This window comes from Esox lucius, chromosome 11, assembly GCF_011004845.1.
Source record: "Esox lucius isolate fEsoLuc1 chromosome 11, fEsoLuc1.pri, whole genome shotgun sequence".
Lineage (NCBI taxonomy): Eukaryota > Metazoa > Chordata > Actinopteri > Esociformes > Esocidae > Esox > Esox lucius.
Window position 1 is genome coordinate 35,132,789 of NC_047579.1, and position 139,943 is coordinate 35,272,731.

General features: G+C 40.5%; 7 protein-coding genes and 4 non-coding genes across 24 annotated transcripts; 10 read left to right on the plus strand and 1 right to left on the minus strand.

Annotated features, from left to right (window-relative positions):
• Positions 1–4,884: 4,884 nt before the first annotated feature.
• rln3a (relaxin 3a) lies at positions 4,885–10,049 on the plus strand. Of its 3 annotated transcripts, XM_020050878.2 has the most exons (3): positions 4,885–4,952; positions 8,682–9,002; positions 9,601–10,049. In XM_020050878.2, exons 2-3 carry the CDS (start codon positions 8,840–8,842, stop codon positions 9,870–9,872), a joined length of 435 nt encoding a protein of 144 aa, XP_019906437.1. In that variant the 5' UTR covers positions 4,885–4,952; positions 8,682–8,839; the 3' UTR covers positions 9,873–10,049. The 3 variants fall into 3 exon arrangements, with proteins under 3 accessions (XP_019906437.1, XP_010872774.2, XP_034151279.1); XM_010874472.3 differs by lacking the exon at positions 4,885–4,952 and having other exon boundaries at positions 8,628–9,002; XM_034295388.1 differs by lacking the exon at positions 4,885–4,952 and having other exon boundaries at positions 8,628–9,002; positions 9,604–10,049.
• A 12,505-nt stretch (positions 10,050–22,554) lies between these two features.
• On the plus strand, positions 22,555–43,026 carry il12rb2l (interleukin 12 receptor, beta 2a, like). Of its 5 annotated transcripts, none has more exons than XM_034295404.1 (18): positions 22,555–22,779; positions 22,929–22,995; positions 23,806–23,898; positions 31,545–31,680; positions 31,903–32,051; positions 34,269–34,411; positions 34,894–35,044; positions 35,153–35,229; positions 35,863–36,106; positions 36,545–36,739; positions 36,852–36,953; positions 37,623–37,754; positions 38,034–38,174; positions 38,794–38,863; positions 40,768–40,782; positions 40,926–40,940; positions 41,044–41,104; positions 41,994–43,026. In XM_034295404.1, the coding sequence occupies exons 3-18, from the start codon at positions 23,835–23,837 to the stop codon at positions 42,363–42,365; spliced, it is 2,067 nt and encodes a 688-aa protein (XP_034151295.1). In that variant the 5' UTR covers positions 22,555–22,779; positions 22,929–22,995; positions 23,806–23,834; the 3' UTR covers positions 42,366–43,026. The 5 variants fall into 5 exon arrangements, with proteins under 5 accessions (XP_034151295.1, XP_034151297.1, XP_034151296.1 ...); XM_034295406.1 differs by having other exon boundaries at positions 22,932–22,995; XM_034295405.1 differs by having other exon boundaries at positions 22,555–22,768.
• A 2,835-nt stretch (positions 43,027–45,861) lies between these two features.
• Positions 45,862–67,925, plus strand: LOC105013145 (transportin-2). 3 transcript variants are annotated; one of them, XM_010874477.5, is made up of 25 exons: positions 45,862–45,964; positions 48,053–48,152; positions 48,701–48,776; positions 49,372–49,521; positions 50,059–50,165; positions 51,270–51,403; positions 51,537–51,618; positions 51,919–52,041; positions 52,360–52,478; positions 53,324–53,384; positions 54,252–54,423; positions 56,651–56,803; positions 57,385–57,610; positions 58,176–58,347; positions 58,711–58,797; positions 59,259–59,366; positions 59,918–60,076; positions 60,231–60,318; positions 60,409–60,507; positions 61,575–61,610; positions 61,955–62,050; positions 63,228–63,403; positions 63,725–63,799; positions 64,065–64,205; positions 64,393–67,925. In XM_010874477.5, the coding sequence occupies exons 2-24, from the start codon at positions 48,054–48,056 to the stop codon at positions 64,170–64,172; spliced, it is 2,706 nt and encodes a 901-aa protein (XP_010872779.2). In that variant the 5' UTR covers positions 45,862–45,964; position 48,053; the 3' UTR covers positions 64,173–64,205; positions 64,393–67,925. The 3 variants fall into 3 exon arrangements, with proteins under 3 accessions (XP_010872779.2, XP_010872780.2, XP_010872778.2); XM_010874476.5 differs by having other exon boundaries at positions 45,899–45,980; XM_010874478.5 differs by lacking the exon at positions 61,575–61,610.
• On the plus strand, positions 48,367–48,437 carry LOC114840446. Its single transcript, XR_003782640.1, has one exon. It is a non-coding gene; the product is annotated as a small nucleolar RNA SNORD41 (small nucleolar RNA).
• Positions 49,707–49,778, plus strand: LOC114840444. The gene has a single exon (XR_003782638.2). It is a non-coding gene; the product is annotated as a small nucleolar RNA SNORD41 (small nucleolar RNA).
• Positions 51,122–51,192, plus strand: LOC114840445. Its single transcript, XR_003782639.2, has one exon. It is a non-coding gene; the product is annotated as a small nucleolar RNA SNORD41 (small nucleolar RNA).
• Positions 51,736–51,806, plus strand: LOC114840447. Its single transcript, XR_003782641.2, has one exon. It is a non-coding gene; the product is annotated as a small nucleolar RNA SNORD41 (small nucleolar RNA).
• Positions 67,926–69,807: 1,882 nt separating the features above from the next.
• LOC105013146 lies at positions 69,808–73,375 on the plus strand. Of its 3 annotated transcripts, none has more exons than XM_010874479.2 (4): positions 69,808–69,861; positions 69,978–70,053; positions 72,376–72,690; positions 72,962–73,375. In XM_010874479.2, exons 1-4 carry the CDS (start codon positions 69,859–69,861, stop codon positions 73,285–73,287), a joined length of 720 nt encoding a protein of 239 aa, XP_010872781.1. In that variant the 5' UTR covers positions 69,808–69,858; the 3' UTR covers positions 73,288–73,375. The 3 variants fall into 3 exon arrangements, with proteins under 3 accessions (XP_010872781.1, XP_010872782.1, XP_010872783.1); XM_010874480.2 differs by having other exon boundaries at positions 72,493–72,690; XM_010874481.2 differs by having other exon boundaries at positions 72,553–72,690.
• Positions 73,376–85,206: 11,831 nt separating this feature from the next.
• LOC105013148 (GTP-binding protein Rhes-like) lies at positions 85,207–86,639 on the plus strand. The gene has a single exon (XM_034295393.1). It carries the CDS (start codon positions 85,404–85,406, stop codon positions 86,028–86,030), a length of 627 nt encoding a protein of 208 aa, XP_034151284.1. The 5' UTR covers positions 85,207–85,403; the 3' UTR covers positions 86,031–86,639.
• Positions 86,640–93,099: 6,460 nt separating this feature from the next.
• prpsap1 (phosphoribosyl pyrophosphate synthetase-associated protein 1) lies at positions 93,100–104,437 on the minus strand. Of its 2 annotated transcripts, XM_010874482.3 has the most exons (11): positions 104,076–104,437; positions 100,988–101,040; positions 100,638–100,704; positions 99,578–99,750; positions 99,363–99,478; positions 99,184–99,239; positions 98,934–99,079; positions 97,687–97,728; positions 95,844–95,914; positions 95,567–95,713; positions 93,100–95,322 (listed from the first exon to the last, which is right to left on the minus strand). In XM_010874482.3, the coding sequence occupies exons 1-11, from the start codon at positions 104,156–104,158 to the stop codon at positions 95,164–95,166; spliced, it is 1,113 nt and encodes a 370-aa protein (XP_010872784.1). In that variant the 5' UTR covers positions 104,159–104,437; the 3' UTR covers positions 93,100–95,163. The 2 variants fall into 2 exon arrangements, with proteins under 2 accessions (XP_010872784.1, XP_010872785.1); XM_010874483.3 differs by lacking the exon at positions 97,687–97,728 and having other exon boundaries at positions 104,076–104,435.
• Positions 104,438–112,916: 8,479 nt separating this feature from the next.
• On the plus strand, positions 112,917–128,102 carry LOC105013150 (cytoglobin-2-like). 3 transcript variants are annotated; one of them, XM_034295392.1, is made up of 7 exons: positions 112,917–113,312; positions 123,095–123,326; positions 123,422–123,550; positions 123,819–125,481; positions 126,324–126,432; positions 126,993–127,036; positions 127,136–128,102. In XM_034295392.1, the coding sequence occupies exons 1-4, from the start codon at positions 113,170–113,172 to the stop codon at positions 123,825–123,827; spliced, it is 513 nt and encodes a 170-aa protein (XP_034151283.1). In that variant the 5' UTR covers positions 112,917–113,169; the 3' UTR covers positions 123,828–125,481; positions 126,324–126,432; positions 126,993–127,036; positions 127,136–128,102. The 3 variants fall into 3 exon arrangements, with proteins under 3 accessions (XP_034151283.1, XP_019906861.1, XP_010872786.1); XM_020051302.2 differs by having other exon boundaries at positions 112,918–113,312; positions 123,422–123,597; XM_010874484.4 differs by having other exon boundaries at positions 112,920–113,312; positions 123,422–125,481.
• The last annotated feature ends 11,841 nt before the right edge of the window (positions 128,103–139,943 follow it).

Below are 139,943 nucleotides of genomic sequence, written 5' to 3' on the forward strand. Positions count from 1 at the left end.
TGTGGAGGGTGCTTGGGGAATATGGGGTCCTGGGTCCTTTGCTAAGGGCTGTCAGGTCCCTATACAACCGAAGCAGGAGCTTGGTCCGCATTGCCGGCAGTAAGTCAGACTTGTTCCCAGTGCATGTTGGACTCCGGCAGGGCTGCCCTTTGTCACCGGTTCTGTTTGTAATTTTTATGGACAGAATTTCTAGGCGCAGCCAGGGGCCGGAGGGTGTCAGGTTTGGGGACCACACGATTTCGTCTCTGCTCTTTGCAGATGATGTTGTCGTGTTGGCCCCTTCTAACCAGGACCTTCAGCATGCACTGGGACGGTTTGCAGCCGAGTGTGAAGCGGTGGGGATGAAAATCAGTACCTCCAAATCCGAGGCCATGGTCCTCAGTCGGAAAAGGGTGGCTTGCCCACTTCAGGTTGGTGGAGAGTGCCTGCCTCAAGTGGAGGAGTTTAAGTATCTAGGGGTCTTGTTCACGAGTGAGGGAAGGATGGAACGGGAGATTGACAGACGGATCGGTGCAGCTTCTGCAGTAATGCAGTCGATGTATCGGTCTGTCGTGGTGAAGAAAGAGCTGAGCCGCAAGGCGAAGCTCTCGATTTACCAGTCAATCTACGTTCCTACTCTCACCTATGGTCATGAGCTTTGGGTCATGACCGAAAGGACAAGATCCCGGATACAGGCGGCCGAAATGAGTTTTCTCCGCAGGGTGGCTGGGCGATCCCTTAGAGATAGGGTGAGAAGCTCGGTCACCCGGGAGGAGCTCAGAGTAGAGCCGTTGCTCCTCCACATCGAGAGGGGTCAGCTGAGGTGGCTTGGGCATCTTTTTCGGATGCCTCCGGAACGCCTTCCTGGGAAGGTGTTCCGGTCCCATCCCACCGGGAGGAGACCCCGGGGAAGACCTAGGACACGCTGGAGGGACTATGTCTCCCGGCTGGCCTGGGAACGCCTCGGTGTCCCCCCGGAAGAGCTAGAGGAAGTGTCTGGGGAGAGGGAAGTCTGGGCATCCCTGCTTAGACTGCTGCCCCCGCGACCCGGCCCCGGATAAGCGGTAGAAGATGGATGGATGGATGGATGGATGGAAAAGGACAGGTCAGTAATACTTGTGGTTACTCCTCTGATTTCAATAATCCAGGATCAGGTTTGTCTTATGAACTCAAAGCAATTGCAGCCACATACGCAGGTCAAAACAAGACAGAGTTTTAGGAAATCTTTTGGTGGTTGAGACTGCCGCACCACCTCTTTTCTTTTAGTTTAGAATTAGCCTTTTCCCCTCACAAAAGCGCTAATTCTTTCTACCTCATCCACACCTCTTTTTACAGAGCCCTGGAGGTGACATTGAATGATTTATTTTTTATAAAACGTGCTCTCGTTTTTTAAAGTGTGCTCTCATTTTATAAAACGTGCTCTTATTATATCTTCTAATGTGTGTAGTCCGGTCGCAACAATGACGATTTACCTAGGCAAAGGTTATGTTTGTTTCTCAAAGACTGATATGGTTCACCACAAACGTGACATACATCCAGAGATATTGATGGGGATTTATTTAACGATTTTGCTGCTATCTTCACTTAGCTAGCTACTGTTGCGCTGAAAGTATTACAGGTGCTGGTCATAAAATTAGAATATAATCAAAAACTTGATTTGTTTCAGTAATTCCATTCAAAAAGTGAATCTTGTATAATGTATACCTTCAAGCCACACATACTGATACATTTCAACTAATGAAATCCCAAATTCAGTATCTCAGAAAATGTGATTATTGGGAAAAGGTTCAATATTGAAGACACCCGATGCCACATTCTAATCAGCTAATTAACCCAAAACACCTGCAAAGGCCTTTAAATGGTCTCTCAGTCTAGTTGTGTAGGCAACACAATCATGGGGAAGACTGCTGACTTGACAGCTGTCCAGAAGACGACCATTGACACCTTGTACAAGGAGGGCAAGACACAAAATGTCATAGCTAAAGAGCCTGGCTGGTCACAGAGCTCTGTGTCCAAGCACATTAATAGAGAGGCGAAGTGAAGGAAAAGATGTGGTAAAAAAGGGAACAAGCAATAGGGATAACCGTACCCTGGAGAGGATTGTGAAACAAAACCACATTCATAAATGTGGGGGAGATTCACAAAGAGTGGACTGCAGCTGGAGTCAGTGCTTCAAGAACCACCACGCACAGATGTATGCAAGACATGGGTTTCAGCTGTCGAATTCCTTGTGTCAAGCCACTCTTGAACAAGACACAGCGTCAGAAGCGTCTCGCCTGGGCTAAAGACAAAAAGGACTGGACTGCTGCTGAGTTATATTCCCTGATGAAAGTACATTTTGCATTTCCTTTGGAAATCAAGGTCCCAGAGTCTGGAGGAAGAGAGGAGAGGCACATAATCCATGTTGCTTGAAGTCCAGTTTAAAGTTTCCACAGTCAGTGATGGTTTGGGGTGCCATGTCATCTGCTGGTGTTGGTCCACTGTGTTTTCTGAGGTCCAAGCCATCTACCAGGAAGTTTTAGAGCACTTCATGTTTCCTGCTGCTGACCCACTTTATGGAGATGCAGATTTCATTTTCCAACAGGACTTGACACCTGCACACAGTGCCAAAGCTACCAGTACCTGGTTTAAGGACCATGATATCTCTGTTCTTAATTGGCCAGCAAACTCTGACCGTAACCCTATAGACAATTTATGGGGTATTGTGAAGAGGAAGATGCGATATGCCAGACCCAACAATGCAGAAGAGCGGAAGGCCACTATCAGAGCAACCTGGGCTCTCATAACACCTGAGCAGTGCCACAGACTGATCGACTCCATGCCACGCCGCATTGCTGCAGTAATTCAGGCAGAAGGAGCCCCAACTAAGTATTGAGTGCTGTACATGCTCATACTTTTCATGTTCATACTTTTCAGTTGGCCTTTTTTTTGTATTGGTACCATACCGTCTTCTTCCACTTATCCGGGGCCGGGTCGCGGGGGCAGCAGTCTAAGCAGAGATGCCCAGACTTCCCTCTCCCTAGACACTTCCTCCAGCTCTTCCAGGGGGACACAGAGGCATTCCCAGGCCAGCCGGGAGACATAGTCCCTCTAGCGTGTCCTAGGTCTTCCCCGGGGTCTCCTCCTGGTGGGACGGGCCCTGAACACCTTCCCAGGAAGGTGCCCATGCCATCGAAACAGATGCCCATGCCACCTCAGCTGACCCCTCTCGATGTGGAGGAGCAGCGGCTCTACTCTGAGCTCCTCCCGGGTGACCGAGCTTCTCACCCTATCTCTAAGGGATTGACCTGCCACCCTGCAGAGAAAGCTCATTTCGGCCGCCTGTATCCGGGATCTTGTCCTTTCGGTCATGACCCAAAGCTCATGACCAGTTTTTGTATTGGTCTTAAGTAATATTCAAATTTTCTGAGATGCTGAATTTGGGGTTTTCATTAATTGTCAGTTATAATCATCAAAATTAAAAGAAATAAACACTTGAAATATATCAGTCTGTGTGGAATGAATGTATAAATTATACAAGTTTCACTTTTTGAATGGAATTACTGAAATAAATCAAGTTTTTGATGATATTCTAATTTTATGACCAGCACATATACTCTCATGAGCACCTTTATAAGCCCCTCCCAAACAATGCATTTGACTGGTTTAACATGTTTTGAGGCGTTAACCCAAGCAATTAAATTGATTGGGTTAACATGTCATGAAACGTTACTGTCCCAACCATTTCCAACAAAAAACCTTTTGGTATTCCCCAGGCCTTGCAACATTCTAGGCCTGGTTTAAGAGTCTAGTGGTTAGCATACAGAATTTTGACTATTTTACTCCTACTAATTTGTCAATAGCTTTTTAAAAACTAAAAGAGGCAGTGTTTCTCATCTGTGCCACTGTGTAGTGTATCATTAATGTAACAAGGTTACCTTTATGCAGGCCCTTTATCCGCTGGAACTTGCCTGCCAACTGTGCTACTGGCCTTCTACAACTGTGGCTGTTTCTTTGTCAGGTTATCCCAGAGAGTTTGTACACCAAAAAAGCTTGACAGTTAAAAAGACCAGTATCGGTCCCTATTAACCACAATGTGATAGAATGGTAGAACGATTTAATTGGATCTTCATCAATCAGCTGAACAAAAAATTGGGCCAAAACCCTGTTGAGTAGGACTAGTGCCTTAACATTGTTGTACTATCTTACAATACCAGTACTCTTTCTACAATGGTTTCAGTATTTACTTTCTGACAATTAGAGCTTATTTACACAACAAGAGATTAAATAAAAAGCTAGCTAGACTTATCTTAGTTTGCATAATCATTTCCATTGTGTTAGAAATTTACACTGGCATGTTTGAGACGTACCAAGCAGTTTTTGTGGGTGTAAATTGGGCTTTCAAATACCTCTAAATAAATGTAGAGGTCAGCACATTTGTCATTTAATGCAACAGTTCTTTCTCTCTCTCTCTCTCTCTCTCTCTCACACACACACACACACACACACATACACACACACTTACACCCAAACACATATAAATAACATACACATATAAATAACATACACATAAATGTAAACAAACACACACTTCCACAAATATACAAAGTCTTACATACTGCTCACAAAGTATAACAAAAGCAATGTGTCAAGTTGTCATCAATGTCACTCTCTTAACGTCACCAGGTCACGAATAAACAATGTGGAAACGAGTCCCCCTGAAATACCATGTTGTTGGCATTGTTATCAATACATTCATTTCAAATTCATAATTCCATTGTCACTTCTGAAATGGGGGACCTTTGACTATGTGGTGGCACAGATAGGGTGGCAGCCTTTGTTTTGATGATGATGACTTCCGTGTTATCTGCTTTGGAAATGTCAGCCGCTCTGCCTCGTTCTGTCTGGGAACTCCACACTTGTAACCTCAAACCTTTCTTTTTTCAGAGGGGAAAAGAGCGGAGGATCCAATCCAGAAATTATTCAGACTCACTGTAAGTACACAGGGTCAGCACAAAAAACTATCACAAGTTGCACAAGTGAGCAATTGAGTTATACTTGAAAGTTCTGTATGAACTAATAATAAGTTCTGTATGTACTAATAATAAGTTCTATATGCACTAATAATAAGTTCTATATGCACCAATAATAAGTTCTATATGTACTAATAATAAATTCTATATGCACTAATAAAAAGTTCTATATGTACTAATAAGTTCTATATGTACTAATAATAAGTTCTATATGCACTAACAATAAGTTCTATATGCACTAACAATAAGTTCTATATGTACTAATAATAAGTTCTGTATGCACTAATAATAAGTTCTATATGTACTAATAATAAGTTATATATGCACTAATAATAAGTTCTATATGCACTAATAATACGTTCTATATGCACTAATAATAAGTTCTATATGTACAAATACTAAGTTCTATATGCATTAATCTGGCTATTTGTGTTTAAACAAACACAGTGTTGTCCATATGATGCTTGACCTGTAATTATAGCAACATTTCCAACTGCAGGATAGACTGTAATAAGTCATGCCACAGTGACCAAATACAGCACCAATGGAAAATATTAAATCTTCAATTCAATCTTTTTCCCGATTTTGAGGCAGAACAACAAAATGTTGATGATTTAACTGCTTTGTCTTAAGTCAACTCTAACCGAACACTGTCATGTTACTTTAGTTTTTTTCAGTCGCTTTGAAAACTACTATGAATAGTAAGGTGCAATGTTTCAAAACTCTTAGTACAAGACTCCAAATAGATACTCGAAAAAGCTCTGGAGAGAGCCCCTGCAGCCTTGGGAGGAGTAAGGAGAGACTTTTCGGTGTCCCACGCTCCGGGACCGGGTCCCAGCACCGGTTCCCCGCACCAGAACTCGAGTGCCGGTCTCCTGCCCTGAGCCTCCAGTGCCCCCCTTGGACAGGTGGGACAATGAGCCGCCACCTGCTCCCGGTGCCAAGTCCTGCTCCGGGGGGAGGTGCCTCAACCTGTCCTGGTGCCTCGTCCTGCTCCGGGGGCGGAGCCTCCACCTGTCCCGGCGTCTCATCCTGCTCCGGGGGCGGAGCTAAGTGTCTGTGCGACTTCCCCCCCAAGCCCCCCCCCCCCCCCCCTCGGGTGTTCCTGTTTGCACGTTCGGGAGTCCGCACCTTGGAAGGGGATACTCTCAGGTCCTGGCTGGGGGCCTCTATGCATCATTAAATATTGTACTACAAAACGTGATACATGTTTCGTTTTGGTACTACACATAAATACATCAATGTGAAAGAAATAAGAATTGGAAAAAGTGTACGAGTTTTGAACAAGAAACCAGGCAAGCCTAGTTTAGCTGACCCGCAATAAAAAGTGATAATCGTTGATGCCCTCCCTGGATTCAAGTGCGGATCTCCCACATAGGAGTCTTTAACCACCACGCCACAAATCTTCTGAGAGTTGGTATAACATTTCAACATTAGATCATTGACATCATGCCGAGTTTCAATATTTTGCTAGACACCACCTCCATAATGAAAAGGAGATTATGGGGCCAGGTCTAGGGTCAGGAAACGAAGATTGGCCCAAAACCATTCCTGAATCACCTCTGAATGGTAGAACACAACATTATCACACACAATTTCATTGAGGACTTCAATGAGGTACAGCCACTGCATGTCCTACCACCCCATCTTCAGGTATGGCTACACACAGGAATATGTTTCCCTCACGTTGTCCAGACACATGGGCAGTTGCTCATTGGCCAATGATGTTGTGCACACAATGTCGGGTTTTGGCCCGGTAGAAACCTGCTTTATCAACAGAGGTGTACTTGTGATGGTTCACAGCAGTTCAGTTTGTCGTTTTGAGCCTGTCCAGGGGTTTTCTGATTTATTCCTTTGCCTTGTTGTCCATCCTGCTCCATGTTGGAAGACATTGCCAGTGTTCACATGATTTATATGGTTATGTGGTTAACAGTTGTGGTACTACTGTGGATGTCAATCATGTCCTGTTTATAATGGAATTATATTGTACATGGGGCTCACACTACCAACACCAAGGTTGCGGGTTGAATCCCACTGAGGTCACATACAAATCTATGGCCTTAGGGTAATGATTTTTTAATTTTCAATCTGAACATAGTAGGCAAAACAATGTACAATACAAACAGTAGCTTCACACAATGGTTGAGTGATGATCAATTAGGAACAATGAGCATAGTGAAAGTTATTTTTACAACAGAGAAGAAAAATCTTATCAAAAGTTATTCACATACTTTGTATGAACATAATGGATTTAAATGTGAAATGTCTTTCTAGATGTTTTTTGTGACTCAGTCAATGTCAGATGTACTTAGAGTTGCGACATTTTTTATTTTTTGTATGGTATCTGACACAGTATGCTTGAAAATATGAAGAGAATTGATGTGTTGTGGTGAATTTGTACATTTAGAACAAAAAGCTAATTTATTTGCGACATTCTTTGCAGTAGTACATTGTGACAAACATTAAGCGTATTTTGAATATTTTATTTCTGTACAGGCTTCCTTCCATTCCTTGTGTACTTTTGCTTAGTATTATGAAGTAACTACAAAGTTTTATCCAATTTTCTTCCATCACAGCCATTGACTTTGTGCTGATTTAAATGTACTATTGGTCTCATGGGAAAATCCGTGAGTGGTTTCCTTTTTTACACATTGTTCAAGATCTTCAGTTTCTTGGCAATTTCTCTGAACAAGAATAGACTGATGACTTCCTGAAGAATGTTCAGGCCATTTTGAGCCTATAATCAAAACCACAAATGCTGATGCTGAAGATATTGAACTAGTGTAAAGAAGATGAGTTTTAATGTTTATTTAATCAGCACAAAAGTTTTCAGCTGTGCTAACATAATTGGGAAAGGGCTTTCTAATGAACAATTAGCCTTATAAACTTGAATTTGATAATTCTCAGACATTCACAATACCTTGAAATACCATGTTACGTAAATATCTCTGTAAAGTAAAGAATACTATATTTATCTTTATGTAGTGATGTAAAGTAAAGAAAAACATGAAGTGGAACAAAATGGAGCAGCATTAAAGTCACTGACTTGAAGTCGTAGCTCACTGTGTCAAATGAGGGGTAAGGAACTGACCAGGGTTGCATTGCCTGGTCGCATTCAAGATATTTCTGGTGCCAGCTTGGGTGTCTGTGAGCTAAATTGTAGCAGCAGTGTTCTAGCTCCATTTTCAACCTGGTCCTTATAACATCATGTCATCCACAGCTTCCAAACAATGTATTTATTCCCTTTCGTCCCCCGTAACAAAATCATTTACGTCAAACTACAATAGGTACAATTGTGCAATCTTTCATTATGTAGTAGTTTTTAAATGACATTTGCCAAATAATTTTGTCTCTTAATTTACACTAAGATATTTTTGATTTTAGTCCTTTAGCAGGGTAATTGCAATGGGACAAGCAGTCATTTTAATGTGATGTTTTAACACTGCTTTGTGTGAGCAGACTTATCTGGTCTTTAAGTGGATTTGAGGTGAAGGATGACCACAGAAAAGGAAATGGATTCAAAATTAAATATGGTTCTCATCAACCTTTTTTCTAAATCAGATTACAACTAACTCTGACGCCATAGGCTGTTTGGGCAGTATTGGATAATTATACCACCTTTGGTCCATGGTCTGTCTCTGTAAAGGTCTCTGGACCTATCTCTTTCTTCTATCTATGACTCCTATGTAGGAGGGCCCGCGTGTGTGCGCAGGTTCCACACCTTCCTCACATGGCTGTGGACCCCTTTATAAAGCAACCCAGGACACTAGAGAAGTCACACAATAGTCACCACCAAAGACTGAGAAACACCTCCACTTTCGCTCTCTCGTTCTTTTACGTCCTGGAACATGATGTGGAAAGCATTGGCATTAGCTGTATGTCTGCTGGTGGCTGGGATGCAGGCAATGGAGGGCCCCACGTATGGAGTGAAGCTCTGTGGTCGTGAGTTCATCCGGGCAGTCATCTTCACCTGTGGAGGATCTCGCTGGAGACGGTCACTTGGGAATTCAGGTGAGGCATGCTGGGTAGACAAGCTATCTTTCTGCGTTATGTGTATCTTAAGTGTGCACAGTGACCAGCGGTAATGCTCCTGATTTAATTGAGCTGTGATTGATGGTTGAGTAGTAATTTTAAATTACGTTTTAGCTTTAAAAAAGGAAAAGGCCATCAAAAACATGAAAATTGTATAACATTATTGTACACATAAAGACATTGGTGACATTGTTTGATGTATTTGATGCTGTAATATGTGAAATGATAATTTAACTGCTACAGTTTCCATCTTCAAGTGCTTTATGTTGAATTGGACCACTTTTCCTGTGTTGGCCTTTTTTGATATCACCGGCTTCACCTGTTGGGAGCATACGTGTGTCTGGAATATAAATTCCACACATATTAAACGTCCACACAATATAAACATCCACACATATTGCATATTTATATATTTTGAAAATGTATAATTATATGCTGCAATGTGTGGATTCATTTACATGTTATGCAAAGAAACAGTAGGTAGTTTATTTAAAAAATACCAGTCTTTGAGCTTTGAATGTAAAATTTGAACAGCAGTCAATTATGTGAACTTATCCTGTTCTACACTACATTTCAGCAGACGAGGACTCATCTGAAGGTTGGAATGAAGACTCCCATATCCCTGAGAAACCCTTCCAGCAGATCTCCGGCCTTGTGGCCCCTGGCTGGTCCAGAGAGGGAGGAGAGGAGAGGGAGGTGTTCAGCAGACCTGCCCGCTCTCTCATGTCAGAGGAGGTGCTGGAGGCCCTTCGTACATCTGACCGCAAAGGCCGTGATGTGGTGGTGGGCCTTTCCAATGCCTGCTGCAAGTGGGGCTGTAGCAAGGGGGAAATCAGCTCCCTTTGCTGAGAATAAACTACCACTGTTTTCCTACACACAAACACCTTTCCCATTTGTCTGGTTTTTTTCCTATCTTTCTCTCCCAATCTCTCTTCCATTTTGTTAATATTCTTCCCCAGTATTCAGTAGTTCACTCAATGTTATCATTCCTGGGTTTACTTACAGACTATTTAATGACTATTTTTATTTTGGAATCTGAACCTGTTATGAAGGTTCTAATAAATATTTGATTTGCAATACATTCTGACTTTTGCTGTGTTTTCCCAACGAGCCTCTCAGAACATTGCGGGAAAGCATTTCTTATTAACCAAAAGAGAACCTTTAGGGTATGTTGCTATTCTGGTAAGGTAGAATCACATGGTTTTGAGAATGTTCATATAACATAATTACATTATTTTAGCTGAATTTTAAAGCTTTTATGTAACATTTCCCTGTGGTTTCCATTTGGTAAATTTAGAACATTCTAGGAACATCATATCCATTGATAATTCAGTCAGAAAAACTGTTCAAAAAGGAAACAAAAAGATATGTAGAGGTTAATACAATTTACAATACAATTATCTTTTCAAACCTGTTTATACAAGACAGTCATGTGATACCTTGGTCACCATAGCCACAGTTCACAGTAACAGTCTGGGATATTGGTGCCAGGCACTTTACCTTGTGCAAACTTGAGTGTGACACTTGACAAGAGCGCGCCAAGAGTGAGTTTAAAGCAGTGACTCACACATGTAGGTTCATGCTTTACAACATCCACAAAATATAACCCTACTTTACACAGGAAACATTTCAGGTTCACTTATCATCTCCTATCTGGACTAATGCAATGCACTGTTGGCTGAGCCCCCCGGTTGTGCCATCAAGCCCCTGTAACTTATCCAGAACGCTGCTGCCTGTCTTGTGTTCAACCTTCCCAAAGCACCCATGTCACCCCTCTCCTCCACAAGCTCCATTGTCTTCTGGTAGAAGCCTGCATCCACTACAAGACCATGGTGCTAACCACATGAGGGAGTAGAAGGAGTAGATATACTAAGACTAATGAGGGGATGTGTACCAGGTGTGTGAAAACAAGACTAATGGAATGATGAAAAGAGGAACGGTGGGGCCTAGAAGGCCAGTGACGGCCTCTTAATTATTTCCGGAGCTGTATATTTTGCTTAGGAGAGGGTCAACCATTTTCATATTTTCAGGGGGCTTTATCGTCCGGATACCACATGTCATTAAAAACACAATCAGTCCCTAACCCTACGTGCAAACTGTTTACTCGCTCAACTCTCAAATCACTCAATCTATGAGGAGGGCATATTTGCAGAGTGCAAGTTGGTATTTAGTTTTTAGTTACTTAGTTTTTAGTTAAGTATTTAGTTACTTAATATGGGGGTTACTGAACATAAAGTTATGCCCATTGACATTTGACATTGGTGTGATGTTTGTTATGAGTTCATGTGTTAATGAAGAATTACAGGGTCAATGACAAAGATGTCGGTAAGTGCTTCCATATGACATCCTCTAGCTACAGTATCTCACAAAAGTGAGTACACCCCTCACATTTTAGCAAATATTTGATTGTATTATTTCATCTTTTCATTTTACACTTTGCTACAATGTAAAGTAGTGAGTGTACAGCTTGTATAACAGTGTACATTTGCTGTCCCCTCAAAATGACTCAACACACAGCAATTAATGTCTAAAGCGCTGGCAACAAAAGTGAGTACACCCCTAAGTGAAAATTTCCAAATTGGGCCCAATTAGCCATCTGAAAAAAAGAATGAATAGCCTAGGCTATAAGAATTGGTCTTCAATTTGGTCTGCATGGCTGTCGTCCCAGACGGAAGCCTCTTCTAAAGATGATGCACAAGAAAGCCTGCAAACAGTTTGCTGAAGACAAGCAGACTAAAAACATGGATTACTGGAACTTATTTGGTTCAGATGGTGTCAAGCGTGTGTGGCGGCAACCAGGTGAGGAGTACAAAGACAAGTGTGTCTTGCCTACAGTCAAGCACGGTGGTGGGAGGGTCATGGTCTGGGGCTGCATGAGGGCTGCCGGCACTGAGGAACTACAGTTTATTGAGGGAACCATGAATGTCAACATGTACTGTGACATACTGAAGCAGAGCATGATCCCCTCCTTGCAGAGACTGGGCCGCAGGGCAGTGTTCCAACATGATAAAGACCCCAAACACACCTCCAAAGAAGACCACTGCCTTGTTAAAGAAGTTGAGGGTAGAGGTGATGGACTGGCCAAGCATGTCTCCAGACCTAAACCCTATTGAGCATCTGTGGGGCATCCTCAAATGGGAGGTGGAGGAGTGCAAGGTCTCTAACATCCACCAGCTGCGTGATGTCGTCATGGAGGAGTGGAAGTAGACTCCAGTGGCAGCATGTGACGCTCTGGTGAACTCCATGTCCAAGAGGGTTAAGGCAGTCCTAGAAAATAATGGTGGCCACACAAAATATTGATACTTTGTGCCCAATTTGGACATTTTCACTTAGGAGTATACTCACTTTTGTTGCCAGCGGTTTAGACATTAATGGCTGTGTGTTGAGTTATTTTGAGGGGACATCAAATTTACACTGTTATACAAGCTGTACACTCAGTGCTTTTGTGATGGCAATTCCATCGATCAGAACTCTTAAAGGAGGAAGTACAGAGACAAAATTCTCTCGGCACAGTTTAATATTTTATTTGCAAATAGGTAGACCCGTCAAACACTTACAAACATAATCTTCCGAGGAGTCTCTAAATTAATACATGAACAGTTCGTATTTATAGGGGAAAAGGGGGTGTGCTAAGTTGCTGGCCATCTGTCTTGTGTCACATAGGTTTTACCTAAAGGGAGGGCTGTCACCCCACCTTATCCTTCCTGCCATAATGTTTACTGTTGTGTTTACCTAAAGGGGCCAACTGACATTACTTCCCCCCCAAGGACCACATTCCTAAGAAACAAAGGTCTGGCACCCTTCTTGGTCTAGGCAGGAGATCATGGTCAAAGTATCTAATAATCCTCTGATATAATACAGACGTGTGTCACAATCAAAGTAAAGATTTACATACCAGCCAATAGAAAGACAGACATTTCCCAAATGTACCTTAGTACAAAATGTCCATAACAATCCATCCTCTTGATAACAATCCAAACCTTTTTGGTATCAATCCTTAAACAGTTTACTCATTAGGATGTAGACTGCAACAAAACAGTACTCTTTAACAACATGACCCAGTCAATATCATTACACTAATGAGTAGAGAACGGAACAAATCTGAAATGTCTGGATCCTCATTTAAATGCTTCTAGACCATTATCTTCGTATTAACTCCAAGATGACACATTTTCATTATACAGAATTATAACATAGTACAGCAAAACCGTTCATGTTAAAATCATTGGTCAAAGGAAATGAATTCAAGTGACACATATACGGACAGTATGGGGTTTGTAGCATCGACACATGGGTGTGTAAACACCTATCACTGAATACATCCTTCAATTAGTCACTGTTACAAAGTCTTCTGATGCCAATTACTTGATACACTGAGAAGTCCTCCCTATGGTGCCAATTAGATGTACTTCCAAAGTCATCACAAATGTTCTGCTCCACCAAACGTCAGACAGCCAGTTATGAACCATTTCTTGGCAGGCCGGTGTAACAGAACGTAAAAGTCAGATGCATATTCCAAGGTGTTGTCCTTCATAGCTCAAATGCAGGTTATCATTACATAGCTCTAGTTGTCCATTATAGCTGCTTTATCAGCCAGGTCAGGAGAATCTGTGTGTTCTCCTTTGTGAATGCCAGAATGACCAGTTTTATCCAAAGGCTCTACAGCTGCAGGCCGGGTCGGAAGTGATGGTTACTAGTACCAGAAAATTCACTTTTCCCTCGGTGACTTCAATTCACTGTGCCTTATCTTTAAACACCGAAGCCTTCCTGTAGCGTGTGTCGTCGACCCCAGGTTCCTCTCTCAGCTACCTGGACAGCAGATGAGGTGTACCTGGTATGGACCCAACCAACCGTGGCATGATGTCATGCAGTTGGTCTTTCTGCGCCCCAGTAAACGTTGTCCAGAACCGGAGCTTTCCTTAGCCTCCATCATTTCGGTTGGAGGTTGCCTTCTCCATCTCATGGCAGAATCATCAGGACAAGAATTAGTCCAAGCTGTCAGGAACCAGGCATCACTGTAGACATGCGGCACCCCAGGGTAGAGTCTGCTCGTAGCTGTAGGACAGTCTGTGTGTGTGTGAGATCCATCTCATCTCAGCCCACCTCATAGTTGTCCTTTAAGCCAAAATCAGTCTCTCTGGGCTCCAACCAGTCTTATTGCTGAATCGCTTCCAAGTGTCCTGTACCTGTCAGTGAATTCTCCTTGAGAAAATGTGTTGCAAATGCACAGTACACAATCAGAAATATGTCCATTACATTAGCTTGTTGCATCTTGCTGATGCATTAGAACCCAGTCCTACCAAACTCTCAAACCTGTATTTCCAATGTCTTTCTGCTTCCTTTGTCTAAATAGATTAGAACAGTTGTAAACAGTAACAGTATAGTGGTGCTTCTGTTGCTTCTGGTGCTTCTGTTCTGCTAGTTTAGCAAAATAACAATTCCACTCTTTTCTATAGTTGGTTTAACAACCAACAAATAACAAAACAACACAATGAACAGAAGAACACAATTTCCCATTTCCCATTACTGTTCCTATTACTCATCAGTTAAGATAAAAAAAAAACTATTTTAACCCCTCATCATATGTTACCAAATTAGAGAAGCAGCATTGTACAAATTTCCAATATATCCCTCTAATTAAATTTAGGACATTATTCTCGTATACAATCCTAAGTTATCAGGCGAATAAAGAAGGCAAATTTAGCAGATTTGGCACTAAGGCAAAAGCCAAAAGAGTGGGCCTCGCCAAAGAATCACATTAACGACGCAATGAATGCGTTCACCCAAGTGTACACCAAACAAAGCAAAACCTTGCAATTTCAAAACTTTCAAGTTAACAACAACCTCGGTAAACAAGATCAAATATTCCAAGGAATACACAATGCAGCCAATCAGATCCCTCGTGCACAAGGAATACCAAAATGGAAATGCATGTACTAGGTCGACCATAACCAGGTATGGCTGTGTGTTGTGTTATTTTGAGGGGACAGCAAATGTACACTGGTTTACAAGCTGTACACTCACTACTTTACATTGTAGCAAAGTGTCATTTCTTCAGTGTTATCACATGAAAATATATAATCAAATATTTGCAAAAATGTGAGGGGTGTACTCAATTTTGTGAGATACAGTGGATATAAAACGTCTACACACCCCTGTGAAAATGCCAGGTTTTTGTGATGTAAAAGAATGGCCAACATGGGCCTCTTCTGAGACCTCCCCCCTGAATGATGAGGAAATAGAGGGTGCTGTGCAGATACATAGAGAGGCCTCAACTACAGAGGAAGAACAAGAAGCTCCCTCCCTATTCATGTTTTTGTTTAAGGATTTTGAAGACACTGAAACATTCATGGATGAAATGGACAAAGGAGGACTTAGTGTTAATTTTGAGCTTCTCTGTTTCAATTTTTGTTGATGAGGGTACCTATTAGCTGTCTTTGAACCATCAGCTAATCATGGGTTCCACACAACAAAAATGACAAGAGCCAGAAAACTATATAATTTGATGAGACAAAGAGACAAGAAACATCAGTTGTTTAGCAAGAGTAAACCATAAAGTGTTTTGGAAGTGTTCATCTGGCCATGTAACAAAGAATCTGTGCAAAGCTGAATACAAAGTACATAAAGAAACAAGTTAGTTTTGTCAGTGGTGTAATGTAATGTTTTGAATATTTGATGGAGTGGTTTAATTGGGTTGAGTGATCTATTTGATGGAGTGGTCTAACAGGCAAATAAACTGTGTATTTATTTTAGGTTACTCCATTAACTTAAAGCTTTTGGGCTACATTAATTGACTTTGAATAATGTCTGTTGTGCTCTTTTCGACCTAATCTCCCAAGACCCGTAACACTTTTATAATGCTCTCAACAATGTTTTAAGTCCACAACCACGTCATTATTCTAAATCATAAAATTGACTTGTTCCAGGCATCCCCAGATAAATTAATATTTCTGTAAACAGATGTTGACCTGACCTCTACATGGTGCAAAGAGAAATTTGGCACCTTTCTGCAACAGACTATAGCAAATTCAACACATCCTGTTATCACTTTAAACTTTCTAGAACATGCTGCTAAATTGAACAGTGCAAGTCAAAGGAAGAGGGAAAATCTAAATGATTTGCATGAAAACTGGTCAGATCTACACAGCAGAACCCACAGGTCTCGGCAAAGGACCTTCAGAACAGTTCAGCTGACAATGAAGTAGTTTTTCACACTTCCGCCGCACAATGTACCTTACACAGCATGTTCACATTAGTGTGATGTGTTGAATGGAAAATACATTAACGGTAATCCCGTATAAACGTGTGCAAAAGTGTGTCTTGTTTCAGTTGGTACAATGAAAAGCTCAGATCAAATACAGGTGCTGGTCATAAAATTAGATTATCATCCAAAAGGTGAAACAATACAAATTTTTTTTTTTTTTATAAATGTTGGACAACTGAAAAGTATGAACATGAAAAGTATGAGCATGTACAGCACTCAATACTTAGTTGGGGCTCCTTTTGCCTGAATTACTGCAGCAATGCGGCGTGGCATGGAGTCGATCAGTCTGTGGCACTGCTCAGGTGTTATGAGAGCCCAGGTTACTCTGATAGTGGCCTTCAGCTATTCTGCATTGTTGGGTCTGGCGTATCGCATCTTCCTCTTCACAATTCCCCATAGATTTTCTATAGGGTTAAGGTCAGGCGAGTTTGCTGGCCAATTAAGAACAGGGATACCATGATCCTTAAACCAGGTACTGGTAGCTTTATCACTGTGTTCAGGTGCCAAGTCCTGTTGGAAAATGAAATCGGCATCTCCATAAAGTTGGTCAGCAGCAGGAAGCATGAAGTGCTCTAAAACGTCCTGGTAGACGGCTGTGTTGACCTTGGACCTCAGAAAACACAGTGGACCAACACCAGCAGATGACATGGCAACCCAAACCATCACTAACTGTGGAAACTTTACACTGGACTTCAAGCAACATGGATTATGTGCCTCTCCTCTCTTCCTCCTGACTCTGGGACCTTGATTTCCAAAGGAAATGCTAAATTTACTTTCATCAGGGAACATAACTCAGCAGCAGTCCAGTCCTTTTTGTCTTTAGCCCAGACGAGATGCTTCTGACGCTGTGTCTTGTTCAAGAGTGGCTTGACACAAGGAATGCGACAGCTGAAACCCATGTCTTGCATAGGTCTGTGCGTGGTGGTTCTTGAAGCACTGACTCCAGCTGCAGTCCACTCTTTGTGAATCTCCCCTACATTTTTGAATGGGTTTTGTTTCACAATCCTCTCCATGGTGCGGTTTTCCCTATTGCTTGTACACTTTTTTCTACCACATCTTTTCCTTCCCTTCGCCTCTCTATTAATGTGCTTGGACACAGAGCTCTGCGAACAGCCAGGCTCTTTAGCAATGACCTTTTGTGTCTTGCCCTCCTTGTGCAAGGTGTCAATGGTCGTCTTTTGGACAGCTGTCAAGTCAGCAGTCTTCCCCATTATTGTGTTGCCTACAGAATTAGACTGATAGACCATTTAAAGGCCTTTGCAGGTGTTTTGGGTTAATTAGCTTATTAGAGTGTGACACCAGGTGTCTTCAATATTGAACCTTTTCACAATATTCAAATTTTCTGAGATACTGAATTTGGGGTTTTCATTAGTTGTCAGTAAAAATCATCAAAATTAAAAGAAATAAACACTTGAAATATATCAGTCTGTGTGGAATGAATGTATACATTATACAATTTTCACTTTTTGATGATATTCAAATTTTATGACCAGCACCTGTATATTGTAACTGCATTAAACAGAATTCTCAACCATCAACCTCCTAATTATGGCCATCTACCACACATAACTAAGCAATGACTACTCAAACAAAAACTGACCATGGCAAGCACAGTAAGTATGACTGTGCATGTGTACAGGTTGTGGACAGGTGTCATTTATACTGATAACAAGTTCAAACAGGTGCCATTAATACAGGTAACGAGTGGAGGACAGAGGAGACTCTTAAAGAAGTTACAGGTCTGGGAGAGCCAGAACTCTTGTTTGTTTGTAGGTGACCAAATACTTATTTTCCATCATAATTTACCAATAAATTCATAAAAAATCCTACAATGTGATTTTCTGGATTTTTTTTCTCATTTTTTCTCTCATAGTTGAAGTGTACCTCATATTTTTAAGTGGGTGAACTTGCACAATTGTTGGCTGACTAAATACTTTTTTGCCCCACTATATGTATGCGTGTGTCTGTATTCTGCACTCAGCAGCTTTCTGAACCACCAGTCTCTTTCCTGACTGTAACCAAAACATCTCAAACTATTTTTAGAGGCAATTCAGTTTTCAAATTAATGTATTTCAGTTGTTTGTTCTTAAACAATTTTTATCCTGAAACAAAATACAATTAAATTGTATTTCAGTCTCTGCAAATGATACATAATTGGTATAAGCATAATCAGACTAGAGTGCTTTTTCAACATGTAGTCGAAGCAAATACACTTTTGTTTTCTATGCTTGAACCTAGTGTTATACAGTTGTGCTCAAAAGTTTGCATACCCTTGGAGAATATATAATATATTTACCATTTGTAATGAAAACATGAGTGAGCAGGCAAAACATGTCTTTTATTTTTTATGGGATTCATATTCAACGCTAAGTTATAACAGAATGACACAATCATAAAACAAAACATGGCAACTCAGAAAATAATGAACTGACCTCTTTTCAAAAGTCTGCATAATACAGTTTTTAATTCTGTGTACTGTGTATTACCCTTCAGCATCAATGACAGCGTGCAGTCTTTTGTATAAGTTGTCTGAGGCCCCACATTCTTGCAGGTGGTATAGCTGCCCATACGTCTTGGCAAAATTCCTCCAGGTCATGCAAAGTCTTTGATCGTCTTGCATGAACCATACATTTGAGTTATTAAGGTCAGGAGACTGTGATGGCCACTCCAAAACCTTCACCTTTTTTCTGCTGTTACCACTGAAGGGTCACCACTTGTGCTTAGGGTCATTGTCGTGCTATAAATTCCAAGTGTGTCCCAATCGCAGCTTTAGAGCTCACACCCCCCCAAAACATCAGTGAGCCACCACCATGCTTCACAGTGGGGATGGTAGTCTGTTCACTATAGGCCTTGTTGACCCCTCTCCAAACATAGCGCTTATGGCTGTTACCATAAAGCCTTATTTTGGTCTTGTCACTCCAAATTAAATTATGTCAGAAGCTGTGAGGCGTGTCAAGGTGTTGTTGGCTATATTGTAACCAGGCTTTTTTGTGGCATTTGCGCAGTAAAGGCTTCTTTCTGGCAACTCGACCATGCAGCTCATTTTTGTTCAAGTATTATCGTATTGTGCTCCTTGAAACAACCACACCGTCTTTTTCCAGAGCAGCCTGTATTTCTCCTGAGGTTACCTGAGGGTTTTTCTTTGTATCCCGAACAATTCTTCTGGCAGTTTTGGCTGAAATCTTTCTTGGTCTACCTGACCTTTGCATGGTACCAAGAGATCCCCAAATGTTCCACTTCTTAACAAGTGATTAAAAAGTACTGACAGGCATTTGCAAGGCTTTGGATATCTTTATATACTCTTTTCCATTTTTATTAAGTTCCATTGCCTTGTCACTTTTTTGCTCCCCATGGCTCAGTATCGAGCCTGCTCAGTGTATCCACATGAGAGCTAACAAACTCATTGACAATACACAGACACTAATTGCCATTTAAAAAGCCACAGGTGTGGGAAATTCACCTTTAATTGCCATTTTCACCTGTGTGTGACACCTTGTGTGTATGTAACAGGGGTATACAAACTTTTGATCAGGGCCATTTCTGTTATCATTATGATTTAAAATGGAGCCAAACACCTATGTGATAATAAATGGCTTCACATGATCACTATCCTTAAATGAAATTAATACATTTTTGCATGATCAGTCATATTTTCAAAATCAATGCCAAAGTTTCTCAATTTCTGCAAACTTATGAGCACAACTGTATGACAAAAGACATTGAATGAAATCACATAGACTGAGATAAAGTTTGAATGTTACTATACTCTTCCTTCTTGATTAAGTGGGACAGTTGCTGTCCTTTGGGTTCATCATGTTTGCCAAGGTAACGTAATGCTAATGACTATTTGGGTTTGGGTGTTTTAGGTATGTCTGATTTTAGCATAAATAGCCATGTCTCCAAAAGGTTATTGGAGATTATCATCATTAACCAACACGTATTGTAGTTATATTTAGGAGTTGGTCATTGTTAAAGACACCCATGGACCACATGCCACCGTGGGCATCCCTGAGTCCTGGGTCTCTGGGTAGGCCCAGGAACACGTGCCACCGTGGGCATCCATGAGTTCTGGGTCTCTGGGCAGGCTCAGGAACACATGCCACCGTGGGCATCCATGAGTTTTGGGACTCTGGGTAGGCCCAGGAACACATAACACCGTGGGCATCCCTGAGTTCCGGGTCTCTGGGTAGGCCCAGGAACACATGCCACCATGGGCATCCCTGAGTTCTGGGTCTCTGGGTAGGCTCAGGAACACAAGCCACCGTGGGCATCCATGAATTTTGGGACTCCGGGTAGGCCCAGGAACACATAACACCGTGGGCATCCCTGAGTTCTGGGTCTCTGGGTAGGCTCAGGAACACATGCCACCGTGGGCATCCCTGAGTTTTGGGTCTATGCGTAGGCTCAGGAACACATGCCATTGTGAGCATCCCTGAGTACTGGGTTTCTGACCAGTCTGGATGGATCCAAAAACACATGTGATTTTAATCTCAGGCACGTGACGAAAGGAGTAGCAACATTTTACAATGGACTTCTGACATATGGTCATTTATGATAACATTTATTTACAAACAATATGGAGTCAGATTATATATTCATATTTCTTCATCACTAAGGTTACGTTCCCGTGCACTCACTTCCCTAGCTGTCCCCCAGTAACCATCTAAGTTGTAAACTTTTTGAACCACTCTCTCTAACACCCCTCCCTACAGATCTATCACCAAGCAGCTAAAAACATATTTCTAGGCAGAGCATCAAGGCAGCAGCAGGAAAGCTTAAGATGTTGTACAGTTTCTATAAGAGCTCTCATCAATTGCAATTAACTGTGTCATGCTTACCAAATTTATTTTATGTAAATGTAGCTAGCTCCACGGGGCATTTACGAGCAGTGGGTGTTGCATTCCCTCCCCTGGGAAGTGTTTGTAACATGGTGGGGGCTCATCCGAGATTGTAATTCATAGGACCCAGCTGCTCTGAGCTCTCGGTGGGTGGTGTCAAAAGGTGGCAGTAAGTGGTGTGAGTTTGGCTACAAAACGGCTCTCTGCTGTCTCCATGTTAATTGAAGCGCCCTCTGTGGGTTGGTTGGTAGGTTTGCGGAAGGTACACCTTTACGCCACAGCTGACCGTTACCAGCGCTCCGTCCCTAAGCAGGCCTGCATAGCTGAGTTTGTGGTGCTAGTTTGTGTTTTAAAAGCGTGTTCTGTCCTTAAGGGACGAGAGTGAAGCCTCAGGTGAGGAGACAGGTACTCCGTCCGATGTCAAGTCAGAGGACAGCGCGGAGGAAGGGGCTGCTCATACCCCCCCCTTTACGTTGCCCCAATTCGACCCGTTGTCTTTCGCTTCCGGTCATTTGGATGGTAACAACAATATTCTTTAATGTTGTTTTTATTCTTTCAGCAGTGTGCAATGGGTATTCAGTAGTCCCATTATGGCTTTGTGTGGCTTTGTGTGGCTTCTGAAGTAAAAGTTAAAGGGGCAATATGTAAGATTTGACTGTACTTCTAGCAAATATAAGCAAAATTGACTGGTAGATATATGCAGTTGATGTTCTAAGCTAATGTTTCAAATAATATTTTTCTGCAAAATGAATCAAAGTGACTGACATATTCCCCATTTTAACTTCCTTGGCGGTCTGCTGTCTATCAGTTTGTAATGACTTGGAATCTCCTTATGCTCCTTTTAGACACCCAGTACTATCCTAAACCACACTGAAAGAGCTAGTACTATACGGGTCACGTATGGCAAGGGAAGATGAGAGTACAAGCCCTATTTGTTTAGAGGCAGGATTCTACACAGTGCCCCTTTAATATGAAAAATAGTAAGTTTTTTGGTTTTATGTTTTTTTGAGAAAGATGTTTACCGTTATAAGAATATTTAGTATGGCCACATTCAGTAGTAATATAATGTTAAAAAACATAAACATAAAAAAAAAAAATTATAGGGACCCAGATCATGATATAGGTCATGATTATTCGACCACTCCTTGGCTACTATAAATTAATGTTACCTTATTCTTGTGTCATGCACATTTATTAAGACTTCTCATTTATTAAGAAATTCAACACTACTGTTGTTTGCTCCTTGGGGTTTAAGGCCAGGTGTTTTCTAAAAGCACTTTGTGACATTTGCTGATGTAAAAAGGGCTTTATAAATACATTTGATTTATTGCTATTACGAAGCTCAACTACAGTAAAAGGAAGCAGAACATATTCCGGTAAAATAAAAAGGGGCGGGTCACAGACATTTCACAGAACATTTTTGGGCGCATTTCTTCTTAGAAATTCCCCAGTCCCTTTCAGTCCAATTGCACTTATCTTAGAGGCGAGAGCGTGGTTCCTATGAAATATAGTTATACACTTCCAATCAAGTTTTTGACATGCCTTTCCCCTGTCAAGCGCTTGGATCCACTTAAGGAATTTGCGAGGGCGCCGGGAAAGAAACACTTAACAAGGAAGGCAGCCAATGATGTGCGACATTCCCAGTATGTATAGCGTAAGTTCGAACTCCATGTGACCATGTAAAACATAGCAGAAAGTTACATTTGATTATCTTGACGACTTATTTTCCAACACGATCATATCAATACCTACGTAATCAGCACGTAAACACGGCATGTGTAATCTAATTTCTATATTTTATAGCAGAAACACCCGAATTAGCGTTCGTGGGACAAGTTTGGCCCAAGACCACGTTTGCTGCTGCCAAAAGGTTTGACTACAAAAGTAATATCATTGGTCAAATGTACATGTGATGATAAATGGTAATTTACTGTTAGCTAAATATTGTACCCGTGACGTTGTTGACATTTTTTAAGTGCCTTCTCAAATCTGTGGCGCTCGATATAGTAGTTTATTAATATTAAAATTAAAAACCACCAACAAAGAACAAAATAGGCAAGAAACAATAGGACCACATCTTACTTTGAGAGACCGTGCGATAATTTTATTTCAAGCAGGGTACTTCGCACTCCACTAGTCCATAGTGGGGCACTGCCACGTCAATTGACTGTTAAAACATGTTTGTACGTTTATTTCAGACGGGGTACCCACAATTTCAAGACAAAAATATAATTGTGTAATGACAATCGACAATAAGTTGTTAGGAACTACACTTGTAACCTGAATCCAGCATTTATGGCTGGATCCCTCGTCTCATCTCAATTTCAGTTTTCAATAGAAAAGGCCTCCAATTCGGAAATGGAAATGTACAAATTTCTATGAGATCCAATGCTATGAAATGTATACTAGACATACATGATTTTTATAGGAGAATATCCTCCAATACTCCAATGAGAATCTTATAGGCCTACCTTAGTTCCAAATCATTATTTACACATTGGTAGGCTACATACACTGTCTTGCCTACCAAAAAAAACAGATTGGTGAAGAACTTTGAGAAACCCATATTCACCCGATAGTATTCTGGTGACTTTTCACACTTGTATGTGTGTGTTGGTGTATGTGTGTGTCTGTGTTTAAACCTTTTCTACAGCTGCAGCTAATTTGGTGTGTGTGTTAGTGTTTTTCATAGGTTCATGGTTGTGAGTAATGGCATGGACTGGAGTTTCATGCCTCCTGATGCTCCTACTACACACTGGCTTACCTAAACCTGGTGAGTCATTCACACTTAATTATGGGAAACTGTATACACTAATGACTGTGTCTGAAAGTCGGTTTTGAGAAAAATGTGGCTGGATCAGTAGTAATGCATTCATTAGAACAATTAGAACTGTGATAACCATCATTGGTTGTTACCCATACATTGTTAATGGGATGTGGGGTGCATTCTGGGTAATTTGGGGACAAGGAGTGAATGTGCACTAGCCAAAAGATTTAGGAAATAAATGTTTGTATATTTTAGAAGACACATATAACAATTGAAATAGTTAATGAAAACTTTGCAAGGTCATGTTTGCATTGATCTGTTAGCGTAAAGTCCACACATCTTATATATTGTCCTTCTCCTCACAAGGAACAATTATTTTGATTTCTTTTACCCCTTTTTCACCCCTCCAAATTTTATGATGTCCAATTTGGGATTGTGGCAACCCCAGATGAGCTTGCAGGCATTGAACTAATAAAAATTGTCCTGACTCAAGGCACTTTCTCAACAAAATAACTGATTGACAGTTCTTTTGTGTTTCTTCCATTTGCGAATAATCGCACCAATTGTTGTCACCTTCTCACCAAGCTGCTTGGCGATGGTCTTGTAGCCCATTCCAGTCTTGTGTAGGTCTACAATCTTGTCCCTGACATCCTTGGACAGCTCTTTGGTATTGGCCATGGTGGAGAGTTGTGTCTTTTCTATAGGTAACAAGCTGAGATTAGGAGCACTCCCTTTAACCTGTATAAAACACACCTGGGAGCCAGAAATCTTTTATGATTGAGAGGGGATCAAATACTTATTTCACTCATTAAAATGCAAATGAATTTATACAATGTTTGATATGTGTCTTTCTGGGTTTTGTTGTTGTTATTCTGTCTCTCACTGTTCAAATAAATCTACCATTAAAATTATAGAATATTCATTTCTTTGTCAGTGGGCAAACGTACAAAATCAGCAGGGGATCAAATAATGTTTGCCCTAGCTGTACGTAAATTATTATACCTAACCTTTAACCTATCCTGAAATGTAATTCATAACATGTCATATGTTTGTGTAAATTCTTAATATATTATGTTTTAGTAATGTTTTGTAACATATTATACATGCTGGTAACACATGATAATGTAACCTAATGTAGGTTACATATCATATGATATAGTGTGTCACAGATTTACACATACAGTGGGGAGAACATGTACAAACCCAATTCCAAAAAAGTTAGGACACTGTACAATTGTGAATAAAAACAGAATGCAATGATGTGGTAGTTTCAAATTTCAATGTTTTATTCAGAATACAACATAGATGACATATCAAATGTTTAAACTGAGAAAATGTATCACTTTAAGGGAAAAATAAGTTGATTTTAAATTTCATGACATCAACACATCTCAAAAAAGTTGGGACAAGGCCATGTTTACCACTGTGTGGCATCCCCTCTTCTTTTTATAACAGACTGCAAACGTCTGGGGACTGAGGAGACAAGTTGCTCAAGTTTATGAATAGGAATGTTGTCCCATTCTTGTCTAATACAGGCTTCTAGTTGCTCAACTGTCTTAGGTCTTCTTTGTCGCACCTTCCTCTTTATGATGCGCCAAATGTTTTCTATGGGTGAAAGATCTGGACTGCAGTCTGGCCATTTCAGTACCCGGATCCTTCTTCTATGCAGCCATGACATTGTAATTGATGCAGTATGTGGTCTGGCATTGTCATGTTGGAAAATGCAAGGTCTTCCCTGAAAGAGACGACGTCTGGATGGGAGCATATGTTGTTCTAGAACTTGAATATAACTGTCAGCATTGATGGTGCCTTTCCAGATGTGTAGGCTGCCCATGCCACACGCACTCATGCAACACCAAACCATCAAAGGTGCAGGCTTCTGAACTGAGTGCTGATAACAACTTGGGTTGTCCTTGTCCTTGTCCTCTTTAGTACGGATGACATCGATTCCCAGTTTTCCAAAATTAACTTCAAATCTTGATTCGTCTGACCACAGAACACGTTTCCACTTTGCCACAGTCCATTTTAAATGATCCTTGGCCCAGAGAAAACGCCTGTGCTTCTGGATCCTGTTTAGATACGGCTTTTGTTTTGACCTATAGAGTTTTAGCCGGCAACGGCGAATGGCACGGTGGATTGTGTTCACCGACAATGTTTTCTGGAAGTATTCCTGAGCCATGTTGTGATTTCCATTACAGTATCATTCCTGTATATGATGCAGTGCCGTCTGAGGGCCCGAAGATCACAGGCATCCAGTATGGTTTTCCGGCCTTGACCCTTACGCACAGAGATTGTTCCAGATTCTCTGAATCTTTGGATGATATTATGCACTGTAGATGATGATAACTTCAAACTCTTTGCAGTTGTTCTCTGAGAAACTCCTTTCTGATATTGCTCCACTATTTTTCACCGCAGCATTGGGGGAATTGGTGATCCTCTGCCCATCTTGACTTCTGAGAGACACTGCCACTCTGAGAGGCTCTTTTTATACCCAATCATGTTGCCAAGTGACATAATAAGTTGAAAATTGGTCCTCCAGCTGTTCCTTATCCGGCCTCTTATTGCTATCTGTCCCAACTTTTTTGGAATGTGTAGGTCTCATGAAATCCAAAATGAGCCAATATTTGGCTTGACATTACAAAATGTCTCACTTTCAACATTCGTTATGTTATCAATATTCTTTTGTGAATTAAATATACGTTTATGAGATTTGTAAATTATTCCATTCCCTTTTTACTCACAATTTTTACAGTGTCCCAACTTTTTTGGAATCGGGTTTGTATTTGATACACTGATATTTGTGTAGGTTTTTCTACTTCCAAAGCATGTAGAGGTCTGTAATCTTCATCATAGGTACACTTCAACTGTGAGAGACAGAATCTAAAACAAAAATCGAGAAAATCACATTGTATAATTTTTTTATTATTAATTAAAATTGTATTGCATGGCATAAGTATTTGATCACCTACCAACCAGTAAGAACTCCGGCTCTCACAGACCTGTTAGTTATTCTTTAAGTAGCCCTCCTGTTCTCCACTCATTACCTGTATTAACTGCACCTGTTTGAACTCGTTACCTGTATAAAAGACACCTGTCCACACACTCAATCAAACACACTCCAACCTCTCCACAATGGCTAAGACCAAAGAGCTGTGTAAGGACATCAGGGATAAAATTGTAGACTTGCACAAGGCTGGGCTACAGGACAATAGGCAAGCAGCTTGGTGAGAAGGCAACAACTGTTGGCGCAATTATTAGAAAATGGAAGAAGTTTAAGATGACGGTCAATCTCCCTCGGCCTGGGTTCCATGCAAGATCTCACCTCGTGGGGCCCAGAACTACATGGCAGGATCTGGTCAATGACCTGAAGAGAGCTGGGACCACAGTCTCAAAGAAAACCACTATGCCGTCATGGATTAAAATCCTGCAGCGCACGCAAGGTCCCCCTGCTCAAGCCAGCGCATGTCCAGGCCCATCTGAAGTTTGCCAATGACCATCTTGATGATCCAGAGGAGGAATGGAAGAAGGTCATGTGGTCTGATGAGACAAAAATAGAGCTTTTTGGTCTAAACTCCACTTGCCGTGTTTGGAGGAAGAAGAAGGATGAGTACAACCCCAAGAACACCATCCCAACCATGAAGCATGGAGGTGGAAACATCATTCTTTGGGGATGCTTTTCTGCAAAGGGGACAGGACGACTGCACCGTATTGAGGGGAGGATGGATGGGGCCATGTATTGCAAGATCTTGGCCAACAACCTCCTTCCCTCAGTAAGAGAATTGAAGATGGATCGTGGCTGGGTCTTCCAGCATGACAACGACCCGAAACACACAGCCAGGGCAACTAAGGAGTGGCTCCGTAAGAAGCATCTCAAGGTCCTGGAGTGGCCTAGCCAGTCTCCAGACCTTAACCCAATAGAAAATCTTTGGAGGGAGCTGAAAGTCTGTATTGCCCAGCGACAGCCCTGAAACCTGAAGGATCTGGAGAAGGTCTGTATGGAGGAGTGGGCCAAAATCCCTGCTGCAGTGTGTGCAAACCTGGTCAGGAACTACAGGAAACGTATGATCTCTGTAATTGCACTGTAAGGTTTCTTTACCAAATATTAAGTTCTGCTTTTCTGATGTATCAAATACTTATGTCATGCAATAAAATGCAAATGAATTACTTAAATCATACAATGGGATTTTCTGGCTTTTTGTTTTAGATTCCTTCACTCACAGTTGAAGAGTACCTATGATAAAAATTACAGACTCCTACATGCTTTGTAAGTGGAAAAACCTGCAGAATCGGCAGTGTATCAAATACTTGTTCTCCCCACTATAATAGTTCTTATATTTTACGTATTTCCATGAGACCAAGTTTGGTACCCACAAGACAAGCCAAAGCACACAAGTTAACAATGAATTGTTGACTTGAAATAACTATTTGAATTTAAGAACATGTGAAGTGTTGATAGTCTTGATTGTGTTCTCTTCAGATATGATGGCTCATTATTTCTGGTTTAGCTGCACAGCGCTGGGAATTATCGGGGAATCCACACGTGCACATCAGCCGTAGTGGTGACACACGACACATTCATCTGTTTCTCCGGCGTGACTGAATGGGGGTGCAGAAGCACAGTACATTTCTGTACCAAAATTGTACTGAACCGCAATAAGCTGTGTGTTAAACGTAGGCCTAACTTCACACCCCTAGTAGTTTTGGCTGTTTGGTGAATCAGAAAACACTAATGGTTGTAATCTGATTAAATTCATATTGAGTCTAGTGTAGAAGAGGAACTCTGAAAGAAAGGAAATCTTTGCCCAGCCCCTCATTGTTTTCAACATAATTTCCTGTTTGGACGGTTTCATAGCTATGCTGCTTATACTTTCCTGGCTACATACCTCATGTTCCTAGAAACGCTGCCACTGTGCAACTGCTTGTGGTTTCAACGTTGTGTGTGTGAGTGTGTGCATGTGTGTGCTTATATGCACGTGTGGGTGGAGGGTGAAGAAGTTGGTACAGTTAGAACAAGAACATCTACAGTTAGAACAGGTACACCATGAGTGATACCTAAAATTCTAAATGAATGTAAACATCTGGCCTCAGTTAGTTGAGCAGTATAAAGCCTCTGCCTTTGCTCTAAAAACCCCTCTCGCCCCTGTATATATACAGACCTGGTGACAAATTAAAGAATAAAACAACATAAAATGTCTAATTAATTGGCTGGACCACCACAAGCTGCCAGAACAGCTTCAATGTGCATTGGCATGGGTTCTATAGTCTCTGGAACTCTACTGGATGGATGGTTCTTCCAAAAGACTTTCTCTCATTTGTTGTTTTGATAATGGTGGTGGAGAGCTCTGTCCAATGCGTAAATCTTTTCCTCTTGATCCTGCTCAGCATTTTTATACACGCCACAGAGCATGATAGGATGTTCATTGCTCAATTGTATCATGCGGTACACCAGTATGGAATCATATGCATTCATTATGTTACTCCACGCCTTTTTTCTTTAAATTGTCATGTGTACACTACCGTTCAAAAGTTTCGGATCACTTAGAAATGTTCTTGTTTTTGAATGAAAAGCATTTTTGTTGTCTCTTTGTAGTGTAATGAGAAATGTCTGTTGAGGAAGAGTTTAAGTGTATTCGACGAAGAGGCGTGTCTGGCCCAACCAAGTCTCCGGTGACTCTGGAATTCTGTCTTTCTAGGCAGAGCTGCAAAGAAAAAGCCATATCTCAGATATGGCCATTATAAAGAAAAGATGGGCAAAAGAACACACACTGGAAGATTGGAAAAAGGTTTATGGACAGACATCTAAGTTTGATGTGTTTGGATCACAAAGAAGAACATTAGTCAGATGCAGACCTAATGAATAGATGTTGGAGGAGTGCTTGACGCCATCTGTCAAGCATGGTGGTGGCAATGTGATGGTCTGGGGGTGCTTTGGTGGTGGTAAAGTGGGAGATATGTGCAGGGTAAAAGGGATCTTGAAGAAGGAAGGCTATCCCTCCATGGTGCAACGCAATGCAATACCCTGTGGACTGTGCTTGCACAGACCTTCCAAGGGGCATGTGCTCAATCTGGAAAAGTGGGAAAAGTTGTCGGCTCACAAAGATGGACAATGTGTTGGAGTGAGTGATGCATGAAAAAAAACGGATGACACATGCTCATCGGAGTGAGTAACCCGTGTAAAAAAACGAATGACACATGCTTGTCGGTGTGTAGCAAATGGGCATCTGCTCTGCACAGGTTGAGCCTCACCTATGCACATGTCAGCTCCAAACTATGCAATTACTATTTGGGGAAGAAGCAATCAGCTGGTATTCTGTCTATATTGGAGTGGCCAGCACAGTCACCGGATCTCAACACTATTGAGCTGTTATGGGAGCAGCTTGATCGTAAGAAGTGCCCATCAAGCCAATCCAACCTATGGGAGGTGCTTCAAGAAGCATGGAGTGAAATCTCTTCAGATTGCCTCAACAAATTGACAACTACAATGTCAAATGTCTGCAAGGCTGTAATTGCTGCAAATGGAGGTTTCTTTGACAAAAGCAAAGTTTGAAGTACACAATTATTAATAAAAAAAACATTATTTCTAACCTTGTCAGTGACTATATTTGTCATGTTTGTAGAAGGCAGGACACAGGCATCAAACAAATTCACTTTAATTTCCAAACTTAGGAACCTCAAATGTCACGCATAACATGAACAGCAATCAGTGACAGACAAGAAACACTAGGACAGGAGGAACTTAAATAGGGACTAAACAAGGGGTTAACAAGACACTGGTGAAAGCAATACACAAACAAAGCTGAACATAGAAACATGAAAACTAGAACCAGAACACACAGAATATAGAACTGCAATGACCGGCACTGCACAGGCCTTGACCAGGCTTTAAAATATTTCATATTAATTTCGCTGTATTTCCTATTCAAACTCTTTTGATGAAGTGACCCCAAACATATTTCAAGTTTATCATCTTCATTGCATCCAACATTTTTCAAGACGGTTTTGCCCTCTGGTTGCTGTAATAATGTAAACATCTTGGTCTTATTTTATGAGCTGACTGGTAATTTATAAATGACTCTGAATTTATGACAGATTTTTTTATCTACTTCAAAATCATTCTGTAAAATGTAAATAAAGTATTTCATGGTTTGCCACAGCAAATCTAACCTGTGTTCCTTTGCTATTCTGTCATAGCCTCTTTGGCAAAGGTACAAACTTGTTTTCTACGTACAATCCTGCTTTCTGTACCCCTTTACTGTCACTCAGTATATTTTGTCTTCTCACTTCCTTGGCTGCTCTTTATTAAACTTTAAGGGGGTAGTTCATTGGTCTAGCTTACTGACCTGTGTTTTTCCCCTTTAGAGATCAGAGGTTTGCTATCTGTGTGAAAGTAGCCATTTATTGTATCTTATTGGGACACCAACTGTGGCATAAAACAATCAACTTTGATACAATCATGAAATGTATCAATTTGGACGTAACCAGTTTTTCGATATGGTCTTAGATTTTACAGACTCTGTGAAGATTCTTCTTTCTAAATATGTGGTCACATGATTCCTTTTGTATGTCTAACCCTTAGAACTAACTCACCACATTGTCCTCTCATTAATCTTATCTGGATGTCTCACTTACACTCTTTCTGTGTATGTGTACAGGCAATCCGCCTCCTCCCTCAACTCCTCAGTGTTACATCCCCTATGCTACACTGGTGGATATACTATGTTCCTGGGACCCTGGTTCAGACCCACAGATTCCCACCTCCTACACTATGTACTGGCAGTCAGGCGATTGGTAAAGACCTGTCTACTTCTACATGTATACACCCTATCGGCGTAAAGTATATACATACAGTATCGTTTTACAGTACAAAAACAACAAAATATGTTACTGCAAACAGTATTTTGTATGCTTTGACATCATTGCACATACATATTCCTTTTACCATGCAACAGTGCCGTCTTTAATAGTTTTGTCTTTGACTGTGTGTTATTGTGCCTGCTTTCATTTCAACAGGACTGACTCAGTGGAGGGAACCAACGTGAGTGGTGTAATCCCTCGTGACCGGTACTCCAAGTACAGTGACCTGGAGGTGTGGGTTAAAGCTGTCAATAAGCTGGGCAATGTCACGTCTGAAAAGGCTTCCTTTAACACCGGTGACATCAGTGAGTCCGTCGGGGATGACTCTTCTGCACCTTCGCTATTCATTCAGAGGGACAAACAGGACACCTTCCGTCACACTAACTGATTCCCAATCTCCCCCTCACTCCGTTCTGCCCTAAACTCAAAGGGGCTTTACAAAAACATTTATGCAAAGTAAAGCCCCTTTGAGTCAGTGCAAAACATTAATTTACATTATTTACATGGAAAATAATAATCACAATTTAAAGAAAAAGATTAAAATAATAATTATTAGAAGTCAAACTAAGTAAACATTACACACATACAGTGGATATAAAAAGTCTACACACCCCTGTTAAAATGCCAGGTTTTTGTGATGTAAAACCCCAAACTTCCCTTTCCCGAGGCACATTTGCCAGCTCTGACTGGGGGATCCCGAGGCGTTCCCAGGCCAGTGTCGAAATATAATCTCTCCACCTAGTCCTGGGCCTACCCCAAGGTCTCCTCCCAGCTGGATGTGCCTGGAACACCTCCCTAAGGAGACGTCCTGGGGGCATCCTTACCAGATGCCTGAACCACCTCAACCTGCTCCTTTCGATGCAAAAATAATTAGACAAAGATAAATCATGCCAGAACTTTTTCCACTTTTAATGTGACTTATAATGTGAACAATTCAATTGAAAAATAAACTGAAATCTTTAAGGGGGAAAAATGAAAAATCTTACAATAACCTGGTTGCATAAGTGTGCACACCCTCTTATAACTGGGGATGTGGCTGTAGTCAGAATTAACCACACATTCAAACTCATGTTACAAATAAGTCACTACACACCTGCCATCATTTAAAGTGACTGATTAATCACAAATAAAGTTGAGCTGTTGAGGATTTTCCTGACATTTTCTTAGTTGCATCTCAGAGCAAAAGCCAGGGTCCGAAGAGAGCTTCCAAAGAATCAAAGGGATCTCATTGTTGAAAGATATCAGTTAGGAGAAGGGTACAAAATAATTTCCAAAGCATTAGATATTCCATGGAACACAGTGAAGACAGTCATCATCAAGTGGAGAAAATATGCCACAACAGAGACATTACCAAGAACTGGACGTCACAGAAAACTGGTCAGGGAGGCTTCCAAAAGGCCTACAGCAACATTAAAGGAACTGCAGGAATTTCTCGCAAGTACTGGTTGTGTGCTACAAGTGACAACAAGCTCCCGTATTCTTCATATGAATGGGGTAAGGTGGCAAGACGGAAGCTTTTTCTTACAAAGAAAAACATCCAAGCCTGGCTGAAGATTGCAAAAACAAACATCAAGTCCCCCAAAAGCACGTGGGAAAAAGTATTATGGTCTGATGAAACCAAGGTAGAACTTTTTGGCCATAATTCCAAAAAGTATGTTTGGCGCAAAAACAACACTGCACATCACCCAAAGAACACCATACCCACAGTGACACTTGGTGGTGGCAGCATCATGCTTTGGGGCTGTTTTTCTTCAGCTGTATCCGGGGACTTCGTCAGGGTGGAGAGAATTATGAACAGTTCCAAATACCAGACCATTTTGGCACACAACCTTCAGGTGTTTGTTAGAAAGATGAAGAGGAAGTTCACCTTTCAGCACGACAACGATCCAAAGCACACATCCAAATCCACAAAAGCATGACATCACCAGAAGAAGATTAACGTTTTGGAATGGCCCAACCAGAGCCCAGACCTGAAAAAAAAAAAGACAGTGCTGTAATAAAATCAAAAGGTGCTTCAACAAAGTATTCGTTTAAGGGTGTGCCCACTCATGCAACCAGGTTATTGTGAGTTTTTTATTTTTCCCCCTTAAAGATTTCAGTTTTTCAATTGAATTGTTCACGTTATAGGTAATATTAAAGGTAGAAAAAGTTCTAACATGATTTATCTTTGTCTCATTCTTTTACATCACAAGAACCTGGAATTTTAACTGGGGTGTGTAGACTTTTTATATCCACTGTACGTGCATACACACACACACGTTATTATATCAGATATGTATAATGTCATAACAGTGTGAAACATTTTGAGTATGAATGAAAAGGGAAAATAAACAAACACAAATAATTAGTTTCGTAAGCTCTGCTTATGTACCAAGTATGGACATTTTAAAATATTTTGTTTATATCTGCCTTACTCACTTTTTTTTTTCCTCTTCTATTTTCTCTCCCCCTTACTATGTGTTTCTGTCTCATTTTGACTCTCCACCTGTTTCAACTCTCTTCCTTATCCATTCCTCCATCAGTGAAGCCACCCGCCCCTGAAATATTTAAACATTCCCACCAGCCTCTGGAGATCTTCTGGAGAATAGATTGTTTGGAATTAGTAAGCCTCAAAGAATGTGAGGTCCAGTATCGCACTCAAGACCAGCAGGATTGGACTCAGGAGGTTTGAGTAATTTACCTATAAGCAAGATCTGATAATTGTTACTTCCCAAATCTCTCATATTAATTAATTCATTTCTATATATGGATGTAAAGTTAAATGACTGGTAGTCAAAGCTCTCTCTAGCCCAAACCTAGAACAATGCAATGCTACTGTTGATTAGTGTCAGAAGGACAGTTAATTTGGATACAGGGAGTTTCACCTGCAAATACAATCCTACATATCTCAATGTGCTACTGGCAATTATGTATTTCTAGCTCATGGCATGAGCTACCTTTTAAGGGCCAAATCAGAATTGTTGCATTCAATAAATGTCCAAACAATTTTCTTTTATAATTTTGTTTTGGTCAATAATTTTGTGGGCCAGAAAAAGGGCAGCGGTTGTTTTAATCAAAAGGAATAATTATCTTTGAGGCCGCATGTTGCCTGTTCATGTTTCAAGTTTTTCATTTTAGTTCTCTCATTCTCTCATTTCACTTTCTTAGGAAGAAAGCCTTCTAAAAAGCTACTCGCTCCAGACTCCACAGCCCAATACTTTGTATGAGTTCCAGGTGCGCTGTGCCTGTGAATGTAATTGCGCTGAGTCCATGATGAGTGACTGGAGCTCAACCTACACAGCAAGGAGTTATGAGGCAGGTCAGTCAGTGGGTGCTGATGGGTAATGTATTATTCTCCACAGCATGAAAAAATGCGTGAATGTAATTTTCATTTCTCTTTATCTTTGTGTCTCTCTATTTCTCTCAGCACCGGTTAAGGCATTGGATGTATGGAGTGACTGTGGAGTCACCTCAGAGCTTTCTCAGTGTGGCCTTATGTGGAAGGTATATTTAAGCAATAAAACCTGAAGATGTGTGTTATTTAATTAAGGCCTTGGCCCCCTTTGGTGATTACAGACCATGCGACAACATGGCACTCATTTTACCTCTGATGCTAATTGCTCTTGTGTCTGATGGCAAACCAAGCACCTATATCTGCCTGACAATTTAGGGCGGTTCTTACACATAACGCTGACCGTCTGAATACGGGTGTTGATCAGGGTCCACAAACCCACAAGGTGCTTTAATATTATTGTAAACTGGATCTAAACGTTTAGAACGTTAAACAATTCACATTGTGTCTAACCAGTGGTATATTGTCTGGTGTACAGTACTACAGTTTTCAGCCAACCGTGAATATAGCACTTAGCAACGGTATATTGGCATTATACCACAACCCCTGAGATGCTTAATTGCTGTTATAAACCAGTTACAAAAGTAATTCGAACACTCAAAATATATGTGATGTCTTCACTGTGGTATATGGTCTAATGTACCCCAGTTTTCAGCCAATCAAATTTCAGGATTCAAACAATACATTTTACAATAGTGTATACCAAAACTAATATTTCAGAAGACCTTACCGTTTTTATAATATACTTTTTTTTCACTACATAATGCTAGAACTTTTATCCTCAGGAGTTGCCCATCCAGTTTGCACGAGGGGAGGTGCTGGGGTACATGGTGACATTATTGTACAGTAACGGCACAAAGAAGGATGAAAACGTGTTGCTGACAATGAATGGGGACCGGCTTGTCAGTCAAGAGAAGATATGGCGCTTCACTCCCTCTCTGCAGGGTGTATTAGGAGGGGATGTGTCAGCCTACAATTCCCAGGGTGCCAGCGAACATGCTCACCACGCCCTACCCACATCATGCAAGGGTAAGGCTTTGTGTTTGAGGGGGTAGTGCAGAGTTCAATCAAAGCTGCAATGTCTGCAAGATCACATAATGATCACAGTATCCTCCATAGCAGTACGTAATACATTAGTATAGGATAACATTCTCGAATATAAAAATACTACTGCGTTTAATAGTGAGGGATAATTCCGTGCAGCTTCATTGTGCATGTTGATATATTTTTTTAGTTATTTCCATGTTTCAAAGTATTTTGGTTTACAATATGTAGCATAAAGTGAGCACATTTTTTAGCAGATGTTGTTAAACTGGCATCTTTCTGAATCAGACCAACATAGACTAAAGAAACAGAGAAACTTGAAGCAAAATGTTGTTTATTGAAAATGACATAAGTGGACAAAAAGACAGATTCTGCTGCAGTGGTACTGCTGGCCATGTCTTCACAGGTTTATCTTCCCCTCAGGTCTACCTGTGTCAGAACTATCCTTCACCGTAAACATGACTCTATGGAGCCTTAACGTGTCCTGGTTTCTGCCAAACCAGCCCATTGAAAACATACAAGAGTTTGTGGTGCAGTACAATAAGGCAGGGATTTTTCCAACAGCGGGCTTTGAATGGATAAAAGTGGACAGAAATCTAATGTCAGTCATTCTAAGAGGTATGAGGCATGGATTCTATCTATTTTCAGTGTCATGTAAAACAGATCTCTGAACATTTCCAGTTCGTGTCAAGTTCACAGCATCCTTTTTTGTCTCCATCACCACCTACAGGTCACTTTGAGAATTTTACTGCCTACAATGTGTCGTTGTATGCCGTTTTCAATAACAGTAGCTGCTTACTTGCATCAAAAATTGCATATTCCATTAGTGGACGTAAGTATACTACTGGTTTTAAGTGAATGTATTTTATACTGCACTTGCTAGAATGTAATTAGTGCACAAGACCAGTTTTAGTCAAATCTCTGAAATCACGAACCTCCAACTATTACAGTACATTTTTTTTATCCAAATGTTATTGAGTCCAATGTGAACACTAGCTGGTTTTGATTAAAATGTTATTAGTGGGAGATAAAATGCAACCAAAAAGTAAAATTAGGCATACAATACACTGTGACAAAACATTAAATTATAGGAGCACTTCCATTATACGAAAATGGAAGTGAAAAGAGTTGCCTCCTCCAATTCTGTGACTGTAGCCATGCAACAGAGGACGAAGTTACACAAGTTGCATCATAGCACTCTAGCACCTATAACTACCAGGAAAAAGTATGGTATATTAGTATTCTTTTTATACAGTAGATTTGCTGTGATTAACACAGAAAGCCATTATTTGAGTTGTACAGAACAATTGCCAAATGGATGAACGATCAGCTGTGCAGGTGAATTTAGAATGTTCTGATGGTAAATAAGAGGTGTTGGCCACTAATGCTGGCAGTGGGACCATTCTGTCTACTATCAATAGTATAAATCACTGTAAAATGTATTATTCCATTTCTGCGTATCTGTACCATCTTACCATCTCCTCTTTGAAACGCTTCTTAGTCCCACCCAAAGTGCGGGATTTCCAGTCCCAGATCGATGGCAATGTTGTCACTGTGTCCTGGCAACACAACTTGCTGAACGAGAGCAAGGGGCACATTCTGTACTATCAACTGATACTAGACAACTCCACAGGTATACAACAGACAGTGTTATATGTTGTTGCTTAACAATTATTATGTCATGGAAATAAAATATTGTTTGTCTATGCTGCATATTAGAATAGTTTAGACAGGGTTGACTAGCAAATCCTGGTTCTGTGTGTGCTATCTTGCCAACTCCTATGCAAATTCTTAAAAAGGACACCTCACAAACCGATTTGGGTGCAGGATTTCCGCAGGCTACCCTAGTGCGCCATGTAATGCACGCGCAAGTGTCCTGCCCGCAATCATTCAGCCTCTTTTCATTTGACAGTGCACAATGTGAGCGGGAACCAGACAAGCTTTGTTTTTTCTGGTCTTACCTCTGGGCACCACCATGTCTGGATCAGGGCTGCGACAGAAGCTGGACTGGAACCCAGTGGAAGCATCAACTTCTTTTATCTGGAAACCGACGGTATTCCACCACTCATTTCAATGTGGTTCAAATACATTTGTGCTACAGTGTACACCGATGAGCCAATGCATTATGACCACTCACTGGTGATGCGAATAACGTTGATCATCTCCTAACAAGGGTACATGTCAAGGTCTGGGTAGATTAGATGGTAAGCGAACAATCTGTTCTCGTAGTCAACGTGTTGGATGCAGGAGACAAGGACTGGAATTAAGACCTGAGCGACTTTGAAAAAGGCCAAATTGTTATGGCCAGACGACTGGGTCAGAGCATCTCTAAAACGGCAAGGCTTGTCTGGTGCTTCAGGTCAGCAGTGGTGAGTACCTACCGACAGTGGTCCAGGGCTCATCGTGCCTCCACCTCGCAACTTACTGAGCTTGGAGGATCTGCTGCTAAAGTCTTGATGCCAGATACCACAGGACACCTTCAGAGGTCCTGTAGAGTCCATGCCTGAGCGGGTCTGTGCTGTTTTGGGGGCACGCGTAGGACCAACAGCATATTAGACACGTGGTCATAATGTTTCTGCTCATCTGTGTACATGAATGAACATGGATTGCTGGCTTGGTTTGTCATTAAGTTGTTGACTTCACCTTATCGGTTTTTCCTTCTGTTGTCACAGGTATCTTCTACACTCTGTGGTTAATAATACTAGTATTATTAACATTACTATTCCTTTTCCTTTTGATTTGGTAAGACTGCATTCCCATATCTAAAAAGCAGGATAACTAAAATAGGTTTTTGATTATTTAATTGTGGTCTTGAACAATGGCCATTTTCTTTTCATTTTTGGCACACTTTCAAAAAACCTTTTGATATACTTTGCTGTGTTTTGTGCTAACGTAACATGACCAGTGTCAAGCTTTGTCATGTATGCTTCCTTCATCCCTCTGAAAGTTTATCTATGTCAGAATAAGTCTTACAAAGAGACAATACATCAGTAAGTGGAAATGAGAATGTATATTTGAGAATAGATATTTGGCTATATTTGACAATGTACACTGAACAAAATTATAAATGCAACACTTTTGATTTTGCCCCCATTTATCATGAGTTCAAATACTTTTTCTATGTACACAAAAGGCCTATTTCTCTCAAATATTATTCACAAGTCTAAATCTGTATAAGTGAGCACTTCTTTGCCGAGATAATCCATCCACCTCACAGGTGTGGCATATCAAGATGCTGATTAGAAAGCATGATTATTGCACAGGTGTGCCTTAGGCTGGCCTCAATAAAAGGCCACTCTAAAATATGCAGTTTTACTGTATTGGGGGGGTCCAAAAACCAGTCAGTATCTGGTGACCACCATTTGCCTCACGCAGTGCAACACATCTCCTTTGCATAGAGATGATCAGGTTGTTGATTGTGGCCTGTGGAATGTTGGTCCACTCTTCAATGGCTGTGTGAAGTTACTGGATATTGGCAGGACCTGGAACACGCTGTCGTATACGTCGATCCAGAGCATCCCAAACATGCTCAATGGATTACATGACATGTGAGTATGCTGGCCATGCAAGAACATGCATGTTTTCAGCCTGCAGGAATTGAGTACAGATCCTTGCAACATGGGGTCGTGCATTATCATGCTACAACATGAGGTGATGGTCATGAATAAATGGCACAACAATGGACCTCAGGATTTCATCACGGTATCTCTGTATTCAAAATGCCATCAATAAAATACACCTGTGCCCACTCAAGTCGGTTACGACGATTAACCGCAGTCAGGTCGAGACCCCGATGAGGACGACAAGCATGCAGATGAGCATCTCTGGCAGTTTGTGCAGAAATTCTTTGGTTATGCAAACTAATTGTTGCAGCAGCTGTCCGGGTGGTCTCAGACGATCTTGGAGGTGAAGATGCTGGATGTGGAGGTCCTGGGCTGATGTAGTTACACGTGGTCTGTGGTTGTCAGGCTGGTTGGATGTACTGCCAAATTCTCTGAAACGCCTTTGGAGACGGCTTATGGTAGAGAAATTAACATTCAATTCATGGGCAACAGCTCTGGTGGACATTCCTACAGTCAGCATGCCAATTGCACGCTCCTTCAAAACTTGCGACATCTGTGGCATTGTGCTGTGTGATGGAACTGCACATTTTAGAGTGGCATTTTATTGTGGCCAGCCTAATGCACACCTGTCAAATAATCATGCTGTCTAATCAGCATCATTATATGCCACACCTGTGAGGTGGATGGATAATTTCGGCAAAGGAGAAGTGCTCACTAACACGGAATTAGACAGATTTGTGAACAATATTTGAGAGAAATAGGCCTTTTGTGTACAGACCTTTTAGTTCAGCTCATGATAAATGGGGGCAAAAACCAAAGTGTTGCGTTTATAATTTTGTTCAATGTATATTTGGTTATAACTGAGAATAGGTTTTTGGTTATATTTGAGTATGTATATTTAAGAATGCATATTTGTGTGTATTTGAGAATAGAAATGTGGCTGTATTTGAGAATAGATATTTGGGTATAGTGGAGAATATGCTGATCCGGTTGTTACTGTACACACACAAACATAATTTACCATTTTAAATTAAAGCATACTATATATTAAATTAAAGCATACTATATTTCTGCTTCTTTCAGGTACATAAAGGAAAAGTAAGTTAATAAACTTTGTTTACGTTTTTGTGTGCAGCATGTGAGTGATACTTCTTTAACAGGATACTGAAAATACACTGAAGGCATGCTTTCTGGTTCCTAGGTGGTACAATTAAAGCATACTATATTTCTGCTTCTTTCAGGTGCATAAAGGAAAAGTAAGTTAATAAACTTTGTTTACGTTTTTGTGTGCAGCATGTGAGTGATACTTCTTTAACAGGATACTGAAAATACACTGAAGACATGCTTTCTGGTTCCTAGGTTGTGTTTTCAAGTGCCTGACCCAATAAATAGCAAACTCTTTCAGCAAAAGATACCAGAGGTAAGAGATGAGCTGACAAAACTGTGATAGACAAATACCAGCCATTTTGTATTTTTGTTAGTGGTCATGGACAGTGCTGCTTGAAAGTATGTGAATTTTTTGTGTTGATTTTTATTTTGTGTTCACCATGCAATCTTTATCAAAAGAGGGTGTCTTTTACAAGGGATATTTACAAAAGAGTTTCAGGGCTCTGAGAGCGTTTAGCATGACAGAAACTCTATTAATCAGGTAAATGTGAACATCTGGACATTTGCAAACCTCCCTTACTAGATCTCAGGTTACTATTAATGCTTCAACAATAAGATGATCCCTGAATCAGTATGGTATTAATGGGAGAGTGGCTAGGAAGAAGCCGCTACTGTCAAAATGGAACCAAATTTCCCATCTTAACTTTGCCAGATTTTGGGAAGTCTGTTCTCTGGACAGAAGTTTTTGTTAAATAAACAATGAAGATATATCACATGATTTTGTTTTGTGTCTTTCATTGATAATGTATTTATTACAAATTGTGGTTTAGGATTTACGAGTAAGTTTAATGTAGGGTTCACATGTAGGTTCACATACTTTCAAGCAGTAATGTATTATCAGGTCCATCACTGATGTGGTTTTTGATAATTTTTCAGCGATCGGCCTTAAACATGGAAATAAACCTTGACTATACAAATAAGAGGATAATTTGTCCTCATAATAAAATCTTTAAGATTTTCCAATGTGAATGATGATGGACTATGACCCCAGTGGCTAAAGGTTCTGTTATTGATACCACCTTCAGAAATGTACGTGCTCACGGTCAGTGGATATAGACATGATGCGCCCCAGTCAGAGCCATATAACCCTGGGGAACTAAAGGAAGTGTCACTAACTACCTGTCTGTGTGTCGTTGCTCTAGTTCAACAGCTCCTGGACAGGGAACTGCAACTCTGTAGAGTACAACCCAAAGATCTCGGAGCTGGAGGTGGTTGAAAAGCCTCTCTGGGATGCCAAGGCTAGCCCAAAGGAAATGTCCAACTCAGATAGACTGATAGGGGACAGAACCCACACAAGGAGGAATGGAGAGCGGCATGAGGAGGTACATGCTGACCCAGGGGATTACAGAGACAAAGACTTGCAACAGACAGAAGGGAGAAGAGAGAACAGAAGAGAGGGTTACAGAAAAATGATTGACACTTACAAAGATGAGAGGGACTGGGAAGAGTCCTTGTCGGAGGATGACCAGTTTGTTTCAGACTATGAGAAGCATTACATGCCTGGAAATGTATGACCCTACTGCTGGTTGGGTTTGGTATAATATATATATACACACACACACACACAGTGCCTTGCGAAAGTATTCGGCCCCCTTGAACTTTGACCTTTGGCCACATTTCAGGCCTCAAACAGAAAGATATAAAACATATATATATATATAATATCCTGACACCCTCCATTGTTCAGTTTGTCCCCTCTTTAATTGTGAAACCTTTTTTCTTTTTTACTATGATGATAAAGTATTATATAGATTGTCAAATGCAGGTATTTGTATTGCTTTTACCATTTAGAAGTTGCAAAGGTTTTTCTACTCATACAACTCTATTTCAGGGAACCAAATGTGGTGGGGGAGGTATAATGTCCAAATGAAGCTTTTATGTTTAGTATTAAGTCTTGTAATGGACTTAAGAATGTACTGTATTCTCACTTGACAGCAAGCAGGTGAGGTATCTAGTAATGATGAGGTAACTTGTAATTATTTATATATTTGCTACCTAGGAATGATTTGTTTTAACATCTAAACGTATGTATTAGGTATGAGCAATATGCTGTAGATGTGGGGCTTGCTAAATTATAGAGTGCACTTTATGTTGTTATTATTGATAAATACAACTTGTTTGGAAAAAGTTAAATTTCATAGTAAATGTACACCTGTATTAAAAAACAGAAAGTGAGTATTGTTCAGGTTGGAAACCATCTGACAGTAATTCCATTATGGATGGAAGAACAAAAGGGTGTTGTAGAAGAGGTTTAGTCATATCAGTGCCACACCACAGTCAGACACACACCATGAGTAACAGGCAGTGAGGAACACACACCATGAGTAACGGGTAGTGAGGAACACACACCATGAGTAACAGGCAGTGAGGAACACACACCATGAGTAACGGGCAGTGAGGAACACACACCATGAGTAACGGGCAGTGAGGAACACACACCGTGAGTAACGGGCAGTGAGGAACACACACCGTGAGTAACGGGCAGTGAGGAACACACACCGTGAGTAACGGGCAGTGAGGAACACACACCGTGAGTAACGGGCAGTGAGGAACACACACCGTGAGTAACGGGCAGTGAGGAACACACACCGTGAGTAACGGGCAGTGAGGAACACACACCGTGAGTAACGGGCAGTGAGGAACACACACCGTGAGTAACGGGCAGTGAGGAACACACACCGTGAGTAACGGGCAGTGAGGAACACACACCGTGAGTAACGGGCAATCAGGCACACACACTGTGAGTAACGGGCAATCAGGCACACACTGTGGCACCTGTGGAGATAATTCTCTCTGTGTCCCTTATAAAAGCCAGTGCTGATTTTTATCACAGTTTTGTTTTATTAAACTCTGAAAGAATAGTATGACTAAAAGCCTCAGCCAGTAGTCAATGGCTGTTTGTGTTTGTGCATGACTCCATCTTATGTTTGATAGTAGGAGAAAGATAATTCTATAAAATAAATCTGCAGTGAGGGCCAAACGTCAGCCTTGTTACCTGTATAAAAGACCTAGGAGACAAAAATCTTTCTGATTGAGAGGGGATCAAATACTTATTTCATTAAAATGCAAATCAATTTATAAAATGTTTGACATGCATTTTTCTGGATTTTTTTGTTGTTATTCTGTCTCACACTGTTCAAATAAACCTCCCATTAAAATTATAGACTGAATTTCTTTGCCAGTGGGCAAAAAAATATATTTTTCCCTCACTGTAAATGCTTCCTGACTATGGATTTACTCTCCTTCTGTCCTGACAATATCTTTTTTCTGACTTAAATTTTCTTTTGTCTTCAATGTCGGTTGTACCCCCAACCGCTTACATTAGATATTTGACTGAAATTAACATATATATTTTTTAAGTTGTTCTTTGGGACACCACAGATTGCTTGGACACAGCACTCAGCCGATAGATAGAACAACAATAACTAATTAACAAGGGATCCTCATTGTCTGACCTGTCATTTTGGGAAGTGAGGTCAATAATACAGTGCTTAAAACACTCAGGGAACACCTTAAATCACCCCCTTTGGGTCTCAATGAAGGAAATATATTAAAGGTCAAAATATATACTGTACATTGTGTAATTTGTTGAGAAAAAGAATGACGTAACAACGGTCAATGGAACCCAAAATCACAGTGAAAATCAAAGTAGACAATTAAAATCACAGGCTGTTCCAACTTGTGTGAATTTCATCACAGCAACTCATAATGTGACTCAGTAGTGTGTATGACCCCCATGTGCCTGTATTCACACCCGACAACATCTGGGCATGCACCTGATGAGACAGTGGATGGTGTCTTGGGGGATCTCCCAGACCAGGATCAGGGCATCAGTGAGCTCCTGGACAGTTTGTGGCGCTACTTGGTGGTGTCGGATGAACCAATTCATAACGTCCCAGAGGTTCACAATTGGATTCAGGTCTGGAGAACATGAAGGCCAGTCAATGGCATCCATGCCTTTGTCATCCAGGAACTGCCTACACACTTGGGCCACGAAGCCGGGCATTATTCTGCACCAGGAGCAACCCAGGGCCCACTTCGCCTGTGTATGCTCTGACGATGGGTCTGAGGATTTCACGTGGAGGTCTGTGTGACCCTCCAAGGATATGCCTTCCCAGACCTTCACTGACCTTACCGCCGCCATGTTACGGGCAGCATAACGTTCACCACGGCATCTCCAGACTCATTCATGTCTGTCACGTGCTCAGTGAGAACCTGCTCTCATCTGTGAAGAGAACGGGTGCCAGTGGGGGACCTGCCAATTCCGGTGATTTCTGGCGAATGCCAATCGAGCTGCGTGGTGCTGGGCTGATGCCCTTCTACGGCTCAGTCCAGCTCTCTTTGTATAACATCCCGTCTCCTGGTAGCTCCTCCATCCTCTTGAGATTGTACTTGGAGACACAGCAAAACTTCTTGCAACGGCATGTATGGATGTGCCATTCTGGAGGAGCTGGACTACCTGCGCAAACTGAATGGGCTGCAGGTACCACCTCATGCTACCAGTAGTGACAAGGACACTAGCAAAATGCAAAACTAGAGAAGAATCAGTCAGGAAGGATAAGAAAGCAATCTGTGGCCACCACCTGCAAAACCATTCCCTCTGTCCAGTGCACCTGTTGTCACTTTCATTTGCACCAAAACAGGTGACACTGTTTCACAATTGCTTATGCTTCCTAATCTGACAGATTGATATCCCTGAAATGTAACTGACTTGGTGTTATATTGTGATGATTATGTATTCCCTTATGATTCCCTCCCTGATTTCAGTGTGCTCAGTTGTAGAGATGGTTTCAGCATGATCATCAGGCTTAAACCTTAAAAATAAGTTAAGCATACGGCTGGAAGTTTGGATCTCAATAAAGGAGTTGACTTTAATCCCATTTTCTTATGTTTTGAGAATGTATTTGACGTTTTTTTTTTTATCTCGATCAACAATAACGCCAAATATAGGGCATAAAAATACTTTGACAAAATTAAGACTGAAAACTGAACGGAAACCGGAAAGTGTCACTCGGTGTACAGATTCAGCGTGCTCGTTTCAAATCTGTAGTACAGGCAAGGACGAGCACGAGAAGCGGTACCGTCGAGAAACTTCAATCTGCAAATCAATATTGTACGTAGAATATTTGGTAATCTCTTATCCTTCTATATTCCAAAAAAAATACATTAAATGATTGATATTCCAATATTTGTTGACATTACCTAAAAGGAAAGCGCTGTGATTTGAATGTAAATAGTTTAGCTAGCATTAAGTAGCTAGTTTGGAAGCTAACACATTGCCCATTTCAGCTAGCGTGGTAGCAAACTAGCTAATTCGCTATAACGAGAGCACATCGAATCCCCGGGCCACAGTCAGTGTATCTAGCAAATTCAACATCAAACTAATGTAGAGTTATACTGATGGCATTTAGATAATTATTTAAAAAAAAAAGTTAATTATCTAGCTAGCTATCAGCTAACCCGCGACAAGTTTGCCGGCAGCAAGACTGATTCTGAAAGTGTTTAACTAGCTAGTTAACTACAGGCAGCTAATTTGGCTAACATTAGAAGCCATGTTTCTAGCAACTTATACTATTTAGTAAATGTGTTCTGTTATTGAGTTGGTGTTGTTTGCCATGCTCAATCGAAGAATATAACTGAAAAGCATTTGACAGATACTGTACGTATTGACTTCTAAAACTAGCCTAGTCGTTAAACTAGTAGTGGTGTTGAGGCCGCATAGTTGGCCCTGGTATCCTGCGGCTTTTGTGGATGGTCAACCCGAGGACTGCGGTTGTGAGAGAGGCCAGTTTAGTGTCTTTCATCGGACAACACTAGTAAACTAGCTAGTTATTATTAGCCAGGAATTTAGATTTTTTTCGTAACTACAGTAACGTTAGTGTGATCGTAGGAATCAACTGCTTAATCACAGCCAATGCTTCGTTAGATTTTTAGGTAAAAATATAAACTAGCTAGCAAGAAAAATGTCAGTAAAATATTTTTAGTGAAGAAACACACCTGCTAACATGTTTACTATTGTAAGTGTTGGAGTTTCGTAGTTGGCTTGTTAGTAGTGTGTTGTGGACGAAAATGTGTTTCATGTCTCACCCAGTTCGAGGACCACTACTTTAGCTATGTTGCAGCATGGTGTCGAGAGGCAACCGGTAGCGTGGGATGGGTGAGGGGGATTAGGATGGTTAAGCCGGGTCATCAGGAGATGTGCTCGTTTTATGTGCAAAAATCCATTAATCAAATTTTAAGTCGATCACCCAAAACCTGTATTTGTTACTTTGTTTACCCGGCATTATAGACTGGTTTCCGGGTGGAAGCGAGCACAGGTCCTGGCAAGGAGGAGTTTTTTTTTTTTAGTTTTTAAAGGCCTCTTTTTTTTTCTGCCTAGTTCTTATTAAGCGCGTGGCTCCCCTTCCGTCGCAGAATGCAACTGAATTCTACACAATTAGTGAGCATATGGCTTTAGTCTGGCGGACGGTATTTTAATCATAATATCCCTAAATGTTCACTGGGAAACCAGCTAAAAGAGCACGTGTGGCATTTTGTTAGCTTGCGTCTGAAATTGTTTTAGTTTTTGGCCATATTTCATCAATCCCACCAGCTCAAATCACAAGAATAGTCTGTTAATAACTAACCAATTAATTAAATGATGGAAGTCAGTCAGCCTTATCCCCAATATTACACTAACGGCACCCGGTAAACTGGAAGGGAATCACTGGTAATAGGGTGCTATGTTGGACGCAGCCTAGTCATGCAGAGTTCTCATTACAAAACTGTAAATTTTTTAGATAGACTGCCTGAATAGGATGCACACATAACTCCTGATTTAATCATTGTGTTTATTCATAATGTCCTACCCAGTGGTCTCTTATTTTTATACTGTCTGCTCTTGTCGAATGCTGACAGTCCCTCTGCTAAGATAACTGCCTTAAAGGGGTGTCAAACACTATAAAACTTTGGCAGGTAGCATACTTAATATCTTTTAATGTCAAACCGTATTGAAATTCTAATAGATTTACATGTGCAGTTATTTCTTTTGACTGTGTCCAACATTTGTATAATAAAACAAGTGGGTTAGAAGGGCAGCATTTGTTTGATGTCTGTACTCTATTATTCCTATTTTCCTTTTGCATTCATAGACCAGTAATTGAGAACTAGACCAGTCAGCCTTACGGTGGTAACTGATTGTGTTTGTCTTGTGCCTGTGCAGGATGGAGTGGCAGCCGGATGAACAGGGACTCCAGCAAGTCCTTCAGCTCCTCAAGGACTCCCAGTCTCCCAACACAGCCACACAGAGGGCCGTGCAACAAGTATCCTCTTCATGTCCAAACAGGGACTGGTGGCTGGCTGGGGGGTGGGTGGGGTTAGAATCCCCTGGGACCCATATGGAGGGGTTAGCTCTTATGGTCTGTGTGCTACTATGGTTACAGTCTTGTGTAGTTGAGTTTGCAGTGGTTGCATTCTTGTGGCCTTGATGCATACAAATGTTGACACTGATTTAAGTCAGTTTGACTGTTCTGCTCTCTGGGAATGATGCACACTTCATAACTCCTGACTGTTAATGATGGTGTTAGTATTCATACTGTCTGATCCAGAGACCTCTCATACTTCTGTAATTTGCCTGGCCCTGTAAACTGCTTTTGTTAGTGGCTCCTATAGCATAATTTACTTAAAACTGTTCAATATTACAACCTTCACCAAAGGGATAGTAACTGTTTTTGTAGATTTAGAATAATTCGAATTCTGAAATAAGCTCCTTGCTATATAGGACCTTTACACAATGCAGGTTGCAGTGAGTGTACTGTAGTTGTTTGAGTTCTATGTTGTGCTGTCTTATTGTGCTTAACCATGTCCCCAGAAACTTGAACAGCTTAACCAGTTCCCTGACTTCAACAACTATCTCATCTTTGTTCTTACAAGACTGAAAACTGAAGGTAAGAGTCCTCTAGTCCACTGTTATTTCTATGCTTTACGTGAGTCTTCTGTAGTTTGAGTTGTTAAGGGTGTACGAAACATTTAACCGATAATGAACTTGTGTTGGAAGGGTTCAGATACTCCCCCCGCTCTGTCTGTTTTCATGTGCTTGATGTCGAATGAACACTGCCCTGCTGTCTTTGGCTTGATCCTCTAATACCCATTCCAGATTAGTGCTAGGAGATCTGCATTTTGTAGCACTTCTTAAACCATAAAGATAAAAATCTGTCCTGTCTTTGATTGTTTATGCTAATACACGATTCAGAACATATTTGGGGGATTTTGTCATCTCTATGAACTACTTGGTCAATATTCAACCTTTTTCTTCTGGCCTTGTTATTGGAGGGTTTCTAGACTGCTAATTGTGTCATTTGAGAAGCACATTGCTGTGGCTGTTGTGTGTCGCTCTTCTTTACCCCTGTGACCTAATCATTCCTTCCTTTTATGTCTTTGTCACTTCCTATCTTGTCTTTCTTTTCACACAATTTACTCATCTTTTTTTATTTCCCTCCCTCTTGTCTCTCCCTTCCTCATTCCGTCTCCACCTCCCTCCAGATGAGCCAACTCGCTCTCTAAGTGGTTTGATCCTGAAAAACAATGTGAAAGCCCACTACCAGAACTTCCCCGCGGCCGTGGCTGACTTCATCAAGCAGGAATGCCTCAACAATATTGGCGATCCATCGCCCCTCATCCGTGCTACTATTGGTGAGTCAATTGTGGCCTCTCTTTTTGTTATCTTCATTATGGGGTGAGTTTTTTTTTTTGGGTTTGTCTTTGTGTTCATGACCTGACTTCATGGAAATGGTTGTCCGGTTGGGGCCTTAGTATGGCTCATTTTCATGCCATCCTCTATTTAAGTCTTCATGTCGTTCCTCTGACTATCTTGCTGCCTGGATATGATGACATTCTGTAGAACTCCTGACTGTTAATGATGGTGTTAGTATTCATACTGTCTGATCCAGAGGTAACATTCCAGTTCCAGATGAGTAGAAACAATGTTGTTGAAGCCTTCAGGACCTGTCCACAACTTCCGTCTCATTTGGTGCAGTCGTTTGCATTGCCTTCTGTTGTGCAGAGATTTCTTTTCTTTAGGACCAATGGAATGTTTTAAAATGTGCAAACTCAGCCCACCGTTTCACTGGTCCCAGTGAGAACAGCAATGTACCAGAGAGTGGTACATGAGAGTACTGTGTCGAACCACCCTGTAAGAGTCATGCTTCTTATCTATCTTCCTTCTCTCAGGCATCCTGATCACCACAATCAGCTCCAAAGGGGAGCTGCAGACGTGGCCAGAGCTGCTGCCTCAGCTCTGTAACCTGCTCAACTCTGAGGACTATAACACCTGTGAGGTCAGGAGCCACCGATTGCACACTGAAAGCACTTGCACCATTCTTTTTCTCCAGTCTCCTATTCTGTCTTTCTCAAGTACGCGTTATGAATTATTCCGTATAGACGAAAACTTTGCTGGCTAAAACCGTCAGTATCTCCATTATATTAAGCCTGAAATAAAATCGTTTACGGTGGATTTTTGAAGTACTCATCCGTGTGTGCGTTTTGGGTCAGGATAGACAAACACATTTGCTGGCTACAACATACAGAAGTTACGTTATAGTAAGCCTTAACTAAAACTGTGTACAGTTATATTGCGACTGTTTCTGGCATGGAAAAGTTTTTCTTCAGTCTCTCTAGCAATTGCTCAATTCTTATGATTATTCCTAGGAAGTAAGTCAATACTAATAAGCCTATTACTGGCTAATAAGTTGTTATAACGGCCAGTGGCAAAAGCAATACAGTTCATAGACGCTATGGTGGAGGTAAACTTAATAAACGTTAGTCCGTTTAACACAATCCTCAATGGAGTCTAGCGATTGCTGAAATGTGTAATGCTGTGGTGTAGTTGTAAATGACAGTGCTTCTCATGTAGAAGACCTAAGTTCAAATCTATTGAGAGAAACAACATTTATTTATTATTTCTGGTAGATTGCACGATTCCCTCGTCTTTTCACTTGATGAAAAAGTTTATCCTCGTCTTTATTGATGGTTATTGTTTAAATGTAATTCACAAATGAAAGAAAAAAAGTATGTTGTTTTGCCGTGAAAGAAAAAAATTATTATGCCATGAAATGAAATGGCTCTGGCAGACTCTCTAGCAATTGCTCAATTCTTATGACTATTCCAGTAAGTTAGTAGATACCAGTAAAGCTATTTACTGGCTAATAACATACATAGACACTATTTGTGGTGGAGGTAAACTTCGAAAAGAAACGTTAGTCAGTTTAACTGTCTCTTCCCCCATTTCTTCTGTCTGGATATGATGTAGAAAACCTCAACAGTGACTACCAGTGATGTTTGTTGTATTCATACTGTCTGATCCAGACCCTACAGCCTGTTGACCCTTTCATTCATCAATTGTTGCTCCAGGTTTGACTCTGTGCCTTTTCTCTCTCTCTCAGGGCTCGTTTGGTGCCCTACAGAAGATCTGCGAGGACTCGTCTGAGCTGTTGGACAGTGACGCACTCAACCGCCCGCTTAACATCATGATCCCCAAGTTCCTGCAGTTCTTCAAGCACTGCAGCCCCAAGATCAGGTCGGTCAGGACGGTGCTCTTCTGTACCTTTTTGGTTAGCCTGATCCCACGTATGTTGGTATTGTCTTGGCAACAACACAGATTCTGGAGTAGGTTACCTCCAGACTCATGGCGCATTTCTCTCTGCCTCTAGGTCTCATGCCATTGCCTGTGTAAATCAGTTCATCATTGGCAGAGCCCAGGCCCTGATGGATAATATTGACACCTTCATAGAGGTAAGCACTAGGACACTCGTTTTTGCATACGTCCAAATACTCTGATCAGATTATTTCATTTAACCATTCCAGTTACTCTCTTATGGTGTTGACATTAGAGGTGCCTGATCTGTTCCTCTGGATATGATGCATAACAACTCAGCAATGATTGACAGTGATGGTTGTTGTATTCATACTGTCTGATCCAGATCTGCAGCCCCTTAGACTACAAACACGTCCATTATCCAGGCAGTGGCCATCTCTGATGTTGTTCTCTGGTCCCACCATTTCCTTCTCTTGCACTATCCATCTGTCACTCAGAGCCTGTTTGCGCTGGCTGCAGACGAGGATTCCGAGGTGAGGAAGAACGTGTGCCGGGCTCTTGTCATGCTCCTGGAGGTCCGCATTGACCGGCTCATCCCTCACATGCATAGCATCATACAGGTAAAAGCTCCACCACTCTGACTAAACCAGTTGGTGTACACAGAACTAGCATCTCCTCAATCCCTGTCACTGCTTCCACATACACAAGACATTCCGTTGATGAAACCCATTTGTTTTCCTTCCAACCAATTGACGTGCTTGATATTGTAACGGCACATACTTAGCCAGTCTCACCTTTGTTTATTTATGAGTTATTGTGTCTCCGGTGAGACTACTATAGGGACCGCAATTCAACTGTCCAATCAGCCTGCCTGACACTAATGTCAAACCTCCTTAGCCAATTCAAACCCCTTATGCTGCCATGTCTCTTCCCTCTAGTACATGCTGCAGCGCACTCAGGACCCTGATGAGAATGTGTCTCTGGAGGCCTGTGAGTTCTGGCTCACCCTGGCTGAGCAGCCCATCTGCAAGGAGGTGCTCTCTGGACACCTGGTGCAGTGAGTAATCCAAAATTAGATGGTTGAATAGTTCTTGCTCTCTGGACACCTGGTGCAGTGAGTAATCCAAAATTAGATGGTTGAATAGTTCTTGCTCTCTGGACAACTGGTGCAGTGAGTAATCCAAAACTAGATGGTTGAATAGTTCTTTCTCTGTTTATAGAGGGTCCAAACAAGTCAGATCCATCATAGTAATTCTTTTTTAATCCAAAGCCAACTGACTTTTTCTCAGACTTGGCAATTTTGAACCAGTTGGTAATCTCAACTGTCTCAAAGAACGATGGCCCCTAAAACCATGTACTCCTATGAACTCCACTCTGGCCTGCCCATGAGAGGATGTGCCTGGGCCCAGTGTTGCCCTGGGTTTCATCCTAAGTTCTTTCATTTCAAGTCACTGTGCTTAAACAGCTTATTGCTCAATTTGTGTGATTTTTACGGTATCTGTACCAACTCTTAGCAAAAACATTTTGTTTGAAAGGGGCTTTATAAAGTACATTTGGTTTTAGTCCATCCTTCCAACATTAGAACAAATGAAAATAATTTAAATAACTTTTTCCAACAAATTGTGCCCCCAATGGGTCTAGCGGTCTAAGTCACTTCCTCTCCGTGGATTATTGTGGTCAGGTGTTAGAATTATGATAAAATATTAAGTGTACTTTTTTAAAATGGTGGTTGTACTCCCACAATGAGATAAAGATCCCCAATCCCTTTCCCACATATTTGATACTGTGCATATTTAATCAGTTATTAGTATCTGGAATTTAACACTGCAGAGATTGATTTACAATGGGAAGATTTCTTGACCAACAGTGCCTTTTCTTTCTGTTTAATTCATTCTCCTACAGGCTTATTCCCATCCTGGTGAATGGTATGAAGTACTCCGAGATTGACATCATTCTGCTAAAAGTGAGCATCTGGGTGTTAATGGAGATATCCACTTATTTCCCATGAAAACAGATAATTTCGACTGTCTGGCAAAATGGAACATGAGTTTCTTATTGCATAGCAAAAGCTTTAGGTACAAATGTGGCAGTGTAATGCCCACAGCACCCTGGCCAACCCACAGTAGAATTCCCTCTTTTCCAGGCCCGCTTTGCCTCATGTTATAGCCCTCTGTTTGTAGAAGCCAGGCAGTTACTTTTGCTGCATTTCAGTTAATGTGGGTTGGGGGTTCTCATTGTGAAAAGCTGTTTGTAGGAAGTACATTTTGGCAGGAATGGTCTGTATGATGTTGATGTGGCCCTGAACTAATTCAACTGAATCAAGTTGGTAATTAGTTAAGTTGATTCAGGTGTGATAGCTTTGGCATGCATTCAATACAAGGAATGACTGGGGTCCCTAGAAGAAGTTTGAGAACCACTGTTCTACAACATGCTTTTTACAATGAAATCCTTCCTGAACTGAAACTGGCATTAAGAACTACATTTAAAAAAAATTAGGACACAATCTTCGCCAGAGTGGATTACACTAATTACTTTAAAATGGTTTAAGTTGGTCAACTGTGGGAATTCAATCACTTTCCTCTGTGGGACACCTGCAAACCTGAAGCTGTTTTAACTCTTGAAATACCACCATGCATGTGAACAAAACAATATAAATGGCTAAGAAGAATAACAACCTGGGGGGATTTGTTTCCTTTGGGAAGACTTATGTGCAGCACTTTTAAAAATGAATCTTTCATTGCTCCACTTACTGTTAGGCTACAGCAAGGAAGGTCTGTAGCTGCAGTTCCAAGTGCGGTCAGATAGATATGTCATCTTTCTTTGACTCCAGGGCGATGTGGAGGAAGATGAAGCTGTGCCGGACAGTGAACAGGACATCAAGCCTCGCTTCCACAAGTCACGCACAGTCACCCTTCAGCATGAGGGAGGTGAAGGGGAGGAAGGAGAGGACATTGATGAAGACGACGATGATGATGACGATACGTTATCTGACTGGAACCTGCGTAAGTTTCACATGATTTCCAGAGCAACTTAATTCACATTTTACTGTGTTTTCAGTTTTGCTTATTGAGAAATTATTAATTCATAACTGTTTTCAAACAGTTTTGTTTCATGATATAGTTTTATTTTTATTTTTTTATCACGGCAAACAATGGAAGTACTAACAGTGAGAGTCAATTAAGCTGTGTTGAGGACTTCTCCCCTCTGGATTAATGAATGTCTAGTTTAGCCAAGCTGATTAGCATCGTTTGTGGCTGTAGTGGATATCTGGCCAGTTGTAATTATGCCATTAGCTAGCATTAGCTAGTGTCTGGAATTAGTTTTTTGAGACCCTTGGTGTTCTTTAGTCACCTAGGTGAATTTCTTCTGCCAAATGGTTGCAAAATGTTTAGTAAAACAGTTTCAATTAGATACATTTTCTCTTCTGTTTGACACAATGTTATGCAAATACATTTTTGTTTTTAAGGAATGAATACACTCCCACTGAAAAATGCACATTTAAAGGGGACAATTGCAGTGTACCTGATTATTTTATATAGCATCAGCTTTGTGGCAAGGGCACTTCTGGTTTGCTTTGTTGAGCTTACCTTTCTGTTAGCTAGCTCTTAAAGTATTTTCTCTCAACATTATCTTTAAACGGAATGGTTGTTCTTACCTAAGTTGTACTACTGGCCCTTTCTAAAGAAGACCAGTGCACACTCTTGTAAATACAAATACATCCTTAATATTGTTAAGGATTCATATTTTCAAGAATGTGCACTTGTTAAAATGTTATTGAGACCTTTCATTAAAAATATATCATAATTATAAGATGGCTAGCTGATGTTTGCTATGAAGGGATCTAAGGTTACCTGCTCAAGTTGAAAACATTTTTAAAGCAAGCAGATTGACGGCACAACCTGAACCTGGTCAACCTGTACACATCTTCCTCTTACATTGCCTCTGGTGTGCTCGTACAAGCATGGCTTTGAATCTGGCCCATTGGTCTTCCTCTCTTCTATATTTTATAATTGCCCAATTCCATAAAGCATCTTGAACAAATATGATGAATACATCTTAATAGTATGAATCAATTTAAATGAATATAACATCAAAGCATTTTAACTGGGATCTCATAAGTGGCTCCCTCAGAAATATTAGTGACTACCAGGGCTGTAGATTAATAGGAGTGATGGCCATTTCAGGCTTAATAAGCGTTATTTTATTAGCAGGATATAACGCTGGCAGCACTCAGATTTTCTTTATCACAATAAAAGCCATAATTGAAATGTATAAGGCAATATAGTTAACAATCTGTGAAATAAAACAGACAAGAATAACATTGGAACGGACATTAAACATAAAATGTACAGACTAGATTAACTGTATTACCGTATATATTTCAATGATGGCTTTTATTTTGAAAAAAAATCTGATTTAGGACTGCTAGCAAATAACGGTAATGGAGCCTCGAATGGCCATCACTAATTATTAGAGCGGATGGTGTCTGCTTTGTCTTCACATCAATCCATTTTGTATACTCGCTAAAGCAGCATGATGTACATTTGATTGTAATTCCAACTAGGCAATTAGGTTACATGTTGTCACAAACTAAATTTGTATGTGATCTGTACCATTTCTTTTTTAGCCAGGATCAGAGGCTTCTTACCAACCAAACTGTACACTGATCCACTTGACTGTTTTGGCTCTCTAAAGTGAATACTAGCATCAGTGGTGCTCCTGTTGTCACTGGCAGTGGAGATATTCACGTTTACAGATGTGCTAGAAATGGGAAAGACCACATGCCAATATAGTCAAAATTATGCTTGGCTATAAAAAGGACATTGCCTTGGCATTTTCTGTCTTTGGGTGTTGGCTCATTGAGCCCAAACCAAAAAAAATTACTTTTTGCTGGGATCTTGGGTAATTCTTAAACTGTTTATACGAATTGCTGTGTCATTGGTTTCGGAATAGTTCACCCAAATGCTTTAGTATTTTGTGTAAGGAAATGTAGTTTGCAAGCAAAACACTTTCAGTAAAGAGCAAACACTTGATACCTTTTGCATAAAATTTTGGAGTAGCCTCTTGGGTTGTGTTTTAACATGACGGGGCGTATTGGAAAATGTTATATTGCCACAGGGAGCCTTCAAACCACTACAGCTTAATTTTGGAGGTATGGCTACTGGAGACCTGTTCTATGGAATAGAATGGAAAGGATCTTTTTAAAGGTCTGTCCTTCTATAATTCTAGGTAAGTGTTCGGCAGCGGCGCTGGATGTGCTGGCTAATGTCTTTCGGGATGAGCTGCTGCCCCACTTGCTGCCCCTTCTCAAAGGCCTTCTCTTCCATCCTGACTGGGTGATCAAGGAGTCTGGCATCCTGGTGCTGGGGGCCATTGCTGAGGGTAAGGACTATTCCGTCACACACCGTTTATATTTAAGTCAATCCTCCTGCTTATCTCTTGCTCAGTCACATTGTATACTGTACACTATGGGCAAGCCAAATTTGTTATATTGAATATCCTTGAATAATCAATCTATATTTTATTGACTTTGGTTAGAATTCTTGTGAAAACCAGTCAGTAAAAGCGGGAGGTGGATGCCTGCAGCGTGTCAAGAGTATCAGAATGAAGTTATATTTTTGTACCTGGCAATGCAGGTGCTTGCTGATGTGTATGAGCATCAACCAGTCTGGTTTGTTACATTGCTTGACCCTTCTAGGCCTCTTAAAGGGGAATTTCACCCATTTCTGAATTTGACAGTTTACCCCTACAGTTTTTTGGATTGGAGAAAATTATCACGTTGAGTCATTACCAAGCATTGTCCAGAATATCTAAACTCTTTTGGATACTTTAGCAAAATACTGTATACTATGTTTTGCACTGTATTTTAAATTCACGTTTACAAGATTTTTACACCAGAAATATGTAAATATGGATTTATGGGACAGCAGTGTGAGGAGATCATAATACTCCCTTTCTCCTAGGCTGTATGCAGGGCATGGTACCCTACCTCCCGGAGCTCATCCCACACCTCATCCAGTGTCTGTGTGACAAGAAAGCACTGGTGCGCTCTATTGCCTGCTGGACCTTGTCACGCTATGCTCACTGGGTGGTCAGCCAGCCCCCCGATTCCCACCTTAAACCCCTCATGACGGAGCTGCTCAAGCGGATCCTGGATGGCAACAAGAGGGTACAGGAGGCTGCGTGCAGGTGTGTGTGTTGGTGTGTCTTTCACATTTGGATCAGGAATGTGATTCGGTCCGGGGGGGAGATTTTTCACATTTTTAGGGATGTATCCAGAGTGACTCGCATTAGCAGTAACGGGTAAGCATGTTGCACGGCTAAACGTGTCAACTTGTTAAATCAGGAGTTCAAACCAGCAAGCTTTCCATTACTGCCTAGATTAAGCCAGCCTCATGTGATGGAAAACATGGAACCACATATGGGACCCTAGTTCACAGAAACACCCATTTGCAGTGTCAAATGTGGTCCTGTTGTGTATGACCTATAGAGGGCAATGTCTACAAACCACTTTCTTCACACAACTTTATCCATGGCTCTGTAATCTATCATCTAGCCAGGCTAGACTGTTGCTGCAGTTACAATTTTATGAAGGAACCTTATTTTTATACTTATTAAATGATTGCAATTAAGTTGACTACTAAAGTATTGAATAATTTGTTTGTGTTGTATGGATGACTGTGTGCACGGAGGCCATTCTCCAGTCCTCATCCTCTCTAATCCATCCCTGACCCTTTGTCCTTTGGGTCTTCAGTGCATTTGCCACCCTAGAGGAAGAAGCTTGCACTGAGCTGGTGCCCTACCTCAGCTTTATCCTGGACACACTGGTGTTCGCCTTTGGCAAGTACCAGCACAAGAACTTGCTCATTCTCTACGACGCCATTGGAACGCTCGCTGATTCTGTAGGACATCATCTGAACCAGCCGGTGAGTCTGGACATGTTTTTGTCTTCCTGACTCTTTGCTTGAACTTTGTCAGCTTTGTGGCTCAACATTGTCTATTTGCATTTTTAATTGTGTTATCTAGATTGTTGTCGCTACTTCACAACCTTGACATAGTTGCCTCTCCTCTTGTCCATGATGAATTCTAAACAGACATTCGAGATCTGAATCAACCATGTAGATGTATTTTAGAGTCTGAGACTTTTCTAGTGAGAGAAGGCACACTTTTGAGACATGCGATCTGCATTTTGTTAAACCAAATATTATTGTTGAGGTTTGGTATACAACATTGTCACCTTAAGACCCAGCTATTATATGACCTTCCTGTGTGCTGTGACTCCCCTACAGGAGTACATTCAGAAGTTGATGCCTCCCCTTATTGCTAAATGGAATGAGCTAAAGGATGAGGACAAGGACCTCTTCCCACTCCTTGAGGTGAGGGACAAACCGAAGGGGTGAAATTATAAGCAAATGGTTAAGTGGCTGCTTTTCTTGGAGTCTTTTAGTTCATGTGCAGTGATCTGAAATGCTGGAACGCTAGTCCTACTGTTCTGCTGGTGGTGGTTGATTTTTAAATGAAATCCAACCCTGAAATGAAACACTTGCATGATTTTAGGATAACATTTGCATCATCTCATTAGAAAATAGATATTTTTTTCCCCGTCTGGAATCCAAGCTGATACTTTTGGATTTGCCTTTTAAAATGACTTAACATAAATTGTTGTACAACATTATATAGCGGAACTCTGGTTTCAGGTTGAAGAAGTGGATTTGGTCTGGTGTGGGGGCTTATCAGTTCACTTACTAAAGAGTCTCTTTAACATCCATTCAAAGAAGTGAAAGCACACTTGAGAGCCAAGAAGACCACTAAACCCGTGTGTCCCTGTGCTCCTCAGTGTCTGTCGTCGGTGGCCACAGCCCTGCAGAGTGGCTTCCTGCCCTACTGTGAGCCGGTCTACCAGCGCTGTGTCACCCTGGTCCAGAAGACCCTTGCTCAGGCTATGGTACGTTTAGTCTTCAACAAACGTCACTGTCAGGCCACGATACCATACACAATGTAATTAAAAATGTAATGATAGAGTGATTTGATTGGTCTAAAGATGCTAGCAAAGCTTTAAGTGTTCTAGTGCTGTTAAAGTTCATCTTTAGTATAAAGCTGAAAATAAGTTTCATTGGAAAGCAATTCAGCTTGGTGCTTCTGCTTTTCGTGTTCTCTATTTTGCGTACTAATGAACTCCAAGGCTACACGAAAACACCGGCGGGTTTGTTTTGAATGGTCGAGGGGCCCTGTGCTGCTGGATGTTTTACATAAGGAACAGGCATTATTCCAACATACAAATATTAGTGTTTAAGTCATATCGCCCAGCTCTAGCTAGGAAAGTGCGTTACCTCTTAAAGTGGAAAACGTTTTAATATTCTAGAGACCGAAATATCCCTTTAACATTAGTTGGCTTTGGTAGAAGCTCGATGTTGGCACGAGTACAGTAGCCTACATTTGAGAAACGGCACCCTGACATTTGAAGAACGGCGCACCAACCTCTGTTACTCTTTGCAGATGTACAACCAGCACCCAGACCAGTACGAGGCCCCAGACAAGGACTTTATGATCGTGGCCCTTGACCTGCTCAGTGGCCTGGCCGAGGGCCTGGGGGGCAGCGTGGAACAGCTGGTGGCCCGGAGCAACATTATGACCCTGCTATTCCAGTGCATGCAGGTACACTGGGGCATTTTTGTCTACCAGACTGATAAAAAATTGGTGGTTTTTAGTGTTCATTTAAATGTGTTTGATCTCTAAAGCATAGCTGGAAGCATTTGCATTTTGCACATCTGTGTGTTTGTGTATGTTTTTGACTGTGTTGTTCATCCAGGACCCGATGCCAGAAGTGAGGCAGAGCTCCTTTGCTCTGCTGGGAGACTTGACCAAGGCCTGCTTCCCACATGTCAAACCCTGTATCGGTGAGCCATCTGCGGGTGTGTTGTTGTGTGATTGAGACGGTTTGTTTTTGGATACTGTTTATACTACATATCCCTTTGTCTCCCCTCCAGCTGAGTTCATGCCGATCCTGGGCCTGAACCTGAACCCAGAGTTCATCTCTGTGTGTAACAATGCCACCTGGGCCATTGGAGAGATTGCCATGCAAATGGGTGAGTGGCTGTTTGCACTCTGGCCTGACTAAATTCTGGTTCCTCCACAACCACTACAAAGAAGACATTTTACAAGTGTTTAGGTTACTTTCAGAATGAGTAACTATGTCCAAGAGAAATTGTAATCCATTGTTGAGTTTACTGTAAACAGCCACTGTAAACAACTGTGTACTTTAGCCCCACAGCAAAGAATCCATGGATAATTACTGTAGACACCTGAAATCCAGCAAATATTCTTTAGCCAAATTAAGTATAAAAAAAATGTTTCTGAGATCAATTACAAGCACAAAAGAGTGAATAACGTTATGTAAAAATCTGTCAATTCCCCTTTAAATGCAATCCTCTTGCTGTCCTTTCCTGTCTCACTTCCCTTCCCTGTTTCTCATACTTTCACAATAAAACATGAAGCGTACACATTTGCACACGTGAACAATCCTATCAGATCTTTTGATGTTATCTTGTACAGATGTTGGAAATCTGTGATGTTCTATGTAGAATTCAAACGTTGAGTGTGTCTGACTGAGGTTGATCGTTGGCCCTGTTCGTTATGGTGTTCTATTGATTGGAATTTTGACTTTTTTACTCTCGTTGTTCCGATTGTCGGTCTGAGTGTAGTGATGGCCGCTTATGAATCCTGCCCGTGAGCTGGCTTTAGAATGTATTAATGGCAGCAATTTAAATTCAATTATTTGATTGAACCAGTCGCTCAAAAAAAGGAGTCCTGACTCATCAAATGAATTGTTCAAGCTGGAATTGACTGGTGTGTGCTTGATGGTTTGGTACCATATGCATGAAGTGTCTAGTCTGCCTGCTGGAAGACTTAACCACTTACTTACAGTGTGTCGGTGTGTTTTGAAATGATATTTGTAGCTATCTCCGACAGACATGATTTGCTGCTGTTGCTATAACCCTCAAATTCAATGACCCTCTCAGGAGTTGGCAATTCTCCCACAACTACAGTCTAATTCTATTTAACTCTTGCAATGAGGCCTGCAGGTGTGTGCAAGCATGGCAGAGCAACCAGCAGTAGTACAGTGTAGTGACTGTGTGCTATACTATCTCTACAGGCAGAACTGACAAGAAGGAGGAAGGAGATTGCTCAGGTGAGCTAGGGGAACCAAGCCTTAAAACAGTGTCAGTTTTGAGAAATAAGATCGTAAAATCACAAGCCATTTTTTTAAGCAACACTAATAGATTTTCAGTTTCCATGTTGGTGATTTATAGTGGCATTATTTACTCTGAATGACATTAGCACTTGAAGAAATGACATAGGGCTTTCAAATTTCTTGTAATTAGGAGGACATGAATTTCCAACTGGAAATCCTCCAAACAGCTTTTCTGAAAAGGAAAGTTTAGTTTTTTTGGGAGGCAGCTTCTCCTGGGAGCTATTGTTTTTAAAACAATTCCTTAATTCTACATAATTGACTGTTTTCTTTGGTGCCTGTAGGATCTGACATGCAGCCTTATGTAGGACTGGTCCTCAACAACCTGGTGGAGATCATTAACAGACCCAACACACCCAAGACCCTCCTGGAGAACACAGGTATGTAAAAAGCATGCCAGCTCACACATCCACCCATTAGTATACATAAACAGACACTGGAATTAATCTCTTGTATTAGAATGTGTTAAGCTAATCTTTAGTCCACACATATCTTTGAATTGCCAGGAACCTCATGATACAGTATCAGGACACATCCAGTATCAGGTGCTAATATCTGTACTGCGATTTGATATGCCAAACATTGCTATCGATATGTTTGCTGCAGTTGGACAAGAGGATCATGAGAATAGTTTTGATCAGTCATGGAGGCTAGTGCAAAAACATTATAATTTCCCAAATTGTAATAAATGTTAAACAAGTTTTGGGGTAGATACAACAAACTAGTATAAACTATATTGTGGAATTTGCCAAAAAATATTATACATTTCAGGAAAACTATGTTCTAGAGTTCGACCAATTCATCAGGGCTAGACAATTTAATTAAGTCCAAATTCAGGTTTCCAAAATTGTCTTTCATCAACATCCTTGTTCACCTTGTGTTGTACATTGTTAGTGTGTCTTGAAATTATATTTGTAGCCAACTCTGACATGATTTGCTACTGTTGCCATAACCCTCAAATTCAATGACCCCCCTCAGGAGAATCAGTGTATTCGGAAAAGATTCAGGCACCTTAACTTTTTCCACATTTTGTGGATTTTTTGTGTGCTGTGGGTTGTTTGTCCTGTTGGAAAGTTATCTTTTTCCCCTGAGGTCCTGAGTGCCCCGGAGCAGATTTTTATCAAGGATCTGTCTGTACTTTGCTCCATCCATCTTTCCCTTGATACTGACTAGTCTTCCAGTTCCTGCCGCTGAAAAACATCCCCACAGCATTATGCTGCCACCACTGTGGAGCATCACCTTAGGACTGGTATTGACTGTGATGAGCATGGTTTGCTCCAGACATGACGCTTGGCCATCAGACCAGATGGTCAGAGTCCTAAGGGGTCTTGTTCCAATGTTCCCATCTTTTAGTACATTTTTACCTTTTAATTGTTATCAGGTAAATGTTTTTTTTTTCCCCCATTAAATGTAGACCTGTCTGTGTAGGCCAATTCCCACATGTAAACTGTTAGAGTATGTGACTAACAGCTTTAACACTGATGCTTTGTGTTAGAACAACCCTGTTCTTAATGATACACAATTAATCGCTCGCCCCCTTTCTTTCTTTTGGGACAGCCATTACGATCGGCAGGCTTGGGTACGTGTGTCCACAGGAGGTGGCTCCCATGCTGCAGCAGTTTATCAGGCCCTGGTGCACATCGCTGAGAAACATCCGGGACAACGAGGAGAAGGACTCGGCATTCCGTGGAATCTGCATGATGATTGGAGTCAACCCTGGTGGAGTGGTTCAGGTGAGCGCAGTATACTGGCACCTGTCGCTTCCAGACTTTGGATACTGTTCAACCCAAATATTTATCATTACTTTTTATAGTTGCTCTCGGCATGTCTTGCCCCAATGCATTGTTGCCTCTCCAATTGTCTATGATGAATTCTAAATAGACATTCGAAACCTGAATCACCCGTGTGGATGTATTTTAGACTCTGAGACTGCTCTGGTGAGAGAGAGCACACTCCCCAAACTCCCAGTGTATTTGGTGGCATTACATTATTGGATCCAAACAAACAGTAAGGTCTTGCGGATGAATGGCTGTTGAACATTGCTTTCTCTTCAGGACTTCATCTTCTTTTGTGATGCGGTGGCCTCCTGGGTTAGTCCTAAGGATGATCTGAGAGACATGTTCTACAAGGTAATCACCTAGACTTAAACCTGGACCATGTACTCGTTCATGTACTCTGTCTTGATCTTTAAAAACAACAACTAAGTGTATTGGCCACACCCTGTGATGATCTTTATTTACAGACATTTGAAATCTGAATACATTGTGGATATTCTATACTCTGAGACGTGTGGCGCTGCGCATGAGGAAAAGCAAAGATAATGACTTGGCTTCAGGTCAACTGTGTACATCACATTTGAATCTATTGACTGAGATGTCTGATGTTGGTTTGTAGATCCTCCATGGCTTCAAGGACCAGGTGGGTGAGGAAAACTGGCAGCAGTTCTCAGAACAGTTCCCCCCTTTGCTGAAGGAAAGGCTGTCGGCCTGCTATGGCGTGTAGCCCCCCCTCACCGACACAGGACATGCCTGTCAGGTATGAACTTTTGGCAGAACACAACCTGGACCAGCTTACCTTGCTCTAATCAGTGTGTTAGATGCACTCCCATTAATGCGTACCAGAGTAAAATCAAGTCTCACTCCGGTTGTCTTTTCTGTTTTTCCTCTTCTACTCCATCCTGTTCTTCCTGCCCCTCTCTTTCCCACTACGTACCCTACTCCAGGTTTAATCTTCGGGAGGGTTACTGGGAAACTCATCCATCTGTGTTATTGCACTGCCCTTATCGTGGGGGGGAGAGGAGAGCGACTGCGATTGGCCTGGCCGTGGCTCCTGTCCAATCAGACTACAAGCCTCGCAACCCTGTGTGTCTGTGGGTGGGTGGGAGGGTTTCTGGGAGGGAAAACTGGGGAGAAAAACTCTGGATTTCAAATGCCAAACTTCAATCCAACGACACAGTCTCAACCGAAACCACAGGGATCCTGTAGGAGGGGGAGGGGGGGGAGGAAAAGTATAGGCAGTGGCCGGTTACGAACGGCCTCCGATCCGTTCCAATAACTCTTTAAATGGAGAAGACCTGTGTTGGGAGGGGTGGCAGCAGCTGCAGAAAATTGAGTAAAGGAGAAATCTCGAAACTAGCCCAGGAGCCACAGTTTATAAACACATAATAGGTAGACTGGAACACTTAAGACTTAGTTCAGGCAGGGATGGTAGTTCGCCTTGCACAATGTCCAATCAGTGCAGACGCACATTTGCATACATTCTACAATAGGCATTTGATAATCTATACGAAGGCTGTAGACGGGATAGAGATGAAGTGCTAACGTTTTATAATAGCCGCCCCCGGTGCTAGCCTCAGCGGTGAAGGCATTATGCTTTTCATCGTAATAACGGGGGGAGTTCTAGAAGACTAATTGCACCTTTACTACACAAACGTTCATCAACAGTACAGTATCATACTGCTTCATATTTGGTCTTAACTTCATAAAATCTGTATATTCAACCGATCTTCCACTTCCCTTGGTTGCTGATTTATTTTTTTTGTTTCATTTTATTTTCACCCTCTAAAAAAGACTACTTTAAATGTAGTCACTTATTTCCTTTCCCATCCTTACCTCAACAGACAAGATCCTTCCAGGAATTATTTACCTTAGTGCTGAAACGTCATATTTTCCTTTTTACTACTAGTTCAGATAAGGGAATTATTGGTTTGCATGGAAATGAATCACCTCTTGTCATTGGGTGTGTGTGTCATTGGGTGTGAGAAGTTGTTTTTTACATTAAAATACCCTGGTAGTAGGCTTATCGTTCTATGGTAACAAAACATTGTACGTACCTTCTGTTGTTACCAGACTCCCTCGTCACTCAATCTAACAAATAGAGGACAGGTGAATTTTAGTGTCAAAATCCAGTAATGACAACATAATTCAGAGGTGCAAGGTTGAATTGATCTCATAGAAGAATTAGTCACTGCAACCCATTATACTGTAGTAAAGATAATATTCTGTTTTGCTGCTACTGCTTCTTTGGTATTTATAGTATTTACAATAGACTCATTCAAAACAGCCATACGGCGTCCCTAAGAACTTTATGAAAATTGAGTTGTTCGTTCTTATTGATATTATGCACTTTTTTGTAAACATTTAGAATTTCACTTCACTGATACAGTAAATATACCAATCTTATGGTATAGGCTTTGTCAAAGGTTTTTAGGACTTTTATGGGTTGCTAAGGTAAAGTAAAACACGATATACTGACTATTGTATAGCAAAGGTATGCTGTTAAGTGTTTAGGTAAGACAAATGCATCTATTCACGTTAGGTTAATAAAACATCATCCAATCAAATGGATGGAATAGATTTGAAGAACAAGCCCATAGATTTATAGGGGAAGGACTGACAGACATCAAGTACATTAGGCCTACATCCCACCAATATTTCCAGTGAGTCCTGATAGACTCTTCTAGCCCATTCTATGAACTGTCAAAAATAATGCAAGTATGTAGTGGGGTCCTCGTTGATGACTAAAGAAAAACCTAGAGATAATCTGAATTGGTCTCCATGTTTTCTCTCTCCTGGCCTCTTCCTCAAAATCCATTGAAACAAATGATGGGGGTGGGTGTCAAGGAAGTGCAGTTAATTTCAACTGTCCCCTGGTCTTGGCCGTCTATCTATCTTGGTTATGCGTCACGTCCATGGTCCTGAACAAATTTAAGCTGCATGTTTTCTAAATTGTTAGCGTTTTAATAGACCGCTCTCACGACAGAGCGATCCATGTCCTTCTTGGGGGCAGCCGTTAACAGCTACGCCAGTGGCAACGAAACCACGCAAGCTGTGATTAAAATCAGTGGCTGGCAGCTTTAAAGTCAGTCTGGGAGACATTTTGAAAATCAGGCTAAAACTGGCGTTAGTTTAGTTAGTGGTCGTGGACATTTGCTGTTTTCAAAGCCTGTTGAGACCATGTAGGTTTATTATATTATACTGATCTTAATTATCTTAATTTTCCCTGAGTTTAAATATGTACTTTATAATATCGGTGAGGCATTGTCTGGCTCCATCTTTTTTTTTTCTCAGTGTCTGAAGGTCTGCCATGTCAAACTATTTTGTTGAATGTCTGTTGTGTGTGTGCGCCACTTCGACTGAAATGTACACCGGCCCTCCACCAAGGTGATGTTATGGACATGTAGCTAACACCTGAGATATTGTTGAGACCCTGGGTATAATCAACACTTGCTTGTAATATTTTACCATTTCAGTTTCTGATTGCGGTTCAGATCTCTTTCCAAGCTTTGCTGGTTTTATAGCTCGTCAATAATGAAACTATTGAAGTCTTTACCTTAAGCCGCACACTTAATAGATGGTCAGAATGTGAAAACTGCCTTAAGAACTAGGCGCTTCTGTGAAACTATTATTTCAAGTACGGTGTATATATTTATTTTTGTTGATCCATGTAACATGGATTTTAACACAAACCACTGATTAGTGGCAGATTTGACAGTATTTTAAATCTATACAAATTTTTGTAAACTGCTTCCACCCTTAGAGGGTGACACTTTAATCATATGATAAATGGGTAAAATGATAGGCAAGTGTTGATGGATGGGTATCTGGTCCACCATCAAGGTTGCGAGTGGGCTAGGTGTGCACAGAATCTAATGAACCAATGTGAGACTAGTCCTGTCGGGAAGAGGTGAATTAAAAGTAGTTTTCTTTTTTATTTTATTGCGAAGATAAACCACCTTGAATCGTAGTAGCAAAACGGGCGAAAAAAGATTATTCTCAAATTAAACTGTTGGGGTATTTCTTTTACTTTTTGTTAAAAAATTTTTTGGCTTATGAGATGTTTATTTAATTCATTTTTTTTATTTATGTTTATTTTTTTTCAATGAGAATTTTTAAGATTTTGTTTTTGTGCCGAAAACGTGCAAAGTTCTTTTTTAGACTTTAAAAGTTTTTTCCCTGTAATGTTCTTTTTATTTAAAGATTTTTTTTCGTTGTTTTATAGCGGACTATTTGAATTTGTCACATTTAATGTAAAGTGATTGGGCTGAGCTTGGGGCATAACTGGGGGAAGAAGGGAAGAATTGTGAAAGCTCCAGTGTAATTTTGATTCAATCTGAAATCAGTCTTTACGAATGAATTTAATGTAGTACCAGTATTTTTTTTCTCAACTGTGGTGCAGGTGGGATGTTAAGTGATGTATCACTTTATTTTACTTTTTTGAATGGGGAATTAAAAAGTTTTCTATCAAGCTGGAAAATGACTGCTGTTTTCATTTAAATGTGTAAATTTGGTTGACTTTGCAAGGTGAATGTTGGAAAAATTATACCAAATGTTAAATCGAGCATGTTATCGATCAACTCTCGACAACCTGACCATCCTTGATCAAGCAGGAAGTTCAGTCTTATAATTTAGTGATGTGCAAGGTGCAAATCTGAGAAGGTTTAACCGTGTTAAAACCAAGTTATATGAAGTTTAAACCATTGTCAAAATGGATCCTGTGCTGCCTACACACTCTGGCCACATGAGGCCAAGCATTGTCCTGCACCAGGAGGAACCAAGGGCCCACTGCACCAGCGTTAGGTCTGACAATGGGTCTGAGGATTTCATACCGATACCTAACAGCAGTCAGGGCACCGTTGGCTGGCACGTGGAGGTCTGTGTGACCCTCCAAGGATGTGCCTCCCCAGACCATCAATGACCCACCACCAAACCGGTCATGATGGATGATATTGCAGGCAACATAACATTCACCACGGCGTCTCCAGACTCATGTCTGTCATACTCAGTGTGAACCTCCTTTCATCTGTGAAGAGATTGGGGCGCCTATGTCGGATCTGCCAATTCTGGTGTTCTCTGGTGAATGTCAGTGGAACTGCATGGTGCTGGGCCGTGAGCACAGATCCCACTAGAGGACGTCTGGCCCTCATGCCACCCACATCGAGTCTGTTTCTGACTTTGGTCAGAAACATGCACACCAGTAGCTTGCTGGAGGTCTTCTTGTAGGGCTCTGGCAGTGCTCCTCCTGCTCCTCCTTGTACAAAGGAGTAGATACCGGTCCTGCTGCTGGGTTCTACGACCCTGTCCAGCTCCCGTTGTAATGACCTGTCTCCTGGGGCATTTTTTTTGTAAAACCTCATGTTTTGTTGAATTCTACATGGGGATTTCCAACCAGCAGAAGACAATGCCTTGAAGAATGAGAGAATATCCCATTCATCTACATCTCTTGCCAACAAATCCAAACACCCTTTCCAGATTCGGAAGTCAACAGGAATTGGATACAGGTGTCAGTGAGACTTCCTGCTGCAGACTGCATAATTTTTCTCAAGTAGGACTGGTTCAGAAGAATAACATGCTCTGGACTCATGGGTGAACTCAGAAGGAGCTTGCTGAATATTGTCTTGTGATCACTCTGCTGTGATTTCCGCCTCCCGTAAAAGTAGGGCTGACCTGTGAAAACAATGCTCACAGGTGGCAAGGGGGCCAAGAGGCGTCCGATTAAAGTCCCAAAGGTCCTGGATTCTAATCCCAACCGCCAGTTAACCTTAATTGATCCTCTTTTAACCGCCCCCCCCCCCCCCAGTTGTTGCTGTAAAAAAGAAAATTCTGGTTAAATAACATTAAACTAATAGTAATAATAATGAACCAGAACAAAACAACAGGGTTTCACCAGTGCACTGTTGAAACACTGAAAAATGCTCTGCCCTTCCTGCAGTCAGAAGCAGCCATGACAATTCTGTCATTAGTCACTTTGAATGCTTGGTGACATAGTACTTCAGAATCTTGATCTCCTACGCGTTCCCTTTTTTCAAGAGTGTATATAAGGTAATATGACTTTTTGGGTTTTCCAGATGACTACTAAAAGGTAGCTGTCTGAAGTTGGGTAAACAGTGATGTCAGTAAACTTTGTGTTCCTGTTTTCCCAAATACTGATACTGGAGGAGCAAAAACGCCAGTCTACGCATGTTTAAAGGCCAACTTGACACAACATGAAAATGGGTAGTTGAGTGACTGTTATATAACTGACATCTCTCCTCAGGCATAGCTTTTCTATCCAAAGGATATTTTCAAACCTAAACAGAGTTTGAGTTTATTTCAAATGTCTTATGTCTGTATGGGTGAAGTGCTCACCGTAAGAGCAGCAGGAAGGAGGCTATAAACATTGAAGTCTGTGAGTTTGATACTGCAATAAGATGGTGAGTAGCATTGCTATAATTCCAAACTGAAAATAACACTCATATTACATCATCTGTCTCTTTAGAGACACGTTTGTGTAATTTATCTGGGTTAACTCATCATAATTTAAATGCAGATGAAACAGAGAAAAACAGAGGTTCTTTCTGGTTTGGTGTCAGTCATCTGGCTCTCTTCAGTTGTCATCAGTGAAGGTAAGTCAGTGTTAATGTTGAGACTGGCAGGGTTGTCGTGGACCCCAAAAATCTGAGGTGACATTAATGATAATGGTTGGCGCAGGGGTCGATAGTTACACGCTACAGGTAACGCGTTAAATTTACTTACGTGTATTTGGTACTAGTAGTTTTCTAGTTACCTTCAGGCTTGTACTCTTACTGTGCCTAAAGTCTACACAATCTTGAGTGTAGCATGTGATTCAGACTCCAATGTTTTCATCATAAAGGTTTAAGGGACGATCTGGAGAGGGTGTTCATGGGTGCCATGCAACTTCCATGTCTTAATAATCATCTTGACCATGCTCCAAAGGATATTTATATATTTTCTGGGTTCATTAAAATGTGTTTGTTGTGATGAAAAAAACGACCTGGTGATTTTTGAATTACAGTGGGTATAGAAAAAAATCACCCCTCTTTAAAATAATCACATTTTGTTGCTTTGCAGCCTGAAATGAAGACAGTTTTTGTTTCAGCTGTATTTACTCAGTGCAACTTATAACTTCCAAGTGAAAGATATAACACCAACATGTCATACATTTTTTAAAACTATTTAAAAACAATCACTGAGTTGGAAAAAGGATCACCCTCTTGTGTCAGTATTTTGTTGAACCACCTTTTGCTTTAATTACAGCCTTTAGTCTGTTGGGGTATGTCTCTACTGAGAGCACATTTGGACGTTGCAATATTTGACCACTCTTCTTGGCAGAACTGTTTCAGTAAAATTTGATGGTGGCCGTTTGTGGACTGCTGTCTTCAAGTCATTCCACAGATTTTCAATGGGGTTTAAGTCCGGGCTCTGACTAGCCCATGCAAGGACATTCACCTTTTTCTCCTTCAACCACTGTGTGGTCAGTTTTGCTGTGTGCTTTGGGTCATTGTCATGTTGGAAGGTAAATCGTCTTCCCATTGACAACTTTCTGGCAGTGGACAGCAGATTTTCCTCATGAATTTAACAGTATTTTGCCCTATTCATTTTTCCTTCTATCCTGACAAGTGCTCCAGTCCCTGCTGCAGAGAAACAACCCCATAACATGATATTACCACCTCCATGCTTTACTGTAGGAATGGTGTTATTTGGATGGTGAGCTGTATTGGATTTTCGCAAGACATCGTTTGGCGTTGAGGCAAAAAATTCAATTTTAGTCTCATCTGACCATAACACTCTTTTCCACGTGGCATTAGAATCTTCAGTCGTGACTGCATGTGGCCTTTCGTGAGGAGTGGCTTTTTTCTTGCAACCCTTCCATACAAGCCACATTTGTGGAGAATTTGTGATTGTTGTCACATGCACACAATGACCACTCTTTGTCATGAATTCCTGCAACTTGCTGTAGGCCTCTTGGTAGCCTCTCTGACCAGTTTCCTCCTGGCTCTTTCATCCAGTTTGGAGCGACGTCCTGACCCAAGGAGTGTCTGTGTTGTACCAAATACCTTCCACTTATTAATAATAGACTTCCCTGCGCTTCTAGGGACTGATAAAGCCTTTGAATATTTTTTTTTTATCCATCTCCTGACTTGTGCCTGTCCACAACTTTATCCCGGCAATCTTTTGACAATGCCTTGCCACCCATAGTTGATTGTTTTCTTCAGTTGCACTACCAAGGACTGAAATGCTTCAGGAAAAGCTTGTTTCATGCTGAGCTAATCAAAATGACCACAGCTGATCACAGTTGAAAGTCAATTGGCTTTGTGTGTTATTGAGAAGGTGATTAACTACATCTGGTTGGGTTTACAAGTCATTTTTAGGAGGGGGTAATTATTTTTCAAACTCGGTGATTCTGTTTTTTTATTTGTAATTTTTTTACAAATAGTTGGTATTATATCTTTCACTTGGATGTTATAAATTGTAAATGCAGCTTTTTTGTCCGTTTTCATTTCAGGCTGCAAAGCAACCAAATGTGATTATTTTAAAGGGGGGTGATTCTTTTCTATACCCACTGTATGCAACCAGTTGGTGGCACAGATAGAAAGGAAAAATAATATCCTCTTCTGGAGATGTGCTTCAAAAGTAAAGCATATTGGCCCATAATGGCTAGACTACTACGTAATCATTAAATGCATCAGTGGAAGTGATCGTAGCAATTCATGTTGTGACTAGTTAACACCTTGAAAAACAGGAATATGCCCAATGTAGTGTTCCACTTGAGCAATTCTAAGTAGAGATCTATTTTTTGCAGCGGTGCCAATCACAAATCCCTAACCTGGAAGTTGGCTATTGTGTATCGAAGTAATGAGTTTCAAGCCTTTACCCTCCGCTTCATAAATCTATAGAGAGGAGAACAATGTCCTGTCTCTCCGCAGGTACATTGGAACTTAAAACCAGTGCTGAGACAAAGGGTCAGTGCTGTCAGAATGTGACCCTGCAGTGTGACATCATCTCCCTGAGACCACTCAACATCCATTACTTTTCCTGGATAGATAAAATTGAAAGGAGGGAGCTGTGTGTGATCAATGCTACAGATGTCGTGATCTCTCCAGGGGTCCAGTGTGACAAGACGAACAACAGCCTCACAGTAACTCTGACTCAGTTGAGACCACACAGCCCAAGCAAATACATCTGCAAGCTACGCTCCAGCCTAGGGATCAAAGCCACCAACATCACTGTGACACAGCCCGGTATGTAGAATATGCATAATGATCCTCCAGTATTTAGTCACAATAGACAACATCATCACTGTGACACTGCAGGTATGTAGAATATGCATAATGATCCTCCAGTATTTATTCACAATTGCTGCTGTTGGATGATGTTGAAAATGTAGCTAAACATGTTACATCAGCTACCACCTTTTCTGAGGCAGATAGATGAAATAATGTCATTGTTAATAGTACAAGTAGTAAACAGAATTACTCCATACTCATCCAATTCTCCCCCTCCACGTTTCAGAGTGCCTGTTTGATGAGAACAAGCCTCAGGTTCAGTGCCATTTCTTTGGAGTTAACCAAGAAGGTACAATCCACTGGTACCTGGGCACTGAGAATATAACAGAGTCTGCCAAAACAGAGAGCCAGGAGGTTGAAAATGGGCTGTTTAATTTAACAAGTACTCTGCCAATCCAGGCTAAGTCGGGGCCTTACAACTGTTGCCTGTGGATACCTAGTAGTGGAAACTACCAATCTTATAAACTGCTGCCGGACAACAACTCTTCATGGACAGTGACTGGGAGCAGACTGCTGTGGGTCCTCATTTTCGTTGTACTCAAAATAACATAGAACTAATATACTCAACAGAAGGTTTTGAGGGTTTTTTGGCTACTGATAACAGGGATTTCTATATTTTTATTACAAAACATAAATAGAAAATGTCAACAAAAATTACAAATGTATTTATTCTGAACAGAAAACTACTGCAAATTGTCATGTGAGAAAACTGTTACAAGAATGTGTAAAATCTTACTTGCTTTGCATATAGTAGTAGAATGCTGATCCCTAGTGGTAGGTTTTACTGATCGTAAAGGTAAAAGGTGTTCCAAAATAGACTTGTAGAACTGACAGATTTTGAGTATTTGGTCCATCTTTGTAGCATGGTTTACTTCTTAAATCCTTAAAGAGTCTGTAATGTTCTTATGGACAGATATGATGAAGAAGAGCAAGCATCAGTGTGATGGAAAAAAGTGTGGGGGGAAAATAAACTGTCCTTGATCGTGTAATTCTGCTCACTTTCTATGACTTCACCCATGAATGGACTTTATGCACAATACACATCAAATGTATAATTAGAGACAATCAGAGCATGAGTATTTATCATTAGGACTGTTATTTTCATGTAAGATTGATGTACTGTTTTCACAAGAACAGGGCTAGCTTGCCCACATTGCGTTAACGATTGGACCAGGAAATGTGATGACGTGTAGAACGATTAGACACAGTTTATATACTCGTCTGTGACATTTCTTGTTTGTCTTGCTTTACACTTTTGATGACACAGACCTGTCAAATTTCCTAGGAAACTATGTGCTTTGTCTTTTTCACAGTTTTACTTAACTTGATAATGTGCAACTTAACAACCCAATGTATATCAGGTCATCTGTGACACATACATGGTGTTGTGGTTTGGGCATGTATGGCTGCAATTGAAACATTCTTTATTGGTCATGTGACTGCTGATGACAGCAACAGGATTAATCTATTTGAACATGCTTTTCACATGTGGAAGGCAAAAAAAGCTTGTTAAACAAGCTGGGACTGAACATCTGAAGACCAGGGAAGATACCTAGCGTCTGGTGATGTCCATGGGTTGCAGAGCTCAGGCAGTCACTGCACGCAAAAGACATGTGACCAAGTACTAAACAACAGTAGGAAATGTTGATCTAACAGGTCATTTTGCAATGCTACGCTCATTAGTTTATTATTTCTTCTTGTTTGGCAAAGCTACTCTCATCAGTTTATTATTTCTTGTTTGGTGATGCTAAGCTCATCAGTTCATTCTTAATGTACCAGAAAGTTTAACTTTTACAGTCTGCACTAAAACTTTATAGTCATTTGTTTTTTAAAATACAAAGTGTCGGAATACAAAACCAAAAATTAAAAACTAGTAAATTAGTACACATTCAAATGAGTGTGAAGGAAGGTTATCCTAGCTTAGTCAAAGGAATCCATGATTCAGAGCCAGACTCAAGTCAGGTGATTGGGTTTTCATATACAGGTCAATGTATATGATTATAATAGATTATATGGATTTTTCAGACTAAATCATATCAGTTTTTCAGACTAAGTGATATTAATGACATCCAACCTACTTCAAATGTGAATTACATTTAATTGCAGTATTCACTGAATACATCCTTTATGACAAACAGATTTGGGGATGTTAGAATGGGACATTTTGGGATTGTGTGTTCCTCTTAAGATATTCAATCTGTAAGGTCTGGATCACTGATATCAAGACTGGAGTTAAAACCTGGACTGGGGCTATGATTAATACACTTCTGGATACAGACAGCACTACTCTTAGATGGGAAGCCTGTTACCATGGTGAAACTAAGCTGCCGATGCCTCACACTGTACGGAAACAGATTTTTTTTTTTCTGTTTACATCTGATTAGGACAAGTCTCTTTATATGGAAATGCACACTAATAAGTTGCGCTTTGTAAAGCACTATGAAATCAACCCTGTTCTGATGGAGAAAAGGAGGTATATACTTACCAGGATCAATAACGTGTAACCATTATTCAGTCTCCAACCGACCCAGTTAGAAATACTAGAATAACTATGGTTGGTTGCAGCACACAATTACAGTGGAAGTTACCTACGACAGTGTTTGCTATGGATTTTTCCCCTGATAAAATGATCCCTCTTAGGCTATTCATCAAGTCTGTCTTTGTTATATAATGCTCTGTTCAGGCTTAACCAGACGCACACAGATTTTCATCATTATGCCATAATTTAACAGGCACAGGGAAATGTCAACTGCAGCTTACAAAGCCCCCATTACCTTCCTTAATGTGACTGCATTGTGGGCTGGGACAGCCACAATCAGAACCTTGCATTGAAAACTGTGGTTCATGAAAATGTTCATTTCTACAATGTCAAGAAAACTATTGAATATTACTACACTTGTTTACGAAGGTCCACAACAAAAGTCAACATACAGTGTCTTTGTCGATACAAGTTGTGTTTCTGTGAGATTCTGGTTTTGCTATTCAACAATTGACAATTTGATCCACAGAAGGAACAAGAATTGGAACCAGGCAAGCTTATTTCTGCTGGCCCACGATTTGACGGGATGAATGTTGTTGCCCAAGCTGGATTCGATCCGCAGTTTACTATGAGACAGACTGTGTCTTTAACCACTACGCTATTTAAACAGCGGGTGTGGCTGCACGTGATATGTGTGTAGAGATGTATTTACTTCTTGCATTGTCAGACCAATAAGTTGAAACTCCACGGTTCTCGAAATAGTTAACCACCACGCTATGTGAACTACGCTATGTATCGAAAGAGCAATATGTTCGTTGTTGGTGCAGTTCGTCCATCGCAATACAACCATAAATAGTTTTACTTTAGGCTAACTATAATGTAGCTACTGAAGCTTGTAGCCAGCAAAGTTTTAGTCTAGCTATACAGTACCTATAACGAAAACAATTCAATCATCCATGGCTGGTTCCTTTCTTTAGAAAACAATGACAGTTGAATAGAAAGAAATGTTTTATTACTCAAGTTCAAATGGGAGGAGACCCCGGGGAAGACCTAGGACATGCTGGAGGGACTATGTCTCCCGGCTGGCCTGGGAACGCCTCGGTGTCCCCCCGGAAGAGCTGGAGGAAGTGTCTGGGGAGAGGGAAGTCTGGGCATCCCTGCTTAGACTGCTGCCCCCACGACCCGGCCCCGGATAAGCGGAAGATGATGGTATGGTAAGTTCAAATGCTGTATTGAAAACAAACTGAGCATAGTGTTATTGATTATTTTATTTTACTAGCTGAAAAATATCGCATTTTATTTTTACTAACAGGGAAACCAAATCGCGTTGATAGTGTACTCCTCCCACCCATCCTTAAGTCCTTGGTACCAAATGTACAGTCGAAACAGGAAAGTCTAGAGCCAACATTAGCATAAATCACCAGTGTAGCCCTGGTACCGTGGTAAAGCACCATTACTCACTCAGTCAGTAAGAGACATTTGCTCTTCTTAGCCAGCTCTGCTTACGCAGTCTGGCCAAAAGGATAAATACAACTTAAATATTAGGTTTAGTATAAAACATACAACAGGTTTAGGTTATGTTTTGGGTACGGATTAGATTTTGGGGACAAGGCAAATAGTGGGGAAAAACTGTGTTCTAATTCATGAATTAAGACAAAACAAATGTTGCTCCAGGCTCCAGGCTGGGGCAAAAGTAAAGAATGGCTTATATCACACCATGGTCCTTCAGACAACCCCAAGTAAGACGAATTTAAGCCAAACATGATTTTTGGTTGAACTATCCCTTTATGATGAAGGCTGACTACAAAAATGACATATCATTATGTAATGTATAGTAATGTTATAATGTTGACTTTATCTAATGCATATACCCACCAACACCCTACATATCTGTCAAACCCATTAAAAGTGTGTTTGCGATTTCAGCTCTGCTGTCAGGACACACGCCACATCTGCTAGGGAGCTGACAACAGGATAGGAGGTGGGTGCGCCCACGCAGTAGTCTATTCATGCCAGTCAGGTCAGCCATGTTATACTCACATGGGTACCGTCATGAAGACAAAGTGACATGCTGAGACATGCACCATGCACACACAAACACAACAATCACTGGGGCAGCACGCCCTCACGCCCTGGGGGCCCACAGGCTGCAAGCAGATAAAGGAAGCAAACAACCTGTGTGATTCTGTGGTTTTTGGAGCCATCTATTTTATGTTAAACATGGACTTTATCAAGGTCCAGTCTATTTGTAAGTATACTCTAGGACCAAATCAGAGTTAAGTACCTAATAGCCAGTGCATATACCCAGCCACCCATTACCACACACATCAGATTAGGGTAAATTTGCCATATAATACTGATCCCAGAAGTGCCTTATTGCTGTTACAAAATGAATAGATCAGTAATTATGTTTTGTTTTTGTCATGGTATACAGCTATTTTACCACAGCTTGCAGCCAGTCAGCATTCAAGGTTTGAACCACCATGTTTATAATTAGGATTAATAGATGGGTTTCATGCAAAACACCTATGGAAGCTCCAGCCATATACAGTGGGGCAAAAAAGTATTTAATCAGCCACCAATTGTGCAGGTTCTCCCACTTAAAAAGATGAGAGAGGCCTGTAATTTTCATCATAGATATCCTTCAACTATGAGAGACAAAATGAGAAACAAAAATCCAGAAAATTACATTGTAGGATTTTTAATGAATTTATTGGTAAATTAAGGTGGAAAATTAGTATTTGGTCAATAACAAAAGTTAATCTCAATACTTTGTTATATAACCTTTGTTGGCAATGACAGAGGTCAAACGTTTCCTGTAAGTCTTCACAAGGTTTTCACACACTGTTGCTGGTATTTTGGCCCATTCCTCCATGCAGATCTCCTCTAGAGCAGTGATGTTTTGGGGCTGTCGCTGGGTTACCTGGGCGGTGTTTGGGATCATTGTCATGCTGAAAGACCCAGCCACGTTTCATCTTCAATGCCCTTGCTGATGGAAGGAGGTTTTCAAGCCAGAAATCTTGCTTGTTTGTAGGTGACCAAATACTTATTTTACAGAGGAATTTATCAATAAATTCATAAAGAATCCTACAATGTGATTTTCTGGATTTTTTTTCTCATTTTGTCTCTCATAGTTGAAGTGTACCTATGATGAAAATGACAGGCCTCTCTCATCTTTTTAAGTGGGAGAACTTGCACAATTGGTGGCTGTAATAAATAATTATGGTGCATTTTCTTGGAAGCCATTTTCTTTTGGGGGATTGTATATTTAAATGTGTGAAGGCAATTAGGCTTGCTTTGCTCAATTGGTTACATGAGTAGAATTGATTAATTCCCTCTTAGGAATGAGGAATGCAGTGGGAATATAATTCAAGCTCAGCATGGCAAACAACCTGGTAGACCAAGACCACTATCACGGAGACATGGTAAAGATTATTTTTAAATTAACAGTAGCTGCCTATACCACAATGTATTGGGGTGTTGGGTGAGTAGCACAGATTCAAGTAGAAGGAGGCATTCATATATTAAGTAATGCACAAAAGCAAGCTAAGTTGATTGAAAACCAACTAATTAAACCATTTGGGACCTTGCACTGAAAAAACAATAAGATAAATATAAATCACAAGAGTTTTTTAATATTGTCTTTGTTGTCCGGCCCACTTTAAATGGCTTCTATTTGTAGCTGTGTGGGAAGCTTGGAAGCTGTGATTGCCAGTCTGTTTAGAGGCAGGGATGATATACAGGGTCAATCCTGTTCATTCTCCACCAGCCTCCCATTCATCTCACATGGCAACAAAATGGCTTTTCAAAAAGAAACATTTCTCCTTCCATCCATTAGGGCACTTCTGTGAAACAAAAACACTGTACTAATTAAAGAGTACTTCACTATACACGCCTCATGATTCTATTTCTCTTGATAGCCTTATACTCCTGCACAAATAGTCAGTCCCATTCTAACACTAATCTATGTAGCTAATTATTAACTGACTCAGTTCGACATACTGTATTAGGTTGAGATGCAGGATCTTGAGTGTTTAACTCATTGTCTCCACACAGACAGAACATTAGTTTCCAGTAGAACAATGGCTAACGCGATAGAACGTGCATTTTTACAAATGCTCAAATGGTAATTTTTAAAAAGTTAAGGAAAACACATTTTTCATTACATGAGGAAAGGAAAGCATCCTTTAATGGGCAGACAGTGTGTTGTCTTTGGGCGTATACTCACTGCGATAAAAAGTACCTCAAAGTTGTGGCTCGAGACAAAAAAGTAATCTATTGGCTCTACATTTATTCGATTCATTTTGGGAAATAAATCGTAATTTAAAAAATTTAATTGGATACATTGGAGAACATTAAATAATAATTTGCTTATACTAATTTGCTTCATTCAGAATCAGGCTTTTTCTCCCGTCTTTGACCCAAAACATATAGAATCAGGCTTTAGTACAGCTACAATCTGGAAATGGATATTAAGAGGAACATCTTAAGCTAATTAACTGAGTCAAATAATTTTGAGCTTTTGAGCTGGCACTTAGGGGACATGGAGAAACCATAAAATTGGAGAACACAGGAGTCTTTTGGGGAGACGTTGATTTTGAGGCATCAGGACTGTAATGAAGAATCACTGTTTACAAAGGCCATGTAACATGTTCTTGCCACAACGCATGGTTCAGTTACTGTGAAGAACAAGAACAATCATACTGGATTATCACCAGTTATTCTATTCAATGAATTGAATAATGGATTAAGCTACTAGGTGCATTAGCCCTCTACCACCAATTCTAGCTGAGTGTACTAACGTTATCTGGCTCCAATTCTTTTAGTTAATCAAATCCTCTCACTAGCCAGCAAGGCCACCTGTGCAACAATGTTATTGTGGTGATGAAGAGTTAGATTACAAGTTTCATGGAGGTTTGAGGTTTCTACTGGTTACAGATTTGAGACGAGAAAATCATGTTTGAGCCAGGTGGCTTGGAGTTGGCATACTGACACTGTCACAAACTACTTGGCTGAGTGAATGTGCTACTTCAGAGGTGCGGATAACAGGCAGTTATGAAGAAGACTCAGAACCCTGACAACTAGCAGAAATGTTTGTTGAAATAAAAAAGAACACAAGTCATTCAATGTGGCGATACCATTGCCTTCTTTGCATTCACTGAGGTTGCAAGTTATTTCATCTCTAAAATGTTAAAGGTTTCTAAAAAAAAAAAACAACATGATCAAAACCAGTAAAAGCACACAAAGTTAAATCAACTAAATATACTTAAAGGCAGGAACAATAAGTAGTCTTTTCAGGTAGGCAAATAACATTGTGCAATGTTTTCTACTGCTTTGTAAACCTGTCTGAAGCAGAAAGCACAGAAGAAAAAAACTAGAAGTCTCTCTCCTGTAGCAAACTGATAAACAGATGTTCAGATTATGCTGTTGTTTTTCAGGTGCCATGGCAACACTCAGTCCTCAGGTTCTGGGTTTGACAATAAAATTACCCAGTGGAGACTCATCACCGAATAACACATCTAAGCACTGAAGGGGCACACACACACACAGACATTCAGCCCCTCAAAATGTGAGCCGGCGTCGTGAGAATCTGACATTCTGCAAAGTGTGAGGAACAAAGCAAGGAAAGGTTCATGTCTCAGCTGGTTGTGCCTTATCAGGCACAGATAGACATACACACTGACATTTAGGAAGTCACTATGCAGACTAGTGTAGACATTTTTCCAAATGCAAAAGGAATGTTAATGAATTGTCTTTATAGGCACATGCCCCCCAGAGAACTGACCTTCATGAGATGTTAAATGGAACAGGAGCGGGAGGTGTTCAACACCATAATATCCATGACATTCCCTGGGGAGCTGGTGAAGCGTTTAACCCTCAGTGTGAGGTTAACCCTGAAGTCATGTTAGGGTCAAATTGACCAGTTTTAAGACTTTGATTTGTCTGAAACAACGTTTAGGTTATTATGATCTGCATGAAACCTGATGATATCCTCAATATTGTGTTTCTGAACATAAAAAACAAAAGGCAACCAAATGTAACAGTTTCAAGGGCCTCAAATAGTTACATTCATAGTATTAGGGTGAAAATGACCCGGTGGTGGAGAATAGATGAAAATGCTTGTTGAAAATCCTGCCGAGCACAGATCGAGAGTGGAAACTACACCTTACTACACCTCACAACACCTCACTACACCTTACTACACCTCACTACACCTCACTATACCTTACTACACCTCACAACACCTTACTACACCTCACTACACCTCACTATAACTTACTACACCTCACTACACCTCACCACACCTCACTACACCTCACAACACCATACTACACCTCATTACACCTCACTACAATTCACTACACCTTACTACACCTCACCACACCTCACTTTACCTCACTACACCTTATACACCTTACTGCACCTCACTACACCTCAGTACACTTCACTACACCTGACTACACTTTACTGCACTTCACTATACCTCACTACACATCACTTCACCTCATTACACCTTACTACACCTCACTACACCTTACTAGACCTCACTATAACTTACTATACCTCACTACACCGCACTACACCTCACTATACCTCACTATACCTCACTACACCTTACTATAACCTACTACACCATACTACGTCTCCTCAATACACACACACACATACTGCACAAACCATGCCTGCCATGGTCAGTGTTTGTTGTAGTACTTCAACCAGGTCATATGAGGTGAAGAATTGTCACATGTTAGAGATACACCTATCAGCCATAACATTATAACCACCTGCCTAATATTGTGTAGGTCCCCTTTTGGGTCCCCCATCCACATGAATGGGTTAGGGTTAGACAAAGACAAGGCCCAAATTGTGATGGCTAGACGACTGGGTCACAGCATCTCCAAAACTGCAGCCCTTGTGGGGTGTTCCCAAACTGCAGTGGTCAATACATATCAAAAGTGGTCCAAGGAAGGAAAAGCGGTGAACCGGCAACAGGGTCATGGGCGACCAAGGCTCAATGATGCATGTGGGAAGCAAAGGCTGGCCTGTGTGGTCCGATCCAATAGACGAGCTACTGTAGCTCAAATTGCTGAAAAAGTGAGTGCTGGTACTGATAGAAAGACCAGTCAGGGTGCCCATGCTGACACCTGTCCACTGCCGAAAGAGCCTACCATGGGCATGTGAGCATCAGAACTGGACTATGGAGCAATGGAAGAAGGTGGCCTGGTCTCATTTTCTTTTACATCACATGGATGGCCGGGTGTGTGTGCGTTGCTTACCTGGACAACACATGGCACCAGGATGCACTATGGGAAGAAGGCAAGCCGGTGGAGGCAGTGTTCTGCTGGGAAACCTTGGGTCCTGCCATTCATGTGGATGTTACTTTGACATAAACCAACTACCTATGCGTTGGTGCAGACCATGTGGACCCTTTCATAGCAACGGTATTCCCTGATGGCACTGGCCTCTTTCAGCAGGATAATGCACTCTGCCACAAAGCAATTATGATTCAGGAATGGTTTGAGGAACACAATAACGAGTTCAAGTTGTTGCCTCCAAATTCCCCAGATCTCAATAAGTCCTGTGGGATGTTCTGAATAAACAAGTCCAATCCATGGAAGCCCCACCTTGCAACTTACAGAACTTAAAAGATCTGATGCTGACATCTTGGTGCCAGATACCACAGCACACCTTCAGAGGTCTAGTGGAGTCCATGCCTCGATGGGTCAGGGCTGTTTTGGCGTCAAAAGGGGGACCTACACAATATTATGTAGGCGGTCATAATATTATTGCTGATATCGGTATATATGAGCAACACTATATGTACCCAGAACACTCTTTCCAAATCTGACAGCCCAACCAAACTGAGCAATTGGGGCAGAAAAGCCTTGGTCAAAGAGTTGACCAAGAACCTGTAAGTCACTGACAGAGCTCCAGTGTTCCTATGTGGAAATGGGAGAACCTTCCAGAAAGACGGTCATCTCTGCAGCACTCCACCAATCAGGCCTGTGTGGTGGAGTGGACACGGGGAAACCAGTCCTCAGTAACAGGCACATGCCAGTATGCTTGAAGTTTGCCAAAAGGCACCTAAATGACTTTCAGATGATGAGAAACAACATTCTCTGGTCAGATGAAAGCAAGATTGAACTCTTGCCTGAACGCCAAGCATCAGGTCTGAAGGAAATCAAGCAAATTTCATCACCTGGCCAACACCATCGCTAAGGTGATGCTCCATGATGGTAGCAGCCTAGTGCTGTTGGGATGTTTTCAATTGCAGGGACTGGGAGACTAGTCAGGTTCGAGGGAAAGATGAATGCTGCAAAGTACAGACAGATTCTTGATGAAAACCTGCTCTAACTGGATTACTGCATATCAAAAAAAATTCTGCTTGGGGTATTGAGTGTTGATTGGTGGCAAAAAAAAGTGTTTTCTTTTTATCAATTATACATTTAGCCTATAACAACAATGTATGGAGAAAGAAAAATAACAATGTAGCCATTTCTTGTAACTGTTTACCAGTCTCTTACATTGACTTGGAATTTTTGCCCACTCTTCTTTACTGTACTGCTTAAACTTTGTCATGTACCAAGGCTTTCTTGCATATAAGTCCCCCCACAGCACTGTAATAGGATTGATATGTACTTTGATTTTGGCCATTTCATAACCCTCAATTTATTCCTCGTGTGTTTTGGGTCATTGTCCTGTTGCAATTTCCATATTCAGTTCAGCTTCAGCTTTTTTATCAATATTCTCATATTCTCATATTCTCTGGTACAATAAGGAATTAATGGTTGAATAACGGATGGCAATTGGCCGGGTACTGAGGCAGCAAATCAGCCCCAAACCATAATGCCACTGCCTCCATGATTTATGGTTGATAAGATCTTCTGTTTAAAGGTAATGCTTAGTTTTTTGGTCTCAATCCCAAAAATGGCATCTGGGATTGAGACCAAAAAAATCCTGCTCCATTGTCCCAGTGGTTGTAGACTTCACCCAGTTGTTTCTTGGCAAACATCAGTCATGTATTGATAAAAAAATTTAGAGATCAGAAGCTTTTTCGATCTTGACCTCCCATTTAGGCCAAGTTGGTGGAGTTTCTTTCTGAAAGTTGACTCATGCACTCTCACATTTGGCAAGAGAGGCCTTCAGATCCCTACATGTTACTCTAGGTTTTGTCGAGAATTCTATAAGCATCACATGACACCGGGGTGGGAAAATGACTAATTGGGCCCAATTTGGACATTTTCACTTAGGGGTGTACTCACTTTTGTTGCCAGCAGTTTAGAGATTAATGGCTGTGGGTTGAGTTATTTTGAGGGGACAGCATATTTACACCATTACACAAGCTGTACACTCACTACTTTTCATTGTAGCAAAGTGTCATTTCTTCAGTGTTTAAATATTTACAGAAATGTGAGGGGTGTACTCACTTTTGTGAGATCCTGTATGTAACAAGAGCACAATGCACAGTATGTGGTGAGGAAGGTCAAAAAAATATTGGAATTTACTACTCATCAAATGTGTAAGCACATTCTTTAGGTACTGCTTCGTGAAGATACAGTATATGGATAATCCCTGAATAACATTGCTTTATACCAATGATATCATAGAACAAATTAAATGTATAACTTATACAGGAATAATCAAACAGTCAATATATGTTATATAGAACACGTCCAGAAAATGGTTTAAGTAACAAGCTCTCGCCCAGATCAGACAATTGCTCTGTGTGCCAAATGTCTATCAGCTAAAACTCCTATATGAATGCTACATGAAAACACTGCTTTAAGCATTTTCCTATCCATCACCTCCCTCCTCCTGAATCAGATTCTATGCCATAGCACCAGTCTTCCCGATTGGCTGCTGTGAAATCACTCCAGTACTTTTTACTGATTGGCTGAGAACAGGAGAGGGCATGGACTCTGATTCGGAAAACACATAAATAGGACATACAGACAGCCAGACATACACAGATGCACCTGCCATTTCCTCAGTGATTTCTGACTACAGCTGACCTTGCGTCCCTGTTTACTGACTCCAACTCCAGCACCACCTCAGCAAGCACCCGCAGCAGAGTAAACCTTTCCATCAACGCAAAAAATAAATAAAGGAGAGTTATTTTGTAACAATTGCAGATCAAGCTATATGTGAAAAGTCTTAACAAGAACAGAAAAAGAGAGTGCCAGTCAACATGTCTCTAGAGGTAAAGGAGAAGACAGAGGTGCGTCTGGTGTTTCTTGGGGCAGCCGGTGTGGGAAAAACAGCCCTGATCCGCCGCTTCCTACAGGACAAGTTTGAGCCCAAGCACCAGTACACAGTGGAGGAGCTGCACAGCAAGGAGTATGACATTGGAGGGGCCAAGGTTACCATCCACATCATGGACACCAGCGGCAGCTATTCCTTTCCCGCTATGAGGAAGCTCTGCATCCAGAATGGCAACGCTTTTGCCTTGGTCTACGCAATTGATGATTCTGACTCGTTGAAGGCTGTCAAGAGCCTGCGAGATGAGATCCTAGAGGTCAAGGAAGACAAGTTCACTCCCATCGTGGTGGTTGGGAACAAGACAGACAAGCATGGTGAGCGAACAGTGTCCCGCCAGGATGTGTTCTCCACAGTGAAACTGGACTGGAACAACAGCTTTCTGGAGACGTCAGCCAAGGAGAACAACAATGTGCTAGAGGTTTTCAAGTTGCTGCTGCAGCAGGCTAACCTGCCCAGCAGGCTCAGCCCAGCACTGAGACGACACAGGGAGACCTTCCCTAAAGACTGCAACAACCCCCCGCCCATGAACAAGACCAACAGCTGTCTCATCACTTGAGGTCTCATAGAAGGACCAGGATGGGATCTACAGTAGGTCAGTGTTTCAGACAGTCATGGTTGCTGATGTTGCTGCTTCTAAAGAGTAAAAAAAATTGCTTACGTTCCCTGTTACCCTCAAAATCCTGACTCCACCACATTACATTCCCTGTAAAGTACACAAGAAGAGCAAAATGACTGTTAAAACGGAACCTGAACTGATGACATTGTAACCTGAATATGGTGGGGTTATGTTAACACAATATAATGTGACAATTAGGCTACTCCGGTGGGTTATTTTGCCTATACAACATTATATTGTTGTACAGGTTTACGGTTTATTTTTGTATTGATGTATTGGTGTTAACTCTTAACAACTGTGAAGATATTTAGACAATTATAACTAATTGTGCAAAGGCTGAATGTCATGAGAAGTTTTTATACAATTAAGTTTAGCTATGACATTTATTTTGCTTTTCATAGTAACAAAATATAGTCTTGAATCAACTCTGCATTACACTTTTTAGAGGGTTCAACATGGAACCCCTACAGGGAGAGCCAAATCACTTTGTACTATTTTATTGTACTAACTTATTTTTTCATATTGATATGCACTTGGAGTTTATATTTTGCACCGATAAGTATTTTTATTTACAGAATGTATTAAAATATATTAGGCAAAGTGAATTGTTTTCTACAAAAATTGGGATGTTTAAAATAGTTCATTAACGATACTCTAACAAATATGTTATCGTTATATTACCAACTGCTTATCAAAAACAATCTAAAAAGGAATCAAAACATAACTTTGTCAATTTCTGTGGAATAAAAGGTCTGTATGGGAACAAAATGAAAACAGCATTCCTACTAAGGACCTGTGAAGTGTAACATACTCCATATATGCAAACCTTCCAAATGTCTTAACTCATTTTATAATGTCTTTACGCTCGACAGATGTATATAACATCCAAATGATGCACTAATGTTTAGTATTTGGTCAAATATCCTTTGCATGCAATACTATTGCCCCTAGCAGATACTGGATAACTTCTCTGGCGATGCTCTGCATGGTCTGTACTGCAGTCATCATCAGTTATTGGTTTTCATGTCTTTTTACCTAACGTTACCATCTTCAGCAAAGGAAATGCATGTTCAGGTGAATTTAAACCTGGAGATATAAAAGTGAAGGACATTCCACTTTCAGCCCTGAAAGATTCTCTTGTTGTCATGGCAGTACTTTTGGAGTTATTCTCTTGCTGTATGAAAATGTATGCACTCATTACGTAGTCACTCTGGAAGTGTAACATGTTTTCATTTTCAAATGGTGAAACTAATATGTATAAAATACACCTTAAATAAAAGCTGAGAATCTATATTTATACCTCATCGTAACTGATTTCTAATCCAAATCTAATCCTTTTTGTATTGAGCCAAAATAAGAAAATGATTAAGCCCCCATACCAGAATTAAATGGATATCATATCACCTTTCAAAAAAAGTAATGTTCAGAATCAATCAGGAATCATCCCAAAATTTAATTTATCAGAAATTACAATTCCCCTGCATCAAAAACGACCCAACCAAAACATTCAGCAAGCGTACCTTCTCAAGCTGTTTCAGCAGCTCATAACGAGTCTCACTGTGCCCTCTGGTGGTTGGCCGGTCTTAAAACAAATGACTTACCTTGTCCACCATTCATCACAATTTAATTGACACAATTCACACAGTAAGCTATGTGGCAATAAAGTTTATGACTGGAAAAACCGGTTTGAAATTCAAGAGCCTGGCCAAAAAAAAAAAAAAAAAAGAACCTGGCCAGTGCAGAGATAAAACATAAGGGAACCTCACACTGACAGAAAAAACCCATTGTTTCTACCACGCACTAGGATGTCAACTTGTTCCCCCTATGCCTGTAGTCGAGCTTTTCACAAACATATTTTACATCAGAACAATCAGGATTCTGTAATCCCTTGTTCAGTAAGTTTCACAACGAACTAGGTCTCTAATTTTCAGCCACTTTCTGTCAGAGGGGCACAAAACACATTAACATCTCACCATATTGTCGACAAATTACACGCACACTGAAATGAAGGTAACTTCCAGAATACAGCACTCAGATAACAGGCGTTACACACGCAGGTACCCTGTGTGTGTATTTGTGTTTCCCCTCCTTCTGCCCTAAACACAGGTGTCCCTTATGTTCCTAATTGTTGTCATTGGTGTGTCCCACCTGGCAGTCATCAGTGCATCTTCTGATTGCTGAGGTGGACCAATCAGTGGACTCTCCTCCTGACTGGACCACCTATTCCTTTTATCAATTACCCAATCATATCACACATCCCCTGGTTTAAGAACCTAGTCAGTTGCTTTACCCTGAGACTCTTTTTGCTTTATCACACAATTATATAGATACAAACTCTACATACATATCCTTTTGATGGACAGACACTTATTTTGTTCATTCATACTCCACAGTCTAAGCACATACATCTCACTATGTCCTGTTTCATGTGAGTACGTACTGCTGTGGTGTTTTGTTTGCTGTTGTCTGGTCAACTATTCACTGTTTAGTCCCTGTTTAACCTGTGTGTTTTATTTGTACCTGGGAAAAGGGGATTTTTAGCAAGTCGCCCTTAGGCTTACACAACCTGTAGGAAAACTGTCTAAAAACACAAGTTAAAAATGGGCGGACCACCTACTATATTTTTATATACCTCAGAGGTGAGCTAAGCGGTTCTTGAGGCAGGCAAGTTGAGTTTAGGGGTTTTTGACTTTTTGTTTCATTCCTTGGGTCCAGCTCAGCTCCTTTCCCCAAGCCGTTTACCGTGTGTTTTATAGTAAATGTTTTCTGTTTGACGGTAGCTTTGGTTGTCTTTTGTTCTCACTGTTCCTTTACACTAACACAATTTGCATGGGATTTGTTACCGGTCTCTACCATCCACCCAAGACTCCTAGAGCCATAGGGTGTGTGACAACAGGGATATTACATCTGACTGCAAACAATGCACACTCCGCGGCGACTTTATAAGGTACACCTATCCTGACTACACAGTACCTGCAGATTATTCGGTCACACATTCAAGCTGCAAACCTCACATTCCACCTCATCCCAGTGGTGCTCTATTTTGTCAGACCAGGCAACATCTTCATAATCTCTAATCATCCAGTTTTGGTGAACACATGCTCATGGGGTATTTTCATCTTTCTGTTTTTAGCTGACTGAAGTGCAACTTGATTTGGTCTTGTGCATGTAAGTGTTGGTGGCCTTTCTGTCAGCGTGAACGTGTCTGAGACAATTCTCATCTGACCTTTCTCGTTAAGAAAGCGTTTTCGCACACACAACTGCTGCTCACTGGATGTTTTTGTTTTATTGCACCATTCTCTGTGAACTCCAGAGAACGTAGTGTGAAAATCCCAGGAGCTCAGCAGTTTTATATGCTGGAACCACCACGTCTGGCAACAGCAACCTCATCACAGTCAAGGCCACTTACATCACATATCTGCCACTTTTCAGTGCTTGGTCAAACAATAACCAAACCTCTTGATCGTGTTTGCATGATTTGAAAATCGCAGCCACGTGATTTGCTGTTTGCAGATTGTGCGTTAATGACCACTGACACGACTAGCACTGGAAACCATTCAGCAGTGGACCATGTCTAGGGTCCATACAAGTTGTTTAAAATTCTTACTCACTGGTGATAATGAACTTTTCCGATTTAGCCTACTGTATGACTTTATGTAAGTATGGACATAAATAGGTATATTGTACAGAAAACGCTTCCATGGTAACAACCTGTAAATGGCTTCTGATATACAGTACCAAACACATATTTCCCCTTTCCAACCGCGTTCAAAGACAAGCTGCATTGTTTCCCCAGGCCCGAATGAGGAAGTGACTTATGATGTGCAACTCTGTTCTTCCTCTTCGTGTCCCTCTTTAAACAAACAGTCGTCTCCCCTGCAGCAGCCAGGTAACACACTCATTAGGGCCTCCGACCCAGACATGGAGGGAGTTTTCCTAAGGTGAGTACGACTTAGATTACATTTGGAAGGGCTAATATTGAACAGATTGCAAAACGTAAAATGATATAAAATGTACTGTATGTAATGTCATAGGCGCTCCAAATATGTTCAAATATATATTGCCAAGGACCCCATACTAAATACTGTATAATATACAGGTGCTGGTCATAAAATTTGAATATCATCAAGAAGTTGATTTATATTATATTCATTCAATACACACAGACTGATATATTTCAAATGTTTATTTATTTTAATTGTGATGATTATAACTGACAAGAAATAAACACTTGAAATATATCAGTCTGTGTGGAATGAATGTATACATTACACAAGTTTCACTTTATGAATGGAATTACTGAAATAAATCAACTTTTTGATGATATTCTAATTTTATGACCAGCACCTCTATAAGCAACGGGGTTGTGTTTTCTTTCCAGGAGTGGCCAGCACACAAAAAGATTATCATAGTATGCACCACTAAGTGGCTCTGGATAACAGCGCATGCGTAATAGTTTAAAAGAAATATTTTCATTTCATGTATGAAAAACTGTGGTATTTTACAGCAAATAGTTTCATGCATATGTTCTGAACTAGCCAATACTTCCTCTGGTTAACATCAGCAGTCGGCACTGCAAGTTGAAAAACATTCTAATAGACGCTATATTTATAGATGTACCTTGTTAGTGTGATTGTGTGATGTAGTAACATGTGATTTCTTACAAGTGCCTCCACTCCATGAGATAAGTGTCTTTGTCTGTCCCTGCCCCTCAACTTGGTCAAAGCTCCTCAGTGATGATTAGAAACCTGAGTAGTTTAGAACAAGTAAAGGGTCCGTGACTATCTGAACAATGTCTGTCTCACAGTACACCATCTTCATTAGAAGATGGCTATACTTCATGAACACAAAAGTAATGCTGATTTTCTCTGATTAAAGCAGAGACTAAACTATATGGTATTCTCTACTGATCACTTATCACTGACAATATTGGGATTGTACAAAGGTCACATACACAAAAAATTAATAATTCTGCACTCTGAGTAGTTGACCTAGAGCACCATTTCTTTAAGAACTGTTGAATTTCAAAATATTTGGGTAGCAACATATTTTGGAATTTCTTCGGTTTGCAGTTTAACAAAATCTAAACAACTGAATTATTTACTAAATCTTAGGTTATTCTAAAAAGAAATAGCCCTGACAATATTATTGGCCCCATTTAGAAAAAGATTAAGCAGGTGATTCTCCTTTAATTTGGAACCGAGTTACAGGTGCCTAGACTATGAAAATCCCTCATTCTACCAGTTTAAATAGAGAAAAGGGCTCATTCTCGTGTTTTCTGTCACAGTGTGTACCGCAATGAGCATGGAGAAAAGACAACCAGAGCATTGCCTGAAGAGGTCAGACACCACATTGTAGCAAAGCATACATCAAGGAAACAAGTCCATCCCCGGACCTTGAAATTCCTGTTTCCAACGTACGTAATGTTATCAAAACGTTTAAGGCCCATGCCACTAAAACCAACCCCCTAGACATGACAGCTAGGTATACACTACAAAACTTTGGGGTCACTTAGAAAATGTCCTCGTTTTGGAAAGACAAGCATATTTTTTTGTTCATTAAAATGACGTGATCAGAAATACAGTGTAGATATTGTTAATGTTGTAAATTACTATTGTAGCGGATTTGTTATGGAATATCAATATAGGCGTACAGAGGCCCATTATCAGCAACCATCAGTCCTGTTTCCAATGGCATGTTGTGATTGCTAATCCAAGTTCATCATTTTAAAAAGCTAATTGATCATTACAAAACCCTTAAGCAATTATGTTAGCATTGCTGAAAGCTTCGCTAAGTTTAATTGCTAATTAAAGAAGCAATAAAACTGGCCTTCATTAGACTAGTTAAGTATCTGGAGCATCAGCAATTGTGCGTTAAACTAAAGGCTCAAAATGGCCAGAAACAAACAACATTCTTCTGAACTATTCTTGTTCTGAGAAAGGAAGGCTATTCCATGCATGAAATTGCCAAGAAACTGAAGATCTTGTACAACACTGTGTACTACTCTCTTCATAGAACAGCACAAACTGGCTCTAACCAGAAAAGAGTGGGAGGCTCCGGTGCACAACTTAGCAAGACGACAAATACATTAGTGTCTAGTTTGAGAAGCAGATTCACAGGTGTTATGGACAAAGTGTTATGGACAGACAAATCTAAGTTTGAGGTGAGGTCTTCCACACAGATTGACGCTGACCTTCAGACACAAGCTAGTAAATGGGGTTGTAGGGTAGGAGACCCACTGTGGAGAGATACATAAAGCCCAACTATAATTCCCCAAAACACCTGAATATGTCACAATCCCTTTGGGACAACACCATATAGAAAGATGACTGTATTACAGCATTTTGGTATAGCACACCCTCTTTTAAAGAAAACAAAATAAAGACTCAGATTAAGATGTTCAGTGATATTTTGGTGTTGCTTCGCGGCCTCTGGCAGTGAGTGCCTTGAATGTGTGTACGGCGTCATGGAATCAGGAGTCCAAGTCATTTGGACCACAATGTCAGACAGTGTCAAAAAGTGGCCAGCAATGAGTCCATCTCTGAATACCATTGAAAACCTGTGTGGAGATTTGAAAACAGCAGTTAGAAAAGAGACTTCAAATCTGGGAGAACTGAAGCAGTTTGACAAGACTGTGCCAAACGGGTACAGGAAGCTCTTCCACTGGCACATGCTCGATTGCAGTCATTTTAAAGGAGTAAATAATTTTGTCAATGCCATTTCTGTTTCTGATTTAAAAGGATATTTGTTTCTGAATAAAAAAAAAGGTTCTGTAATAATGACACTGAAATAAAGAACTGTAGTGACTACATATTTGGTGAATTTAAACAGTTACAATTGTGAGTTTTTTTAAAGGAAGTGAAGGTGTGCCTTTTTGGCCATGACTGTAGGTATTAGGTGGCCCAGAATATTTAGAGGTTAATCTTAAACACTATTCTGGAGTATGAAAAGATCATACTCCAGAATATAACTAAACTGGTTAAATTGTGAAAAAACATTACACATGGTATTGATGCCAACAATTTATTTTTGTTTACAAAAGATTTGATGCACAGACCAATGACAGAGGTTTTTTAATTAAGAAATAGTTTAAGATATTGAGGAGTACCCCTTTTCTCCATTTAGTCAATTTGAAAAACTAGCTTCTCCCACAGTCTTCCTGTCATTCCACTAACTCTAGTAAGCAATGACATAAAAAATCTACCTTCAACTTTGCATGTGCACAACAATGGTGTCCCTATATTTATCTGTGGTAAAGTACGAGACAAGACTTACTTTCCAATATCTCAAAATATCCTTCCATGATTCAGTTCTAAGCCCACAAATAGACTACATTTAGAGTAGACACACAACTCAATATGGTTTTGGAAGACAGACTCACTTAACATTGCAAGGACTATGTTTCTGAGACTGACAACCTATTCTTGTGTCTAGACAGGTCTAGCAGTTTACCCTATAAGAACATTCTACAGAATAACAAGGGATTGAACATCCACAAATGGTGGTAATGAGGATGTTCTGCCAGTCAGAATGCAACACATTTACAATGAGAGTTTATTGCACCAAAAGAAAAAGGCACAAGCATTAAAGCATTTGTGGGTTTTTTACATGCCTCAGAAGCATTTCCCTGAGCATAAGAATCAATCGGCATATTCAGACAACATCCCATGGTGGTCAGCTTTTAAAAGATTTTCTTTGAAGACACCAAATGGCATTCATCATGACCACTTAATCCTACAATGCAAGATGTACATAACTTAGTCCTCCTATTAAGCCAGCTGACACCACAAAACTGCAAAGCATATTGAAGTGTCCATTTGGGACCAATTTCTAAATAAAGCAAAAGATGATCTCAGCGTGCACACGTCAGTCTTTTCCAATGACAAGTAACAAGACCATTAAGGAAAGCCTGCTTCGTTAGTGGCTGGTTGTCATATCGCCTTTTAATGTTGAAGGTCATATAAATTCAGATATGCCCAACCGCCTGCGTTAATTATAATGACACAATTTACAGTTACAGAGAACAGTTGACTGACTGGACCAATAAAGTGACATTATGGCAGTTTCGGGGTTTCCAACATGGCGGTTCAAAAGTTCCACATTTCTGGCGTAATGGTGGTGGTACACAATAAGCAGAATGTTATTACATACAGACCAATTGGTGGGTGATTGCTGGGACTTAGGTGGGCTGCTGTACTTGGGCCCTACTCTCAGTAGATTTAGCTAAGCAGTCACAGTGCTCATCAGGCCTGGACTACCAGGGAAGTGAGGGGGGAATGTTACACGCAATAAATATTATTGGTAAGACACAGTCAACTTACTTTATTACAGAGACATTAGGATATAGTTTCAGGTTGCTCTAATAAAATAATTCCCTTCATAACCGGAGACATTGGAGAGATTTAAATAGGTATCAAACCTTCCATGGACGCGAGTTACTGTAATAAATACATATCTGGTTTGCCAGACTTCACAAAGTGAAAATAACAAACATGACCTAACAAATATGAATGTTAATCAAAATGTTAGTATTGCTTCCCATTTTGTTTCATGGCTACGGATCCAACGTTTTCAGGACCTTTAGTTTTTAGTTCATCTTTAAAACAAAAGAGAGTTTCCCAGACTTAAGGTTCATCCAGCTCAAAGGTGGCCTACAGTGTTTACATTTTTTATTAGGTGATTCGAAATGATAGAAGATGGTGTTAAACCGTAGCATAGCACATGTATTTTTGACATGACACGCACACAAGCTTTGGGATGATGTTTTTTGAAACAGGCGGACAACAGATCCAGAGAAAGTTGGAATCCGTAGTCACTCAGTTGCTTCTTTTAATACGTTGTTTCTAAGTTGTGTTGGGCACTTAAAAGCTGATGGATTATGAGAGGATATGTTGTTGGACGTTACTCCCCTTTGTCCTAATCATCTGAACAAGGCTGTTCGTGGAGGTGCTGAGAACAGGAGCTGCATGCGTTTCTAGCACTGGAACGAGATGGGGGAGGTATACTGTGTATCCCTCCAGCCTTTCACCGAACGCCTCACCTCCATCCTGGACTGAATTCTATGTCCCTGGCCCTAGTCATCCACTGTGATGTTGCGGAACAGGTAAGCCATGGACTCCCCGTTGTGGATGCGTCGGATGGCCTCGGCCAGGATCATACTGACGTCCACGGTCTTGATCTTGGGACACTGAAGCTTCTGCACCTCATGAGGGACTGTGTTGGTCACCACCACCTGACAAAACAAACAAGGGTCAAATGCTGAACACAAACACACTGACAATCATCTTAAAAGTAGCCCTTACATGAAAAACATCTCACCAAGTAGCCTGATGAGCAATATACGTGTTCGTACAAAACAAATACATAGATTTCGGTTTCTTCATGTGGTAAAGTAATGGAAACAACGCTGAGGAACTAAGTGGTTCCCCATAACAGAGGCAGTGTAATTTCAGAACCCAGGGCTGCTGCAATCTCACCTCGTCAATGGCAGACTCCTCAATAAGGCGCGGCGCATCAGCAGACAGCAGGCCATGTGTGGCCATGATGTAGATCTTATAGGCCCCTCTTTCCTTCAGGATCTCTGCTGCAGCCACAAAGTCTTCCACGTCATCTATGATGTCATCCTGGGGAAAAATTACACATTGTGATTGTCCATTTTTAGAACAATAGTTATTTGGTCTGTAGTAAACACAGTAATATGTAACCGTAAATAAATGTTAAAAAACATAAAAACACGCAAACCAAAGTTCTTACAACAATGATGGCGATCCTTCCTCCCACATCGCCTACAACAGTGATCGGGGGCTTCTCCTTGGCCATCATTACTAGAAAAGACAAACAGAATGGTCACCGCTACAGTCATTAAACGCAGTATATGTAGGCAATGAAAGAAAAATAATTTGGATAAATTTCAAGAGTAGATTGGGTAAAATGGTTTTAAAAATATGAGCTTCCCACAAACACAAAAATAAATCTTAACTGCATTCACTGAGATTTTTTTCTTCTTTAGTCAATAGTTGATATTTCAATATCATTAAAATGCAAGGGATGCAAATAGGAAAATCTGGTAAATTATTTGAGGAGTTCTATCAATTGCCCCACACTTATAAATTAACTGGAATGCCAAACTTGTCACAACGCATTCCATGCATGCAGAATCAAAATGACAGGCTTTTTGCCCAGAATACCCAATCAGAGGCTGCTATTGAATTTAATCCACAAAACAATGTCTACTCAGACAATTGTCAACAGTTTGCATAGCAATATGCACAACCTAATCTTGTTGTTACTCCATAACAACTGATAGAGGCAGACAAGCACTGATGAGGTCATCACAAGCTTGTTAATGTTCCAGATCTTTCTTATTGAACATCACTGTTGTCATTCAATGGTAGACGCACACAATAAGCAGATGGATAATCGGGTAATTGGGGGAGTGAAAGCTAGAGAAGAGCAGGGAACATCAGTACATGCTTGTACCACATGCCTTCCTCACAGAGGACAGCACCACACTCAAGCAATAAGCACTGGAACATTTCAGTTTTTACAAAATGCATAAACACCAGTCACGGATTCCAAACCTTCCATAACTTTAAACATTTTCTGATTAACATTTTTCCAGTTAGACTATTTAAATAAATGATCTAACAAAAATACAATTACACATATTCACTGGTTGTTGATGCACTTCTTGGATCTGAGTGAGGCAAGATCTCATCTTACAAATAAGCCATCATTGCAAAGAAAACACTAACGGGGTATTCATTATAATATACCCACTACTGTCAATGTGATGGTTTGAGGGCATAATTATATTGATTTGGTGTGTGACGCAGTAGCCCCCTGGTTTGAATGAGCAGCAATGGGTAAACACAGCATAACGTTGACCTTTGTGACCTAACTGTGTTGTAATGGTCTGTGCCTAGCACAACACATAAGAACAATATCTTCCTATCCTGCCAACCTTACATTGATCTTTGATTTTGATTCCGAGATTGAAAGAGATCATGATTTATTAGGCCATACATCAAAGACATGCGTAACGGTCATCAAATCATGCATTCATTAAGGCCAGTTGTTAACTCGACTCCTGGAGAGGTTTCAATTGGGAAGCATGACATGGTGATTGGCAAGATGACTCCAGGTGAATATAAAAATGTAAATGAAATAAATACAAAAATGTATCAGGGAGAAATGGTTCCATAAGACAGAAGATGGAAGACATTCTCACAAAGCGACTAATGGAGGGCTTTGGACCATCTTGCAGAACAATCTGAAGTCTCTGCCTCTGACAGCAGCTCTTGGCTGGAGGGACGAATGATTCATTGATCGATTCCTGGAGGATTTCATCTAGACTGCTGTGAGGGTACCAACCTGTGTCAGTACATCCACTAATGTGTGGTGCTAGAGAACTTAATTTTCATTTAACCATTCAGCCAGCATTTTTTATGCTTTCTTCCATCTCGATTGAGGATCCTGTACTTAAGACTGTGGGCAAGATGCTTTGAAAACCCTTGATCACTACATGCACGCGTTGAGGAACCATTTGGAGAGGAACCATTTGGTGGTCAAAAGCGAGTTAAATTTATGGTCATACTTGGGAGCTCTATGCCAGGGAACGGAGCTTGTTGTTTGCCTGCTATTATCAACAAATAAACACCACATTAACGCACATCCACAGAGACCCAACATAACATGGAACAAAGACATGAAGCCAGGACTTGCAAAATCCTCCTACCTACATTCAACTAAATATTTCCAGTTAACCCTTTTTTACTGTTAAACTATTCAAATATTACTTAAGGCATAACCAGGCTTTCAATAAGAGGATTTTTCAAGTCAAGGATAATAAAATAAGTAAATAACACAAATGTTATTACAAACAGTAAAGCTGAAGAGGGACACAGCTAGAGTTGAGCCAAATAAATACTCTGGAGTTATTTGTCAATGACACTGTCCAGACCAGAAGTCTAAACACACGTCTACCTCAGGAACCTCATTGCTGCGATCCCTGCATTTCAGTTGCACATGCTACTTTCAATTCACCTTCATTGTACATTTAGAATTGCATTTGCCTTCATTGCACATCTATACATCCCACTTGTAACATACATTATACTTAAACTACATTTTCTGCCCTCATCTATTTGCTAACTGCCTTTTGTTGTATTGTAATTGTACTGTTCAATGAGAATAAAGTTGAATCTAATCTAATCTAAACATGTTTTGTCAGAGCCAGCTGTTTAAAATGTCTTACCACAAACATACTGACATATCAGAAGTTACATTCCTGGTAGTGTTATTCTCTCAAAATGAAAAACATGTCCATTTAAAACATGCAGGTCTATATAAGAATGCAAAATTAGTGAAAGCTGTGTATCACTTGCATTAGAAAGTGTAGTATACAACTCAGTACATTATAAATAATATAAAAAAATTCAGGTGTTAAATGGTTATCATTCAAATTGTAAAGCTGCTAGTACATAGTGCAATTACGCAAACACTTATAGTAGTCAGCGTATACATTTCTTATCCAGAACAACTTATAGTAGTCAGCGTATACATTTCTTATCCAGAACAACTTATAGTAGTGAGTGTATACATTTCTTCTTGTGGGAGGAGAAGAGGCTGCTACCAAGTGAGCTCCGTGGGACACCCATCGTCTCCACTATGAAGCTGTTAGCGCTTGGAATAAGTCCATGATGAGGATTTCAACATGGTGTCTTGACATGAATGTTTCACACCAGTAACAGCCTGCAAGCTACAAATTACAACAAAAGGTTGTAAATGAGCCGATCAGAGCGGCCACAGCTGTACCGAGCCAGTACGGTATAAAGGGCTTACATGGCAGCTCTAGCCCAGGGTGTCCTGAGGTGTTACGGACACAGGGGGGAGAGTGTCGTCCGTCAGCCATGTCAGACTCTGAACACTGAGCCTCCCCGTGCATCACTGCCAGGCCCAGACGCAGCCGCTCTGCATAGGACTGGGCCCTGAAAGAACGAAAGCAAGAAAATACGCTACAGAAATGTAACCACACCTTTACATGACTGACATTAGATTATCACCCTCCAGGGCTCAGCATCTAAATGTTTACCGTTTGGCAGCCGATGGGGACTTGGCCACAATAATGGCGTTTCTGTAATCTGGGACCTGAGGGGACATAAGAGCAGACCACATTTACATCGACTAGGCGTCTGTGTCCTCTTTACTACCGAGCAACGTGACAACCATGCCCAACATATGACAGCGACAGCCTGATGGTCTGATGGTCACCTCCTCCTGGATGTACTGGAGCAGGAACGGGGAAGCACGCAGGTTATCCACAGGAAAACTGAAGAAGCCCTGGATCTCCTTCTGATGCAAGTCCATAGTGATGATGTGAGTTAAACCTGGAAGGAGACGAGGAGAAATCATCCCCTACAGTCACAAGTTAAAGGTCAAGGGCTACACAAGCCGTTACTGTTTACACTTGCGTACAGACTACCTACCGGCTTTGGCCAGCATGGACGCCAGCAGCTTACACACTATGGAACCCCTTTTTCTCATCTTGCACTGTTTGCTGTAGGGGAAGTAGGGAATCACCCCAATTATGTTTTTGGCACAGGAGGTCTTGAGGGCGTAGGCCATGACCAGCAGCTCCATAATGGCCGTGTTCACATCTCTGGTTAAAACAAGTGAAGGGTGTTTTGATGGTTTGGTCAGCACAAATGCAAGCTGAGCAACTCTCCACCAGAGGGCAGCAGTATTACACTCAGTGCTGCATGTCAAGTCAGATGACAGAGAAAAACGTGACTATTAGTAACAGTGTTATTCATATTATGGCATTGACACATAGGCAAAGCTGTTGTTTAGGGCCGCTCAACAATATACAGTGGCTTTGGAAGTATTCAGTGCTTGGCTACATCTGGAGAAAGTTTGATTTTGGTCTCATCAGACTAAATAATATCATCATCTTGACAAAGCCCTTCTTGCCTAGTTGGCCAAATAGCCAAATCAAGGGAGTCTTGGTGGTTCCAACTCCATAACATTTCACAATGGAGTCCCCTGTGAAATGTAAATTACTTAGCAATTGTTTGATAACCCTCCCCAGACCTATGCTTAGACAGTTCAATCTCAGAGGTCTACCGAGATTTCCTTGGACATCATGTCTTGGCTCTGACAAGTATGGTGAAGTTTGGGAATTTATATAACCAGGTGTCTGCCTTTCTAAATCATGTCCAATCCATTGAATTTGTCACCGGTAGACTCCAATCAAGTTGAAAAGGCATCAAGGATTATAGAAATGGCATAGTATTACTGAGCCCAATTTGGAGCATCATGGCAATGGGTCTGAAGACTTATTCCTGTACATTAGTTGTTTTTATTTTCAATGGATTGGCACACATTTCTAAAAACATATTTCTGCTTTCTCATTATAAGTACTAATGAATTATAAATTCAGTCAATAACAAAAGGCGGAGAAAGTGAATGGGTCTGAATGCTTTTTACCACTGTATACATCAGTGTCACAGAGAAGTGTGAGAAGATTATACTATTCTGTCTACTTACCTAGGTATGGTCTGGATTATGAAGATTGTTTGGCCACGAACCGATTCTTTCACATCTACTCTGGTCTCTATCCAGGACAACAGAAAGTAGATTCACAAAATATAAATATCACATTTACAGCTCCTAAAGTGTTAGGCATATCCTTGTTCACAGGCCTCTCCTAGCTCACATTAACTGAGGAAACAACCCTTAAGGCATAATAAACATGCAACTGTGATGATTAAAAAAACACTCATTTCTCAGAAGACAGATGCCTGTTTTCCTAAGAGAAAGACAGTGGGATAAACAAATAGGTTGCCCCGTGTTTTGCATGGCAGGGAGAGTGACTGAGTTTCAACCTTTCAACTTACCTCTATTAGACTCTTGATAGACCACAGACTTGCCCAATTCAACTCCCAATCGTCTGTGGAAAAACACACCAGACAAATCTGTACAACAGGTGGTACTTGGCGGGGTCTTCAGGGCTCTGGACTGCAACATTTTCTCTTGGCTTTACAATTGAAATTCTTAACAGGATGCATCAGTGAAACATAAAACATAAGCTGAAGTCACAGCAAGCGCAGCGTTTATTGGTGTTATAGTGGACACTTAAATATTATAGTGCAAATCAAGATGCCTCAACCTATTCATTCATGAATCTCTCCACAAAAAAATCTGAGATTGTATGCACATAATGGTGTCCAGTGTCCTTACAGAAGTCCAGCATGCCAAAGCATAAGTTATTTATGAAATCTAAAGAAATAACTGAATTCATCTTATAAGAATAAATATTTTTTTAGGGTGCTAAATCAAGAGCTGTTTCCACCAACTGAAACACTTATGGAGCCCTGACTGTCTCATTCAGATTAAGATAAGATATTTCCCTGACTCCTCTACCATGTGATTCCCAACCAACTTTGACTAATCGGTCACAGGGGAATTCTTAGCCAGTGGGAAAACACCCTCCCCACCTCTAACCATGGAAAGAGTTTAGCTAAATTCAACGAAAGCTAATTGATAACAGACAGTTACCAGATTTAGACAGCCATATTGGACTTCAATCCACAACTAGGGCTGCGTGACGTGTGGATTTACACAACAACCCAACCAACCATCCAAAAATCAACAGATATAATTGTCTTATTAATTCAATCAAAGGAAGGTTTGTGCTGTGTGCACTGAGGGATAAATTGGTGGGAATAAAGCAAGTAATTAATTAACTCCTGAAAAACAAATGAAACAGTCTACGCATAGGTAGAATCGTGGCAATTCCTTAAACCAGTCAATTTTACCAGCTCTACCTTCAACTATGAGGAAACTTGGTAACTGAATCACATTTTTAGTACAGTGCCCTCGGAAATCATATCATTTTTCAGTTTTCTGACTTTCCCAGCCCAAACTTTATATGAAATAATATATTAAATTTGATAAAGTATAAATTATCAACTTGTTTTAAATTCCAACAAATATTTTAGTTTTTGTTCTCTCTCTTTTTTTTTTAAATAGTCCCCCTTATTTTAGGACACCAAATATAAGGGAAAATTTTTGCCTTGCCCGGTGTGTTCAACAAAATAATGTGCGCAAGCATAATAGTGCTCTCAAAGTCAAGTCATGATTCTACGCTCTGCATTTGCCTTTGGAGTCTGCTATTGGTGTTTGTCAATGAGAGCTGATAAAATAATCAGGTAAAAAAGTCTGAACAACTGATCAGATTAGGTTTAAGTGCCTTGCTCAAAGACAGATCAATAGGTCACCAATAGATCACCATCTTGGTGTCAGAGGCCCAATGCTTTCACTGATATACTGTGTGGCAGGTAGCCTCTTTCCCTCACTCAGAAATAGATTTGGCACAGTATGTATGTAAACAGACACTGTATTTAAAAAAAAAAAAAAAAAAAAAGGTCTGAATGAATGCCAATCTAGGTCACTTTTATTCTGTGAAGATTTGGGGATATGGTTTACCAGATTCTTGTGCCCTCAACCAGACCTGCTGTCGGAACCTCTGAATACCCAGCTCTAATAAGCCAATGGACAAAAACTTGAGGATGACTTGTTGCACCCATAGACCATACTGGCGATATACATAAAACCTGAATATTTTGAAGAACAATCTGGCATGTGGCCATATACTCATAACAGGTGGGACACAAATGGACAAATAATGCCGCATTACAAAGCTGGTGTGCAGAAATGCATCTTGGAATGCAAAACACGTCTGCCTTTGTCACAAATGGATCTTTGCAGCAAACAACCAGACCGGGTTCCAATTCTAACAGTAATAATAAAAAAAATCAAAACACTCGCTACAGAGCAAACCTCAAAAGGGGGAGAATTAAGGCAGGAATAGAAGATTGCAAAGTCTGACAAATCCTAGTTTGGTTTACTTGACACCTCAATTAAATAGAGCAGGGGTATTCAACTCGTACCCATGAGGTCCGGAGCCTGCTGGTTTTTAATTGCGCCAACCTGGTTTTCCAGGGTTAAGTCCATTATTAGAGGAATGAAATGAACAAAATGGAGTGGAACTGGGTTCGAGAACGTGCTCAGTGTGACCCGGTACTGGCCACTGAGGGTATGCTTAGTTTTAAGTTGGTTACTTCTCTCGCACCATTAGATGCGAGGCACCAGGGTGTTAGGTGTGATTGAATGACAGACACAGAAACACCCACATCACCTCACAGCACAAAACCAGCTCTTGTTTGATTTCAGTTATGGCCACTTGTAATTATATGACCAAGATTTACTGCAAGGCCAAATAAGGAAGTTGAACCAACCTCTAGGACCCCTGCTGACTGATGCGAATGAAGACAAAGCACAACAGGTATTCCCACTCTGTAAAAGTTCAATCGTCATCCTCTACCCTACATGACTCAGCGAGCAATAAGTGACTGAGGAGATTAAAATGTGTAGGTAGGCTAGTGGTTTTTTTTGGGATCCACACCAGTAAATACAATTTTCTTGATAAGGGCGTAAGAAGGACCACCTTATTTAATACATAACATAAGTATTCTCCAGGAGGTAGGTGAGAAAATTCATTTTTAAAATCTCCAGGATGACAATGGCTGTGGTTTTATAAGTTTTACATTGTGTAGAAATGCAATAAATGAGCTTCAATGCAATGCAATAAAATCTCGTTGTATGGTAACTAGGCTAGGTACACTTAGTATATCTGAAGTCGCTGGTTTTCAAGACTAACAGTACTGTACCTGCCACCGTGACTCCTCACATTAAACAATTTCCCAGTATTTCAATGTCATTGTCTAGCAGAAAAACAGCCCATGAACCCAATATTAAAACAATATCCCTGCCCTCTTTATAGTCAAATAACTGTCTTCATCTGTGGCCAGGCTGCAAACACATTTTAGCAGGTATGTTAGCTACTTTTAGCTAACTAGCTAAATATTTTAGCTATCATAATAACATCTAGCTTTGTCTAAGAACAAAAACATATATACATACTCGGTTATCTTCTTGGCTAGTTCTGTACATGCTGCAGTGGAATTGGCAGAGAAAACCCGATAACCACTTTTAGGGACATTCATTCTTCTGGCAGATGGTTGTCTAGCTAGTACCTGTGTAAACTGCTAACGCCGTTAGCTAGCTACTGCAGCTAGCTATCCTCTTCGTTACTACCACTCACTGGCAGTTTACTAAAAACTTGCAAGCAACGGTCAAACGTGCCAAATGAACGTAACTATTGTTCGACCTTAAATTCTGTATTAATATGATTTCCCCCCCCCCCAAGGGAGTTAACTAGAAACTACTACACTTGCTGGGTCCTTGTTTTACTGACAGTGGTTTGCCTGACGTATAAAAAGAAGCAAGACACATTTAGTGTATTCCTAGTGACTTCTATTCTTGCCTTCAAAATAAAAGTACGTTGTTATTGGGGATCGAGCATCAAGAGGGCCCCATGTTCAGTCTTTTGGACATTCTTTGTAAAAAAAAAGCTAGAATCGCCGTTCAAATGTTATGACAAACATGATCATATGATGTAGTGTACTTCTAGTCAGCGTTGAGATTTCTTAATACAATAATATTGAAGTTTTGTTACACTTCCATTGCCTTGAATGGGATTTCTTCAATGGGATTTCTTTATTCACTTTAATGGGTAACACCTCCTCATGAAGCGTTCAAGCTAAAGAGACCAAACCATCCTTGTTTCAGAAGTGTAGGCTCTGCCAATTTAAAATACATAGACAACTTTTAAAACATACATTTGCATACACACCATGATGACCCACAACTTATTCCAGAAGTGTTGAAGCAAGTCTCAGTAATTTTACATGTAAAGTTCAAATCCATTTTAAAGTAACATTTAAGACATTACACATTTCGAATTTTATAGGTCTTTGAATAGGCTAGCCACAACAAGGATTTGACCCATTATGAGTATAGGATAGTTCAGCTTAAACAGCTGAACTTCCTTTTCCAGATTTGATTGTGTTCCAAAAGGATATTTAAAATTGATTTAATCAAGAATTTTCCTCACTGATCTAAAAACAAAAAGTGCAATTTCATCTGCTATGAACGACCACAAATGAACGAGCAGTGGTTAGTTATGTGATTAGTTGAGAAGAGTCCACCAGTGTGTAATTAAGGTGTTTCACATGGTATCAGGTTAAGTACACCTTCCACTGGGAGGTCCCATAGCTGTTAGTACAATTCCTAAAACAAGAAAAGGAATAAGGCTAGCCTTATTCTGCAGGCCCGCGATTAAAAGGGATGAATGTTGTTGCCCTGGCAGGATTTGATCTGCGGTTGTCTATGTGACAGGCTGTGTCTTTTACCACTACACTATTTGCTCTGTTTTTATGCTCAACCCACTGTTTTTATTTATTTTGTATACATTTTGTTTGTTGTAAAACATACATGGCAATACAATTCTTTCTGACTCTGACTCCAATCACTCCATGGCTGGTTCCACTACTCTATGTGAACTATGTGAACCCCAATATAACCGTAAACATTTTTATTTTAGGCTTGCTATAATGGAGCTACTGAAGCTTGTAGCCAGCAATGTTTTAGTGTATCTTGAAAAAATCCTAATGCCTAATTTGTTTTGTCTGAGGTGAGGATTGAACGCCTTTCGCCTACGTGGCTGTCCGTGTCTCTAACCACTACGCTATTTAACAATGGATAGTCAGTCAGGCACTCACTCAGTAAGAGACATATGCTCTTCTTGGCCGGCTCCACTTACGTGGTCCGGCAAAAACTACACCATGAACTTTCAAAGAAAAAATTGAATAAGGTCCTTAAAAAGCACCCATCAAGGGTAGGCTAGAAGAACTTTTCAAAGGCACTGAATATTCCCCTGGAGCACAGTAATGTCCATTATCTAAAACATTTGTGAGTACAACTATGAATCTGACTACAACAAGCAGTAGATAATTATCAAGAACACCAGTATCTGTGGAAGATTTTGTTAAGGCCTTGCTACAGTTGAAATTTATTTTCATACCAAATATATTCTCACACTTGTGATACATATTTTACTAATGCAAATGACTAATTCTGTGTGTGTCTTAGAATATCCTCAAGCAGGCATGAACAAACCAGCAAAATAACCAGTCTGTTTCAATTAAGCACATTCTGTGAGAGGATGCTTCTTTACGATTTACCGGTCAAGCAAGTGGGGGTCGTGCCTGGCTAGGAAATCCCTGGAAGGCAGAGATGGTCAACTTCTGGGAAAACATTGGCTATTCCTAGAAGAGTAAAACAGATAAGTTGTTTGTGCATTACTATAAGAGACCCCAGCCTACTATATTTCAAGGCTAGCCTAATTCTGCAGGCCCGCGATTAGAAGGGATGAATGTTGTTGCCCTGGCAGGATTTGATCTGCGGTTTTCCATGTGACAGGCTGTCTTTTACCACTACACTATTTGCTCTGTTTTTATGCTCAACCCACTGTTTTTATTTATTTTGTATACATTTTGTTTGTTGTAAAACATACATGGCAATACAATTCTTTCTGACTCCAATCACTCCATGGCTGGTTCCACTACTCTATGTGAACCCCAATATAACCGTAAACAGTTCTATTTTAGGCTTACTATAATGGAGCTACTGAAGCTGTAGCCAGCAATGTTTTAGTGTATCTTGAAAAAATCCTAATGCCTAATTTGTTTTGTCTGAGGTAGGGGTGTGCAAAGCAGCCAGTATTTGTATCTTTATTTGTATTTGTTAAGGGGGAAAAAGTATTTGTATGTGTATTTGTATTCGAGTAAAATTCAAAATAGGCATAAAAATTCCAGGGGTTTTTTGCGTTAGGGCTGGTTCACCCGATTGCAGGGTAATGAAATAATATCCCGATCAAACGCCGCTTCCTGAAAGTTATAAATTGCCTTTGGAAACCAGTTAAGGTACATAAATCTATTAAACAAAATTGTGACGCAGTTAAGTTTTTTCGCTCAGCCGAGCGCTCTCTGTTGCTGTGTGGAGAATGGAGATGTGTGGAGCAGCCTGTTTCAGTTACCGCTTTTATTATTTTCCCCTCCCCCAACTGAACGTCACTCACTCACTCATCCGGGCATGTACTGCGGTCTCATGAGAAAACGCAGCTTTTTGATATAACGGTTTTCTTGTTCCCGAATACAAATATTTTTTAAAGTATTTGTTTGAAATAAGTATTTGTAAAAACCACGTTATTTGTGCCTTTCCGAATACCGTATTCGGGTTCGGCTCCACCCCTAGTCTAAGGTGAGGATTGAACACCTTTCGCCTACGTGGCAGTCCGTGTCTCTAACCACTATGCTATTTAACAATGGATAGTCAGTCAGGACCTCACTCAGTAAGAGACATATGCTCTTCTTGGCCGGCTCCACTTACACGGTCCGACAAAAACTACACCATGAACTTTCAAAGAAAAAATTGAATAAGGTCCTTAAAAAGCACCCATCAAGGGTAGGCTAGAAGAACTTTTCAAAGGCACTGAATATTCCCCTGGGGTACAGTAATGTCCATTATCTAAAACATTTGTGAGTACAACTATGAATCTGACTACAACAAGCAGTAGATAATTATCAAGAACACCAGTATCTGTGGAAGATTTTTTTAAGGCCTTGCTACAGTTAAAATTTATTTTCATACCAAATGTATTCTCACACTTATAATTAAAAATAACCAGTCTGTTTCAATTAAGCACATTCTGTGAGAGGATGCTTCTTTACGATTTACCGGTCAGGCAAGTGGGGGTCGTGCCTGGCTAGGAAACCCCTGGAAGGCAGAGATGGTCAACTTCTGGGAAAACATTGGCTATTCCTAGAAGAGCAAAACAGATAAGAAGTTGTTTGTGCACTACTATAAGCGACCCCAGCCTATTATATTTCTTTAGAGATTGTGGAAGAGAGTTCAGGTACAGTGAAACATTAAATAAATGGATTATTGAATTGAACAAACGTATTAGTAAGTGCAACAGAATGTGCTGGGTTACTGGAGGAGTACTGAGTAAGTCAGATGGGTTATGCTCAAATAGCTGTCTATCGGTACCGGGAGGTTCTGTTTATGTTAGGTGCAGCCCTAAGAGAGGTAGAGTGTGGAGAAAGAGTAGAGCTGCGATAATTCCTTGAGAGTGAGTTAGGGCACAGGAGTTTGAGGTTATCCAGGCAGCATTCGTAAAAGCAGGGTTGCTTAGCTACAAGGAATAGGGAGGAACTGAATTGGACTGGTCAGATTGGCCCTAAGCCAAGAACAGACACACCCATGGAAAATAAGTTTGTTCATGTTTCATCATAAAAGGATTCCTAAACTTATTTGTTATATACTTTTGTCATACACTTTTGCCATGCACTGAAGTCATACATTGCTGAATACTTTGTGTGTAACAACTGTTGTATTACCTGCAAGCTTGAAATAAAATATCTCAACTAGATAATATTGGTTTCCTGAATAGTTTATTTAGTCTATTATGCTGTACCCGTAATTCCCCGTCTATAACCTGCACCGTGAATAAACCACACCATTCCTTTTATAACTTTGTGTGTTTACAAACCAGAGGATTAACCGCACCCGTATAAATCGAATTTACCCGGAGAATTATGACTCGTGTATACATTGTACTTTAATATTAAACATCTGTCATAGGGCGCTACCAAAATAAATGTGTTGAAGAATAAAACCTTATTGAAAACCCTGTAACACCAACTGTATCATATTTGATTCATATGACTTTCTGAGACCTCTACCTCCACAAGCAATCATCTGTGAAAAAGTAGCAAAAAATGTAAACACGTATTAGCCGCACCCATGTAGGCCAAAAGCGCTGTGGTTGAACATGTTTTCAAAATCCTTGCATATGCTGTGGTTTATAAACGGGAAATGACAGTATTACGGTTCTGGGAGAACTCACTGACGAACGAACGGGGAGTGGCGGACACAGTTTTGAACCAGATAATTCTTATAGTGGCCGTACATTTGTGGTTTTCTCTACTTTCAGAATGACCGTAGAAATGTCCGTAAGTTTTCAAAAACGTGTAGAGGACCAGAGATAAATGGCGCAGCCCTAACCACAATGTGGGTCAAGTTTGTCAGCTATCACCTGTCTCTCCGTGTCGGTAGCTAGTCACATAAAAAAAAACGCCCCCTGAAAAGTTGCGTTTTTTACATGTGTAATTTTTTCTTCAACACTATTCATACAGATAACTCTTTTAAACGAACATCCTCAAAGTTTTACTGTGGACTCATTCATTTATCAAAAATACAAATACATTGATTATCATAGTGTTGAAAAAATAAACCTTTAACTTCAATTGCTGGTATGCCGCCTTTGGCTGAAAAAACGTAATGTATCCATTTCCTTGTAACTGTCTATCAATCTTTTACATTAACTGTGAGGACATTTTACACAGTTCTTTTTTACAGCATTTTTTAAATCTCTGTCATGTTCAAGGTATTTCATACATGCACTGCCCACTTCAAATTTACACACAACATTTTGATGGGATAGAGATCTGGGCTTTAACTTGGCCATTCCACAACCCTAATTTGTTCTATTTGACCCAATATTGTGTAGCTTTGTTTGTGTGTTTCGGATCATTGTCCTGCTGCAAGATCCATGTAGAGTTCCGCTTAAGCTTTAAGATAGCTGGCCCCACATTGTCCTCAAGAATGCTCTGGTACTATATGGAATTCATTGTCCACACGATGATGAGAAGTTGGCCAGTTCTGAGGCAGCAAACCAGCCCCAAACTATAATTCTACCGCCTCCATGCCTTACAGTTGGTATGAGGGGTTCTTTTGTTCAAAGGCAGTGTTTAGTTTTCCCCAAACAGCATACCAGACTTTCAACTGTCAGACTTTTTATTTCTGCCATGAGTCTACACCCAAATACCTCAAATGAAATGTGTTTGTTTGTCATAGGGTCATAGAAAACTTCAATGGCTTCTCTGCTATAAAACATTTCCGGCTCTATGGACATAGAACATCTGAATAATCACTACAAGACATTGTCGGCCTATTATTGGCCTATTATTGAGTTGTGTGGTTGTCCCACCTTGCTTTTTAACAACAAATGCCTGAACTGTAAGCTGCTCTGGATAAGAGTCTCTGTTAAATTAATAAAATGTACATGTAAAATGATAACTGCTGTGGCCAGCCCTCGTAGGACCTGCAGAATCCAGGAGGCCTCCGCCTGCCAGCTCGGCAATGCTGAATAATGATTCCCTATTGCTGCCCTAAAGACACGCTATGGGAATGTCAGAATGCTGCCATTGAGGTGTTCCATAAAGAATGCCGGTGGGAATATGCACCAAGCTGGGCTGTTCAGGGCCTAGTTCAGCTTGATACCCTCCTCATACTGTAGATAACACCACCTTTCTGTTTTTACTGCGTCCAACACTACCTCTGCTGACCTTCCTACAGGTCAATACCAACAAGATCTACCCAGCATTCTCTAATGGGGCTGCCCCTATGATCCTCCTGCTGTGAGGCCGCTGCTAGCAATGCTACTGCAGCCTTGCTATTTCCTGATGTGAAAACCCCTCCAGTCACTTCAGCAGCAATGGCTTAAGCTGCTTCAGCTTCTGGATCCCAGTCAGAAGATTTTGCTCGCATCACTCTCATAGTATCAATATCATTCCAGAGTAATGTTAAATTACCTTACATTTCTTCCTGCAATGACTTAAAATAACCTCAAGAGGTCAACACAGTCAAGTTTTTATCAGACAAGAAAGAACTGACTAACTTGTCCCTAACTTGTCCACACAGCAGCATCACTAATACATTTGGTTTTTTATCAATCATAGATAGGAAAACACTTTGCAAGTCATGTGTGTAACTGATGTCTATTCCTTAGGCATACATTTTTGACTGCCGTTAAGGTGGCCCTTCATTGACAGTTTTGACCTGTTGAAGGTATTGCGGCGCTATTATCAGACTGTTGCGCAATTATTGGTTCTTCTTCTGTCTCATCAGCTCACTTTGGCTGAGATGGGAGATTGCGTTAAATGTGGCTGCTATGGTCTTGGCACCTGCAATCTATAAAAAAACGTCATACACTGTATGTAAACAGACAGTGTGCATATACTAAGCAAGGCTCCATGATGAGATTATTAAGGACAAGTGCTTGATTTGTTATATTTGTCAAACGGCAGCGTTGCATGCATCACGCCACCAGAATATGACAGTAAATCATTCTGTGGCCTTTCACCACCCTGTGAGGTTCATCATACCTTATCTCATCATCTCATCTGTAGCCCTAGAAACGTCTTGTTTTCTGAGTAGCAGTGGAGGGACCAAAGAACATAGTTGTGCCAGTCCATGAGGGTTATGATGGCCTTTTATGGCAACACTAACCCTGGGTACCCCATCCCTGGTTGTGCAATAAGAAATAGTGGCATATGCATGCTCCGGCTTGTTACTCTCCACACTGCCTGAATAATATGCTCCCCGCACACAATGTTTTTATTGGAAAAAGCAACATACACGGCCAGCAAACCTGTCCATGGTTGTTTTTTACTGATTGGGTTTTTACAAGAGTACTGTATATTTTCAAGTGTCCGTTAATGTATTGAGATTGCAAATTCCGCAGGGTACATATCATGCAAAACATCTCTCCATCTCGTATTAAATAGCGTGAATGTAATGTAAATAGTGGGAATGTCATGTAAATAGTGTGAATGTAAAACTGCCCTCTCAATGGACAGCCTACATCTTCCTGGATGGAGCTGTTAAGAAGTACTGTACTCTTACAGGAATTGGACTTCACAATGCAGTATAAGTCAAATTATTCAGGCGGTATTTTTACATACTACACTTCACTCTCTGTAGGCCCATTCCTCATGTAAGATGTCTTGAAAGGCCTTAAGTGTCTTGAAAGGCATCCCCCAAATCAAATCTATTATAATTATTAAAAGTTTGGACACACTTATCCATTAAAGTGAAAATATTTTCAAGTGAATGGGTGTGGCCAACTTCTTGACTGGTAATGTAGTAGACTTAATTATTATTATTATACCTGCATATATTATTGTTATTATTATTATTATGCCTGCATATACATGTTTACACATTAAGTTTAGGTTCAACGATTAAACACAAACAGGAAGAAACCCAGATATCAGACAAAACATGATGCTTTAAACACCGGTGTTATTCCCTCAGTGGCCTCAGGTTTTTAGTGGATATTGGGCCTGGCAAGGTCTGCGATGACCCTTAGGTGAAGTAAACTAAACAAATACAGCACACTTGTCTTCACACAGAGGAAACTGTATATAGAGCATACATGTATCTCTCGCAAATACATGTAACTTATTTTGGCATAAACATCCAATCCACAAGCATCTTTAATTAATGTAGTTTAATGTCGCTTTTCACCAATTATAGCCAAAAAATAAAGAAGTAAAGAAGGGGATTGGGAAGTAATAAGGAAACCTCTAAAACAATGGCAAACCTACAACTGTTTCTAAAACACCATGTCAAAAGATAATGAATACATGAAAGGAATACAAGACTTTGAGAGAAGAAAAGTCTACAGTTAAAAGATTACACTGAACAATTAACATGTCAAAAAACATCGGGTGGAAAATTATGTCTACTTTTTATGGAGGAATACTAAACAGTGTTCCATTTTTAGCAGACCTTGAGCCTGTTGAGCAATACTCTTTATCCGTGTTTATATTTATGAGCAAACATAAAGCTTTGTCAAATGCATATCATTCTCACAATGCCTATGACCGTTTTTTTAAGTTTAATACACAGTACAAACAGACAAAGGCATAAAATAGGCACACCATATTCAGTGAGCACAGAGTGAGAAGAGAGAGAGGGAAGAGAGAGAGAAGGGGGGAATGTTATAGAGAGGTGGGTGGGTCCTCCTCACTGTGTGTGCATTCTCTTCCTCTGGCTCATTATTCTGTTCCTCACACATTAACTCACTCATAAAAGGAAGGGGGCCAGAAGGTCCCTCAGCAAGAGAAGAGAAAGATAAAGAGATCTGTTTGAACCAAAGAGACAGTGTAATCAAAGGGAAGTTGGTCAGGGTGTTCTTGGGGTCTCAACAGTCTTCAGCACAACGGTCTTCAGCACAACGCTCAGTGCAGTACTACAGGACTTCTGAATGGAGATGGAGCAGCAAGACGTAAAGGCGGATCGCCTGGAGCGCCCAGATCCACTCTTGGACTCAGAGAGGGAGATGATCCAGGATACCTGGGCCAAAGTCTACCAGAACTGCGATGATGCCGGTGTGGCAATTCTGATCAGGTAAACTCTCTTTCCCTTGTTTCTCATCTAGAATGTTTTGAACATGTCAGTCATCAGACAGTTATTGACTTGCACAGACCCACCCTTCTATATAGGAAGTTAAGGAGAACTAGGAACAGACCAACTAGCCAAGCGCAGGGCTATGGCCCCAGGAAGAGTGGCTGGTTCCTTGGGCTGAAGGTAATGGGGACCCTAATACATCTGAAATCTTAAGCACACATCTTATTGTGTCTGACTTACTACCACACACACACAGCTGGTAATTCCAGATCCTTGAGCAGCTGCAACAGCTGCTGCCACCACAGGGAGCAAAGGTCTCAGCTGCATGTTGTTATCATATGGGTGGTTATCACTGCGTCTCCTTCAATCTGGCTTATTTTAGAACCTTTTTATTAGACTATTAACATTGTGCCATGTCTGCTTGACTATAATAAATATAACATATATCAACTGAATATGAACTTTTAAACCATATATGCAATAGAAAATATAACATATCAAATGTTGAAACTGCGATATTCTATTGTTTCTTGAAAAATATATGCCCACTTTGAATTTAATGCCAGCGACAGGTTTCAGAAAATGTTGGAACAGAGGCAACAAAAGAATGAAAAAGTTGTGTAATGCTAAACTAAACCTGGTGGAATATCTTACAACTAATTAGGTCAATTGGCAAAAGGTCAGTAACATGATTGGGTATTAAAAGGTCATTCCAGAAAGGATGGGTCTGTCAGAAGTGAGGATAGGGAGGGTTTCACCACTCTGTGAAAGACTGCAGGCAAATATTGCAACAATTTAAGAATAACATTTTTCAATGTAAAATTGCAAAGAGTTTGGGGATCTCATCATCTAGGGGATATAATTTCATTAAAAGATTCAGAGAATTCGGAGAAATCTCTGTATGCAAAAAACAAGTCCGAAAACTAATATTGGATGGCCAGGATCTTCGGGCCCTCAGGTGGCACTTCATTAAAAACAGACACGATTCTGTGATGGAAATCAGTGCATGGGCTCAGGAACACTTCTGAAAACAATTGTCTGTGAACACAGTACGTCGATGCATCCACAAATGCAAGTTAACACTCTACCATGCAAAGATGAAACCATATGTAAACAAGATCCAGAAACGCTGCCACCATTGAAGGGCCCAAGCTCATTTAAGATGGACTGAGTCGAAATGGAAAACTATCCTGTGGTTTGACAAATCAAAATTTGAAATAATGTTTGGGAATCATGGACACTGCGTCCTCCGGACTATAGAGGAGAGGGACCATCTGGCTTGTTATCAGCGCACAGTTCAAAGGCCAGCATCCGTGATGGTATGAGGGTGCATTAGTGCACATGGCATGGGTGACTTGCACATCTGTGAAGGCACCATTAATGCGGAACAATAAATGCAGGTTTTGCAGCAACATATGCTGTTCTCAAGACAACATATTTTTCAGGGAAGGTCTTGCTTATTTTAGCAAGACAATGCCAATTCTGCATGTATCACAACAGTGTGGCTCCGTAGGCTAAGAGCCTGGGTGCTAGACTGGCCTGCTTGCAGTCCAGTCCTGTCCCCTATTAAAAACATTTGGCACATTATGAAATGAAAAATAACAGAGGATACCCCAAACTGTTGAGCAACTGCAATCCTATATCAAGCAAGAATGGGAATACATTTCACTTTCAAAACTAAAGCAATTGGTCTCCTCAGTTCCCAAACGCTTACGGAGTATTGTTAAATGAAGAGGTGAACAACACAGTGGTAAACATGCTGTCCCAACTTTTTTTGAAACGTGCTGGCATGTATTTTTCCAAAAACAATAACATTTCTCAGTTTCTCAGTGTCTTTGTACTATTTTCAATTAAATATAGGGATAAATGTTTTTATTTGCATTTTACGCAGCAACCCAACATATTTGGAAGCGGGTTATGCAATAAATAACAATGTACACTGCTCAAAGAACTTAAGGGAACACACAATCATCACAGTATAACACCATGTCAATTAAACGTCAGGGAAATCAATCTGTCCAGTCTGTCCAGCAGTAAATGCGATTGTGAATCAATGTCACCCGTTTTGGTCAAAATGAAAGTGACAACAGGTGCACTGGAGAGGTAACAGCAAGACAACCCCCAAAAATGGAAAGGTTTTGCCGGTGGTGGCCACAGACAATTGGTGAATGTTATGCTTCCTTCAACATCATTCGGAATGACCGGTTTGGCGGTGGGGCAGTGATGGTCTGGGGAGGCACATCCTTGGAGGGTTGCACACACCTCCACGTGCTAGCGAACTGTACCTTGACTGCTGTTAGGTACCTAGATGAAATCGTCAGACCCATCGTCAGATCTTATGCTGGTGCAGTGGGCCCTGGGTTCCTCCTGGTGTGTAGGCAGTTCCTGGATGGAACTGAAGCCATTGACTGGCCCTCACATTCCCCAGGCCTGAATCCAACTGAGAACCTCTGGGATGTTATGTATCAGTGCATTTGACGCCACCAAGTGAAGCCACAGACTGTCCCGGAGCTCACTCATGCCTGGATCCAGGTCTGGGAGGAGATCCTCCAGGACACCTTCCGCTGTGTCATCAGGAGCATGCCCAAACATTGTCAGGAGTGCATACAGGCATGTGGGGGCCCTACACACTATTTGAGTAACATTATGAGTTGCTGTGATGAAATTCACGCAAATTGGAACAGCCTGTAATTTCAACTGTTTACTTTGAGTTTGAAACCAGCCCTCATTTTGGATTTTGGTTTCCTTTGACCGTTGTTACGTAATTTTGTTCTCAACGGATTACACAATGTACAATAAAGATTTTGATCTTTAATATATTTCCTTCATCGAGACCCGATCTGTGATTTAGGTGTTCCATAAATGTTTTGGAGCAGTGTATTATGCTTTCAACCAAGATTATAATCTCCATGACCCAAACATGATCCCAGCTATTTTACCTGAGTGGGCAGATTGTAAATGCATCATTGACTTGATTGACTTGCATGGGTCCTCAGTCTGTCAAAGGGCTATCACTCATCTCTAAGCCATTGCACCTGGAATTCACGTCTGCCCTGTACATTATCATTTGACAGAATTAGAGGGCCATAGGTGCAGTTCCATCCATCAAGCAGATCATCCAACCGACGTATTTGGCTCTGTCAGTATTTCATCCCTGAGAAGCAGATCCTATTTCACATACCCGCAGACCAGGGCACGCTGAGCCGTCCATTCATCAGTACATAGCTGACAGCTTTAGGGGAACATACAATACAAAAAAAAATAATAAGAATGTATGCACTCACTCCCATAAATTGCTCTGGATGAAAGCATCTGGTAAATGAATGGAATGAAAATGTCGTACATGATTTACTTTATACATACAGCTCTGGAAAAAATTAAGAGACCCCGGCCACTTTTACTTTCCTTTCCAAAAAAGTTGAAAAGGAAGGTTTTGAGTGAGGAACAGAAGGGTTAAAATTAAGAGACCACTGCAAATTGAACGTTTCTGTTCCTCGCTCAAAACTTTTCAACTTTTTTGGAAAGGAAAGAAAAGGGTGCAGTGGTCTCTTAATTCTTTCCGTAGCTGTATATCAAAGCTGACAAACAGTAGCTAACCCCAATGACCATTTGCGATTCAATTAAGTGGTGAAATTTGCAGCAAGAGATGGTACACAGCTTTTCACTGGGATTATAAGACTGTCTGGGCATACAGAATGTGATAAAGGTAAGATTTGACAAAGAATAGCATGTAAAAATACAAACTCTGATGTGTGTCAGCATCCTTTACGGTGTCAAAGATAGCTTCCATTGTGTTTTTTGATAGCAGATAGCAATCTTGGTTATGAATAGCAATGCTTTAATTCAATGCAATGAAATGTCATAAATTCCCCATTCAGTCATTATCTTAGAGTATAACTTCTAAATATTTCTTTATAATTGATTTCCTTGAGTCTCCTTTGACCCTCAGAATTCCAGTCTTTTTTTATCCACACAAATCTATCATCACATGGGCATGATGGAATTTGGTCAAGCCTTTTTATGTCGCCTAATTATCTTATGTTTGCGCTAGTTGCAACATTTCTATTTTACTGTGTTCAGCAGTATCTTGCGAAACTAGCGGAACTAGGCGATATAAGCCATTGTGTTAAACGTCTTTAACGGTCTTTTGCAGAGGGGTGCCTAACGAGGCAGAGTCACTAAGACGTCTGTAAATATTGAACCGTTCGTGGTACATGTCAATCGAAACGGGAGTCATTCTTTGTCATTTTTCGCTTAGTCATAGATCCTTAGATATATCCGAATTCGTCCGAAGTCGTCAGTGCCAGTTGTCATGTCACATAGACAATCAGCATTACCAATTGGTTGGAGTTACAAAGTCATAAGTAAATCCATTCACATCAGGAGAGTGTCTGGAACACGTGGGGGTGTTTAGTTTTGCTGTAAGATGCCCATAGGTCCTGCAACCTAAAGGTAAGCTAAGGAGTCAATGGAAAATCACCTTCTTCAGGTGCACTTACAAATCAAGTCCTTAGAAATTACAAGCTGGTGCCACATTTAAAAGAAAATTACATTGAAAATGGGGTAAAAGGGGTAGTATCATAACTTTAACAATTTCAGAGTTTTATTTCAGGAAGTGTGGAAATATCCTCCACAAAGTATTGAAAATGTGGACTCAAATTGCTTTTAGGCATTCTGATTTCCAGTAGCATTCTTTGGTGGGAGGGAGACTTCCCATAATATATCACCTTAAGAAATCGCATTCCATGAATCCAGCTATCTCAGTGGACCAAATGGAATGTCCATGATTGCCAGTTACTGGCCAAATAAGTAATGTACAGTATACTGTTAAATGTAATTTCTATGTATTTATTTAATCTATAAATTAATGTACTTTTGTTTCCTTATTAACTTATATATGAAATGCAGTATAAGTACATACCTCTGAACACTATCGTTCTTGGATCTCATTGTAACCCAGGGAATTAATAACATTTATCAAATTCCTATTCAATTTCTGTGAGGGTAAAACTTTCCAACTTCCAGAGTAAGACCAAAAGGATGATAATTATAAAATACTAATGAGGCTTTTTATATGCAGCCACCACAGATCATGGGCATGATTAAACACCGCTAATGATAGAAATAGAGGATATGGCTTTATAATACCCCTCCGACCCCACACACACACACAATCAGTCATCCTTGTCAATGTCCAACCAAATTTCACTGCTGAAAATGATGCACATTCATGTGAACTCAGTCGCTTCAGTATGTAATGCTTTCCTGTTTAGGGTTTAAATGGAGAGGTTTACATTGAACATTGAACAGAAACAGATGCAAAAAGACATGTACACAGCCATTGTTCAAACCAGTTTACTCTGTTTTCATATGATAGCAAATTAGATGATGGTTAGTAAATATGGAGTAAGTCACCAGTAGTGTTTTGATGTTTCCAAGAGCTGACAAGAACGCACAAATAGCACACCAACGCTGAACTTGTATGTGGGTGTAGGAGCATCTTTCCAAACCAACCATCTGGTGTATCGCTATGATGCAGGGCTAATCCTCTCCAACCCCGACTGTAACACAGTGTGAGGAAAGCAGCAGAGGAAGTCACGGCAGTGTGAGTACACCCAGCCGCTCTGACCCGGCATTTCAGTGTGTAATTACAAAAGCCACCATCTCAAGCTCATTAGCGCACTCCACTCTCGGTCTGCTAATCATAGGGTCAGACCAGGATATGATGAAAGGCAGCTTTGTAAACTATATCCAGAAACTGTTACTGCCACCAAGACCAATGATTGACGGTTACTGTGTTGATTTTTACATTTTCTTGAAAATAATCTATAATTCAGCTGGGCCAACAGGTTCCTTTAAGGTAGAGCACAGTGGTAGCCAGTGAAATGCCAGGATGTACACAGGCTTGTGGCATGATGACGAGCTGGCAGGGATACTGCTCGGCTGGTGGGACTGCCTATACAAGGCAGTTTATGTGAAACACATTCATACTTATTTAGTTACGCATGTTATGCAAGACACCTTTTAAAGTCTTAAAAATAAACTATTATACCCAGTTATTAGCTAGTGTTGAAATTCTCTAGTTGGACGTACTTGTTTTTTTCAGCATAGGTTGCCCCTCGTTAGTCCTACTCATATTTAAAAGCTGCAAGCACAATTTTTCAGTTGGAATGAAACAAGCTGGGAGAGCTACATGTACAGGTACTCTCTGCCTCTTTTTCCAAGTCGTCTGTCTTGTCAGGGACCTTATTCTGATCTGTTATAAATAGCTCTTCATTTTTTTGTATACATTTTTTTTGCTGATTAAACATCCCCTTAGAGGAAATAAGTCACAGAAACATATGAAATACCCAAACTATTTGAGCTATAAACACAAATACATTCTTCAGAGTCTCTGGAATACAAACATTTTCAGGGTTTTGCTTTGGAACACATGCTATTGATCAAGCCCAGTGCCCACACAAACATGTATATTTTTTATCTTATGTAGATTTAGGAAATGTACTGTAGAAACATTCATTTCCAAAAAAAGTCTTTAGCAATTTGTTTTTGATCGTTTCAAGATGTTTATATGCAATAAAGCATTAACGACCAATTGAACTGTAATATTTATTTTGCATACCTACAGAGGTCCTAAAATCAAATTGTTATAAATGTAATTTGCTGTGTAAAATGTAAAGAAAAACAGAATGCAATGATGTGCAAATCATTTAAATCCTATATTCGATAGAAAATAGTAGAAAGACAACATATCAAATGTTGAAACTGCCAACATTTTATTGTTTCTTGAAAAATACATGCCCACTTTGAATTTGATGCCAGCAACACATTTAAAAAATCCTGGGACAGGGGCATCAAAAGACAAAAAGTTGCATATTGCAAAAAACAAACCTGGTGGAACATCTCACAACTAATTAGGTTTATTGGCAACAGGTCAGTAACATGATTGGGTACTAAAAAAATAATCCCAGAGAGGATTAGTCTTTCAGAAGTGAAGATTGGGAGGGGTTCACCACTTGGTGAGAGACTGCACAGACAAATAGTGCAACAATTTAAGAATAATGTTTCTCAATGTAAAATTGCAAAGAGTTTGGGGATCTCGTCATTTACAGTACCTAATATCATTAAAAGATTCAGCAAATCCGGAGAGATCTCTGTACACAAGGGATAAGGCCAAAAAACAATATTGGATGGCCGTGATCTTCGGGTCCTCAGGCTGAACTGCATTAAAAACCAACACAATAGAGGACATCCAGGGCTCAGGAACACTTCAGAAAACCCTTGTCTGTGAACACATTGCATCGCTGCATCCACAAAAGCAAGTTAAAACTCTACCATGCAAAGAAGAACCCATATATAAACCAGATTCAGAAACGCTGCTGCTTTTTCTGGGCCCAAGCTCATTTAAGATGGACTGAGACAAAGAGGAAACTGTCCTGTGGTCTGATAAATTAAAATGTGAAATTCTTGGAATTTCTCAGAATCATGAATACCGTGTCCTCTGTACTAAATAGGAGAGGAACCATCCAACGTGTTATCAGCACACAGTTAAAAAGCTAGCATCGTTCATGGTATGGGGTGCATGAGTGCACATGTCATGGGTGACTTGCACATCTGTGAAGGCCTCATTAATGCTGAAACATTTATGCAGGTTTTTTGGAGCAACATATGCTGCCATCCAGGTGATGTCTTTTTCAGGGAAGGCCATGCTCATCTCAGCAAGACAATGCCAAAAAATTCTGCATGTATTACAACAGCATGGCTCTGTAGTCAAAGAGTTTGGGTGGTTCGATATGTTGTGTTTGTACAATGTTCTATTAAATATAGGGATCATTGCGTTCTGTTTTAATTAAAATTTTACGCAGCGTCCCAACTTTTTTGGAAAGGGCAAAGGAACTAGGGCACACACTTCACACAGAGCATTTAGATTTTAGATCTCACTATTTTATTCGTTCCATTGTCAGTTTTCATTGGGAACCAGTTAATAATATTATTTTGAATTTAAAATTCCTTGGCTCACAAAAGAGCACATCAAAGCATCCATGCTGTGACTCTTGAAACTTATCCCAGTCTCAGAGGTACCAGATCAAAATCATTACCAGTGTGTGGGTGGGCTGCCTACCCCTCCCCTCATAAGCCACCCACAGCTAACAAAATTAAATACGATAAAATGATCTTGTGACGTCTTTGCAAAAATAATCACAAGAGATAGCATTTTTGTCAACACAAGGCTTTAAATGGGAGAAATACAGATGCGATAGAGCAGTAAATAGTGATGTCATGTCATGACCAATCAGAATTCTGGATTTGAACCACCTGTGGTTGTGTGTCTGAACAGCCCTGCACAGCTGTGCCTCTCAGTAAGCCCAAAGGAAATTCTGGACCTTCAATGGACATGTTGGTATAAACAAAGAGTCTTAGAATTAGAATTCATTCTGAAGAGGATATTTAAAAAAAGAAAGCAATCCATTACTACCTGTTTGAATGTCTGCCTGTGTCGTTGGCTACATAGCTGGTTAGCTGATTGACTGGCTGTGAGTGTAATTCTCTGTCTATCTATGACAGTATGTTGGTGTCTGTTTTGTGTGCCTTTCTGTTTTTTTGTGAGTGTATGCTTGTTGCCTGTTTGTAAGTGTACTGTATGTTTCTGTGTGTGAGTTTGTCCATCCACTCGTCTGTCAGTAAGTGCATGTCTGTCCATCTGTTCGTCCATTGGTACAAGTGCTTCTGCCTGTCTGTCTGCATTTCTGTGTGCCTGTGTTAATCTACCAACTGTTAAGAGTTAAACGGTTTGTATGTTTGTGTCTCTATGGCTGTCTGTCTCTGTCTAACCCCATTTGTTGATCTTACCCACTGAATGCAATGCACTGAGAGAAACTTCAGCCATGTGAAGAAAAAAAAACACAATTGACAAACAACTCAGCTATGTGACATTTATTGTTTCTCATTGATTGGAATGTATTGACAAAAACTTCATAGATATAGTTTTTTATTCTCTACGCTTCCCATGTATTGATAAAAACGTGGTAGCTTTGATGTTCTTTTCTAATTAATTTCAATGTATTGATAAACACATCATATTAAGGATGTGTTTCTTTCTCAGCGCCCACCATGAATGACCAAATATGTAATGTTTCTGTTTTTGTCTTCCTCACTGACAGCAATGTATTCAGAAATACATTATAGATATTAAGATTTTCTTTTTCAATAATTGCAATGTATTGACAAAAACGTAACATTTTGTGTCTTTCTTTTTAAGATTGATAACGGACTTCTACTGTTGCCTACATTAATTGTAATTCACGATTAAAGTAAGATGATTTAAGGAAATTAATCACAAAAGGGCTTCCTGCTCTTTTGTGGTTAGGACACAAGGCTAGTAACTTAAAGGTTACTGGTTTGAATCCCCAAATGACCAGGGTAGACATCCCTTTGAGCACCTAACCCTAGTTGTTCCAGTGATGCTCGATTCTCTTGACACTGAAAGAATTACACGTTCCTTGGGAGTCATAGGAGACATAAAAATGTCAACATTTTCAATTCACACTTGTACATCCAGGACAAAAATATTTCATTATTTATGTTACTCTGGACACGGTTGAGTAAACACAGCATAACCTGTATAGAACCCATGAAATAGTAAAACATTAAAAGGGCAAATATGCTCTGCAGCAGTTTCCACACAATTCATTATGTTTACTCATCATATCTCTCTGGTAGGGTTGAAGGGCAATAAGATTAACCCTGCAGCTGGTAATATTCTTGTCTCTTCTACACCACAGACTCTTTGTGAACTTCCCCTCCTCTAAGCAGTACTTCAGCCAGTTCAAGCAGGTGGAGGACCCTGAGGAGCTGGAGAAAAGTGCCCAGCTCAGGAAACATGCTCGCCGGGTAATGAATGCCATCAACACTCTAGTGGAGAACCTGCATGATGGGGAGAAGGTCGTTTCTGTGTTGAAGCTGGTGGGCAAAGCCCATGCACTCAGACACAAGGTGGAGCCTGTTTACTTCAAGGTGAGAAACAAACAAGAGTTGTACACAAAATTAGGTGTCTTTATGCACACTAAAGCACGCAACAACATCCCACTATCACTCAATCTCTTCCACAGATCCTGAGTGGGGTGATTTTGGAGGTGCTCGGTGAAGACTTTTCAGACCACTTTACTCCAGAGGTTGTGGGGGCGTGGACCAAGCTGCTTGATGCCATCTACTGGCATGTTGTGGGCGTGTATGAGGAGGTGGGCTGGGTCTCCAGCTCTGCTGTGTGAACCATCAGCTAATCTAGGTCTAAGTGAACGTCTCTTATCATGGACTAAACTGCTAGATGGCCTTGGCTTACCGATCTGTCTGACCATTCAAGGGAAGAAATGTATCTTTCCAGAGCTTGTGGAAACTTCTTATGTGTCCCCATGGCTCCTTCCCTGTATCTTTCCCATGCCCCACTGTAGGGTATGTTCTCTGAAGGATTGTCTTGTGAATGATGGGGTGGTGGTTTCTGTTTTACAGCTTCGATAGTGTGTGGATTATGCTGGAGATCAGTCTGCTGCAGTTACGTTGCCAAGAGATTGTGTTGAAGAATGAGGACTGGCAGAAATTACACCTGTATATTATATTAGAGCGAGTCACTTACATTCTCCTACACATGTGTTTATCTTCACCAAAAACATACAGGGGAGTGTACTGTACATCTCCTGCTGGTTATTCCCTTGTTTAACCTGGGTCGTGCCTTTCTATATCCCTGGAACTGGCATCAAGGCCTTCAAAAATTCTAATGGTTTGCCAGTGTTCCCTGTACAGTATAATGTACATGAGACTAAGTCACCCTTTTTAATCAGCTCCACTTCACTTGCTCACCTCTGACTGATATGACAAGAGAAAAAGTCTAATCTCTGAGGATTCCACATGTTAGTGTACATCCATTATTTCCTGTGTCTGTATATTAACATCATTAAACCAAACTAATATGATACTGAATGTTTACAATGGACATTGTGATCATATTCATCATCCTCTGACTCCCATTATTCAATTGAATGCTAATTTCATGTGTATCAGATTCCTCGTTTTGTATTTCTCTGTGAAGTACTATCACTGTCTCACCTTCTGCAATGGATTACAGCAGTAGATGAGTCAGCAGTTCTCTAGATAGTTAGATTAGCAGTAGGCCTGAGAGTATTTATACCTTCCATCATGTCACAAGAACCTCAGAGAGAGTTATGCATAAGAAGTTGACTAGATTCAGAACTGAACATGACCGTTTGCTGTGGGAACACAATTGCAAATCCACTTATCCATGTTGCCTTGTATTCCAAAATCAACAGAATCATATAATGAACATTGTTTTTTTTTAAAGTAGACTTCAAAAATAATTAGTATGGAAAAGAAAAAGATATAGAAATAACAGACAGAAACAAATATGATTGGCCAATAAAACTTGATGTGGTACACACAAAAAAGACAAATATTTGTAATAATATGTGAATTTTCATTTCTATTGAAATATTATTTACATTAATGCTGAATCTGATATAGAACAACATGACTTACACATGAAAAAAAATATTTCTGTAACACAAATATGCTTTGTTCCCGAGATTAATGCTTTCCTTATCTAATATATTTTATAAATTATCTTGCAAGTTCAAGCAGGTTCAAGATCTGGAGTAGCATAATTCTTTATTTAATATTGGCTAAACTCCCTGTACTATCAAAGCAACAAACACTACAAAAAAAAAACATGAATTCTGACTAAGTGTGAGAGTGTGGTGATATTTCAAATCGGGGTCCTTTAATGCTAGCTTGACCCATACCATTCCCTTACATGAATTGTCACTGCGTATGCTGCTCCTGTTAAGCCTGCTGGAGGTGGCAGATTGAGAGGTTGAACCAAGGCCACAAACATGACTGAATATTGTGTTTACCTCCTGCCCCTGCAACGGGGCAAAACCCGTCACCTGATCTGGCCTAATCCCACAGGCTAATCTGGCCACTAGCAAGAAATCCACAGGAATAGTCTTACCGTACATTCTACTCTCTAAGGGGTTAGAATGGTTCCAGTGTTCTAACCCAACAGCAGTCCGATACGTGATTGGACCATGTGCACCACTACTATGGTCCTCACCACAATTGCCGTCATCCTGTACAGAAGGTTCTCAAACCGAGTTGAACCGTAAGTACTCCTGTCTTCATTCTTTCTCATTCTTTACCTCTTGCTCTGGTCATGTTCATTTGTTGAGGGAAAAGCAAGTTGAAACTTTTGAGCTTGGTGACAAACATATCAATCTGGTCATTTGCAGAGTTAGTGATATTGATGTACACATTTTTCCTGGTCAGTTGAAGGCTGAAACTTTTTGGTTGCCTATGCTCTCCTCTTACATCACAGCGTTACACTTAATCTGACATAATATTTGAGTGCTGTTTGTTAGCATGGTCATCATGACTTTCATTAAAAGCTACAGGATATATTTCAATAGCACTAAATTATAACTGAACACATCTATTTATTGTAGAAACTCCTAAATGGACAAAAGTCAACCAAGACACTGGCAGACCAATCAAACCATACACAGTTTTATCTCTGTCATTGAATTTGAACATTGCTGCCTGTGATGTCCTCGGGGCTTGCCTTAAAGCTTAAGCAACAGTGTGTGGATGAAAGTGGATTGCTCCACGACAACAGGGCAATGCGTTTTTTAAAGTATTGATGAATGAAGAGAAATGCATCTGAGCTCTGGAGCAGAGGGCTGCTAATTGACTGAAAGTGCAATCCTCTCAGCCTGCCTGGCCCTAACCCTTAATGACCTCTCATATGACTAAAACGACAACAGCATAGTCTATATAAATGCCGGATGACAGCAGCAACACATCAAGCTTACAAACATGGACACATCTTTATTAACTGTTATCAAATTTGAATTCAGTGACATTGTATCTATCTCACTAGCAAGTCAAAGATTATAATAACTGCTGAATGTTATATGAACAATGGAGTTTCCTCATCTCCCATTTCAGTCACAATGTTGATGATACCACTGAGAAAGAGGTGCCCTACAAAAAGAGCAATGGAGTGGACCCCAAGCAATGACAGACCTCACAGCTGACACACCTTGACAATCTACCTGTACGTAAATTTGAACTAAGAATTAGTCTACATAGCTAACTGAATGCTGTTCGATATTTCAAAACAGGAATAGAAGAGGAGACAGGAAGAGAGAGAGTGTGTGTGTGTGTGTGGGGGGGGGGGGGGGGGGTACTGGAATGTGTCGGAAGCAGGGATGCATAAAGTGAGATGTATGCCAGTTCCACGTTTAGCTTTTAGTACTCACCACTACGATGCTCCCACTAAATGATTTAGTGGCAGAACAACAATCCATCAGCTCTGTGGAAAGTTGTTATAAATACATCACCTCTCTGAACTTCCTAGTCCTTGGGAGTCGTGCTGGGCTTCATAAATATGGGCCAATAAAGAGACACCAGACTCAGGATGAATGAAATAGGTTTTATTGCATGAGTGTGAACATTAACTCCACCTGTGTGTAGAACCTCTCAGATCTGAGTCAGAGCTTTGCAAATGAAGAGACATCAGTTTATTCATTTATTCATAGCATTTTATATGCCTAAATGATTAATGTCTTTCGAATGTCAGCTTTTAAACACAGTCCTTTCTCTTGTTTCTTGTAGACATGAACAGAAGACAGGTCGTCTCATTGATGACCACACATCTGGTAATTTCTTTCAATGGCTGCATCCTGTCTGAAATTCAAACTCCAGAAATGCTGAATGAACCCCCACCCCAATATGTTAACTCGTGTTTGTTTTTCCAGTGTAGTCAGACGAGGCGAAATCCTTTAACCTATACAAATAACAGCAGCAGCTCCAACTCTGTCATCTGGTGTTGATGCATCTGGCACCATTATCTCTCCAGTGATCAGAGACTGATGAAAAGCATGAGGAGTTAATAAGCGGTCAGACCAGGCCTGCACCGCAAGGCCATCTTTGATCACATCTTCAATCCCCCATCTGTCCCGCAGATCCCTCTAATATTATTTCTGCGGCGGAAAGCCCCACCAGGCCTTCATCTTTGTGATTGGGAATTTCCGGGAATGAAAACTCAATCAAACACATTTTAGTGCAGCTGAATCTACAACATCTGATTATTGGGTGTTTATTTTTTTGTGTGTTTAGACATTTTATCAAATGCTTTGAAAAGTGTTCTGTGCCTCAACAAACAGCTACAATTCTTTGGAAGTCGTGTTTTTTATGTCTTTGAGAAAAGAGGTCATCTGGTTTGTGGAGAACTTTAGTAACTTTTTAAGATAGATATTTAAGGGTAGTCTATTTTTTTGTAAACTTTCACATTCTTAAAGTGGCCTATATATTAGCGCAGCCAGTTCAGGCAGGAAACCCGATTGGTCATTGTTCAGCGGTGTCAGCTGATGCCAGGGATTGCTCCAATCACAGCATCACATTTTATACTGACTATTTAATCGTCAGGTTACTCAGTCTGTGTGCTGGTCTTGCTAGCATGCGGATGCTAACCCACCCACCACCCCAGCCTCCACCTGTTTGGTTCTGTGACCTTTTCATGGTTAGGATCGGTACTGCGTACCTTGCTCATTGTTTATGGGGATGGCTGTTAACAATATTATGGTGTTGATATCATTGTTAGTGGTGCAGTGTATGTGGTCATGTGATGGCAGTAAGTTACCCCAGAGGAACAGAACCTAATGTCCAGACATGTGAAGTATTGTTGTACATGTCTCCAATAAATTGTTAAACAAATACATGGTGTTTTCTGGCTGAACCTGTTTTTCACTGAAAGGATGAACTGTGGATTAACAATATGTTGAAAATGCATCACTTCAACCCAAAATATTTATTAAATAGAAAGTATAAATAAGTGTCTTGTAATAGCCAAGGCTAGTAAATCTCAAAAGCAATGGTATGTACATTGAAAAGAAAGTGTTTACATTTAAAGATGCACTCTGGGATCATATTGCACTATGTGTATGATGTTACAAATTGGAACTCGTTTGCAGCCTTTTATATATCATATAAAATGCTGTAGTACTAAAAGTACACAAAAAAACTACAGTATATCTTAAAATAGGAACATATAAGGCCCATTCATAGGCATAACCTTAATTGTCTATTGTTCACATTATCTTCTGTGCTGAGCAGGTTTTATTAAGAGCTCAAACAATCTATCAGAATATAAATAAAAAGTGCTAAGCTCAAAGGATTGTCTTTTGGGGGCCCTGTTCAAAATATATTTACAGAATAAAGGAAAAACCCACATTCAGAAACATGATCCTTTTAGATTTTAACTGTCATTAATTTGTCAGCAGCAGTCAGAACCAAAGATTAACATGTAACACAGTTTCTAAAACATAAGGAATGTATATTTAATATCAACAGTTTTTTAAACACTTGAGTCTATACAGCTGTGATGAATGGAACACGGAGGCAGTGTAGACCCTAGCGCAAAGCGTTAAAACTTTAATCCAAGAAAATGCAGAGGACAGGGAGGACATGATCCCCCCCATCCTGGGGAAAACTATGATGTGTCCCCCCAATATATAAATGTAAACTTAACTATGTTATTTCAAAAGTAATAAGCCCCAATGAAAGCACTTGCGCTGAATATAGACACTTAATAGCAGGTTTAAGTATGATCCACTACCCTACTCCATTCCACTACAGTGGCACATTGTGGAGGTGCTTTGCATGTGTGGGAATCTGACAGTCTGTCGTTGGTTGTTGACTTTCAGTAAGTAGTTTAAACAAAGATATGTAAGAATTTAATACAACAAAAAACATTTAGAACCCTCACCAACCTTTATTTTCTCTGCATTGAATGACAGGTCACCCGTTATGTTAGCTAACGGTTAGCTGATATTTGCTAGCAAGCTATAGTAACATCAACCAGCTTTTGCAGCTGTTTGAATTTGAGTCAATGAGGGAAGCTTGCTGTGTAGTAGTGTTACTTAGCTGGCAAGGTGACAGTGTCCATGTATACCTTCTGAAAGGCACTCAATGCATGTAGCTAACGTGGGGTTAATCCAGTCAATCCAGTTTGTTTTATGTTGGTAGGGTTCACACACAATAGCTGAATTTGTAGAGCTACAGTAGCAAGCAAACTGATGGTGCAAACTAAAACACTATTACAGCACTGCTTTTGGTGTCCCCCTCAAAAATTGCTCTTGAGAACATTTTATGTAATTGTCCCCTCCAAACTTGAGATCAGATTTTCGTCCCTGGTACCAGAGGAGAATCATGTAGATCATTGGTATCAGGCATACAGTGTCTGGATCTGCAAATGCTCTACAGATTATCTACTGACTATCAGTAACATTTTAACTATCTACTAACCCTTACCCTAACCTTAACCTTTATCCCAACCCTTTACCTTAGCCCTTACTATTAATGTATTCAAATTCAAGAAGTTATCAACGGAAAGTTTGTTGATAATATTACTATTTTTAGAATGTCCACAAATGGATATTGGGGCTTTCAAAACACTGTAACCCAATTTTTCATAATGTTGTGCAAACAATGTTTATTGACACTTAAACAAAGCGTCAAGATTCTAATTCGAATCAGCCCTTAGAAGAGAGTTGGGTTTTCAAGGGTGAAGGAGTCGATAGTTATAATCTGTACAGTAGCACCTAGGTCTTAAACCCTCTCATCAGGGATCCCCTGACATTTCACCGATTGGTTGTAGCCCTGAACAGGCACAACTGATTTAGTAATGAAGTGCTTTATGATTAGCTGACCGATCAAGCTGTCTAATCAAGTCTAATCAGATGTGTTAGCTCCTGAATGGATCAAATCCATGGTCTTTCTGGGAGTGCCAGAGTAGAGGGAGTTGGTGTTGGTGATGGTTATTTATTTTTACAAATTCAGCTTTGCTCTGTAATGTAATCTTCAACCTGTTTCTTCTATCTAAAGAAAGAAGTATGTATAACTTTTGCTCTCCCCACAAATAAAGACATGTTTTGAAGGCGTTGGATGGCATTTTCTCTTGCACATACTCCCACATTTTGCATTGCGTGTAGCTCCTGGATGATGACCATTACTTTATAACAACCTGTAAGAGATGCAACTGCATTGTATCAAACTACTCAGAACCAAAAGCATTAAGCAGATCAACCTACATATTGAAATTACACTTGTGGAAGATTTTGTTAAAGTCCTATTACTGTTTTTATTATTTGTTATTATTTGTTACTGTTTTATTATATGTTATCTCACACTTGTGATTCATATTTTACTAATTGACTAATTCGGTTTGTCTTAGAATATGCTCAAGTAGGCATAAACAAACCAGGTACATAACTTGTCGGTTTCATTTAAACACAATCTGTGAGAGGATGCTTCTTTATCATTTACCAGTCAAGCAAGTGGGGGTCGTGCCTGGCTGGGAAATCTCTGGAAGGCAGAGATGGTCAACTTCTGGGAAAACATTGGCTATTCCCAGAAGAGCAAAATAGATAAGAAGTTGTCTGTGCACTACTATAAGAGACCACAGCCTACTATATTTCTTTAAATGAAACTTTAAATTAATGGATTATTGAATTGAACAAACTTATTAGTAAGTGCAACAGAATGTGCTGGGTTACTGGAGGAGTACTGAGTATGTCAGATGGGTTCTGCTTAAATAAACAAACTGTCTTATTGATCTCTTAGTGCCTGGAGGTACTGTACGGAGACATCCTGGAGTTGTGATAATACATTGAGAGTGAGTAAGGGCACAAGAGATTGAGGTTATTCAGCCAGCATTCGTAAAAGCAGGGTTGCTTAGCTACATGGAATAGAGAAGAGCTGAATCAGACAGGTCAGATTGGCCCTCAGCCAAGAACAGACACACCCATGGTCATTAGAGAAGAGTCAAGGTGAGGGAACTTGGAGTTTGTTCATGTTTCATCATAAAAGGGATTCCTAAACTGTATTTATTTGTTATATACTTTTGCATACAGTTTTGCCATGCACTGAGGTCATACATTGCTGAATACTTTGTGTGCTTGTAATAAAATATCTTAAGTAGATAATATTGGTTTCCTGAATGGTTTATTTGTAGTCTATTATGCTTTATTAGATATCTGGGAGAACTCACTGATTAATTTAAGGTAGAGGACACAGAGTTTTGTTCGCACAAATTCAGGAAGATATCACCTGACCTCATAAGGATTAAACAGTGAATATTTACACTACACATTTTTCATTCACAAACATAAGCAAGCAAATACAGCTTTATTGCTTTTGCTTACAGCAGTCTTACACTATTTACATGTAATGTCACCAACACAACAATGATTACTGATAAATTATTAGACTGATAAATGCAGACTGATAAAAACACAATTACAGAAGAAACATAAAAATGGTCCCTAAAGAAATATAAAGAAGACGCAAAAGTTGTAACCCAATATTTGGTGATTCATGACAAGGACAAGATGTCCCAGAATGAATGGTTTGCAAATACAGGCGGGGAGAGGCTGGACTTACTGAAAAGTTCACTTCATTCTCCTGAGTCTCCCACAAAATTACAAAGGGACTACAGAAAACAGTAGATCCAAATGGACCAGTTGCTGATATAACAACCATGATAATAAGAGTACATAACCTTTTTGGGACACTTCAATATATTTGCACGTTCAGATGGCCTACGGATCAGGAGAAACAGATGGACTGTGTGCAGATTCATTAAGCAGAGTCCACATCAGATACACAATCATGAGAAGGAGGAATGACCAGGTGTGTTGTGAGTAGTGACAGCAGGAGTCATAAGGCAGAATCTAGATTTGCAACATAACTAGGTGGACTTTTGGCAGGGACAGCTAGGAGTCATCAGGCAGGTAGCCTGAAGGTATGGTCAAAGGTCTGGTCAAAGGTCTGGTCAAAGGTCTGGTCTAAGGTGGGGTCTAAGGTGGGGTTTAAGGTGGGGTCCAAGGTGGGGTTCAAGGTATGGTCAAAGGTGGGGTCTAAGGTGGGGTTTAAGGTGGGGTCCAAGGTGGGGTTCAAGGTGTGGTCAAAGGTGGGGTCTAAGGTGGGGTCTGTGGTGTAATTTTTTTGTCTATAGTACATAAATACCATTTTGCTTGTTCTAAGTATAATCCAGTCATTTCGTAAGGCCATTGTGTGTTTCAACTCTGCTCACTACTACAGATAGCTATAGTTTTGGTTAAACTTCTCAAGGGCTGTAAACATCTTGTTATCTTTCTAAGCCAAAGACATGTAGACTAACCATGCATAGGAGGGGGACACAGTGGGCTGTACTGAATGTATAAAGGCCTGAGTTCAACCTTCATGGAGAGCTTTTGAACTGACTCTGCTGACAGTGTTAACTGCTCCAGGTTTGCAAATCTTGAATAAAGCTTTACTTGTGAAAATAATCTACATTCTCTGTGCCTTTCCCATTTAGTAATTTCTATGACAGGTCCAAGGTGGATTTCAAGGTGTGGTCAAAGGTTGGTTGCAAGGTGTGGTGCAAGGTGAGGTTCAAGGTGTGGTTCAAGGTGTGGTCAAAGGTGGGTTGCAAGGTATGGTGCAAGGTGGGGTTCAAGGTGTGGTCAAAGGTGGGTTGCAAGGTGTGGTGCAAGGTGGGGTTCAAGGTGTGGTGTAAGGTGTGGTCAAATGTGGGTTGTAAGGTGTGGTGCAAGGTGGGGTTCAAGGTGTGGAGTAAGGTGTTGTCAAAGGTGGGTTGTAAGGTGTGGTGCAAGGTGGGGTTCAAGGTGTGGTGTAAGGTGTTGTCAAAGGTGGGTTGTAAGGTGTGGTGCAAGGTGGGGTTCAAGGTGTGGTTCAAGGTGTGGTGCAAGGTGGGGTTCAAGGTGGGGTTTCCAGGTGTGGTGTAAGGTACTATACGATATACACATTTTCAAATATTTTCCCAAAACAATTATGCAGATTTAAGACAGGATTGAGACTTAAAAAGTAACAATTCTTTGAAGGCCATTCTGATTGCGTCTTTGACTTGGCGTTTAAATGTAAGCCAAATTGTGATGGCTAGATGACTGGGTCAGAGCATCTCCAAAATTGCAGCCCTTATGGGGTGTTCCCGGACTGCAGTGGTCAGTACCTATCAAAAGTGGTCCAAGGAAGAAAAAGTAGTGAACTGGCAACAGGGTCATGGGTGGCTAAGGCTCATTGATGCACGTGGGGAGCGAAGGCTGGCCAGTATGGTCCAATCCAACAGATGATCTACTGTAGCTCATATTGCTTAAAAAGTGAGTGCTGGTACTGATAGAAAGACCAGTCAGGGTGCCCATGCTGACCCCTGTCCACTGCCGAAAGAGCCTACCATGGGCATGTGAGCATCAGAACTGGACCACAGAACAATGGAAGAGGGTGGCCTGGTCTGATGAATCATGTTTTCTTTAACATCACGTGGATGGCCAGGTGCGTATGCATTGCTTACCTGGAGAAAACATGGCACCATGATGTACTATGGGAAGAAGGCAAGCTGGTGGAAGCAGTGTGATGCTTTGGCAAATGTTCTGCTGGGAAACCTTGCACCCTGCCACAAAGCAAAAATGTTTCAGGAATGGTTGGAGGAACACAACAACTAGTTGAAGGTGTTGACTTGGCCACCAAACTCTCCAGATCATAATCCAATCAAGCATCTGTGGGATGTGCTGGACAAACAGATCCGATCCATGGAGGCCCCACCTTGCAACTTACAGGACTTCAAAGATCTGCTGCTAACGTCTTGGTGCCAGATACCACAGCACACCTTCAGAGGTCTAGTGGAGTCCATGCCTCGATGGGTCAGGGCTGTGTTGGTGGCAAAAGGGGGACCTACACAATGTTAGGCAGGTGGTCATGATGTTATGGCTGATCGGTATATGTGTCCTTTGTGCGGTCCAATTTATCGATTGTTGTTTTGTTGTCTACGAACAAGGTGGTGCCGTATCCTTTGAACCAAACAAAGTCCTATAAACTTTATCAAATCCTAAAGCTTTATGGTCATGGTTTTGTTATTTTCCTTTTGTTTGTCTTGTGCTTCTTACACTCAACCGTCACACTTCACAACTCATTATCATCCTGTTTAAGTGAAAGGAAGTCAGCTTGGGTATAAAGAAATGTTTTTGGAGTCCATTAATGGTGCAGTAGTAAAGTCACTGCCTTTCAGTTGTACAGTCACTGCCCGCTGTTTGCTGTTTAGTCCAGGGGTCCCACTAAGGGCAATGTTCATGTTTTTTAGAGTATGTTTCAAATAGTTGCCCTACTTTATTTTCATAAGAAGCAGAATGTTATTGGATGTGCATCAGAAACACACACAGTATATTGACAACCGTCCTGAGTCCGCTGGGAAGATGGATGAAGAAGTATCTTAATCAAGAATTGGACCTCACAAAATTGGGGGGAAAAAACATGGTAAAAGTAGAACTTTAAATCAAATCAAACAAGGTCATTGACCTATACTATGAGAAAATAAACCAAAGATATTCACTTTTGGCCTAAATTTTAAACAGGTATGGGTCACATCCAATAAAATGCAAATCAATTGAGGTTGCTGAATGCCGCCGCAGTAGAGTCCACGCCTTGCAGCTCGCTGTGTGATTGCAAGACCAGGTTTTAAATCAAACTATCAGAAAAACATAAGATATGCTTTGGAGGACACATCTCTTGGCAATCACTGTCAGCCTTTAAAGAAACATAAAACAAATAAAGCCCAGGTAAAACATTCTGAAAACCTAGTCCTTATGGCAAATACACACCAGCCTGGTGTTCCCAGACAGTTTGTGTGTTGCTTAGTTGGCCAGTCTCTGTCCTGACTTTTTCGAAAACATGTCCCTCAAAAAAAAGGATCTGAAACCCCTTAATTCCACTACTCTCAAGTTTTGAACTTTCACACAACAAATCAAATATTATTCCTGATAAAACTATTGAATGGAAAAGGTGCACATTGTATGCAGAGTTCATTCATTGGTATTATCACAATCCTATTCCAAGCATTCAACAAGAAGGCTGGTCTGCTAGCTATGTGGACTTTTGATCAGCAATCCAACACACAATCTTCAATAGAAAAAAAGGTGAACACAATTGATACAGAACTGTTAGGAATTTGTAAACATCAACTCATGCCAAAGCAAAGCTCTGTGATGGAAGATCACAATGTTGTAGATAACTTTTCTCTCACTTTCTGATATGGGTAAGTGAACTACCATTTAGAAATACAGTAGTTAACATGAATGAATGATGAACAATGACATGAGCAAACAGATAATAATAATAATCCTAAATGTATTAATGATTTACAAATGAATTAACTAACTGTGTGTAACAGAGGTATTGCTAGGATCACAATACATTCAGGGTTTCCTTGCCTGTTAAAGTGAATGTAGAGGGTTGGAAATGCATAGTACATTTATAACTATGAACCTATGTTGAATGTAAAATGCCCTGATGGTGGTGCCTTCCTTTGAAAAACAAATTCATTTGTTACTGTATGAACACACTCTTGACAATATCCTTACGATTAATATAATTTTATTTTGTAAATGTGTTGTTTAGGAACTTTGCATTTGTTGCACTGTAAGCGTTAGCAATTAGCTAATTCCTGTTAGCGGGCTCCAGTTAGCTGTATGCCACAGTAGCTCCAGTTAAGTGTTTGTTGTTAGTTTCGGTTAGCACTTTTCTAGCTTGCTCAGCCATGTTATATAAGTAGTTAGCAATTGTCTTCTCTCTGGTTATCCAGACAAATTAATAAATAAACTTCAATTAGTGCTGCACACGGCTGCTAGAATCCTAACTAGAACAAAAAAATTGAACACATTACTCCAGTCCTGGCGTCCTTACACTGGCTGCCTGTTAGGGTTAGGGCTGATTTTAAGGTTTTACTCTTAACCTATAAATCAATACATGGACTTGCTCCTACTTACCTTGCTGAAATGATCCAGCCATACATACCTACACGTAACCTTAGATCGCAAGATGCAGGCCTTTTAATGGTACCTAGAATTTCTAAACAAACAGCTGGCGGCAAAGCCTTTTCTCATAGAGCTCCACTCCTGTGGAATGATCTGCCAATTACGATTAGAAGGTGACCAGTAGGCTTGCTACTGTCCACCCTTGCTGTCTTGCCAGGTGGGCTCTCGTCGCCACTGGGATGCCCTCCCTCCAATGCCTTTTGGGGGAAGAGTCACTGGCTTGTTGTTGACTCTCTGTTGCGCACTTGTGCAATTGGGCTGTACGCTGCTAGCAATACTCGGCCCTCATTCAGGAGGGTTGTGGTTGGTGGGTGTCCCTTTGGTTGATGCCTGGCAATGTGGGTGGATTGATTTCCTGCCTGTTGGGCCCTGTCCGGGGCCTCCCCCGGGTAGGGCCACAGTGTCACCGGACCCCCCGTCTCAGTGCCAAGGTGTTACGCTGCTATATTATGGTGCTGGGGGATATGAGGAATGTACCACTAACTTTTCTCAGTCTCCTCCAGTTTTACATTTTAGGAGGAGATGAGGTGCTGGTCCATACCTGCGGAGTACCTGGTTTGGGGGGCCCGTTGCTGTCCCTGTCCTTGTCCACCTGGTCATACTTCTGACCTAGTCTAAAATCAAATAGACTCTGGATTTAGCCCAGATAAATTTATTTATTACTCCAATTGGACTCTTAATATCTCACCCGGCACAGCCAGAAGAGGACTGGTCACCCCTCTGAGCCTGGGTCCTCTCTAGGTTTCTCCCTAAAATTCGAACTTCTTAGGGAGTTTTTCCTAGCCACTGAAATTCAACACTACTGTTGTTTGCTCCTTGGGGTTTAAGGCCGGGTGTCTCTGTAAAGCACTTTGTGACAACTGCTGTTGTAAAAAGGGCTTTATAAATACATTTGATTGATTTAAATACATTTGATTGGTCTAATCCTTTTACCAGATTTTACTACACTAGCTGAACATGAAGGTATTTTACACATAAGTACAACATTACTGCTGTATAAGAACTTGTCAGATGTAAAAAGGGATTGACAACATTTAATTGTTTGACTGATTGTGACTGTTTATTTCTTGCATAACACATGCCTGTTTACACTGAAAATACCTTACTCATCTCTTCCTCCATGATGTCCATGTTTCCAGAGTGGTTGTTTCACAAATTGTCTTTATAGGCTACACTTTTAGTTAATCCTGTCATTGATCGTAGAATTATGTGCTATCACTAGTATTCTAACACCAAATCATTAGTTCATATTCTTTTGGCCCGCTGTTTAACCGCTGAGCTGGAATAAAGCATATTCCTCATTATTAGGTCATTATTTTGTGTCCCCTTAAGTGATAAATTATCCTACCTTAACAATCACTAACTAATGACCCATTGGTAGCTAAAAACCCTTAATAACTGCTACTTCACAATTAGTTAATTATTTTGCGTCCCCTTAAGTAAAGTGATGAGTTATCATGAATTAATAATCACTAACTAACGACATGAGTTCATGTTCTGTTTCAACATGAAAAAATGACACTACACTCTGTTGGTTATTGCATTTGTAAATCATTAATGAAGTAGGGGTTATCATTATTAACCGTATGTTTACTTCTTTTCTTCATCATTTGGTCATATTAACTACTGTATTTGTTAATGGTAGTTCATATGTCCTTATCAGAAAGTGTTACCCTCAAATGCATATACAAATGTTTTGGAACATTCAATAAACATACCTCTAGCAATATAATAATGGTCAAATAATTATTAAATAGATTTTTAGAATGTCTGTTGTATAATAGTTGCAACTTCGGATTAGAACTAAGGACTTTCATATAAAAATGTTTTCAAAATCCCAAAAGAAATAAGTGGTCAACCCTCCCCCTGGGAACCACCGGGTGGTCAACCCTCCCCCTAAGAACCATTGGGTGGTCAAACCTCTCCCTGAGAACCATCGGACTCAAAGCATGATGCTGACTCCACCATGCTTCACTGTGGGTATGGTGTGCAGTGTTGTTTTTGGGCCAAACATATCTTTTGGAATTATGGCCAGAAAGTTCAACCTTGGTTTCATCAGACCATAACACATTTTCCCATGTGCTTTTGGGGGACTTGATGTTTGTTTTTGCAAACTTCAGCCAGGCTTGGATGTTTTTCTTTGTAAGAAAAGGCTTTCCCTCTTGCCACCCTACCCCATAGCCCATTCATATGGAGAATACGGAAGATTGCTGTCACATGTAGCACACAGCCAGTAATTGCCAGAAGTTCCTGCAGTTCCTTTAATGTTGCTGTAGGCCTTTTGGAAGCCTCCCTGACCAGTTTTCTTCTCTGCTTTTTGGAGGGACGTCCAAATCTTGATAATGTCTCTGTTGTGACATATTTTCTCCACTAGATGATGACTGTCTTCACTGTGTTCCATGAAATTATTTTGTACCCTTCTCCTGACTGGTAACTTTCAACAATGAGATCCCTCTGATGCTTTGGAAGCTCTCTGTGGACCATGGCTTTTGCTCTGAGGTGCAACTAAGAAAATGTCAGGAAAATCCTACTGTAACAGCTGAACTTTATTTGTAATTAATCAGAGTCATTTTATGACGGTAAGTGTGTAATGACTTCTATTTAACATGAGTTTGAATGTGAATGATTAATTCTGAACACATTCTGAACAGAGCCACATCCCCACTTATGCAACCAGGTAATTCTGAATTTTTCCCCCTCAAAGATTTCAGTTTGTTTTTCAATTGAATTGTTCACATTATAGGTCACGTTAAAGGTGGAAAAAGTTCTGACATGATTTATCTTTGTCTAATTATTTTACATCACAAGAACCTGGCATCACAAGAACCCTGGGGTGTGTAGACATATTATATCCACTGTATTTCTATTTTCTTATTTGATGTAAAGCACATTGAATTGCCTATTTGATGTTTTTATTTTTATTAGTGTTTGTTTTTATTCTATTGTTTTTTATATTTTTCTTTTTCTCTGTAAAGCCCATTGATTTGCTCTTATTGTATGAATTGTGCTATATACATAGACTTATTTGCTAGGTCTGCGGAATGATACAGGGAGTGAGCTACTTGAATTCATCCAACAGAATCTAGACTGGACAGTCTAGACATTTCTAAATAATTGTTTTACTATTTCCTAATGAATAGACACTTTTTGACTGTTTCCTAATGAATACTTTCCTAATGATTGGTAAATGGGTTATAAAAATCTGGGTTACGATACATAAATGGTTAACACTTTATCAGTGGCTCATAAATGGTTATTTAGGACTTGAGTGTTACTCAAGAGTAAGAACATAATAGGCATTAAAACATGATTCAGTCCATATTCACATTTAATTTGAAGTAAAAAAAAGTAAAAAATAAATAAATAAATAAACATTTAGATGAGGGAGTCTGTTTGTAGGAGGGCTGACCTCTGTCCTGTTGAAGATGAATCCCACTACAGTGCTGGGGGCATTACTTAAGCCAGGGGGCTCCTGAATTGGGATTTGGGAAGTGGGGGAGACTTTCTACATTCCAGTTGTGTCTATAATGTAAAACTGCTGGCCAGAGGAAGTACGTGAGCTGAGCCCCACCTACGCCTTATTTCTACCATATGTGTAGGAAATGAGCTCCTGCTGGTTCCAATTTCAGCCCTGCCCAAAGCCCCTATATTCATACAAAACTATATGCTTTTAGTTATGTGAACCAAACAAAGACTGTTT

What these genes read in the sequence shown, in the direction of transcription:
- rln3a (XM_020050878.2), top strand. Translation starts at nt 8,840, where the DNA reads ATGATGTGGAAAGCATTGGCATTAGCTGTATGTCTGCTGGTGGCTGGG. An exon ending in ACGGTCACTTGGGAATTCAG is followed by an intron (nt 9,003 to 9,600) that starts GTGAGGCATGCT and finishes ACTACATTTCAG; the next exon opens with CAGACGAGGACTCATCTGAA.
- il12rb2l (XM_034295404.1), top strand. Translation starts at nt 23,835, where the DNA reads ATGGCATGGACTGGAGTTTCATGCCTCCTGATGCTCCTACTACACACT. An exon ending in TACTGGCAGTCAGGCGATTG is followed by an intron (nt 31,681 to 31,902) that starts GTAAAGACCTGT and finishes TCATTTCAACAG; the next exon opens with GACTGACTCAGTGGAGGGAA. An exon ending in TTCAGCAAAAGATACCAGAG is followed by an intron (nt 41,105 to 41,993) that starts GTAAGAGATGAG and finishes TCGTTGCTCTAG; the next exon opens with TTCAACAGCTCCTGGACAGG.
- LOC105013145 (XM_010874477.5), top strand. Translation starts at nt 48,054, where the DNA reads ATGGAGTGGCAGCCGGATGAACAGGGACTCCAGCAAGTCCTTCAGCTC. An exon ending in CACAGAGGGCCGTGCAACAA is followed by an intron (nt 48,153 to 48,700) that starts GTATCCTCTTCA and finishes CCATGTCCCCAG; the next exon opens with AAACTTGAACAGCTTAACCA. An exon ending in ACATGCATAGCATCATACAG is followed by an intron (nt 52,042 to 52,359) that starts GTAAAAGCTCCA and finishes TCTTCCCTCTAG; the next exon opens with TACATGCTGCAGCGCACTCA.
- LOC105013146 (XM_010874479.2), top strand. An exon ending in TTCAGTTGTCATCAGTGAAG is followed by an intron (nt 70,054 to 72,375) that starts GTAAGTCAGTGT and finishes GTCTCTCCGCAG; the next exon opens with GTACATTGGAACTTAAAACC. An exon ending in CATCACTGTGACACAGCCCG is followed by an intron (nt 72,691 to 72,961) that starts GTATGTAGAATA and finishes TCCACGTTTCAG; the next exon opens with AGTGCCTGTTTGATGAGAAC.
- LOC105013148 (XM_034295393.1), top strand. Translation starts at nt 85,404, where the DNA reads ATGTCTCTAGAGGTAAAGGAGAAGACAGAGGTGCGTCTGGTGTTTCTT.
- prpsap1 (XM_010874482.3), bottom strand. Translation starts at nt 104,158, where the DNA reads ATGAATGTCCCTAAAAGTGGTTATCGGGTTTTCTCTGCCAATTCCACT. An exon ending in ATAATCCAGACCATACCTAG is followed by an intron (nt 99,751 to 100,637) that starts GTAAGTAGACAG and finishes TGTTTTAACCAG; the next exon opens with AGATGTGAACACGGCCATTA. An exon ending in AGGAGTCTGCCATTGACGAG is followed by an intron (nt 95,323 to 95,566) that starts GTGAGATTGCAG and finishes TTGTTTTGTCAG; the next exon opens with GTGGTGGTGACCAACACAGT.
- LOC105013150 (XM_020051302.2), top strand. Translation starts at nt 113,170, where the DNA reads ATGGAGATGGAGCAGCAAGACGTAAAGGCGGATCGCCTGGAGCGCCCA. An exon ending in GGTGTGGCAATTCTGATCAG is followed by an intron (nt 113,313 to 123,094) that starts GTAAACTCTCTT and finishes TCTACACCACAG; the next exon opens with ACTCTTTGTGAACTTCCCCT. An exon ending in TGGAGCCTGTTTACTTCAAG is followed by an intron (nt 123,327 to 123,421) that starts GTGAGAAACAAA and finishes TCTCTTCCACAG; the next exon opens with ATCCTGAGTGGGGTGATTTT.